At 35.3% G+C, this 144,179-nt stretch overlaps 3 protein-coding genes, 1 long non-coding RNA gene, 1 other non-coding gene and 2 pseudogenes across 7 annotated transcripts; 5 read left to right on the forward strand and 2 right to left on the reverse strand.

Moving 5' to 3' along the window:
* The first annotated feature begins 8,447 nt into the window (after window positions 1–8,447).
* On the forward strand, window positions 8,448–9,992 carry Ankrd34b (ankyrin repeat domain 34B). The gene has a single exon (XM_076856060.1). The coding sequence runs from the start codon at window positions 8,448–8,450 to the stop codon at window positions 9,990–9,992; it is 1,545 nt and encodes a 514-aa protein (XP_076712175.1).
* Window positions 9,993–19,823: 9,831 nt separating this feature from the next.
* Fam151b (family with sequence similarity 151 member B) lies at window positions 19,824–50,645 on the reverse strand. Of its 2 annotated transcripts, XM_076857074.1 has the most exons (7): window positions 50,500–50,645; window positions 44,493–44,618; window positions 42,685–42,850; window positions 40,672–40,707; window positions 39,031–39,248; window positions 35,963–36,098; window positions 19,824–21,034 (listed from the first exon to the last, which is right to left on the reverse strand). In XM_076857074.1, exons 1-7 carry the CDS (start codon window positions 50,522–50,524, stop codon window positions 20,875–20,877), a joined length of 867 nt encoding a protein of 288 aa, XP_076713189.1. In that variant the 5' UTR covers window positions 50,525–50,645; the 3' UTR covers window positions 19,824–20,874. The 2 variants fall into 2 exon arrangements, with proteins under 2 accessions (XP_076713189.1, XP_076713190.1); XM_076857075.1 differs by lacking the exon at window positions 40,672–40,707.
* On the forward strand, window positions 41,402–41,474 carry Trnaa-ugc (transfer RNA alanine (anticodon UGC)). Its single transcript has one exon. It is a non-coding gene; the product is annotated as a tRNA-Ala (tRNA).
* A 1,192-nt stretch (window positions 50,646–51,837) lies between the features above and the next one.
* LOC143399914 (uncharacterized) lies at window positions 51,838–71,116 on the forward strand. Of its 2 annotated transcripts, none has more exons than XR_013091446.1 (4): window positions 51,838–52,298; window positions 52,570–52,776; window positions 65,674–65,732; window positions 70,058–71,116. It is a non-coding gene; the product is annotated as an uncharacterized LOC143399914 (long non-coding RNA). The 2 variants fall into 2 exon arrangements; XR_013091447.1 differs by lacking the exon at window positions 65,674–65,732 and adding an exon at window positions 52,829–52,897 and having other exon boundaries at window positions 52,570–52,732.
* On the reverse strand, window positions 59,449–100,677 carry Zfyve16 (zinc finger FYVE-type containing 16). The gene is made up of 18 exons (XM_076857076.1): window positions 100,554–100,677; window positions 91,843–91,951; window positions 88,979–91,254; window positions 87,925–88,021; window positions 85,149–85,310; window positions 82,812–82,954; window positions 80,822–81,200; window positions 79,151–79,264; window positions 78,137–78,292; window positions 77,325–77,549; window positions 74,021–74,103; window positions 72,773–72,877; window positions 72,253–72,400; window positions 70,130–70,210; window positions 65,652–65,814; window positions 64,748–64,853; window positions 63,667–63,834; window positions 59,449–62,160 (listed from the first exon to the last, which is right to left on the reverse strand). The coding sequence occupies exons 2-18, from the start codon at window positions 91,910–91,912 to the stop codon at window positions 62,002–62,004; spliced, it is 4,635 nt and encodes a 1,544-aa protein (XP_076713191.1). The 5' UTR covers window positions 91,913–91,951; window positions 100,554–100,677; the 3' UTR covers window positions 59,449–62,001.
* A 16,172-nt stretch (window positions 100,678–116,849) lies between these two features.
* Window positions 116,850–120,107, forward strand: LOC143400471 (small ribosomal subunit protein eS21 pseudogene; annotated as a pseudogene).
* Window positions 120,108–134,604: 14,497 nt separating this feature from the next.
* On the forward strand, window positions 134,605–135,141 carry LOC143400472 (protein FAM136A pseudogene; annotated as a pseudogene).
* The last annotated feature ends 9,038 nt before the right edge of the window (window positions 135,142–144,179 follow it).

Genomic DNA, 144,179 nt, shown 5'->3' on the forward strand with positions numbered 1-144,179 from the left:
GACACCAACCTTAGTGAAAGAAAAGTTCTGAAGGGAAGTGTTCAGATTTAGTGTTGTGGACAAAGGCCTTTACTTGAGGATAGGTTCTTATGAGAGTTTAAAACAACAAAAATCCAAAGCAAGATTTCCCAAATAGAAAGCATATTGCCCTATATGAAAGTATAATATTAATATATGGTACCTGGCAACTTGTTCATATTTCAATGTTTCTTAAATGCTACTTTTTTTCCAAAGATTTTAAAAAATGACCATTACTGCATCTATTATTGTATTGTAGTTACTAGGTGATTTCTATTTTTGATGTTATGTTCCAACTCACTTCTCTAAATTTCTTTGCTGTATTAAATGCATTTATAAATGAAAAATACTAAAAGAAGTCTCTTTTATGATGGCTTTCTCACCATGGCTCTTTTCAAATGTTTTGCTTTAGAATAGACCTTTGAGTTGGAAGCCAAGCTACTAGTGGATTCTAAATTCCTATGTTCCTGAGTCGCAGGTATGTTTATCTCTGGAATAGCTCTTATAGCATGTGACAATGAGGACATAAAATAAAAACGTTTACTTTTGTTGTGTTTACATATATATTTATTGAGAGTTGTTCTTTGTTTGCATTACGAATGATACCAAAGTGGAGAGGAACAAGTTTATTCTTCAGAATGCTTCCTTTCAGGAGCTTAGTCATGGCAACAGCAATGGAAAGTTTGTGCAAAAATACTTTTGATAATATCATGAATTATGTTGCAAAAAGAAGACCTCGTCCGACTCTGTAAATTTTACATGTATGCTATGCTCTTTTCTGTATGCATGTTTTATTTTACAATAAATAGATAAGAGTGACATACGAAAGAGTATATGAAATAGGTACTATTTAAATACTACTGATAAAATTACACCCCTATACATAGCACCAAGGTTCAGAAAGAGAATATGACTTGAATCTTAGAGGCCTCTGAGTGTCTCTTCCCAATTGCATTGTTCTCCTGACCCCAACCCAAAGATAATTTTCTCTTTTTTTTTTTTTTTATTTATTTTATTTTTTTATTTTTTTCTTTTTTTAACAAGTTTTTATTTGTTCTTTTTAGATACAAATGAAAGTAGAGTGTATTTTGACATATCATACATACATGGAGTATAACTTCCCATTCTTTTTTTTTTCTTTTTTTTTTTTATTCAAAACATTACAACGATTTCAGAATCACATCGGTTACACATCCACATTTTTACATAATACCATAATAGTAACTGTTGTATTCTGCTACCTTTCCTATCCTCTACTATCCCCCCTCCCCTCCCCTCCCCTCTTCTCTCTCTACCCCATCTATTGTAATTCATTTCTCTTCTTATTTTTTTCCCATTCCCCTCACAAACTCTTATATGTAATTTTGCATAACTATGAGGGTCTCCTTTCATTTCCAAGCAATTTCCCTTTTCTCTCCCTTTCCCTCCCACTTCATGACTCTGCTTAATGTTAATCTTTTCCTCCTGCTCTTCCTCCCTGCTCTGTTCTTGGTTGCTCTCATTATATCAAAGAAGACATTTGGCATTTGTTTTTTAGGGATTGGCTAGCTTCACTTAGCATAATCTGCTCTAGTGCCATCCATTTCCCTGCAAATTCCATGATTTTGTCATTTCTTAGTGCTGCGTAGTACTCCATTGTGTATAAATGCCACATTTTTTTTATCCATTCATCTATTGAGGGGCATCGGGGTTGGTTCCACAGTCTAGCTATTGTGAATTGTGCTGCTATGAACATCGATGTGGCAGTATCCCTGTAGTACGCTCTTTTGAGGTCTTCAGGGAATAGTCCGAGAAGGGCAATAGCTGGGTCAAATGGTGGTTCCATTCCCAGCTTTCCCAGGAATCTCCATACTGCAGATCATTTTCTCTTAACTTTTATGTTTATCATTCCTTTTGCTTTCATTTTTGTTTCCTACTTATAAATGATCTGTAAGTTAAATAATTGTATCTTTAAAAAAAAACCTGGGTGGCAAGCACAAAATTATACAAATCAGGAAAGAGCAATATTGCAATATATGATGGCAGCTCTCAGAAGATAAATTGGGCAGTCTCTGCATCTCGGTCTGGCTGAGCGTCCATGTGTGCTTGCAAGAGCTCCTGTAGGCAAGGTCAAGAGTGAATGGGGTCCTGGGAAGCGTGGGGCTCACCATTACAGGGCCGCTGGCAGGGCACAGTGTAGACCAGTACTGGTATCTAAAGGGAATGAATGGGCTGTTCAGTCTTTCTCCTCTGAAGCCCACCAGAGATGAAATGAGCACCATCGTTGCCACAGAAGACAAATGTAGAAGGGAGAACAGAGACGTGGTTGGGACACAGCAAGCAAAGACAAGAACTGAGAGCCGGCTCCCCCTGGGATTTGGTCCTCTGCTAACAGATGGAGAAATGGCCAAGTGATCTTAGAGAGGGTATCTTTGGTACCCATTATCCCAACATTTCCCTTCAGCATTTTCCTGGGGGGTGGGTGCCTTTCCTCCCTGAAGATCTCTAGTCCTTGGTGTCTCGTGCTCTCCTTTTTCCTTGTTTCACTATTTCATCTTTGTCAATTACATCCTCCAGTAAATTTTTGAGAGTTTGTCCTAGTTCTTGTCCAATGGCGTAGCTAAATATAGAATTTGAAACAGGTTCATTTTCCTTCAGAATTTTAAAGCTATTCCTCCATTGTTTTCATCGTTATTATTGGTAGATGTGAAACTATAGTAATGCTGGATCCTTAAGTATGAAACTTATTACCACAGTCCCTGAACCCTACCTCTAAACCTGTGGAATCTTCTCTGTTTTAGAAATTTACAACCAGGTTTTATAAGTATGGTTGGCTTTCATTTATTGTGGGATGCTCTAATTGTGCCCTTTCAATTTGGTCATTCATGTTCCTTGGACCTAGAAATTTTTGTTGATCTCGTTGATGATTTTCTCTCCTATGCTCCTACCTCTGCCCTCCAGTATTTTTTTCTTTCTGCAACTTCCATTATTTGAATGTTGAAGTTCCTGGTCTGGTCCTCTAATTGTCTTCCCCCCTCTATTCATTTTGTTTGACTATTTTAAAGATTTTTTTTTCTCTTTGACTTTTTTTTTGTCTTAAATTTACACAGACCTTTCATGCAATCAACTGTCAATAATTTAAAAATTTTTTTCTAATTAAAAGTATTTTTTAATTAACATTTAAATTTTTTTTCTAATTAGTTATATATGACAGCAGAATGCATTTCATTTCATTGTGCACAAATGGAGCACAACTTTTCATTTCTCTGGTTGTATATGATGTAGAGTTACACCATTTGTGCAGTCATACATGTACCTAGGTTAATGAGGCCCTTTTCATTCTGCCATCTTTCCTACCCCCATGCCTCCTCTCTCCATTATGGATCAGAATCCTCTTATCAGAGAGAAAATTCGGCCTTTGGTTTTTGGTGATTGGCTTACTTAGCATGATGTTCTCCAACTCCATCCATTTACCTGAAAATGCCATAATTTCATTCTCTTTTAATGCCAAGTAATATTCCATTGTGTATATATACCACAGTTTCTTCATCCATTCATCTATTGGAGGGCATTTATGTTGCTTCCACAGTTTAGCCATTGTGAATTTGCTGCTATAAATACTGAAGTAGCCGTGTTACTATAGTATGCTGTTTTTAATTCTTTAGGGTATAGACTGAGGAGAGGGTAGCTGGGTCAAATAGTGGTTCCATTCCAAGTTTTCTAAGGAATCTCCATACAGCTTTCCAGATTGGTTGCTATCAGCAATGAATGAATGTGCCTTTTCTCCCATATCCTTGCCAACACTTATTGTTGCTTGTATTCTTGATAACTGCCATTCTGACTGCCATGAAATGAAATCTTAGAGTAGTTTTGATTTGCATTTCTCTAATTGCTAGAGATGTTGAACATTTTTTCATATATTTGTTGATTGATTGTATTTCTTCTTCGGAGAAGTGTCTGTTCAGCTCCTTAGTGTATTTACTGATTGGGTTGTTTATATTTTTTGGTATTAAGTTTTTTGAGTTCTTTATAAATCCTGGAGATCAGTGCTCTCTATCTGATGTGTGTGTGGTAAAAATTTGCTCTCTTCACCTCATTGATTGTTTCTTTTGCTGAGAAGAAGCTTTTTAGTTTGAATCCATCCCATTTGTTGATTCTTGATTTTATTTCTTGCGCTTTAGAAGTCTGATTAAGGAAGTCAGGACCTAATCTGACATGATGAAGATTTGAACCTACATTTTCCTCTGTTAGGTGCAGGGTCTCTGGTCTAATTCCTTGGTCCTTGATCCACTTTGATTTGAGTTTTGTGCGTGGTGAGAGATAGGGGTTTAATTTCATTTTGCTGCGTTTGGACTTCCAGTTTTCCCAGCACCATTTATTGAATAAGCTATCTTTTCTCCAATGTGTATTTTCGTGGCCTTTGTCTAGTAAGAGATACTTTAGAGATCTTATCAGCCTTCTCATCCAGCTTTTCTGTTGAATTTCCCAGATCTGTGTCATGTTTTTGCTTTTTGAGAACTTTTTTTATGGAATCTCATATTCTTTTTTTTATACGATTTTATTCTTATAATGCAGTTACAATATCTTGTTCATGTGAGGATAATGAGTTTTGAAATTTTCATTTTCCTAACATCTATTTCCTCCAAGTTGCTTATTTCTTTTACTCTGATGTCTGTCTTCAATGTAGGAGGCACTTTGGTTTGTTTTTGAGCACACAGGTGAGGCTTGTCACGTGTAAGCTTCACTGTGGGATTATCTGGTGGCATGTAGGGGAACCTGCCTAGATGTTGTCTCTAGCAGATCCAACTCTTGAGAGAAGAGTATAGCAGGGGTAAGGGATGGCTTCCGGCCTTCTTGAAACTGAGCTGGGGGGTCCCCCAGGCAGTGGTCAATAAGTGAAACACTTATTCCCGGTTTTCTGTTGTTGTTCTCAAATATGCCTAGTGTCTCCAACCCAGAAATCTGCTTTCACCATTTCAGCACACCTCTGTGTAAGGAAAGAACCAAATGAAGGAAAGAGAGGGGAGAGGTGTCCCAATAGTAGCAGGTTTATTAGGGACAAACCTGCGGAAGGGATCCAGTGGAGACTGAGACCCGTCTTCCAACTTCTGCTTATAGCCTGGGGTCATTATAGGGACTTGAGAGAGTGGGAGAAATTTTGCATTTAGGCTGTTGCTAGGGGGTTGTCAGGAAAGGATGCTTGTGGTCTCACTGTTGGTCTTGTGGTCTCATTGTTGAAGTGGTCATTGTTTCAGGTCGAACCAAGATAACAGAGTATTGTCTGGGGGTTTAGTTGGAGTAACTGGGAGGTGACTCTTGTTCGAAGATGAAGGATATGTTTCAAAATGGCAGTACCTGTGTCAAGTTCTCCCTAACATTCTGGACATCCAGAATGGGAGAGCGGCACTGGTCTACTGCGAGTGACTTGGAGTTGTGGGAACCACCTAAGACAGTGCTTCCTGTGCACACAAATCACATGGGATCTAGTGAAGAGGTAGGTGCTGATGCAGTAGCTCGGGCCTGAGTCTGAGATCTGCTGGCTAGTAAGCTTTTTGCTGCTGGTCTGAGGTGAGATCACACTTCCAGCAGCAAGGACCCAAGACTTCTCTAACAGCTTTTCACCTGGCCCTCCTTACTTTCCGTGAATTTTTCATCACTATCGTCACCCCAGTTCTAAAGCTTCTGGCTACTGCCTTCAGGATTCTGCGGTGTGTGTGGAGTTAGTTCTCAGTTTTATCTTTATCGTTGCTGACTCAAGGCCCAGCTTTCTCAGGTTGATAGTCAGTTGCTACTGGCTTACCAGCTTACTAGCTTCCAAAATGTCACTGTCCCCTTTGTTTAAGCCTTTCACCCGCTGCCACCGACCTAACACCCTTCTTTCATTTTCCCTCTATCTTTTGGGGGTGGGGGGCGTAATTCTTTCATTTTGTGGTGCGGTGGGGATTGGTCAGGAAGAAGCAAAATTGTGTGTGTTCTGCCATATTAACCCTAACTCTAACCATCTGCTAAAGTATTTCCCTCAATTTGGTTATATCTGTGTAAACAGAGTTTGTTTTGTAATTCATAACTACTGTGGTATGCCTCTGGGTCTTTGCATACAGTGTTCTCTAGTTCTCTCTTTCTCTTTTGTCTGACTGCCAAATTCTTTGTTTTTTATTTTAATTTTTATTTTCTTTGCAGTGTTGGGGATTGCTAGGCAAGCACTCTACTACCCAGCTGCACCCACAGCCCTATCTGACACAGATTCAGGGCTGGCTTCTGTGAAGCCCCCTTTGTTTCAGAGTTGTTAAAGCTGTTGTGTTGTCGTGATTCTTCCTGTAGCCAGCTGTTTATACAATAATCCAGCTATGCAGTATTTTCCAAAGATTGTGAACTCCTCAGGGTAGGCTTGTGTCTTTGCATCTCAGTACCCAGTACATGTAAGAGCTTATAGACACCTAACAATTGAATTAATTTCTGTGCATGTCTATATTTTTCTTTTCTTTTTATTTTCTGCTCTCTCTGTCTTTCCTTTATATTGAGGCTATTATATCACATGTTCAAGGCCAACCTGGGCAACTGACCAAGACTCCATCTCAAAACAAAATAAAAAGTTTGGGGATGTAGGTCAGTAATAGGGCATTTGCCTAACATGTGCAAGGCTCTCAGTTCAATCCTTCAATCCCCAGTCCTGGGCGGGGAAGAAAAGTCAATGATTAGTATAAATAACAGTTCTCAATTTCTAAAAACTACCCTATTAAATTAGATTTAAATATCATATAAACATCCATTTTACATCTAAATATCAATAAAAAACAAAATTTCCCTTAGCCTTAATGAAGACATATTATTACCCCCGACTAAAGTGATCTATTGAAGGAGTTTGAATTTAAAATATTTAAATAAATTAAATATAAATCTTTTTTAGTTTCAATGATTTTTTTTTTAAGTCTACCAAGCTTCCAGGGCTCCTTTCAAGTTTCTTGCCTATAAGACCTTTTTAGAGCAAATGAACTACTGTTAAAATTTAACCCAAACTTTGGATTGTGCAGAGGGGAATGGGGGAGGGGCAGAGGGATGGGGATGGGAAAGATGGTGGAATGAGGTGGACATTATTACCCTATATACATGTATGATTACACTACTGGTCTGACTCTGCATCATGTTCAGCCACAGGAAGGAGAAGTTGTGCTCCATTTGTGTACAATGTGTCAAAATGCATTTTGCTGTCATGAATAACTAACTAGAACAAAAAAATTTTAACCCAGAAATTGTTAATAATGCCATAGTCTAGTCAGCATATAATTTAAATAATGGAATCAATAAAAATGTACAATCACGCTCACCATTGCTAGCTTAGTGTGAATTTCAGACATCATGTCAGCTCTCTTAAAGTTTTGTAGACCAAATAATTTTTCATCACCTAACAAAACATAAAAATGCCTTTCAAATTGAAAATCTAGTATCACTTGCATTATTTAAGAGCATGTTTAAGTAATTTAATATTAGAGCTTTTACATTAAGCTACTATAAACGTGCTATATTTTAGTTGATTCAATTGCAATTATACAGAACGTTGGCATTTTTACTTAAATTTACTTTTTACTATTATTCATTTAAAAATATTTTTCACTGCCAGGCGCTGTGGCGCATGCTTGTAATTCTAGTGCCTCATGAGGCAAAGGCAGAAGGATTTCGAGTTCAAAGCCAGCCTTAGCAACAGTGAGGCCCTAAGCAACTCAGTGAGATCCTGTCTCTAAATAAAACACAAAATAAGGACTGGGGTCGTGGCTCAGTGGTAGATGCTTGCCTAGCATGCATGAGGCACTGGGTTCGATTCTCAGTACCACATAAATGTAAAATAAAGATAGTGTGTCCACCTAAAACTTAAGAATAAATATTTTAATAAATAAAATACAAAATAGGGCTGGGATGTATGTGGCTCAGTGGTTGAGTGCCCCTGAGATTAATCCTCAGTACCAAAAAATTATATATATGTATGTATGTTTTTTTCCACAGGCCTGGGCTGTAGCTTAGTGGTAGAGTGCTTGCCTAGCATGTGTGAGACTCTGGGTTCGATCCTCAGCACCACAGAAATAAAGCTATTGTGTCCATTTACAACTAAAAATAATTTTAAAAATATTTTTCACAGGTAAAAAAATAAGTGGATTATTATTTAAAGTGAGCTTCAGGGAATAACATGTTGGCATTCCATCATAAATATTCAAGGATGACTTCAAAAATACATTTTAGTTTGTAATTCCCTAAAGGTCATTTCTTTTCTAAAATTTACTTTGCAATTCATGATTTTTCTCTGCATCTGTTAATAGCATAATCCAATGTATGTCCCCTTTATACCTATTTCAGAAATTGTGAGTGACAAAATGAATGTAAATTGGGACGTTGATTCCCACTAATCTTTTGGTCTTCATCTTCTTTGATAACCAGCTATTGATTTCTGACTTTTGAAGATGGATGAAGGTACAGAAATTTCAAGTGATGGAAATTCCTTGATCAAAGCAGTCCATCAGAGCCGACTTCGCCTCACAAGACTTTTGCTAGAAGGTGGTGCCTACATCAATGAGAGCAATGACCGCGGGGAAACGCCTTTAATGATTGCTTGTAAGACCAAACATGTCGATCACCAGAGTGTCAGTAAAGCCAAAATGGTGAAGTACCTGTTAGAAAACAGTGCTGATCCCAATATACAGGACAAATCTGGGAAAACTGCCCTGATGCACGCTTGCTTAGAAAAAGCTGGTCCAGAAGTTGTTTCTTTGCTCCTAAAGAGCGGGGCTGACCTCAGCTTGCAAGACCATTCTGGTTACTCAGCTCTTGTTTATGCAATAAATGCAGAAGACAGGGAGACCCTGAAAGTTCTCCTTAGTGCTTGCAAGGCAAAGGGGAAAGAGGTCATCATTATAACCACTGCAAAATCACCCTCTGGGAGGCACACTACTAAACAGTACCTAAATGTGCCTCCTGCAGATATCGATGGGTGTCATTCCCCAGCCACCTGCACCACTCCTTCCGAGATAGACATCAAAACAGCCTCATCGCAACTTTCACATTTTTCTGAAACTGAACTGACGCTTTTTGGCTTTAAAGATGGGGAGGCCTGCGGAAGCAGTGATGATACCTGGGAACCAGGTTCCCCTGTGAGGAAGCCTGCAGTGTCCCCTAATGGGCCCAAGCTATCCCAGGGTCCAGCCTGGATCAAAAGTACCCCGTTATTAAAGCACCAGAACAGAGTGGCCTCCTTGCAAGAGGAGTTCCTGGATATTACACCAGAGGAAGAATTCTCCTCCAAAACCAATGGGCTGGCACTTTCTAAGCGATTCATCACAAGGCACCAAAGCATTGATGTAAAAGATACTGCGCATTTGCTCAGAACCTTTGATCAGGCTGGTTCAAGGAAGATGTCATATGATGAAATAAATTATCAATCTCTGTTTCCAGATGGCAATCAGCCATGCGCTGAAATTCCTGTTGACCAGGACCCAGACCCTAACCAGACGATATTTACCTCCACCTTGAGAAGCATAGTTCAAAAAAGAAACTCAGGGGCGAATCACTACAGCTCTGATTCCCAGCTCTCAGAAGGCCTTATTCCACCAACTTTAGAAGATGGCAAAGCATTTACAGGAAAAAAGAAGATCCTCTCGCCATCTCCTTCACTGTTGTCAGGCTCCAAAGAATTGTCAGAGACCATCCCCCCAGGGCCCCTGAGCAGGAGAAATCATGCAGTTTTAGAAAGGCGGGGTTCTGGAGCTTTCCCTTTAGATCACAATATTATGCAGACCAGGCCTGGGTTTCTGCCACCCTTAAATGTAAATCCTCACCCTCCCATCTCAGATATCAATGTCAACAATAGGATTTGCAGCCTTCTTTCTTGTGGTCAAAAAGTGCTTATGCCAACAGTTCCTATTTTCCCTAAAGAATTAAAAAGTAAAAAAATGTTGTTAAGGAGACAGTCTTTGCAAACAGAACAAATTAAGCAATTGGTAAATTTTTAAGAGAAGGCTACAAAACACATTGTCTTCAGATGTCTGTGTCAGAGAAATACACACCTAGAAAAGAAAGCTTAAATGTCCATCCTTTTAAGTCTTGTAATTGGTTAGCCCATTGTGGTTAGGTAGACTAAAATATTATATGTTTTGAATTAAGCACTGTGAACACATGCATATTGTATAGCTTCTGCTAAGGGAATTCTCTCAAACAAAATGAAAGCTATTTTTCTCAAAGCTTCCAATATTTATCAGCCTTCATGTGGTCCAGGTTTTCCATTTAAACAAAAATGAGCAAAGAAAGGTCACAATATTTTGAAGATTTTTAAAAAAAAATTTCAGAAATGTTTTTATTAGGAAACAATGTTTTCAAGTCATAATTATTTACCATTTCATGTCAACAAATAAGGTGGTGATTTTCCACAATGCAAAAAGCATAAAAGAAAATGACAGCTCTAAAATGTTCTAACTTCAAACAACCCAAGCTACAAAGAAAGAAAGATCAAATTCTGAAAAAAAAAAAAAATGTTGACTGCAGGTAGGTTAAGAGTTAATTTAAAAATTTAAAAGGTCAAAACACTATAGTTAAAATAGGCCACCCGTATTCCTGGTGTCAGCTAAATCAGTATCAAACTGGCAGGGTCAGGGATTTTACAAGCTACCAATAACCTATGCCAAGTTTTTTGTGTGCTTTTTATTTTGCTTTGGTTGTTTTTAAACAACCTTATATACACTGCTGTCTTATGGTATTATTCTTGTACCACATCTTTTAATTCCTGTTATTTTTGGAAGTAGCATCTACAGGTTTCCAATAACAAGATAATACAGAATTAAAAAAGCATTCTTCCTAAATTACATCAAAATATACTTGTCTTCCAAAAAGAAAAAAAAAACAACCAACAAGAAAAAATAAAAGGTTGACATTTATCACAAACAGAAACTAAATGCTTGCTTCATTTTAAAAAAGAAAGGCCAATTATTAGATTAGTTTAGGTAAACTTAAAATTAAGAAAGCCAGTAGAAACTTAATGACAAAATGTGTTAAATATTTGGTCAATATTAAGCAATATCTTTTAATTTCAATATGCAGTTATTAGACATTCATATAATAAAGATACATAAGGATAACCTCAGTGTGACATTCTAATCACGTAGTATTTTAGGACCTGTGCATAACTTCTAAAAAGATAAATGCTACTATTATAAAATATTTAAAAATGACTACATTATCTACATAACTTTAAAGTATGGTGTTTATACAAAGATTACTTACTTCTTTCTAGCAATTCTAAAACAGAATAAACCAAACTATACAAAACCTGAGTGTACTAACCAGAATATTGTCATATACAATATTATTTCTTTGCATTCTGTAATGGGGGAGATCTTAACAATTGGCATGATGCTCTTCTTGGTAATTTGACAAAAGCAAGTTGTAATGTACATAGTGATTATTTATGTCTTGTGGCTCTTATTTTAAAAAGTAATGGGAGGTTTTTCATTTGATGTTTTGAAAAAATTAATATTCATCACATTAGAAATATTTTTTTATTCAGAACTTAAAATTGCACCAGAGGTTCTTAAGTAGGTAAATGTTTTTTGTGAGTTAATGTCAAGAAAAATGCTTGTGTTCAAGTTGTAGGGATACAGTTTAAATTAATATGTAAGTAGATTAGTTCATAAACAAAATGGTATCAATAAAAATTTAAAATATCATTTTGACTATTGCTGATTTTTATTTATTTATTAAATACTAATAATAAATATTTCTACAAATTTCAATGGAAACAGCCACATGTTACTTTGAAGAAATACAAAATCAAGAAAATGACAAAATTTTTATGGGATTAAAAATTTGGGGCCATATTTGGAAGAATTTTTCACCTGCTAGCCATCTTCAGAACATTATAGGTGCTGAGATTGTTGGAGTCCAATTGTAAAGTGATCCCATGGGACTTTTCACTCCATTAAGTGGAATATATACTGTGAGTACCAATGTGCAGATATTTGCAGTGTGTGTGTGTGTGCTTGTGTGTGTGTGTGTGTTGTGGAAGATCTATTTTAAATTATATTTTTAGATTTATGTAAGTATGATTTCATGTTAAATTCTGATGGTACTTCATTTACTAGTTTTACAGGTACCATTTTCAGTCTCTTGGGACTGGTACTTCCAAGAATGTAGCTGACACTAATGGTGAAAATTGTACAGTAGAGGACATCGGGCAGTCCCAGTTACTGAGACAGGTGTTGACAATGTGCATCCAATTTGATTCCCATATGGCTTACTTGAGAGAGAATGAACTAGTGAGGGTGATGAGAAGTATATTCCTCAGGTTTTAAAATTTTTTTATTTCCTGATGCTTTGACATCCTAGGGTCTTGTTGATACTCTTACCTGAATAATAATAATAAAACTTATTTTTTAAATGGGTCTTGCTGTGTGTTACCCAGGCTGACTTCAAATTCCTGGGCTCAAGCAATACTCCTACCTCAGCCTCCCAAATAGCTGGAACTAAAGGCACATCACTGTGCCCAACTCAAAACCTACATTATTAAAACAAGAAGGGTCTAGCCCAATGAGAAGTCATAATTCTTAATAGATTAACATTTGAGTTTATATAGCCTTCTTTGGTGCCAGAACTCCTTATATTGTGTACCTTCTTTGAATGTCTATAGTTTCTTTCTTTCTTTCTTTCTTTTTTTTTTTTTTTAGTTGTAGATGGATACAATACCTTTATTTATTTATTTCTATGTGGTGCTAAGGATTGAACCCAGTGCCTCACATGTGCTGAGCAAGCGCTCACTGGAGCTACAACCCCAGCCCACTTCTACAGTTTGTTTGTTTGTTTTGTTGTTTTTTGCAGTACTAGAAATAGAACCCAAAGGTGTTCTACCACTCAGCTGTATTATCAATCTTTTTTTTTTTTTTTTTTTTTTTTTTTTAAGTTTTGAGACAGGGTCTCACTAAATTGTCGAGGCTAGCTTATGGTCTCCTGCCTCAGCCTCCCGAGTTGCTAGCATTACAAACATTCTGCCTCGGATACAGAATGTCTTCAATTCTTAAAAGGTAGGAAAAGAAAAAACAAACAAACAAACTGGAAAGAATAGTTAATGTTGCAATTAACAACATTAACAACAACAACAACAAAAATTTAAAGAACCTTAATTGGCTAGAACACTGGAACAAAACCAATAGCCTAAAAGCTTAACAGTCATGGATCTCATATGTTTGGGTTTTGAAAATCAGTTGCATAAGATTAAGATGATTGACAATTAATGAGGGAAAAATATGACACTTATTTAATTCCTAGCTTAATATAATTCAAGTATGTTGGGATTGCCAACAGGGATAAGACTATGTTATTAAAAGATTAATCAGTGCCTTCTACTGATTCTGCACTCATAGGTCATATCTGAAACAGTGGTTTTAATTCTAGATACCAAATCTTAAACCAAAGTATATACATAAGAAAATGAAAAAGATGGAAAAGGCACCTTTTTTTGTGTTTTGTTTTGTTTTTGTTTTTTGTTTAGTACTAGAGATTTAATCCAGGGTACTTTACAACTGAGGTTACTACAGAGCCACCTCCCCAGCCCCCAACTTCTTTATATATATATATATATATATATATATATATATATATATATAGAGAGAGAGAGAGAGAGAGAGAGAGAGAGAGAGAGCAAATCACTAAGTTGTTTAGGAACACCTTAAATTGCTGAGGCTGACCTTGAGCTTCTGATCCTCCTGTCTCAGCCTCTGAAGTTGCTGGGATCATAGGTGTGCACCATCACCTACCCTGAAAATGTTTTAAATAGGTTGAATAATTAGTGTTGCTTAGCCTATAGATTAAAGGACTCAATTGAAATGAGCATGTTGGCCTACAATACTCTAAGGACTGATGATTGACTTAGTCCAGAATCCTCCAGATAAAAACAAACTAGGACCAGAAAATGAAGTTACAGAAACACTTCAGTTCCCTTGTAGCTACTAAAAACTCTCTTTCTATGGAAAAGCCTGTTCTAGAAAGATGTTAACTGCCATTTCTAGAAATAAGCAGAGAGGATATTGATCAGATATTTGGCAAAAGAGATTCTATAATGTCCTTTCAACCAGAAGGTTCTTTGAGATAGCCTTTGCTTATTAATAGCATTATGTAAAGTTGGGACAAGTTGAAAACTAATTGTCAAAAATAGATTTTGGGATTTCAATCACCCACAACACTTTTTAGCTATATTTTTGTGTTTATTAAGTGTTGATTATAGTGGCACAAATTTTGATTGCCAGGCAAAATATTTCAATTCAAAGGGGCTTTCTGTCAATTTGAAAAGAAATTTCCTTTGGCATCCAAGGGAAAAACACTTCCACCAAAGGACATAACGATAGTTCCACTACTCACTCTGGATTCCTTTCAAAACGGGGTCATGGTGTTAGTTGGAGTGATCCTCAGAACTACAAAATCAGAGATAGAAGGAATGTGGATGGAATCTGAGGCACACACAGGGGCACCCTTATATTATCATGTCCTGTAGTAAACGTGAACTATCACAACCCCATTAAGACACCATCCTCAAGTCCTCAGAACCCGCAGGGTTGGGGCACATCACCAGAAACTTTTTCAACTATCAGTCCCTGCACAAAACTGTCAGCAGCAGAAGAAGTCCACGTCTGTCTGGGGAAGTCATGGAAGAATCCTTGAAGGAGCCCCAGCTTGGAAGTAGAGCTCAACAGTTTCTGTGAAGAGCACAAGCCCTCTACTCTAACACAGAGGTTGGCTGGTTTGCTGTTTCTTTTTTATTTTTTACCGTATGGGGACGTTTTTGGGCATCATGCATGCTAGGCAAGTCTACCACTGAGCTACACCTACACATCCAAAGCATTTGTTGTTGTTGTTTTAATTGGCCCTTGAATTGACAAAAGTAGCAACAGACTTTCACAAACAAAATTTCAATTAAATTTCCAAAACTGTTATTCTTTCATTCCACAGAAGGGATTAAGAAGAAAGGGACAATGACTAACCTTATTGAAGCTTTTGCAGCACCAGATCCAGGACAGTTCAGTCACCAGGTTAGTCCAACTGGTACTTCTAGCAAGACAGGAACATAAGCAATCTCCTTAAGAGGACTGGAGGCTGGGAGCCCCTCTAGCCTGCCTGCTTTCTTTCCACTCCAATCATGGGACCATGTGGGTAGCTTTATTGAAATTACTGTGTTAATCAACTTTTCAGTGCTTTGACCAAAAGACCTGACAAGAACAACTTAGAAGATGAAAAACTTATTTTGGTTCATGGTTTAGAGGTTCAGTCCATGGTCAGATGATTCCATTGCTCTGGGCCCAAGATGAGGCAGAACATCAAGATGAAAGGCATGGTGCAGGAAAGCTGCTCAGTTTATGACAGCCAGGAAGCGGAGACAGCTTTAAAGTACAAGAAGCCAGACATAATATAGTCCCCAAGTCCATGACCCCATGACCTACTTCCCTGTCAGCCTACAGTACCACCTATTAATCCATTCAAATCATTAATTCATCCAATGGATTAATCACTAAATTAATCTGATACAGTCACCTCTGAATGTCCCTGCATCTACTCATCCATGAGCTTTGGGGGACACCTCATGTCCAAACCACAATAATTATGAAATAATTTAAATAGGTAGTAAAGTAAAAATTACTTAGGGGGCGAGAAGTATATACACAGTGGGGAGAGCAGGGAAGATGGTCTTTAAAAAACTGATGATTAATTTTTTTAGAAAAATCTTTCTTAAAATGGAAGATAAGTTCAGAATCAGGCAGATGGAGTTTTCACTCCCCCTCTCCCCAAAGTTGGTATGAAGTAGAAAAATCAGTGAGCTACTGAGAAACAAAACCACACCTGGCCTCTTTTCTGTTTGGGTCAGTGGCATCACCTGATCTTCTGACATCCAACCTAAAAACGCTAGACCCCTCCCTCTCCCCCATACTCATCTGACTAGTTTTAAACTTTGTAGAATTCTTCCTTTTTAGCCTTTCCTCTATCTGTTGAGCTTCTCCATCCCCCTCTGCTTCCATCATAATTCTGCCCTTCATCTTCTCTCACTTTGAGAATCCTGAGTCTCCTAATTTGTCTCTCTCCTCCTCTGTCACTCTGATCACTTTTCTAACACTCAAAAGTGATTATAACCTTTCTCTACTTAAAAGGTGCAGGGCTGGGGTGGAGGGGCTGGGGTTGTGGCTCAGGAGTAGAGCGTTCACCTAGCACGTGTGAGGCCCTGGGTTCAATCCTCAGCACCACATAAAAATAAATAAAGGTATTGTGTCCAACTACAACTAAAAAATAAATATTAAAAAAAAATGTGCAATGCCTCCCACTGCCTAAGACAAAAGATGCAAAGTTTAGTACAGAAAAGGAATGCAGGCCCTGTCTCAGAGTCTAGTATCCCACAGGTAATTTTTTAAAATGTCTATGTCAGATCAGTATCTTCCCCACTGGCTGGTGTGCCCCCTCCGACTGCAAGGCCCTTCCTATGAGTGAACCCAATTCATCTTTCAACACACAGCCCAAGTGTGCCCTCCCTGCTGTCTCCTTCAGGCTCTCACCACCCCCAGGATCTATCTGAGGAGTTTTAGCAAGTGTGCAACTCATCATTCACATCTCTCTCTCTCTCCCTATTAGAACATAAGCTCCTTAGGGTAGGAACCTGTTTCCTTCCTTCCTCAGAGTTCCTACTGAGCTGGGAGGATTCATGGGATTCTCATTTAAAAAATAAAACAGGTGACTGGTGCCCAGACCAAAGGATGATGGGTATAAAGAGGGGAGAGAAGTAATTACAGCAAGTAGAAGGCTAACATTGATTGGGCCACTCCAACACTATACCCTGAGCTCCTGCTGCTGAGGGCCCCAGAGCTCCCTAGGATCCCTCCCTACTACTTGAAGATCTCATTATCAGCTGTTCTTGGCTCCACTTATTCATTATCTTCTCATTTTCTATAGAAAGATTTCTTTACACTACTGTCATTTTTCTTGCATTGATTCATGACTGTATGACTATAAGTAGGTTATAAGCTCCTACTAGGTAGACTTACATCTTAGTTAATGAAGTTAGAGAGCATTTTTCTATATATTCACTAAATATCCAATTAAATATGGGTGTATGTGTGTGTGTGTGCAAAGAACCAAAATCTTAGCAAATAAGCAAATAAACAAACTGTTCCAAATTACTTTTAATAATTTCCCACTGGATAAATTAGTACATATTTGAATAATTAGCAATTCTATCACTCTTACAGGGCCAAAATCAACTGTGCTTTTCTTTAATTTTTTATTAGTTCATTATATTCATATATAACAGTGGAATTCATTTTGACATATTCATAAATGCATATAACATCATTTGTTCTATTTTAATACCTTGCTCACTCACCCCCTCCCCTGATTCCCTTTCTCTGCTCTATTGATCTTCCTTCTATTATTATTTTTAAATTGGTGTGTAATAGTTCTACAAAATTAATTGTGATATACTCATATATGCTCTTATGGTTTAGATATTTTAGATGTTCCCCAAAAGCTCACATATGAGACGATGCAAAATGATTCAGTTATGAGAGTTTTATCCTAATTAGTGCATTAGTACCTAGTAGGGATTAACTGGGTGGTGAATGTCCACAAGTAGGGTATGGCTGGAGGAGGCGGGTCATTGAGGGCGTGACTTGGGGTGTATATTCTGTCCCTGAAGACAGGAGCTCGCTCTGTTTCCTGACGTCATGTTCCTAGCTGCTTTCCTCCCCTATACTCTTCTGCCATGATATTCTGCCTCACCTTGGGTGGCCAAGGAAAAAAAGTTGGCAGGTGATGGTCTAAGACTTCTGAAACTGTGAGTCCTAAAGTAGACTTTTTCTCCTCTAATTATTCTTGTCAGGTCTTTTGGTCACATCAGGGAAATAACTGACTAAAATCATGCACATAGCATAAGTTAGTCATTCTGAATTTTTGAACAACTGAATGAATCTCTTATCAGAGTTAGGGTTAGGGTTGCTCTGCCAGTCTTGGGCAATAGCATTTGGAGGCTTTGGGATCTCAATACGTTAGACTGGAGAACTAGAGAAGGGACAAATAGTTAATACTTAACCATTTACCTATTTTAGTGTTTGAACTTCTTTCCAAAATTTTTCTATAAATATAAATACATACAACTTTACATAAATAGTATGATACTATAATATTCTTTTACAACCTGCCAATATAAATTGTAACATCTTTCCACATGAAATTCATATATATAATTTACATACAGTAAAATGTACAATTCAATAATTTTTTGACTACATACACATTGAAATAACCACAAGAACAAGATACAGAACATTTTCATCAACCCCAAAACATTCCCATATGCCTCATCTTAGAAAATAACCTACCCATGCCCATGGGTAACCACTGTTCTGACTTCTATCCCAATATACTGGTTTGGGCTCTTCTTGAACTTCATATAAATGGATGCTTATACTACGTGGCTCAGGAAAACTGTTCCTTTTGCATGTTTTTAATATTTGCCCTTTTTGTTTTACGTATCAGTAGTTCAAACATTTTTAGTAATTTTGCCATTTAGCAATCTTCTAATTGATGGAAAGTTGGTTGTTTCTAGTTTATTTTTGGCTAAGAATATAGTTGTTGTGAACATTCTTTTTAAAATTTTTTTTTAGTTGTAGATTGACACAATATTTTTATGTGGTGCTGAGGACAGAACCCACATGTCTCACATGTGCAAGGCAAGCACTGTACCATTGAGGTAGAGCCCCAACCCCATGAAAATTCTTGTAGAGATCTTTTTATGCACACATATGAGCTCTTTCCTCTTGAATTTATGCTATGGTGAGAATGGCTGGGCCCTGGGTATAGATACTGTCTTTATAAGAAGCTGCCAAACTGCTTTCCCTTCTTTCCTACAATGCACCATTGGTCCTCATTAACATTCTTAGCCTTTCTGCAAAGCAGGGTGTCACAAGCCTATAATCCCAGCAGCTCCCTAGGCTGAGGCAGGAGGATAGCAAGTTCAAAGCCAGCCTCAGCAACGTGGTGAGGCCATCAGCAACTTTGAGAGACCCCATCTCAAAATAAAATAATAATAAAACGTGGCTGGGGATGTGGCTCAGTGGTTAATGCCCTGGGTTCAATCTCTGGTACAAAAAAAAAAATAGCCCTTCTCCTTGGTATATATTGGTATTCCATTGTGGTTTAAATTTGCCTTTACTGGATGAATAATGCGATTGTGAACCTTTTCATATTCTTTTGGCCATTTGACTATCTTCTTTTGTGAAGCATCTTTTCAAGTCTTTTTTCATTTCTAATTAGTTTTTTTGGCTTTTTCTTATGAGTTTACAGGAATTTTTCATATATTCTAAATATAAGCCCTGTCAGGTATGTGTCAATGGTGGTTTTTTGATGAGAAGTTTTAAAATTTGATAAAGTTCATTTATCATTTTTTTCTTTCCTGGTTAGTGCTTTCTGGTTCTTAAAAACAAAAGCAAAAAAAAAAAAAATCTTTTGCCTACTCCAAAGTCACAAAAATATTCTTATTCTCTTTTAAATGCTTTATAGTTTTAGCTTTCACATTTAGGCCTAAGATCTCAAATTACTCATGTATGGTGTGAAGTAGGGATTCAAGGTTTTTTTTCCCATATGGATAGTCATTCAAAATTTACTTTAACAGAATACATTTTATAACTCCCTTAGGTGTTTTTTGTTCCTAAGAACACCTTTACATCTTAATCTAAGTGACATTCTGCTTATAGATTTCTCAATATAAAGGAATTATAATATTAATATTTAAAAATATTATCAAGGGTAAGATAATCAAGTAGCAATTCCTTCTGGACAAATAAATTTTATTTCAAATTTCATCAAAATGCAGTTTATTTATTAAGTCAAGTCTTTGTGATTACAAAAGTAATTAATGTATGTCATTGTAGAAAACAAAATTTTTACTGTAATTAAAAAAATTTTATTACAATTGTAAAAATTTTAATATGAAATTGCACCTTTCACTTTTTGGCAAACAACCACAGAAAATGAAATTTTAGGTATTATATGACAAATAGCACTGTGCTCAACTAGAGATGAATATTAAAGTAGAAATACTATAACTATTTAAGTATATGTCTACAGTGTTTTGTGTTGTATCTTTTAGAACCATCTATCTATAATGTATATAATCATAAGTTGTCTTTTTTTGTTTAAAGAAACTATCTGTAGGGCATTAACTGTGTGATAGGCATTGAGTTAGATGTCTGTGTAATGTGAGTCTCATTTAATCCTCACAACTTTCTGAGAGAATGCTCAATTTACTCCCCACTTTATGGATGAGGAAGGTGAGAGTTGATGTCATTAAAATTGCCCAAAGTCTGTGGCTAGTAAAGGACAAAAATGGGCTGTAAAGAAAATCTGTCTGCATTCAAAACCAAAACTCTTTTTTTCTCTATAGAAAACTAATTGATTTTCTAGAAGAAAAAAATAATTGATTAACAAAAGGCAAATTATACCTTAGGACATTCTCTGGTAAATCAAATTTTACTAAATCAAAGAAGCAACATATTTTTCTGAATGCCTTGTTCAGGACCATGCCAGGCAGAGCAAAGGATACAGATGTATGTACCCTGCTGTGAAGGAATTTACAATCTAGCTTGGAAAACATTTGGTAAATTATTATTATACTAAGCCCACTGAAGTCTCTTCTTCTCAAATCTCTTATGTAAATGAAGTATTACAAGGACATATGTCTAACAGAGTAAGCATATAATAAGCACTTTTTGATTAGAAAAACTGAGCACAAGCCTATAATCATGATATGGCAATTAATTCAGACCAAAGCAGAGGATTATGAAACCAAAACAGAAAATAATTTAGAAGATGTTCTTCTTAGAGAGTAAATTTGATTCCAATGGCCTGTTTAAATTCATGGTTTTGTGGTTCCAAAATGTCATAGAAAACTTGACTTTTATTAAAATGGTCTCGAATATAAAGTAAATCTTCAATGGAATAGTTATCATTTTTTCCAGCCCAAATTGTCAGACTGTACCTGTATTAAAATAAAACAGAACTATATTGTTAAAAATGAAAATAAGAAACATAAATGAGCAATTCCCATAAGCCTAAAAATATTCCCATTTGTCTCTGAATCAAAAGCACACAGATGAAAAAATTAATTAGCCATGGTGTAATTAATATTTTTCTATTTCATTCCTTCATCAACATCAAAAAGACTAAAGACAAAAAAAATTCACACTGATGTTGTCTAAATTATATCACCTCTCTATGTGAATTAAATGGCTTTGGAAACTCACACTGATGGTAATGAAAATGGGTCTAATTTGGGGAAAAGGAACTGAAGAGACTGTGTTGCTAATCAAGGAATCCATCCCCCCACAATCAAATTCCAGCTATAACCTGGTCAGAGTGCAAAGCACAACTGGAAAAGAGCATAAATGTCACTGATATTCCCAACACTCATAGTCACTTATACTCAACCCATTCACTATCCCTTTTGGGGGTTTGTATGAGATGTGAGAATGCCAAGAGATGTCATTAAGAATAACAGAACACTGGGCTGTGATTGTGGCTTAGCAGTAGAGCGCTCATCTAGCATTCGCGGGACCCAGGTTCCATCCTCAGCATCACATACAAATAAAGGCATTATGTTGTATCCATCTACACCTAAAAAATAAATGTTTTTTTTCTTTTTTTTTTTAAAAAAAAGAATAACAGAACAGTGGCTGGGGTCCTGGCTCAGTGGTAAAGCACTCGCCTAGTACATAAGGGGCCTTGGGTTTGATCCTCAACACCACATATAAATAATAAAATAAGGTATTATGTCCACCTACAAGTAAAAGCATATTTTAAAAAACAATAACAGAATAAGTTTATATCACTTTCTGAGGAGTTAAAAACAACATATGCAAACTTGTATGTATATATGAATATGCTCAGAATCTAAATGTTATTTACACTCCACATTTTCATTTTTTCCAGTGATAATACCACTATTGCATTAGAGTCTAGGGAAATGCAAAGCTGTTAAGCTCATATTTATTTTCTCATAAACATGTCAGAATTACGGGAAAAATCTTTAAAGCATGTCTTCTACTAATGATAAGAAATAACTGCCTGAGGCATCTGGTCTTAAATTGACACATTCCTGCCCTTAAAAATAGTAACATCATTTTGGAAATACAATAACAAAAGAAAGTACTTTGGCTTTTGTTGCATAGCAGCATCATATAACAAATCAAAAAGAATTTTAAATTATATCAAAGAACTCAGAAGAGAAAAAATGAAAATTAATTTTGAAACCTGGATTATTATTATTTATTTTTTTGGCTAAAATGGAATCTACTAATTTATTGGCACCATGGTGACAAACCTTATAAAAAGACACAGATATGATCATTTAGGTTAAAAGAAGAGCTTTCCAGTGTTATTTTTCTTCATTTAATATTCCTCTATTGTATTTAAACTGAAATGGGAGAAATAAAATTGCTGAATATTAAACTGTACTCATTTGAATCAAGTCATAGGCTTCATTTATTAAATCTTTTTTATTGTGAAAAAACATGCATGGTACATAAAACATAAATGTAGATTTTAACAAATCATTATAAAATGAATGCCAGTGTAGCCAAAATAAAAAGCAAGAAATAGCACACGGCCATCACCTAAGAAGGCACCTGTGCATCCCTGCTCCATCTCAGCCTCCTCTCCCTGCATGGCTCCCCTTCCACCTTTCCTCCTTCTCCCACTTTGAGAACCAAAGTGTATAAAGTCGGTCTCTTACTTTAAAAGGAGGGGAAAATAAGAATACATTCATATTTTACTCTTATGTGCATGAAGAAACTAATAACTGTGGTTATCAAGAAGCTAACAACGATGGTTAGCGAGATTGGGCAGGAGGATTAGGTAGATGGAGAGAGGATTTTCATAGTGTAACCATTTGTTTATTTGGTTTTTGAACTCCTGCATTACACATTAAAATAATTATATTAAAAATAATTCTGAAAGACAACAAAAAGGCACAAAGAAACAGCATGTAATTGTGTGAAAGAAGCTAGTAGTTTTACTCAATATCCTTTTTATATTCACAGTACTAGATGACTTAACTAGTGAATTCTACCAGATGTTTTAGGAAGAATTAACATCAATTCTTCTCAAATCCTTACCAGAAAATGAAAGAGGAAAGAATACTTCCAAATTCATTTTAGGAGGTCAACATTACCCTAATATCAAAGCTAGAAAATGATACTACAAGAAAAGAATATTATAGGCTGATAACCTAAAGAATATGAATGAAAAATTCTCAAAAAATATAGGCAGACTGAATCCAACAGCACTTTCAAATCATCATATATCACAATCATCTTTATCCCTGTGATGCAAGACAGTTTAAAACATGCCACTCAATAAATGTGGCATGCCACATTAATAGAATGAATGATAATAATCATATAATTGTTCCAATAGGTGTAGAAAAAACATCTAACAAAATTTAAAATCCTTTCATGATTAAAACTCAACAAGTTAGGTGTACAGAAGGAAAATTCCTAAACATAATAATGCCCATATATGATATGCACATAACTAACATCATACTCAATAGTGACAAACTAAAAGTATTTCCTCTAAGAATAAGAACAAGACAAGGATGCCCATTTTCACCAGTTCTCAACATACTACTGGAAGTCCTAATCAAATCTATTATGGAAAAAAGAAGAAGGAGAAGGAGAGGAAGAGGAAGAGGAAGAGAGGGGAGGGAGAAGGGGACGGGGAGGGGAGGGAGAGTGGTAGGGGGAGGGGGAGGGGGAAGGAAATTAAAAATTCACCAAATTGGAAAAGAAGAAATAAAATTGTCTGTGTTTTCAGATGAAACTATCTTATACATATAAAATGTTAAAAGATGCTGGGAACAGTGGCACAAGCCTGTAATCCCAGCAGCTCAGGAGGCTGAAGCAGGAAGATCCTAAGTTCAAAGCCAGCCCCAGCAAAAGCGAGGCACTAAGCAACTCAGTGAGACCCTGCCTCTAAATAAAATACAAAATACAGCTGGGATGTGGCTCAATGGTCGAGTGGCCCTGAGTTCAATCCCCAGTACCCACCTCAAATCCCTAAAAGACTCCCCAAAAAAGCTGTTAGAAGTAATAAATTCAATAAAGTTATAGGATATAAAAATCAACATATAAAAATCAGTTGCATTTATTTACTTATTATTATTATTATTATTATTATTATTATTATTTTAGTTGTAGTTGGACACAATACCTTTATTCATTTATTTATTTTTATGTGGTGCTGAGGATCGAACCCAGGGTTTCACATGCGTGAGATGAGCACTCAACAGCTCTGCTGAGCCACAACCCCAGCCCTCACTTGCATTTCTATATACCAAGAACACACTGGCCAAAAAAGAAATTAAAAGAGACATTCTGATTACAAGAGTATCAAAAAGAATAAATAACTTAAGAATAAATTTAACAAAGGAGGTGAAATATCTGTAGACCAAAACCTACAAAGCATTAATGAATGATATAAAGATGGCACAAATAAATAGAAAGATAACTTGTATTCAGGGATTGGAAGAATTAATATTGTTAAAATGTCTAGTACAAAGCAGCCAATAAAATCCCTATCAAAATATCAATGGCATTTTTCATATAACAGATCAATCCTAAAATTCATGTAGAACCATGGAAGATTCAAATAGCCAAATCAATCTTGAGCAAAAAGAATAAAATTGGAAGCACCTGACTCCTAATTTAAAATGACATTAAAATTACTTGAATATGAATGAAAAATCCTCAAAAATACAGGCAGACTCCTAAAATTACATTATAAAAATTACAAAAAAAATTTAAATTACATTACAAAAAAATCTACAGTAATCAAAATAGTATGGCATTAGCATAAAAACATACACACACACATCAATGGAACGGAACCAAGCCCAGAAATAAATCCACAGATTTACAGTAAACTGATCTTCAACAAAGTCTATAAAGTATGAATATAGACATTATCTGGTTACAAGACAATGAAGCTGGAAATTAACAAAATGAAAAAATTCTACCACTGAGGTGCCTAAAAAATTTCCTTCTAAATACCTTTGAGACAAAAGAGAAAAAGTTACAACTACAGATTATTTATAAATGAATAAGATGAAAAGCTACGTAACAGTGATAGGATACAGCTAAAGAAATGGAGAGAAAAAAAAAACAGTCTTAAATGCTTATGTTGATAAATATAAATAATGACTATAAATATATTATCAAATATAAAAATGAATATAAGTAAGTTAAGAATCTAAAGGAAGAAACTACAGAAAGTAGAATCTCTATTAAAAGATAAAAAGCAGAAAATAATAAGTCAGAAGCCATAAAAATAAATAAATCCAAAAATTGATTCTTAAAAACAGGAAAGGCAGCAGAATACAACAGACTCCAGAATGGCAATATGTAAATCAATGGTTGTGCAACTGAAGTGATTCTGCAATCTGTATATGGGGTAAAAATGGGAGTTCATATCCCACTTGAATCAAAGTGTGAAATATGATATATCAAGAACTATGTAATGTTTTGAACAACCTACAATAAAAATTAATTAAAAAAAAAAATAAATAAATAAACTGGGGCTGGGGTTGTGGCTCAGAGGTAGAGCTTTTGCATACCATGCATGAGGCACCGGGTTCGATCCTCAGTACCATATAAAAATAAAGATATTGTGTCCACCTATAACTAAAAAATAAATATTAAAAAAAATAAAAATAAACTAAAAAAGAAAAAAATTCACATAATCCAATCAAGACACTAGTGGAAAAGCTCAAATAAATAAATTAAGGGAATTATCTTAAAGACTTAGAAGTGGAGAGTAATAAACTGTACTTCAGTCAACCATATCTAAACAAATTTAAAAACCTGGATGAAATGAACAATTTTCTAGGAAAATATAATTTGTGAAAATTGATTTCCAAAGAGATAGAAAACAGAAAAAAATCATTTACCAAGAAGAAAATAGACTCGGGCCTGGTGGAACATGCCTGTAATCCCAGTTACTTAGAAGACTGAGGCAGGAGGATTACAAATTTAAGGATAGACTACGTAATTCAGTAAGAACCTGTTTCAAAAAGTTAGAAAGGGCTGGGGATACAGCTCAGTGTTTAGCGTGCCCAAGGCCCTGGGTTCAATCCCCAGTACCACAAAGGTGGTTAAAATAGAAAAGTCATTTAGTTAAGCTTTCCCCAAACCATTTTACTATTGAATTTACCAAAACAAAGGTTCAGGCCATTTCATTATTATTTTAATACATCCAAAAGGAAAGATCCCTCGTTTATTTATGAAATGTGCATGACACTCATGCCTAAAACTGAGAAAGGAAAAAAAAAAGTTACAGACTAAGCTCACTTTCTAATGCAGAAATTCTAATTACAATATTAGCAATTAAATTGAGTAGCAAGTTAAAAGATTGATATATCATAATAAAGTGTTGAATGCAAGGATGGTTAAATACTATGAAATATCAAGATAATTTATCTTATTAATAGATACAGAGAAAACATTAGTATTTTTATACAAATTGGAAAGGTATTTAGTAAAATTCAATTATCCATAAGAATAAAGATATTTCTTTAGACTGTTATCGCTAGAAACTACTAAAAACTTTTACATTAAAGGTAGAGAGATGTATATGTTTACTAGCAATACTAATATTTAATACTTTTCTAGAGTTCTCAATCTTGACACTATTGCCTTCTGTGTGGGGCTGTCCTGTGTAATACAGGGTATTTAGAGAAGTGTCGCTGGCCTCTATCACTAAAAGACAAAGGAATCCCTGCCCCTGCAACACACACACAAGATCTGACAACTGAAATGGTCCTCAGCATTGTCTTCTGGAGAATTAAAATGCCCATAGTGACACTCTCTGTTATAGAGGTACTAAGCAACATACCTAGAAAAGAAAAAGAAATTTTTAGAGGTATAAAGGTTGAAAGGGAACAAATAAAATTAATATGGTGGAAAAGAATATAATTTTTTGTTTAGAAATTCAAAAAAATAATCTGAAAGATTTTTAAAAATAAATAAGAGAATTTATTGTGTGTGTGTGTGTGTATATATATATATATATATATATATATATATATTAGGTCACAGTGTAAATTTGCAGAAATCAATAACACACACACACACACACACACACACACACCCATGCATACTATATATATAAAAAAACAACCAGTACAAAATAAAATGGTAGCAAAGAACCTATTTAAAATAGCAACTTAACATAAAATACTAAGTAGGAAAAAAAACTTCATAAACAATGTAAAATATTGAAGTAGAGAAAAGCTTAAGTGCTTTTGAGAAATACAAAAAAGGAACGGTACAAATGTATGTTTAATATGTCTTTAGGAAGACTTAACATCGTAAACCTTCAATTCTCTTGATGTTAATTGAAATTATTCTTCAAAAAAAAAAAATTACAGGGGTTTTCACTTTTGAACCAATAGGCTGATTCTAAATCTCTAGTAGAAGAGGAAAGCAAGCAAAAATAACCAGTATGTTTTTTGGTTTTGTTTTATTTTGTTTTGTTTAGGTTTTTTGGTACTGAGGATTGAACCCAGGGGTGCTTAACCACTGAGCCATATTCCCAGCCTTTTTTTTTTTTTTTAATGTAATTTCTTTAGAGACAGGGTCTCACTAAGTTGCTTAGAGCCTCCCTAAGTTTCTGACACTGACTTTGAACTTACGATCTTCCTGCTTCAGCCTTCCAAGCCACTAGGACTATAGGCATACACCACTGCATCCGGCTGCCAGTGTGTTGTTTAGAGCACAGGTTAAGCTGTTTTAACACGGAAATTTCAAAATACAGTGACTCAGACATGACAGACTTTGTATTTCTCTCCCAAATTGTCCAACGGCAGGAATGAGGACTCAGGTGGCTGGGGGTCTCTGTTTCCATGGTCATCTAGAGCTCAGGTTCTACTCCACTCTATCTTCTTCCTCTACTAACTCTAAGAGTGTTCTCATGCACGAAAGTGAAGGCTGCCATTTACCATCTTATTCACATTATAATCCACAAATGTTGAAAGAAAAAGGAAAAAAAATGTTGTGAACAGATATGATGTTTGCTGGCCAAAATGTGGTCCCATAAGCACACCTAGTGAGTTGAGATCAGAAAACAGACTCTGGCTAGATGGCCAAGATTCTAATAAAAGCTTATATGGGTCTCAATTGCTTCTGGAACATTTACAAGTAATCAGAAATTCAGAGAGGTTTTTATTCTTTCTGCCTTCTGGTTTGCTGATAATTCAGCATGTGAGATTTTGTTGATATTATTGTCACTCTCCTTGTGTTTTTGATATTTTCCAGGAAAAGGTGTAAGACTGGGAATTAAACCTCTGCCATGATCCTGTTTGAACTATAAGTCCCCATTATACACATAAAATAATATGAATAGTCTAAGAGTCAAAAGAAGTTGAGGGGCTGAAATTGTGGCTCAGTGGTAGAGCACTTGCCTAACGTATATAAAGCAATGGCCTCAACCCTGAGCAACACATTAAAAAAAAATACATAAAATAAAGATATTGTGTCCATCTACAACTAAATAAAATTTTTTTAAAGATGGTTCTATATTTGTTTGCTTGTTTAAGATTAAAAAAAAAACTTTAACAAACTTCAACTTCTCAGCAGAGCAACTATTCTTGAACAGGTATGTTGTCAAGAATTGGAACTTCTCCATGCTTCGTGGCTTCTACAGCAGGATGAGTTCACCAGCTGCTTAAGCAAGAAGCAAAAACTGATTGGCAGTTCATTGTTATAGTTCCCTGACAAAGAATGAATGCTGTCCTACTTCAATGGCTTTCTCAACATCACAAGATTCATTCATGTACTATGCATTATTGACTGTTTCAAGATGAAGATCTTGTTTAAAGGTGAATGAAACATTGTTGCGCATCTTCTGGGAAGTGTTCTTTTTCTAGAAGCCACTCCTCTTTTGTTTTAGTCAGTTTTTTTTTTTTTTTTTTTTTTGCAGCTGTGACTAAACAACCCAACTAGCACAATTGTAGAGGTCAAAGTTTTTTTCAGGGCTCACATTTCAGAGGTCTCATTCCATGGACAGCTGGCTCCATTCCTTGGGGCTCAGGGTGAGGCAGAACATCATGGCAGAAGAGTATGGCAAAGGGAAGCAGTTCACATGATGATCAGGCAGCAGAAACAGAGGCTTTACTTGCCAGATACAATATTCCTCCAAACTACACCCCCAATGCCCTACCTCCTCTAACCACACCCACCTGCCTTCAGTTACCACTCAATTAACCAGCAGGTGGTTAATTCACTGAGCAGGTTTAGGCTTTTGAAACCCAATCATTTCCTCTCTGAATCTTCTTGCATTGCCTCATGCATGAGCATTTGGGGTACACACACATCCAAGCCATAACATCTTTGTAGTATACTATTTGTATTGTATTGTACAAATAATGTACTGTACATATTTATATTGTATTTGTCATGTATCATGTAGTAATGACATTAGAGCATGCCACAAAATGATTTATGCAGCACCTGACACCAGAATAATCTAAATAACCTCTAAAACTCTTTGTTTAACATTGCTGCTTGTAACTATTTAAAAACCAGAACATTCTTTCCAGAAGGCACTGATTTCTAAGTCTCTATGATTAAAGAATGCCTATGAGCATTTTTTAATTTTTTTATTGGTTGTTCAAAACATTACAAAGCTCTTGACATATTTCATACATTAGATTCAAGTGGGTTATAAACTCCCATTTTTACCCCAAATACAGATTGCAGAATCACATCGGTTACACATCCACATTTTTACATAATGCCATATTAGTAACTGTTGTATTCTGCTACCTTTCCTATCCTCTACTATCCCCCCTCCCCTCCCCTCCCATCTTCTCTCTCTACCCCATCTACTATAATTCATTTCTCTCCTTGTTTTTTTCCCATTCCCCTCACAACCTCTTATATGTAATTTTGTATAACAATGAAGGTCTCCTTCCATTTCCATGCAATTTCCCTTTTCTCTCCCTTTCCCTCCCACCTCATGTCTCTGTTTAATGTTAATCTTTTCCTCATGCTCTTCCTCCCTGCTCTGTTCTTAGTTGCTCTCATTATATCAAAGAAGACATTTGGCATTTGTTTTTAGGGATTGGCTAGCTTCACTTAGCATAATCTGCTCTAATGCCATCCATTTCCCTGCAAATTCCATGATTTTGTCATTTTTTAGTGCTGCGTAATACTCCATGGTGTATAAATGCCACATTTTTTTTATCCATTCATCTATTGAAGGGCATCTAAGTTGGTTCCACAGTCTAGCTATTGTGAATTGTGCTGCTATGAACATCCGATGTAGCAGTATCCCTGTAGTACACTCTTTTAAGGTCTTCAGGGAATAGTCCGAGAAGGGCAATAGCTGGGTCAAATGGTGGTTCCATTCCCAGCTTTCCCAGGAATCTCCATACTGCTTTCCAAATTTGCGGCACCATTTTGCAGTCCCACCAGCAATGTACAAGAGTACCCTTTTCCCCACATCCTCGCCAGCACTTGTTGTTGTTTGACTTCATAATGGCTGCCAATCTTACTGGAGTGAGATGGTATCTTAGGGTGGTTTTGATTTGCATTTTTCTGACTGCTAGAGATGGTGAGCATTTTTTCATGTACTTGTTGATTGATTGTATGTCCTCCTCTGAGAAGTGTCTGTTCAGGTCCTTGGCCCATTTGTTGATTGGGTTATTTGTTATCTTATTGTTTAATTTTTTGAGTTCTTTGTATACTCTGGATATTAGGGCTCTATCTGAAGTATGAGGAGTAAAAATTTGTTCCCATGATGTAGGCTCCCTATTTACCTCTCTTGTTGTTTCTCTTGCTGAGAAAAAACTTTTTAGTTTAAATAAGTCCCATTTGTTGATTCTTGTTATTAACTCTTGTGCTATGGGTGTCCTATTAAGGAATTTGGAGCCCGACCCCACAATATGTAGATCGGAGCCAACATTTTCTTCTATCAGACGCAGAGTCTCTGATTTGATATCAAGTTCCTTGATCCATTTTGAGTTAATGTGCATGGCGAGAGAAGGGGATTCAGTTTCATTTTGTTGCATATGGATTTCCAGTTTTCCCAGCACCATTTGTTGAAGATGCTATCCTTCCTCCATTGCATGCTTTTAACCCCCTTATCAAATATGAGATAGTTGTAACTTTGTGGATTAGTCTCTGTGTCCTCTATTCTGTACCATTGGTCCACCCACCTGTTTTGGTACCAGTACCATGCTGTTTTTGTTACTATTGCTCTGTAGTATAGTTTGAAATCTGGTATCGCTATGCCGCCTGATTCACACTTCCTGCTTAGAGTTGCTTTTGCTATTCTGGGTCTTGGTTTTTCCCTTTAACAGGAGTTTAGTAAATCCCTGTGAAGTGTGCTAGGCACTGTTCTAAATGCTGAGGATTCATGGTTATCAAGATAAACAAGGCTGATGTTTTTATGTAAGCTTTAAAACATCAGATAATAAGAGATAATTATTAGGAACAAAATTAAAACACCTACATCCACCATGAAGATAATTCTAACCTTCAATCTTCTGGCAGAATCTTATTCAAATTTTGTTGCTTGAATCACTAATGATTGAATAAATATCTCAGTGATTTTGCCCTACTTTTTAAAAAAGTTAATTTACTATTTCTTCCTATCTCAAACAGTATAAGCCCTTCCAGGACTCTTAAGAATGACAAAAATGTTTTATAGTTTTTTCTATAGGATAATTAGAAAAACAGTCAAACTACAAAATTAGAAACTTAGTAGAATGAAAATGATCCTATACTCCATAGAAAGAGTAACTAGGTAAGTCTAAAAAACAATTGTACTAACCATAACAAAAGTCCAAAGGTATATTTGGACCATCAATTTCTAAGCGCCAGTAGTTATAAGCCATTTATCCCATCAGAACTGCATCTTGGAAAACATTCAATTTTAGAATGGGTTGGTGGCAGTGTGGAAAACAGATTAAAAAGGGACAAAACTGGAGACATGGGGCCCAGTTAATGATAAGAGATGATGGTAGGAAGGGTGGCAAAGCAGAATCTGTGGAACTTGGCAATCACCTGGAGGAATAGCATGAAGAGAAAGTGGTATGGACAGTCTCTGCACACCCCATAATATTAGGTTATAGTCTGTTGCTTCTGACAATGGAGATCAGTGTGTGGGGAAAAGAACTCGTATTTTTTATTCAAAGGACATGTATTCCTACTGTATTTTTTGAGGGGGTATTTAATTTAAGGAAACCAGTAGCTATATGACAATAACTAGATACAACCTCCGAATTTTCAAATGTTTTCTTTCTTAGTAGTCTAACTCTATAGGTCAGACATCATTTAAATAAATGCTCATAGAAGAACTGAAAAAAAATTAATTGTACTAATTTTGTGTTGGCCTTTTATGCTTGCTACTATGAAAAATATCCATACATATAACTAAATTTTTCAATAAAACATTTAGAGGCTGGATATGTAGTTTAGCAGTATAGTGCTTACCTAGCATGTGTGAAGCACTGTGTTTGATCTCCAACAACACACACACACACACACACACACACACGCATTATATTCCAATATACATATTAACTTCAAATATTTGCTACTATGAGGTAAAAGAAAATGTATTATAATGCTAACTTACATTAAGTATTAATATACAAATATATTTGTCTTTGTACATTAATAAGATGGTATTGAAATGAATTCTAAATTATTTTTTCATTAGTAGTGATTATTTAGTGTTCTTTTAGCTACACATTTTTATCTAGTTCCTTTAGCATATATTTAGGCGATAAATTGAATGAGAAGGGAAAATTATCTGTATTATATCACTAAAAAGAGGCTTAAAGCTCCCCATAGAGACTGCCAAGTGCTAGGCAATTTTTTTATATGAAAAAACTAGATGAAAGCACTTTCATACAGGGAAGTTTTATAACACACACACTCTTAGTGGTTGAGACAATATATGATTAAAAATGCATACTTAAAACAATTAGCACTTCATAAACTAAAACAAATAATAAAATACAATTTATTATTTGGCATCCTATTCACTAGGATACTCTCAATAATTACTTGTTAAGTACAGTGCTACAATAATTAACTTTTCTAATGACAACCCTAAGATATAACGAAAATCCTAAAATGCTTTCTAAATCATTTTTAGAAGATTTCATTTATACATATTTATACATTGGTCTGTATTTATCGATATTCTGAATAGTGGTAATTCATTGTTTATATTAGAATTTGTTACTTAAAAACTTTCTCCAACCAGTCACACCTCACCCTTATTGTGAAAATATGGGTCAAGGATTAATTTATTTTAAATTAATTTTTTAAATGCATTATATAAATTCAGAATAAGGGGTGAAGATAATCACATTAACTGTTCCTAAATATATGTTTCAACACCTTTTTTTTTGCAACATCTTTTGAAATATAAGATACTTTATTGTGGAAAAAAAAGCCTGCTTTAAAAAATTACTTTTGGGCTGGGGATGTGGCTCAAGTGGTAGCGCGCTTGCCTGGCATGCGTGCGGCCCGGGTTCGATTCTCAGTACCACGTACAAACAAAAGATGTTGTGTCCGGCGATAACTAAAAAATAAATATCAAAAATTTCTCTCTCTCTCTCTCTCTCTCTCCTCTCTCACTCTCTCTTTAAAAAAAAAAATAAAAAATAAAAAATTACTTTTACCTTTGCTGTAATATTAACTTAAATAGCTTTTTGTTTTGACTTACTTACATGTTAAAAAGTATAGAAAAAATAAATTATTTCTGCATAAACCAATACTTTCCAGTTTGAAAGATCTAACACTAGATATTTAAGAGATACTTTCTGCTTAATGGGGAAAAACTCTTAGATTTCTTAGATCAACTGCCACATTGAACAGCTCAGGAATATCTAGTTAGCAGCTAATAATTTTCATCATGTCCACAGAATACTCTGTGTTAATTCAGCTTTTACAGGCCCATGTGGATTATGTTTAAAAGATCTATTTTTGATTGAGGTCTGTTGGGTTATCAGAGGTCTCTGTGAGTTGAAAGTTCCATAGGACTGAACATGACTATTTGAAAAGCACTGTGACACACTGTTAAAAGACAATATAAAATGTATAGAAATGGAATTCAGCCTGGGCTGAATTTTCTCACAAATGTGGCGTACTTTTATACATGTACTTTTATACATCGTGTTTTCCCATAGTCTTCTGGTGCTTGTGTGCTTGATTATTTGAGTACTATGTTTTCATGAAAATATAGTTCATCTGTATTGTAAATGTTTCTCAGATGGAGGCATGAGAATATATTCTCAAGGGCTCTAGAGTTCTGAGAATTTACAATTTTTCATTTAATTGAATGCTTTAATTTCAATAATAATCTTTAAAAGTTAATATAGTATGCTACTTGATTTCCATGCAGTTCTCCAACATTAATGAAAACAAAACCAGAGGCAGAGTTAATAAATAAATGATGGGTTTGCAATAAGAGAATGTCTAATAGCATCACAGGATACTGCAAGAGTGGATGTCTCCCTGTAGTTCAATAAATCTCTTTCCTACTTAAGTTAGCCAGAATTTGTTTCAATTGTTTGAAACAAAGAACCTAACTAGGACATTGTCTGGTACCATCTAAAGTTTCTCTTTAAGCATAATGCAAGCAGCCATTGATTCAAATGATTCTAAATTCATCTAAAAATACTTTTATACATCCTGTTTTCCCATACATATGGAATCAAACTACACCTATCTTTGGTACCTTATTCACTTAAAAATTATTTTAGAGAACATTCCATATTAAACATAGCATCTAATGCACTATCTGTAATGAGTATATAATACTCCATCATATGGGTGTACCATAATTTATTCAACTGGTTTCTGACTGATAGGAATTTAGAATGTCTCAAGTCTTTTTCACAATTAAAATACTTCAAGAATATCTTAGTACCTATGTCTGTGTGCTTATGTGAACTTCCACTAATAAGATAAGTCCTCACCGATGAAATTTATGGCTCTCTGCCAATTTCTCTTAAGGAAACTACTGGCCAGTTTACACTGTTTCTAGTAATCTATGTCAGTTTCTGCTACTCTCTCCAATCTAATGAAATCTAAAGATCTAGATCTTTCTCTGGATGATTTGTAAAAACTATGTGTTAGAATTCTTTACACTTCTCTGACATATATAAAAAGTATCCTTTTACCAGAATCTTCCCATTTTTATGTATTCAAATGTATCGAAATTTCATTTATAGTTTCTGTACTAAGGAGAAAAATATATTTACTATATTTAAATACCATCCCAGGTTTTTTTAATGCATTTACTATTTGATATTCAAGTCTTTAGTTCAACTGGAATTTATTTTGGAGAAGGAAAAAGGAAGCTGTCATCATTGTTTTACCTGCACAGTTAAATGGCCATTCTAACATCAAAAGTTATTAAACTTTTGTCCCAGTGATTTGCAATGCCAGCTTTTTCCTATACATGATAGATTTGGGTTTATTTTTAAACTTTCTATTGACCAGTCTATTAAAAACATAGTACCCAAACTGTTTTAAAATATCTAACTTTATAATACATTTTAGTAGTTAATATGTGGTCCAACTAATTTTATATGAAAAAGATTTCTGAAATTATGATGAAATTAAAAAAGAAACTATTTAATCTACTCATAAAATTTTGTGAATTTATACCATAATAAAAAGATGAAAACATTAACTAAACTTTTCTGTGGAATAGGATGTTAAATAAGTGAAGGCTCATCATGGAGTTTCAGCTAATGTAGGAGTCTGTGCACTTAAATACTATTTTCATTCTCTCGGTCTCTTTCTCTCACACTGTCTTTCTATAGTCAGTTTTCATGCCCTTTCTATCTTACATGCATACTCTATATTGTTAAACTAATAATACTTACCTGTTTGATTTCTTTAACAGCCAGAGTAACTGAGAACAAGATTGCCTAACTAATGCTGCTCTGACAGGGAATGTCACAGGCTGATTTAGTTCACTGCATATATATTCCATCTCCTTCACCATTGTCCAACTATACCCTGAAAGGAAAAGAAATTTAAGTTTTTGATTGGAATCTTGTGAGTTGATTAATAAAAAAACTAAATTAATAGGTAAATCCATAGATAATCTACAGGTAAACTCATAGATAAATCATAAAAATTTCCATTTGGAGTTGGAGTGAATTAAATAACATATAACGCAAGAAAAAAAAATTTTTCCCTTCAGTGCTGGGGATTGATCCCTGGTCCCAGTGCATGCCAGGCAAACACTTTACTACCTACTGAGCTACATCCCCAGCCCAAGGAAATGTTTTAAGTGGGAAATGTAGATAAAAATCATGCCATAAATACCTTAGAGCAAATTCAACAGAAAAAAATTAAAATATTAAGAAGATTTTACTGTGGCTGGGGGTACAGCTCAGTGATAGAGCATGAGCTTAGCATGTACAAGGTCCTGGGGTCAACCCCAGCACCAAAAAACAAAACAAAAACCCAAGAAGGTTTTACTAATCTCTCAAGTGTTAAAAAAAAAAAAAGCAAAATTTTAAAATTAATTAATTTATTTGTTCTAATCAGTTATACATGACAGCAGAATACTCTTCAATTCAGTGTACACTAATGGAGCACAATTTTTCACTTCTCTGGTTGTATACAGGATCACACCATTCATGCAATCATACATGTACCTAGGGTAATGATGTCTGTCTCATTCTACCATCTTTCCTATCCTCATGCCTGCTCTGCTCCCCTCCCTCCCCTTTGGCCAATCCAAAGTTCCTCTACTAACCCCATCTGCATTATGGATTAGCATCCACTTACCAGAGAAAACATTCGGCCTTTGGTTTTTCAGAATTGGCCTACTTCACTTAGCATGATATTCTCTAACTTTAACCATTTACCTGCAAATGCCATAATTTTATTCTCTAAAAAACACAAATTTAACACTATTTTTACTTTCTTTAAAGGTTCTAAGGCTTTTCTCTTAGATATATCAATTTCATTGATTTCATTAATATTCTCTACAAACTGAGATTTTCTAGTTGTATTTTCTTTCTCAAAATAAGGTGGTAGGTATTTACTAGCTGTTAAAGTGATAATTCAAATCCATTTTATTTTTGGCTATTCCAAATTATTTGTACATTTTAACTAAAAGAGAAATAGTACCAGGCACAGTGCCTGTAATCCCAGTAGCTCAGGAGGCTAAGGCAGGAGGATCATGCATTCAAACCCAGTCTGCACAACTTAACAAGGCCCTAAGCAACTTAGCAAGACCCTATATCTAAAATATTTTAAAAGAAGGGGCTGGGGATGTGGCTCAGTGGTTAAGCGCCCCTGGGTTCAATCTCTGGTACCAAAAAAAAAAAAAAAAAAAAAAGAAAGAAAGAAAAAGAAAAAGAAAAGAAATAGTGGAAAATTTGATCATGTTAGGACATGTTAGCACACTTGCCTGTTTATAAACAACATCAGAAAAATATTTTTAAAAATTACCCTCAACTCAAAAGTAGGTTGTAAAAAGTATTGTAAGTTAAATTCAGTATAGAAATCCTAAGTCAATATGTTGGTTTGGCAGTTAAATTCCTGATAAATAGAAGAGAAATGTTTTTAGAAAATAATATTTTTATCATTAGAAGAAGGGATTGCTAACAGAAGCTATGCCTTTGTGATTATAAACCTATGACCTCTCTTTTTTTTAAAAACTATGCAACATAAGAAGTAAGGGAGGATAAAGCCCAAGTTGGCAATGATGAGAAGCTAGGAAGGGAAAAGTAGCCTGGAGACATCCAAAGACCCACGTGTGGCTGAATTCAGTTCAGCCTGAGGCTAAGACTAGAGTTAGACTAAACAGTGAAATGGAGTTTAGAACCAGTACAGCAGTATCAGATAGTTTCTAGTTTATCATCCTCAAACATTTTAAATTATAGGCTATATACTTTAATTAATCTAATAAAGATTAAATTATTAGAAAATTAAAGTGGAATTAGGTTAAAGTATATGATTTTTTCTCTCGATTATACCAATTGTTGGTTATTAGCTAAATGTTACTACTCACTAGACAGTAGTTACTCTAAATTTGTTCTGGATGTAAAACTTTACATCTGGGGCTGGGGTTGTTACTCAGTGGTAGATCACTTGCCTAATATGTGCAAAACCCTCGATTCCATTCTCAGCATAGTGGAAAAGGAAAAAGCACATGAATAGAAACTGAACACCCTGAAATCCACAGGACAATCTTGATAGTCTCTAATGTCTTTTTAGTTGATGATTTTATATTTACCATGTGGGTAAGATGGCTCAGAGAGTTGCTTACTGGCTGATTATCTAGAAATCACTACATAGGGATGTATGAAGAAATAGATAAACCCAATAGTGTAATAAGTTTCAACCAGGAACAAACTGAATGTGAGGTCCACCTGTAGAAAGACAAGAATAAAAAGAAGGGATCCAGCCTACAGAATGTTTTCTGGCTTCCCACTCTCCTGTCAGCCACAAAGAACATAATGAGAGCCCTGTCCAATGACTTGGGAGCAGAACTTGTGCTCTTTTGGTTTCATATCATGTGAAACATTTGAAATTTTTAACCACTTTTTGTTTCATATCATTTGAAAAGCTTGTGACATCTGACATATGGAGTTTGCTCTAAGGAATATGGGGGTGTCTTAAAACAGTTAACAAGTTGAAAGAGACCAATTCGGGACTTGTTCAAAGAATTTAAAGAGGCAACTTTGGTTATTCTAGACTTTGCAAATAAATATTTGCCATGGAAGCTCTGTGATAAGATACTACCATACACACAGTATCTATCTAAAATAACAGAAGGGTCATATACATACCTGTTGGGTCAGGTCTTTCTCTTCATTAAGCTCTTACATTTTATGGGATGATTTTTTTTACTTTATATTAAAGATGTTATTTTTATAATTGAAGGATATTTTAATTTGACCAACAAAAAATAAATTATTAGCATTATCACCTTCATTGACTTTCTCAGGATGCCATCCTGTTGTCCAACCCAAGGAAAATGTCACATCTGGAAAGAAGGATGTCACGGTGTCTATAAATGGTTTTGCATCTACTACTTTGTTACTTCCATTTGGACCAGGGAGAATATCAGCATTAATCCATACGGGACACTTTAGGTGCCTCTTCACATTTTCTAAGAGTATCATGGATGGTTTCACAGCTGCCAGACTAAAAACATAGTTTGGTATCAATGAGAAATATTTCTAGAGTAAAAAGAAGTTCTTTTAGACCAATGGTTTTAAAGTTCTTGAATTTGTAATAAAAGTGTAATACAATAATACCTGAATTAAATAAAATAAAAGATCACACACACACACAGAAGAGAAAGATAAAGTATCTCAAAATGTTGATTTATACTTATTATTCATGAAAGGAACTTAAAGGTTCTATTAGTACATAAATAATTCCACTACTTATGGACCAAATAGGGGTTTCAAAGCTCTCCATATTAGGATCACTAAGTGTGAAACAATATAAGACATAAATATTCACTCATTAGACAATGTATAAATAAGACAATAAATGTGAAATGTACTCATAACCTACACATACACAGTCATGAAATACCAAGTGTGTCCAGGCACTATATCTCCAGTACCAGCTCAAGACCTTAAAGGAAAAAAAGAAATATTTTTTTCCCTCATGTATTCTCTGGGTGAATTTGGAGACATAAACACATTTCTAAAAATAACTAGAAAGCAAAAAAAACTATATTTCCTTAAAGCGTTTATGAGTTCCACATTTATTTTTCTTTTACTGTAAGCACCTATTCTATAAACTAGAGACAAGGATATTTTAGTTAAATTGAAAGGCTGCTTTTTTTTTTTCTTTTCTCCCTATATCTACTGTAGCTGACACCTATGTACTTTAAAACAATAAGGTTTTAATCAGCCTACATCACTTTTACTTTTTAAAATTATACACATAATCTACTATAAAACCTCACTACTTCTATCTTCTGACCTTTAAGATTAATCCTTCTGAACCTTTAGAAATGCTCATTTCCAAGAAAGTTAACTGCAGCGAAGGCTAAGCATTGTGAAGGTGGGTGCCAGAGAGAACACTCAGCAACACTCTCCACTCTTCTACCTCATCTTAGGGGAGGACACTTCCATCTGTGCTTCTATCTTTCTTCTCTCCACTCCTTTTGTGCCTCCTACCTTAAGAGGAAAAATTAATATTCTCAGTAAGTTGGGAAATAAACCAGAGAAACCAGGCTCTAGCATTTAGCTTCTGGTCTCTCACTCCTCTTCTCCCACATAACAGCAGAGTGAAAGAGATTCAAGTCTTCTCACTCTTCTGCTCCTAAAATGAAGGCCCTAGATTTTAATGGCTCAAGAAGCCCTAATGTTTGGCTTTGTAGATTCTAATTTAAATGCTCTCATTTCTCTGCTTTAAATTCTTCCTGTCTTGTACTGTATCAATGCCATGCTAAAACCACAAATCTAAAATTCATATGAAACAACAGAAGACCCAGAATAGCCAAAGTAATGCTGAGCAAAAAGAATAAAGCTAGAGGCACCATAAAACCCAACTTCAAAACATACTACTAAGGTGGGCTGGGGATGTGGCGCAGTGGTAGAGTGCTTGCCTGGTATGTGTGAGCCCCTGGGTTTGATCCCCAGCACTGCAAAAACAAAAACAGAAAACAACAACAAAACATACCACATCGATATAGAAATCAAAATAGCATGGTACTGAATATCTTATCCTACTTTCCTGCGAGTTTCATATAGACATTGGGGATGACAAAACATAAACTATACTTGATATTATAATAAGTAACTTCAAATTACATTTTAAGGGAAAATAATTCTGTGCTTAAACTCTGGAGTTGGCTAAAACTCCAAATAAAATTTTAAAACTACCATATGTTACTTATTATTTTTATACTAAAACATGTAACCTAGAAGCATAAAATAAGAACTACTAAACATTGACTAAAATATCATTCAGCTCCTCTCACACAGGTAGTGCAGCAATCTGGTTAGGGGCATGAACTCTCCAATTGGGGTGACAGCTCTTTTTACCAACAATGTGACCTCTGGCAGGCTACTTATCCCTTCGGTCTCCATTGCCTCATCTGGAAAATGAGAATAGCAGCAACGATCTACCTCTTAGGATTGTTACGAGTATTAAATGAAAAATACATGTAATGCTCTTAGAACAGTGTCTGATGCATAATAAGTGTTCTTATAAACATTAATTTACATTCATTCCCCTTCAAATGTTATGGAAAAAAATCCCTGTAAAATTTCAGTTTTCAGTGGCCCAGTTCTTTTGTGGTAGCTGCTAGCATTTAAGAATAAATAGTGGGGGGCTGGGATGTAGCCCAGTTGGTAGAGTGCTTGCCTTGCATGCACAAGGCCCTGGGTTCAATCCCCAGCACCCCACCCCCACATACACACACAAAGGAATAAACAGGGGCTGGGGTTGTAGCTTAGTGGTAGACTGCTTGTCTAGTGTGTGGGAGGCACGGGTTTGCGTCTCAGCACCACATAAAAATAAAGAAATAAATATAATAAAGGTATTGTGTCTATCTAAAACTTAAAAAAAAAATAAAGAATAAACAGGCTAATACATAGGGAGCCAAAGAATAGATCACAGTCAATAATCCAAGGGGCAATAGTAGATATACAAAAAAATTGAGCACATGAAAAGGCAAGGCTTTCTAAAACTTTAAACTGCCAAGTATCAATGATCAGATGCTTTATCATAGTGCACAGAATGCCTAGGATCTGGTGCTACTTCAGCTGGCAAAGCTTAGCTGTCATCCTTAGGTAAATCACCTAATCTCTCTGGGACTAAGTCTCTTTGTCCATAAAACAGAGCTGAACCAGTCATCACTCGAAAAGCCTGATGATTTTAAGATAGCTCTTTAACTCTTTAACCTAGTCAATTAAAACCCCTGTATGTCAAGATTCTGTATATTTATTTGTTCACCAACAGAATAATTATTTTGGGGGGCAGAGAGGATAATTCAATTTTAAAATATGACTCAGAGATGAGGCAGGTTTACTGCCAACCTTGGATTTCAATAGCAGCAGCCTTCATAGGACTTATGGTGTGCTTTTCTGGTGTCACAGTTTATTCCTGGTTTTACCTATAATTTTTACACACCAAAATACTTAAAAGCAAAATTTCCTATGATGGGCACATAGAAGTAATGACATTTAGCCTCATTCTTCATTATCAATGTCTCCAAAATAGTATTTTTAAGCAATTCTTTGGTTACTGAAAAGTTCCAAATTATTCCCTTTATACATATAACAACACAAATCAAACTGAATACACATAAAAAAAAATACCTCTCCGAACCTTTCCTTCCAAGACTACTTATTAACAAAAGAACTTTAGATTTAGCATTCTGTTATCAGAATGATCATGCATGATAAATCCCTTTATAAAAATTAGATTTAGCCTCAAAGAAACAATTATAGCAAACAGCTCAGTAGGTCTTAGGTCCACTCTGAAACATACTAGAGTCCATAAATCCATTTTCATTTTGGAAAAGATACAAAAGTAGATAGTCAGACATATGTGTGGCTATTAATTTTGCCCCCAAGTTACTCTATAACAGCCAGTAGCATGTTTGTACAAATACCTCTTGAAATCCAGCTTGATGCCTTTATTGCTCTTCACGACCTCAGTGAGCCACTCCTGTAGAGTATTATCACTGTTTGTTTCAGGGGGATGGGCCATGACTGGTTGTGCATGCTCTGATCCATTACTTGGAAGAATGACATCGGCCTCTATCATATGAGCATTACCTGTCCAAATAAAAGAACTTAAGTTAATGCTGAAAAACTGCAGAACTGCAGGAGATGCCATGTCCCTCTTAAAGAAGATAAAAGGAAGGAAAGAAAACTAACACTGAGTAACTACTACACGTCAGGTACTGTACTTAATCCTTATTTGTTACAGACGAGCAAACATGCCAAGAAGCTAAATGAATTTACCTTACACTATTGTTCTACTTTTGAATTTTTCCAAGTAAATAAAAGTATTGTGTCCATCTACAACTAAAAATATTTTTTAAAGAAACCACACAAGATGGCTATCTTTAAAAAACTTTTTTAGTTATAGATGGACAAAATACCTTTATTTTTATTTGTATGCAGTGCTGAGGATTGAAACCTCACACATGCTAGGCAAGTGCTCTACGACTGAGCTACAATCCCAGTCCAAGATGGCTGTTTTTAAAAACGCACAGTAACAAACGTTGGCAAAGATGTGGAAAGATTAGAATCCTTATCTACACAGCAGAAGGAATATAAAAGATATAGCCATTTTAAAAATGTATGGCAGTTCCTTAAAAAAAATTAAACATACTATGACTCAGCAATTCTACTCTATAGACACATAATGCAAGAAAACTGCAAATATATGTCCACAAAAAAATTGTACATGAATGTTCACAGCAGTAGTAAAAGTATCAAAAAATCAGAAACTGAAATATTTATCAACTGATGAATGGATAAACACACTGCAATATACATACAATGAAATGATACAATCATAAATAGACATGAAATAATGATAGACCTTAGAACATAAATGAACTTTAAAAATATGCTAAATAAAAGAAATTGGACACAGAAGTTCACATGTGAAGGAAGAGTACAGGGAGCTACCCTGAATTGTGATTCTGAGTTCAGGAAAAGTCTTCATAAAGCAACAGGCAATTTAATTGATACCAAAGGATGTTTAAGAGGTTAGCCAGGGAAAGTGTGAGAAGAGAGCATTCCAGAAAGAATGTATATGGCAGTCAGAGGAGGAGAAGAGCTAGGGCATGAGAGGACTCTAAGGCTGGTACAGAGGCAAACTAAGCATACTGGGACAGGAGAACTTGAAAAAACAGGCCAGTTTGCACAGGGCCTTCAGGCTATCTAGGCGGTTTGAAGGCTCAACAAACAGCATTTCATTTTCTGAAAGAATTCTGAGAAACAAGGTAGCCAAATTAGTAGATGGGGTTCAAAATATTACTTATATTACCTATAAAGCTAGGTCAGCATGATAAATCCCTTTATAAAAATTAGATTTAGCCTCAAAGAAACAATTATAGCAAACAGCTCAGTAGGTCTTAGGTCCACTCTGAAACATACTAGAGTCCATAAATCCATTTTCATTTTGGAAAAGAAATCAATGATCTTTTATCTCTTAACTGAGAGATAATTTCTAACTTCCACCATCATCCCCAAATCCAAATTCTGGAACAGTCCTTTTGAAGAAAGTTCCAGCAAACACAAATGTCCAGTCAGCTGTTTCTCACTGTTCAGGTGGAAGCAGAGAAGAATGCCCTCCTTTGTCCAATGAATTTGCTAGATTAGGACTAAAAAAATTTGGTTAGATATCAAAAAAAGGTATTGAATTAATCTACTCTTTAAAGCAAACATTAGAAACTGGACTTACTCTTCAATGCCTCATTCATCTGTGCCTTGTGGTTAGCTGCATGATACCAGATGATCTCAGCGCCATCTTCTGTTGTAATCCGGTTATTTCTCAGAAAATATTCCAGTATATTTTCACTCCAAGATCCTAAAATGACAGTATTTACATGAAAAAGAATGTTTCTTTAATGGGTAAAATTTTAAAATGTTTTATTATGTATAATAAGATAGATCATATAGATACATATTGATAGTAAAAATCTTGCTAAAATGAGGCAAATTAACATTATCAGTCATCTGATACAGTTACCTATTTTTAAAGTTTTTGTGGCAAGATAGCTAAAATCTCTATTCACTGAGCATAAATCACATATACACTATAATATCACATATACCCTCATGTTGAACATGAAATCTCTATATTTGTTCATCCAATGTATTTGCCACTTTGTATCCTCTGACCATCTCATCATTCCTCCTTTGAGTAACCACACTTTTATTCTCCATCTTTGTATATTTCAAATTTTAAATTTTAGATTCCTCATATGAATGAAGTCATGAGTTTTTTTCTTTCTGTGTCTGGCTTATTTCACTTAGCATAATAATGTCCTTCAAGTTCATCCATCTTGTGGTGAATAGCAAATCTCATTCTTGATACATTTGTCTGCCTTTAGACATTCAAGTTCTTTCCACAACTTGGGTATTGTGAATAATGTTCATAGAGATATCTTTAAGAGGTAGTGATTTGATTTTATTTGAGTATATGCCCAGAAAAGGGATGGCTGGGTGATAGGATAAAAAAATTAATAAAAAATGAACAGAAGACTTATCCAGGGAGGATAAAAAGTAATTAGCCTGAGGAAAATACAAGATTAAAAAAACAAAGAATACTTATGATGTGACGGGTATATAATACATATGAGTAATATAACTAGTAGATACATAGGATGGTCTGAACACCAGAAGCATAAAAAATGTAGAAAGAAAATAAAACCAGTAAAAAACAGAAATTTAAGAGCAGAATATTTTACAATGTCCTCTAATGATTGTGACCCTAATTTATGTAAAGCGAAAGCTATAATTAAAACTTTTAAGTTTTGTGCAATTTAATTGTTTTCTCTACCTGAAGTCTTACTGTCTATTGACAACTTATAATTCAAATGACAGGCCAGGCATGGTAGTGCAGGTCTGTAATACCAGAGACTGGGTCCAGGAAAGAGGACCACAAGTTCAAGGTCAGCTTGAGCAACTTAATGAGACTGTGTCTCAAAATAAAAAATAAAAAGGGCTGGGGATATGACTCAGTGGTTAAGCGCCTCTGGGTTCAAAACACCAAACAAACAAACAAGTAAATAAATAAAATAAAATTCAAATCTCATATTTTGCTACATATTCATCTTCAAATTATGATTCTCAGACCCTCATATTAAGTAAACTCCAATTAACAGTCATAGATTTATCTAGTATGTACAAATATAAATAATTCTCATGTCTATCAACTACTTTTGGCATACCAGATTTTTCATAATTATATATTTCAAAATGAAAGTTAACTGAGACTAAGGCAGGTGGTGGCAAAAAATACTTGTATCCAGGCCAACTCCATACTATGCCATTTTCTAATATAGAACTTTTTTGAAAGCTTTAAAAAGCAAAAAAAGAGGAAAAAAAAACATGTGAGGCCCTGAGTTTGATCTCCCACACCATAAAAAAGTTTCTCATAATATTAACATCCCTAATTATTGTTTTTTTCACTTAAACATTGCTTACAAATTCCCTATGTGTAAGTCATTTGAACTCCATCTAACAAGAGTTACAAACCTTAAAAAGGCTATCAGAAACTATAAATAAAAGTAATATTTTATTAGTGAACAGAGGAGCAAATAATTAAACTTCTTACTAATATGCATAGGGACCCAGCAACCACCCTAGATGATGGGCAATAGAATAAAGAAGGAAGGATTAGCTGGAGAATTCATTATCCCCAGTCTCCAACACACCATGCATGGCCCTACTTAGCATACAGGATAGAGTCAGAGACTTTTCGGACTTAGATGGCAGTGCATAGCTATCATTTTTAAAATATTTAAGCCAGGCATTATAGAAGGCCTATTATTGGTCCTAACAAATGTCCAACTATAGGATGATAATTAAATCATAGTATATTCTCATGATAGAATATGTGACTAATGTGGCAGTTACAAATAAAGTTTTTGAGACAAAACAAATGACTTAAATAAATGGTTACTTAATGGAACCTAGTTATTAGATAATGATTCATAATAAGATATTTCCATAGCACCTTTCAACTAAACACTGCATTTGAAGTTTTATAAAGGCAATTTATAAATTAATAATAATGGGCAACAAAATAGCCAATTGTATTCTTCTATTGTGTGCATGTACAAATATGTAACAACGAATCCCACTACTATGTGTAATTACAATGACCCATGAAACATTTACAAATACTGTGACTGAAGAATCTAAAAACATTAGAATTAAAAAGTTCTTGGAGTAGGAAAGACAATGGAATACAATGGTCATCATTACCCTAAGTACACATATGAAGACATGAAGGACGTGACTTTACTTTGTGTACAACCAGAGATATGAAAAATTGTGCTCTATATGTATAATGTGAATTGTAATGCATTCTGTTGTCATATATAACAAATTAAAAATTTTTTAAAAGTTCTTGCCCTTTTAATGAGTGAAATTGCTATATTGTACTTAACCACAACTATATACAGATGCTCCTTAACTTACGATAGGGTTATGTCCTAATAAATTCACTGTCAGTTGGAAATATCATAAATAAAAAAATGCACTGAATACACCTAACCTACTGAACATCCGAGCTTAGCTTACTCTACTAAGCATGCTTAGAAGATCTACACTTGGGCAAAATCACCAAACACAAAGCCCATTTTACTATAAAGTGTTGAATCTCATGTAATTTATCAAATACTATATGAACATGGAAAAATGGAATGTTTTTGCACCAGTATATTTTTGCACCATATAAAGTAAAAAATATCATAAGTCAAATCATCCTAAGTCAGGGACTGTATGAATATTTTTAGAATTTAAGAAGCCTCTGATTACCTATGATCCAGGGTATTAGTATTACTATCTTAAGCAGTCTATAACTCTGAAAATGGGGCCAAGAGAAAGGCAAAATCAGTTGCAGTTTTCTTAAGATTAAGACATTTTGGGGGACAGTTAGGATTTATAGAAAAAAAATACAGAGTTCTCATTTGCCCCTATATTCATCCCAAATTCCCCTATTTTTAACACTCTCTGGGAGAAGAGTTAAATGTTCTTATCATAAATGATTAGTATGTGAGGTAATAAATTATTTTTTTTAAAGCTTGCTGACCTCTGGAATAGACAGTCATTAAAGTTACTCCTAGTTACTTCTAGTGTGTCTACCAGATTCACCATTAAAAATAATCTGCCATATAGTCACACAAAGACTTGCACACAAATGTTCACCACAGCATTATTCATATTATGGTTTGAATGCATCTTCCAAGGTTCATGTATTAGAAACTTCATCCCCAAGGTAGTGGGGTTGAGAGGTAAGGCCTAATGGGATGTGTTTGGCTCATGGGGGCACCACCCTCATGAATGGATTAATGTCCTTATAATAGGAATAGGCTCACTCTGTCTTGTACTCCCTCACTGTCTCTTTCTGTCTCCTGCTGCTCTTCAGCTATGCTCCTTCTGCCACGTTATGACATAGCAAGAAAGCCCTTTAGCTCCTCCATCTTGGCTTTCTCAGCATCCAAAACTGTAAGCCAATACATTTCTGCTCATTACAAATTACCCAGTCTATGGTCTCTGTTATATAGCAGCACAAAACCAACTACAACAATTTATAATAGTCAAAAATATAACCAATCTAAATGTCCATCAATAAATAAATGGATAAAATAATGTCATATGTACATACAACAAAATACTATTTGACCCTGAAAAGGAATGAAATACTGATACATGCCACAATATGAACACAATTTGAAAAATCCTATGCAAAATGAAAGAAGTCATACAGACAAGATCACATCACTGTACATTTCCATTTATATGAAATGTCCAGAATAGATATTTATTTATTTTTATGTGGTGCTGAGGCTCGAACCCAGCGCCTTGCACGTACTAGGCTAGCGCTCTACCACTGAACCACAACCCCAGCCTCCAGAAGAGATAAATAGGTAGGGATAGAAAGTAGATGTGCAGCTATGGTTTGAGGTATAAAGGGGATTTTAATTCTTTTTTTGGTGATGTCAATAGTTTAAAATTGACTGTAGTGATAGTTGCACAAGTCTGTGAATAAACTGCAAACCACTGAATTATACTGTTTTGAAGACTTTTAGAACTATATAATAAACTTACTCTAAGCTGCTAAGAACTAGTGCTATAAAATTAATTTGTATATAAAGAAAGTGGGAGAAAGATATGCATATTACATATATTAACATATTATATATTTTACTTGTGGCTTGTACACAGAACCTCTCAAAGGATATACAAGAAATGGTAACACATGCCTGTGTGGAGAGGAACTGACTGATTGAGGGACTGCAGGGAACCTTGCACTAAAAATCCTATTGTGCCTTTTGAATTTTTTTACACTGAAAAGATATTATTTTTTAAAAAGTTAAGGGAAGAAAATGATTCACCTAGTGAAACAAACTGGTTAAGAATTAGCTAAGCCAAAAACTGGTCAGGAGATTAGAATTTATTATTATTTAATGGCGTGTGTCACAATCTGGAAATATTCACCTGAGCACACATTTATTCCAACATTTTGCAAACCTTGCACTAATTTAGGAAAATCTCTATTTTTACAACTTAATAATGAGAGTGGTTAATTTTTTGAGTGTGAGCCTAGTCCAAGATTTGGACTTTCAGAATTAAACGTTCTATGAGGCTTAAAGTATGCCCTAAAAAATGTTCACATTCTTTGATTCAGTAATTCTTGTTACAAAAATCCTGCATAAGATTTTTTTAAAATCAGAATTGAGGAAGAATAATAAAAAGATGTTCATTACTGCATGAATTCTAATTTTTTTAAAAAAGGAAACATGAGGAAATTGGTTAAATAAATTACAGTATAAATTTTGATAAAACAATTCAGTCACTTAAAGTTATTTGTTTATAGAAAGCTTTGTGACATGGTGATATTAGGAAAAATGCAGGAAAAAAATTATATTTACTATGATCTTACTCTACTTTCTTAAAAGTCAGGATTGTGAGAAAATACCAAAAAGTTACTACTAGTAATGAGTCCAAATCCTGGTACTGGAAAGCTCTGACCTACTTCAATATACTTTAAATGCCCCATAAAGATCACCTATTATATTTATATTCTGTAAAATATCTAAGCTGATGAAGGAATGCGCCACCGAGGCTGTCTAATGCCACCACTCATGCTTATGTAAGAGAGACTGTAACCTTCTGGGGAATTCGACGTCAGCGGTTTAAAACACCTTGGGTTCCAGGGGTCAAACAACAGCATACACTAGTTAGTAGCTTGCAAAAGTCGTGCACCGAGAGGGTGGCAGGCCGTGCTCCATGCCTTCCCTGCATTGTCAACCCTCAACCAATTCCCAAAGCAGCAGCGCACTTGACCATGGGCTATTCCCTATTCTATTGAAATTATGGGCTGGGCAAGTGTCACGATCCCTTCAAACCAACCAAGATCTCCAAATAATAAACCAGCCGTTCTCGGGCGCCCTAAACGCTCTTTCTTTAACGCCCTCCCGGGAACCGTGGTTCTCTACCACAGGATGGTGGGCGCGCGCCCATCCCCGGCCGCCAGGAGCCGCTCAGTTCAAGGAAAACTAGGTGAGGAGAGCCAAGAGGACCTGAAACACTCCCCTGCCGCCCGACGAGCCTCTCAGAGAGGCCCAACTCCGGGCTCTGGCTCGGGAAGGCGGGCGGCGAGCTCGGGGCTCAGGGCAGCGCTGCGCACTCTGACCAAGCCCTCCCGGCCGGAAGCCGTGGGGACCCCTGCTTACCCGGGCCCCCGGCAGGCGCTGTCATGGTGACGGACGCCCGCCGTTTGCGCAGGCGCCGAGCGATTGGCAACCAGCCGACAATCGCCCGCGATGTGGCAGGCGGACTCAGAGAACCACAAGCTCCTAGCCCCTGGGCGCACCAGCGAGGCCGAGCCGGAAGGGGCGGGGAGCGCTGCGCCTGCGCAGTTTCGCCTGCCCGTGGCTGTCGCTGTGGCCCTGGCCGTGGCCGTGGCCCGGGCGTTGCGGATAGTGCTGTCCTAGGGAAGACCACAGCGATGGGAAGTATTTGCTGGTGTGGGGCACGAATTTCCAAATAAGTTGGATATATTTTCTTTTTAATCTTAGAAAGGGTATCGTTATTACTCCATAAAAAGGAGTGTTGTTGCACAAGGATATTTAGATGAAGCTTCAAGTTTTCTCTCCCCTTCTCCCTCAAACTTGAAAGACTCCCCAACTCTCTCCCGCTCTCTCTCCCACTGCCTTCCTAACCCGCCTGAAACTCCTTGTTTTATGAAGCCAGGCTAATGCAGGAAGAGCACCTTGGGACTCTGACTAACCTGGATGAGCAACCTGGCTTTATGGTTTTCGGCTTCTGCAACTCTAATACAACTGAAGCTGCCAGCGGTAAAATTGAACTTACAGCGCTGACCTGGAACCCGAATGGAGGCCGTCTTCACCCAACCCTGCAGACTTTAATATTTTTAAATCCTTCTAGACTTGAGTTACAATTATTTTTATTTATCCTCAATCAGGCCTTCATATTTTCTAGAATTTCCCCAGGTCCATCAGAAAAGATTTCTACACTTAAGAAAACACTACGTTTTAATGACATCAATTTTGAAGTCATTACGTTAAAGTTTTAAAATTTTCTAGAACAGATCAATAGATTAGAGGAAAGGGATTGGGAGGAGGAGGGGGTATTAGAAAGTACTAGGGAAGAAAGAAATCTTCCAAATTATGCCAGGTCCATGCATAAATCAACAAAATGAATCTCGCTTTTACATGTGAATATAATACTCGAATTAAAAGAATAATAGGAGATGGGTAGATACAGTAAGCAGATCAGGGGAAGGGAGGAGGAAAGGGAAGGGGAAGGTAAAGGAATGAGATTGATTAAAATATGTTCATGCGCACATATCATAGTGAATTCTACTTTTACTTTTAATTACGCACCAATAAAAATAAGTAAAATAATAAAAATTTAAAGTTTCACTTAGATTTTTAACTTAAAAGTAGATTTATTGAGATATACAAATGATTTGCATCTGATTACATTTCTGTAATGACTAATTGTATATTTAAAGTGTATGATTCAGCAAATTTATAGTATTCATAGAGTTGTACAACCATCATGACAAGGAACTTGAGAACATTTCATCACCCCAAAGCAACAACTCTATCCTCCCACCCCCACCCTACACACATATTCCCTAAGCAACCACTTACCTACTTTCTATCCCTATGGATTTGCCTATTCTGGACATTTTATGTAAATGGTATCACATAATGACATTTTGTTTCTGGCATCTTTCATTAAGGATAATGTTTTTCAAGGTTCAGCATGTGTCAATACTTTCTTCCTTTTTATGGTGGAATAAATTCCATTGCATAAAACAAAACTGAGGTAGAACAGAAGAAATAAAGAAGTAGCTAGAAAGGCCACATAAAGGAAAAACAAGGAAATATAATTTTTTTTTAGAGAGAGAGAGAGAATTTTAATATTTATTTTTTGGTTTTCGGCAGACACAACATCTTTGTATGTGGTGCTGAGGATCGAACCCCGGCCGCATGCATGTCAGGTGAGCACGCTACCGCTTGAGCCACATCCCCAGCCCAAGGAAATATAATTTTAATTTAAAGCTTCACATACTTTTCCAGGTCTATCACTCTCCAAGCCACTCTCTCTCCCAGGCCTGTCACTCCATAATTTCTGGGAAATATGTAAATTTGAGTTACTGTAAAATCATTCACTTATGATAATTAACTTGTATACTGTTCATTAGCCCAATAAATGTATTAAGCAAAGAGAGATGAGATTTTTTTAAAAACCCAACATTATTTCTTAATCAGTTAATGGAAACCATGTCAGCTGAAGGATCCTGAGAATAAGCAGACCACCAGAAACCATTTGAGATCACCAAACTGATGATATTTTTACATACCTCACCATACCCATCTCTCAGCAAGTTTCTTTTAAAGAAGAGCCAGAAACCACAAAAACACATCTCTCCAGGTGACCTGCATTCTCCCTTGAATCTGTATCCCTTACTTTCTTAGGTAAGTCTCTGTGTTTATACTGACATGTGCTGATACGCTTTTCCATTCACAGATGTCAAGAACACTGTTGTTCTCAGTAGAGTTCTCCCCTTCTCTGAGAATTCCACTGGACTATCTTCTGGTGAGCTTGACTCCAGTGACAAAACATTTTTACCTGTCCACTCGTCAGTTGGTGGACATTTGAGTTGTTTCTACTTTATGATTGCTATCAATAATGCTGCTATGAACATTTATGTACAAGTTTCATGTGGATGTATTTCTTGTGTGTATATACCTAGGAGTGGAATTGCTTCTTCTGTGAAACACTATTTTCAACTTGTAAGGAACTGCCAGTTTTGTAAAGCAGCTGTACCATTTTACATTCCTTTCAACACTTTACTAAGGTCTCAATTTCTACACATTCTCACCAATGCTTATATAACTTTTAAAAAATTATGGGCATCCTAGTTCATATGAAGTACCTCATTGTTTGATTTTTTTGTCTTGATTTCCCTACTAATAACATTGAGCATATTATCAGGGGTTTATTGGCTGTTTGCATATTTGATTTGAGGAAATATTCATTTGCTCAATTTTTAGATTGGATTTTTTGTGTTTTTATTGTTGAACTGTGGAATTCCTTATATAAGTCTGAATACAAGTTCTTTTTAACAGATGATTTTCAGATATTTTCTCACACTTTGCAGGTTGTCTTCTCCATTTCTTGATGGTACTGATTATAGTAGAAAGTTTTTGTAACCTATTGGTCACCATATTAGCTTAGTACTTTGATAGATTTTACAATAACTGACTCAGAATTTCTCTTGACAATGTATTTTTTTAGAAATTTCTGTGATTTGCTTCAAAATACTCCAGCAAGGAAGGGACAGATGAAGAAAAAGTGGCAAATCTTGATAATTACTGAATTGGATTTTGTAGAATGGTTATATGGTTTCATTATACCATTCTTTTTTTTTTTTTTAAAGAAAGAGTGAGAGAGAGTGAGAGATTGGGAGAGAGAGAGAGAATTTTTAATATTTATTTTTTAGTATTTGGCGGACACAACATCTTTGTCTGTATGTGGTGCTGAGGATCGAACCCGGGCCGCACACATGCCAGGCGAGCGCACTACCGCTTGGGCCACATCCCCAGCCCCATTATACCATTCTTTACTTTTGAATGCTTGGAAATTTTACAGCAAATTTGTGTCTGATTACTTTTTTTATAGGGGGGACCCAGAGGAAGGGTTTCATAAGTGAAGGGTTTATGGAGCACTGGTGAAAAATAACAGACAACAGAGCCTTACAAGGACTAGAACATGAAAGACAAGTATCAACCTGAGAGCCTGCAACTTTTTGTTGAGTTATATAAAGGAGTATTTAAATAATTCATGATTTCTGATTGGTCTGAACTGGGTAAAGGTATGTGTATTAGAGGAGTGGAATAAGAAGAGGTCATCTGTGTAAAGCATTAATCGCCAGGATATAAAAATAACTCAAAAAACTTAACACACACACACACAAAAAAAAAAACCCAAAGAACAAAAAACAAACAAACAACAACAACAACAACAACAACAAATGACCCAATCAATCAATATATGGGCAAAGGAACTGAATAGACACTTCATAGAAGAAACACAATTGATTAACAAATATATGAAAAAATGTTCATCATCTCTAGCAAATAGAGAAATGCAAATTAAAACTGAGATTTCATCTCAGTGGGATGTGGTGGCACATGCCTGTAATCCCAGCGGCTCTAGAGGCTGAGAGAGGAGGATCCCAAGCTCAAAGCCAGCCTCAGGAAAAGCGAGGTGCCAAGCAACTTAGGGAGACCCTGTCTCTAAATAAAATACAAAATAGGGCTGGGGATGTGGCTCAGTGGTCGAGTGCCCCTGAGTTCAATCCCCAGTACAAAAAAAAAAAAAAAAAAGATTTCATTTCACCCCAGTCAGAATTGCAATTATTAAGAATACAAACAACAATAAATATTGGGGAGGATATGGAGGAAAAGGTACACTCAGATTGCTGGTGGGATTGCAAATTGGTGCAACCACTCTGAAAATTGGTATGGAGAATCCTCAGAAAACTTTGAATGGAACCACCATTTGACCCAGCTATCCCACTCCTCGGTTTATACCTAAAGGACTTAAAGCCAACATATTACAATGATGCAACCACATTTATAGCAGCTCAATTCACAATAGTTAAACTATAGAACCAACTTAGGTGCCTTTCAACAGATGAATGGATAAAGAAAATGTGGTATATATACACAATGGAATATTACTCAGCCTTAAAGAATGAAACTATGACAATTGCCAGTAAATGGATGAAGCTGGAGAATATCGTGCTAAGTGAAATAAGCCAATTCCCCAAACGCCAAAGTCGAATGTTTTCTCTGCTATATGGATGTTAATTCACAATGGGAGGGAGCTACGAAAAATTAGAGTTGCTTTAGATCAGGTAGAGGGGAGTGAAGGGAGGGGAGAGGGTATAGGGGGAGAAATGATAGTAGAGCAAATCGGACATTATTACTCTATGTACACATATAACTATATGATCCATGGAATTCTACATTATGTATAACCAGAATAATGAAAAATTATACTCGATTACATATGATGTATCAAAGTGCATTGTCATGTATATTTAATTAAAACAAATATAAAAATGTAAAAAAATGTTCAACATCTTAGCAACTAGAGAAATACAAATCAAAACTAATCCCAGCCACTTGGGAGGCTGAGACAGGAGGATCATGAGTCCAAAGTCAGCCTCAGCAAAGGTGAGATGCTAAGCAACTCTGTGAGAACTTCTAAATAAAATCAAAATAGAGCTGGGGATGTAGCTTAGTGGTCAAGGGTCTTGGTATCCCCACCCCACCTCCCAAAAAACACAACTACTTTTTAAGATTTCATCTCAAGACAGTCAGAATGGCAATCATCAAGAATATGAGAAACAATAAATGTTGGAGAGGATATGGAGGAAAAGGTACACTCATACTTTGCTGGTGAGACTGCAAATGGTGCAACTCTGGAAATTGGTATGGAGATTCCTCCAAAAACTTGGAATGGAACAGTCTCTCTATTCTAGTGCCTAAGTCTTTGACCCACTTTGAGTTTCATGCAGAGTGAGAGAGAGGGGTTAATTCATTTTGTTACACATGTATTTCCAGTTTTCCCAGCACCATTTGTTGAATAGGCTCTTTTCTTCAACAAATGTTTTTGGCACCTTTATCTTATGAGTTAACTGTATTTATATGGGTTTGTCTCTGTCTTCTATTCTGTACCATTGGTTTGTGTGTCTTTTTGGTGCCAGTACCATGCTGTTTTTGTTATTATGGCTCTGTAGTATAGTTTAAGTTCTGGTATTGTGATGCCTCCTGATTCACTCTTCTAAGGATTGCTTTGGCTATTCTGAGTCTCATTTTTCCAAATGAATTTCATGATTGCTTTTTCTAGTTCTATGAAGAATATCATAGGGATTTTAATAGGAATTACATTATATTTATGTAATACTTTTGGTAGTATGGCCATTTTGACAATATTAATTGTGCCTATCCAGGAGTACAAGAGATCTTTCCATCTTCTAAGATTGTCTTTAACTTCTTTCTTTAGTGTTCTGTAGTTTTCATTATAGAGTTCTTTCACCTCTTGTTAGATTAATTCCCAAGTATTTTTTTTTTTCTTGAGGCTATTGTGAACAAGGTTGTTTTCCTAATTTCTCTTTCAGTAGATTCATCACTGATATATAGGAATCGTTTGATTTATGGGTGTTGATTTTATATCCTGCTATTTGCTGAATTCATTTATTTTGGAAGATTTCTGGTGGAATGTTTTTGGATCTTCTAAATATCAAATCATGTCATTGGCAAATAGTGATAGTTTGGGGGGGTTCTTTTTCTATTTGTATCCATTGAATTTCTTCTAATTGCTGTGGCTGGAGTTTCAAGGACGATGTTGAATAGAAGTGGTGAAAGAGGACATACTTGTCTTGTTCCAATTTTTAGAGGGAATACTTTCAATTTTTCTCCATTTAGAATGATGTTGGCCTTGAGTTTAGCGTAGATAGCTTTTACAATGTTGAGGTATGTTCCTACTCTTCCTTGATTCTGAACATGAAGGGGTGCTGATTTGTCAATTTTTTTTTCTGCATCTATTGCAATGATCATGATTGTCTTTAAGCCTATTGATGTGAATTACACTTATTGGTTTAAGACAACTTTGTCTAGTATAACTGTAGGAATGTGGGTTTGTTTCTGTGTCTTCTGTACCACTGGTCTACATACTAGTATTGGTGCCAATACCACACCATTTTTATTACTATATCTCTGTAGTATAATTTAAGGTGTGGTATTGTGATGAGGATAGACATTTCTTATTGTCTTAAAATCTCTTTGAGGTTTTAAAATTATTTTGTATTTTAATCAGCTATGGTTATTTTCAGCAGAAGCATTAATCTAAATATACTAGCATTCAATTTTCAAAAATAGAAAATTTCTCACAGTTGCACTTTTGTTCCTGTATGGTTAAAACTTACTCTCCTGGTGTTTTCTGCACTTACCATGTACTACTTGTGGCATGCATTCTATAAATGTTAAAAAGAAATATGTCTAATTCTGTAATAACAACTAATAATTTTTCGCTATTTAGAGCTAAATTGTTAAATTTAGAGCTGCTCAAAAATATGGGTATCTTTTATTTAATGTTAGTTGCTGCATATAACATATTATTATAAAACTTAAGCCTAAAACAAACATTATCATACACAATTTCTGAAGATCAGGAATGTGAGTTTGGCTTAGTTGGGTGGATTTTATGAGGTTGTATTCAAGCTACTTGCTGGGGCTACAATTTGAAGGCTTAACTAGAGATGGAGAATCTACTTTCCATTCATGTGGCCATAAGCAGGAAAAGGCTTCAGTTCTCATCAAATAGGCTATACAACTGCCCATACCTGGCAAGTTGAATTCATGCCCCTCCCCATTTATCCAATAAAAAGAGAGGGGGGAAAAAAAAGACAGAATCTTTCACAATGCATTATTCTGCCATATTCTATTGATCCCAAAGACCAACACAAGTACAATGTAGGAGAGGACAGCACAAGAGCATGAAGTGGGGATCAGGAGGCAATTCTGAAGGCTAACATATTGTTTAATTTTTTTTTTACAAAGGCTTTTACTATAGCACTTGAATTAAACCTGTTCATCTGTAAAAACAATGAAAACATGGCTGAATTTTATCAATGTAAGGCAGAAAATGTTTCCAAAAGGTATTAGTATTACATATCATTCCAAGGTAAATTAAAAACTGGGATATTAAGAATAAGATTTGAAGCCAGGTGTGGTGGTACATGCCTGTAATCCCAGTGGCTCAGGAGGCTGAAGTAAGAGGATTTTGAGTTCAAAACCAGAGGCACCAAGCAATTCAGCAAGACCCTGTCTTAAAATAAAATGCAAAAAAGGACTGGGGATGTGGCTCAGTGATTAAGTGCCCCTGGGTTGAATTCCTGATACCAAATAATATTACTATTATTATTATAGTAATAATAAGAAGATTTGAAACTATTAAAATCTGATTTGAAAAAACCATGAGTGTAATTAAATGATAAAAGATAAGTTTAGATGGCAAGTTTAGTGCCTGATAGGAAAAAATAAAAATTTAAAATATAGCTTCAATAAAAAATAACCATTCAGGTATTTCAGTAATAAAAGTTTTGTTATTAAAAAGTCTTCCTATTAAGACAAATGTCATAACTCTTTTAATAATGGAGTCTTTCTTCCTTTCTATAATTTAGATGTTTTTACCAATCACTGAGTAAAGTAGTTTGACGAAAGCAATAAGATCTCTAGGATCCTAAACATATGCTATGTAACCCAAAGTAACTGATACACAAGAAATGAGAGAGGATTGTACAATAATTTTGGAAAATAGTGTGAGAGTCCTCAAAAAATTTAAAATAGAAATATATGATCCAGCAAACCAATTACTGGGTATATATCTAAAGGAAATGAAACCACTCTGTTAGAGATATATATATATGCCCCCCATGATTCACTGCAGGATTATTCACCATACCAAGATATGGAATCAACCTGAGTATCTATCAATAGATGAACAGATAAAGAAAATGTGGTGTGAATATACAATGGAATTTAGCTTCAAAAAAGAAGGAAATTCTATCATTTGTGACAAGCATGAACTTGGAGGGTATTACGTTAAGCAAAATACAAGAGGCACAGGAAGACAAATACACATGATCATTTTTATGTGGAATCTAAAAAAGCTGAATTTAGAAGCAGAGAGTAGATAGATGGCGGTTGCTAGGGTGCAGAAGGGATGGAAGATGGCAGGGGCATTGTGGGACATGTTGGCCAAAGAATATAAAATTTCAGTTAGGAGAAGTAAGTTCAACCTATACAGCACAGTGAGTACAATATATTGTACACTTGAAAAAATTACGGGAGAAAATAAGAATATACTTATTTGTATTTGCTGCTACAGCACCTAAATCTTGGAATAATTTATAAGGAACAAATAAAAATGATTACCTGTTGAAACTTGTGGGTGGGAAGAACAAGGCAGATGTGTACAAGGTGGGAGGGAGTTTTAACATTTGTTTTTTAAATCATATTTACATAAAACTTTAAGTCACAGAGAAGAAAAATAAAACCTGGGATGAGTTGGAAGTTTGTTTTATTTCAAGATATTTTCTTTTAAAATTTGAGTCACATCATAAAAGTTATGCTTGCTATTAAAAAATAAATGCTCTGTTCTTTGTTTATGAACAATACCTAAATTTAGATTGCTATACACCTAGGCAGTTGAGAACCATAGTCAGGCTACTACTTTTATAATTAAATCATAAGATGAAACATCCACACAATACCGAAGACTGGTTTAAATCGATTTAGAAAGGAAATTTGAATCTTTCTACAATATTACAGAATTTTCAGATTTTCAGCTTTTGCCAACTTCACTGCCCAGAGTTTAATAAGTTCTCTGATGCCTTCTCATTAATGGTTTGGCCACCTCCTCAACTGTTTCGCAATCACCTAGTCAAGATTCATGTCTATCACAGCAATCTAAAACTTTCGCTACACATTAATCCTCTGTTTAATACATTTAGCTCCAAGAGAGAAAGAACTGTTTATTCATTTTTAACCAGTGACCTAATAAAGTGCTCTGCACATAGCATGTACACAAACACACACACAGTTTGCTGGCTAATAGTTGTATACAACAGATAGACTACATTTTACTTCAGATTTCAAAATTCAGAAAAAAAGAGAGTTGTAATAAAAGGTATACGACAAAAATAGATCATTGTAGAGTGAATACAAAGAACCATTCTATTTCTTTACCTTAAAAAAATTAAAAATCCAACTTTAGTTTCAATGTGAAGAATATGGCCAAATAAGTAGCAAATGCTTTCAGAAATATATGTCTATAAAGAATACTTTAAAATGTGCCTTCAAACCTTGGGTGTAGAATTCCAATTTGTATTGAAGGTAGAGGCTTTATAAAAACAAATCCAAAACTATCCCATCATAGAAGAACCTTCTACCCTTTTGATGTTTTAAGGAAACTTTAGTATTTATAAATTCTGCAATTACATCACAAAATAAGTGTAGACTATACTGCAAAACAAACACACTAAATAAAGAAAACATAAATTGAGTTTCATATGTAATTGTCTTTATCTTACACCAGTTCAATAAATTTCACAAGTTATAATTTGTTGCCATTTTATTTAACATCTGTAACATTTACACTGTTATGAACTAGTGATTTCCAGAGGAATGATATTTTCCTCCAAATTGTGTCTTTGGCTAGTACCACAGATGTGATCCAGTGGAACCAGATGCCCAAACATTAAAATTCTTGGTCTCTCCTAGCATGAGACCTCAGATCCTGAGTTACAGACTCGATTTTAATTTATAAGAGGTGCTTCACAAATATTTTTCTTATTACAGGGTTATTTAGTGTAGTTTCTTTTTCTTCAGACATACAATGAGTGTTTTTGATACAAAAAATATATATATATTACACATACAAATAAAAAAGGCATTAAAATAATTGATTTTATATAACTTAAATGACAGGAATAATATATGCCCCTTTTCTTTTCTTTTTCTTTTTAAATGTTTGCAGTAAAAGGGAAAGCACTACAATAGTTTCAAAAACATAGACTTTAACTTCATTCAATATTCTATTAAAAATAACTATTATATAAAGAATTGAAAATACGTAAAAGTAATTAGTTCATTAAAATTGATAATGTACTGGTGTCAATGAAAACATGTAAGGTTGTCAAGATATTTCTAAGAATTAACATGGGGGAAAAAAAAAACTTGTTTCAGGCTTAATATATTGCTACATAATGACTATTTGAGGGGTACTCTGGCCTTTTGTTAATCAGTGGTAGAAGTGTTAAATACAGTGGTATACTTTCAAAGTAAAGGAGAAAAAAATAATGCACTATGATACAAAAATATTGCCTATTTATAAATTATTAAATTCTTATAAAACATTCTGAATCATAAGTTGCTATAAAAACAAATACTTAAATATAGAAGCACAAAACCCTAAAGCACCCATAATCATTTTAAGAATACCCATTTAATCAAGAAAATGATATATATATATATAAAATAAGTGAGAAGAAAAAAGGCAATTAATCCAAACAATCAGAGTTTATCTAATTATGGAGGGAGGTCTCCACTCCAATTATACAAATAAGTTATCAGTTTTATTCAAAGAATCATAAGTCAAAGATCTTGAAACTGGTCTGTGCCATTGAAATACATTTTTAACAGACTTTAGAAACCAGTATCCTAACTGGCATATACACAAAACAGACATTTCCTTCATAAGGTTACATCTGAATAGAGCCTTCATTAAAATCATTCTTGGTATAAAGAGGTATAACTAAGTGCAGACACTTTGGCTTAGCATTTAAATAATGCTGTAAATGCTACAGATTTCTTCAAGGTATAAGGAATCCTTGTCATTTTAGTACATGTATTAAGTGTAAAGCTTCAAAAACTGTGGATCACTTAAATTTTTAGGTATTTAAATATTGTGCTAATGATTTTAAAAGATCATTCCTGCCTAAAAAGCAAAGCTTATATGTTTCAAACATCAAATATTTACTTTTAGTGTTTGTGGCATTTCAGCTTTAGTGCTGGAGTTAATTTTAACAAAACAGTTTGCAATATATAATACAGCACATTCTTCCATTAAAAAAGATTTTCTATAATGAAAAATACTAATTCTATTTCTAATGATAAACTAGAATTGGAGGTCCCACCGTGGATCACAGGTATCAGAGCACTATCAAGGTCATTTAGATAATTCTGAGGAAGAAGTTGTCCTTCAGATCCTGCCTGAAATTCAACCTGGAAAACAAATATCAATGAGATGATCCTAGAAAATTATCAATCTTGTTTAGCTCCATTGATGAAGATAAAATTTAAAATATCCTAGAATATTCAGCATGTTAATAAAATACTTGATATATTATTTATTAAAAAATCCTATATTCTCTTGTATTAATTCTATCCATCTACTACATAAATTATAATTGTTTCTCACATATATATCATAAATATTGTCATAATTTTATACTTTACATTTCCTCTCAATGAATATATAAATACACTGGCTGCAGTTATGAATAATTATCAATATTATCTAAATAAAAACACCATGGTATTAAAGATTTTTCTTAGAAATATTTCAATTTTGTTATTGCAATAATATTTGATATTTAATAGTGCTGATGAAAATTATATTGTAATACATTTGAATAAAAAAGAAAACATTAGCAATGATTACTCAAATAACAATTCATTATCAGGTGCTTCCTTGAAAAAAGAACTTTTAATAGTGTAATAAAAACAAAACTTCCTCTTTTCAGAAGTATGAATATAACACATCCTAGCTAGAGAAAAGAACACTGGCATAAGGATGCACCCATGTTTAGATTAAATAGTCTAATGAAAAATCTGCTTTGAAAATCTATGTTTCCAAATATATAATCAAAAAAGTTTGATTATATACTGTTACATGCTATTATAAAAAAAAGTTTGATTATATACTGTTTTGATAAAAAAGAGCACTCTCAAAAATCATTGGTAGAAATATAAATTAGCATAATCTCTATTTGGGACAATAAGGCAATGCCTATTGAGCACATACCTGGATCAAGCAATTCTAGTTCTAGGAATTTTTCTTATGTCTATGCTCACACTTATACACAAGCAAAATATTGTGGAAAACCTAAATTTCAATCAACCTATAGCAAATAAGCATGAAGATCTGGTTAAATAAATTACTATTTAACCAACTACTCTGCAACGTTAAAAAGAATTTATGCTGTTACATAGTCCCTCCATGGTCATAGCAAAAAAAAAAGTTTAGCTGAAATGAACTTTTTATGTATTTGTTTTTAGACTTTTAAGTTTTATTTAAAACATGTGAATATAAAATCTAGTCAGAATAAGTAAATTTAAAGGATAGTCATGGGCAGGGTCAGCAAATTACGGCCTGAAGCCCAAATCTGGCCCCAATGGGTACAGGAAATTTCATGGATAAAAGCCACATTTCATTGTTTGCATAGAGTTAGTGGCTGCTTTCTAACTATAATGCAGAGTTGAACTTTTGTGAAAGAAACCAAACAGCCTACAATGCCTAAAATATTTACCATCTGGCCTTTTACCAAAAAGTATGCTGACCTCTATTGCACAGATTAACAGAAATAATATATGTGAATTTATAGCACACATTTGATGCTCAACAAATTTTGGCTCCCTTTTCTCAAAATAAAAGGCTAGAGAAAAATCTTTTGATTATTTTAATATATGATATATTCATTTAAAAATTCATCACAGAAGCATCCTTACCATATCAGTGTCAATAGAAACTCTGAGTCCAATTTTATTCATTCTATTACTCTTTAGTGTTTTCAGGTGAGGGCAGAGTGCAGCACTACAAGCCATGGCTATTTCTTTTGCAAACTGGTAACAAGTTGATAAAATAGATAAATCCTGGTCTTTTAGAAAGTAAAACACCTGAAATGTATTTAATTAGGAAACAAGTCATGATTAAGATTCAAAGTAACTTTCAAAATGAAATAATTAAGCTCTACATGGAAGGCTGAAACAGGAAGATCACAAATTTAAGGTCAGACTCAGTAACTGTGACCTTCCTCAAAAACAAAATATTAAAACAATGTTTTCTTATTCCTATATTCTCTCTGATTTCTACATTATAAGTTAAAAATGTATGTATTACATAAGAAATGAATGATGCCAGTGGGAGGTGGTGGGAGGAGGGAAGTGCTGGGGAGCAATACTGGCTGAATTACATTGTTATATTGTGTTTATATATGAATATGTAACAACAAATCCCATCATTATGTACAACTATAATGTAACAACAACAACAAAAATGTGGGATGGGGAAGAAATGAATGACCAATTGCCAGTTGCCTTACCAGGGAAGATGGCAGAAGCAGAATAAAGAAGCAGATTAAGGGGCTAGGGAGTATACACATCTATAGTTTCATTACCTCTTCTTTAAAAGAAAAAAAAGGTAGAACATGCACAAATAACTTTCATTACGTGAATGCTGATTATAAATGCACGTCAATAAAATATTTTACTGTAAAATAAGAGAAAAATGAAAATAACATATTACAATACAAAGATGGCAATGTTGCTAAAACTGAACCATTAGCTGGCAGCAGTACCATCATGATGATAGCCTAAAGTACACCTAGGGAAAATCTACATCTAGTGTGTAAGAGACAGGCTAGGGCAGAAATATGCATGTGCCTACCAGTGTAAAGTAAAACAAAGTAAAATGTGTATTAAGCTACACTTCAACATTCAGAGGTTGAACATGCACCATCTCCAAATTCAAAATACAAAAACCATATCCAAACACAGAATGTAAAGGAAAGCGATCTCCTTTCTCTGTTACCTCAGTACACTTTACAATCTTCTCATCAGTTTCAAAATCTGCTTCCAGTTTTATTTTTTCACTTGGAAATCCCTGTAATGATATTCCATCCACTGAACTGATAACACTGCAGAATAAAGCAATATAGTACGATTATTAGCATAAAAGTGCTTTTCTGAAATGAATTATTAGATTTGAACAAATGAGATGAGAAAAACTATGAAAGTCCTACATTTTAAGCAGCAACAAGATGTCTCAATTATATACAAAATAATTAAACCTGCAGCTCACTTATCATGATTTCTTGATTGTAAAACAATTTTTTTCATTCATCAATAAATTATATGTCCTTCTTCATATATGTCCAATTTAGACCTAGGTTTAAAAGGCTTTAAATACTCTCCTAACAGAAAAGATGACTCATGAATTTGAAAAATCTATTTTGGAATCTTTTAGTTTAGCCCTTAGCCCCAGAAAGAAATACAATGATTAACTAAAAAGAGGAAGAGTGGCAGTAAAAATCTATAAGGTCTCTAATGTGTATACTAAATTTAGTTTGTATTTATAGTAAATCAAAATGATCCAGACTTACCCAAAGAGAATGCTTACTCATTTGACAGAAAAAAAATTTACCTTTTCTCAGCCCTGGCAGCAAGCTCATGCTACTACACAGTGGATGTTTTAACGTTAGCCCTCTCCCAAATTGCCCATCTGTTAACAGCATCCTGCCCAAGAAAACCCTTATGAGGCTGGTTAAGTACATATTTGAAAAAAACAGGCTGTATTTATTAACTGGAGCATTTAAGTATTTAAATTAATGGCATAATTCTATATTCATTTATAAAATATTTAATTTATTATAAGAATGTTTTTATCCTTCCCCCTACATCAAATCAAGTACATTTTAGTAACAAAAAATTCCTACCCTTTGTTTCCCTTTTCTTCAGAATCTACCCAGCAGATATCCACATATTCTCTTAGATCTACTGCATCAACTTTTCCACAGGTAATTTTAAAGTCTTTTTGCTCTCGTAAAGCTAGCCGCAAACCATCCATGGTCTCTGGAGTTATCTGTACCATTAAGCCATCTAGAAATGAGAGTTATGTTTCACATTTATTTTGCCAAATATCTGTTTATATGTCTAAGCCATAAAATTTACTATCAAAATATGTTCAGTATGAAGGTTTTAAATACTTTGCTAATTATCCTAATAGTGGTCTTCCACTAGAAAATAAAAATATGAAGTTAAGAATTCATTTTTTAAGGTTAAACAAATAAAGAGAAGAATTTGTGCTTCTGGCTATGATGAATTTATTGCTGAAGAATACTTTTAAGATTATACATAGGCATGATGGTGCATGCCTATAATCCCAGTGACTTAGGAGGCTGGGACAAGAGAACTACAAGTTCAAGGCCAGCCTCAGCAACTTCATGAGGCCCTCAACAACTTAGAACCTGTTTCAAAAAAAAAAAAAAGGACTGGGGATGTGGCTCAGTGTAAAGCATCCCTGGATTAAATCTTTATTTAAAAAAAAGCGGGTAAAGGCTGGGGATATAGCTTAGTTGGTAGAGTGCCTGCTTCCAATGCACAAGGCCCTGGGTTCAATCCCCAGCACCACACACAAACACACACAAATTAAAATTAAAAAAAATAAAAAGAATATCATACACTATAATTAAATGGGATTTATCCCAGGGATGCAAAGATGCTTCAACATGACAAAAATCAATGAACTAAATACATCACATGAGGGATAAAACTATAATCATCTCAACATATGCAGAAAAATATTTAATAAAATTCAAAATCCCCTCATAATAAAATCCTCAATAAATTAGGTATAGAAAGAATGTATCTCAACACAATAAAGGCCACAACTAACGAACCTATACCTAACATCATACTGAAAGGGGGAAAGATGAAATGATTTCCTTGAAGATCAGGAACAAGACAAGGATATTCATTTTCATCACTCTTAAATAACATTGAAATTTTGGGCCAGAGCATTAAATCAACAGAAAGAAACAAGGGATATCCAAGTAGAAAAGGAGGAAGTCAAAGAATGCCTGTTTATAGATGACATGATTTGATATACAAAACAAACAAACAAAACACCTGTTAGAACTGATTAACAAATTCAGTAAGATTGCAGGATACAAAATCAATACACAAAAGCAGTAGCATTTTTATATACCAATAACAAACTTGTCTAGAAAGAAATCAAGAAAGTAATCACATTCACAATAGCATTAATGACAAAATTTCTAAAACAGGAATGTATTTAACCACAGAACTTAGTGATTTCTACAATAAGAATTACAAAACACTGATGAAAGAAACTGAAGATGTCACAGAACAATAAAAAGATTGAAGAATGGATGTGAGGGCATCTGGCTGTGACATCTGTCACCCCACTGATCACGAGGGTTGATGTGGCTGATCTGGCTGGCAAAATGGGTATTCCCTTCCTCCCTCACTGCTCCACATACATCCCTCCTGAAGCTGTATGTTCAAAGAACACAACTTTCCTCAATAGAAAAGCACCTTTCTTCAGTGAAGAGTATACAGGTTATGGTGCTCCGTGCTAGAACCTTCAAACAAGCTCTCAAGGATTGAAGAATTAATATCATGAAAATGTCTATACTACACAAAGTAATTTCCAAACAGCATGGTATTGACATAAAACACAAAACAGAGATGAAAGAAACAGAATAGAGATTCCAAAAATAAATCTACCTGTATACAGCCAACTGATCTTCAACAAAGGTGCCACAAACAGACATTGGATAAAGGACATGTCTTCAATAAATGGTGTTGGGAAAACTGGGTATCCATATGCAAAAGATTGAAACTAGATCCAATATCTCTCACCATGTACAAAAGTCTACTAAAATTGGATCAAATACCTAAATGAAGGAACTGAAACTATGAAACTACTAGAAAAAAACACAGGGGACTTCAAAATTTCTATATAGGTAATGATTTTTTTGGATAAGAACCAAAGCACAGATTTTAAAAAAAGCAAAAATAAATGGTATTATAACTAACAGGTTCCTGTACAGAAAAGGAAACAACAGAGTAAAGAGACAACCTACAGAATGGGAGAAAATATTTATAAGCACTTCATTCAACAGAGATTGACATTCAATCCATTTGAACATACAAAGAACTGAAAAAATCTCGACAGTGAAAACAATTAACAAATGAGCAAATGATCTGAATAAATATTTCTCAAAATAAGATATATCAATGGCCAACATGCATATGAAAAAATGCTAATGTCACTAATCATCAGGGAAGTGTGAATCAAAAATCACACTGAGATATTATCTCACCCCAATCAGAATGTCTATAATCAAATTGACAAAAAAACTAGTAAGGATGTGGAAAAGGAGGAATTACTATTGGTAGATTACATAAATTAGCACAGTCATTAGGAAAACAATATGGAGGTTCCTCAAAAAACTAAAAATAGAACTATTACATGATCTAGATATTCCACTACTGGGTCTATTTCCAAAGAAATAAAATAATTTTAACAAAGAAATACCTGCACACCTTTGCTAATGAAGCACCATTATTAATGTTAGCCAAGATATGAAATCAACTGAGGTGCTCCTCAACAGATGAATGAATTAAGATGTGACATACACAATGGCATATTATTCAATCATAAGAAAGAATGAAATCCTGTCATTTGTGGCAACATAGATGGAACTGGAGGACATTAGGAGACTAATCCAGGCACAGAAAGACATTTGTCACTTGATATTTGTTTTTGTTCATATGTGGAAGCTAAAAGAGTTTATTTCATAGAAGTACAAAATAGGATAGTGGTTATTGGAGGTGGGTAGGCGAGTGGAAAAGAGGTTGAATAACAGGTATCAATATATAGTTCCATAGGCAGGAATAAGTTCCAATGTTCCACATATAGAAGGGTGACTATAGCTCATAACAATTTACATATATTTTACAAAGAACTAGAAAAGAAGAATTCAAAGTTTCCCAACACATATAAATGATAAAAGTTTAAGGAGAAAGAAATGCTAATTACCCTGATTTGATCATTATACATCCTATACCTGTATCAAATTATCATACTGCAGTATACATAATATTTACAATTATTAAATGTCATTTTAAAATGAAGGAGGAGGGGCAGGGGTTGTGCTCAGTGGTAGAGCACTTGCCTAGCATGCACATGGCACTGGGTTAGATCCCCGGCACCACATAAAAATAAACAAATAAAATAAAGGTACCATGTCCATTACAACTAAAAAAAATTTTTTTTAAAAATGAAGGAGGCAGGGCTGGGATTCTGGTTCAGTGGTAAGAGCATTTGCTTAGCATGTGTGAGGCACTGGGTTTGATCCTCAGCACCACATAATAATAAATAAATAAAATAAATGTATTGTGTCTATCTACAACTAAAAAATAATTTTAAAAAATGAAGGAGTGCGAATCTACAATATATAAAACTATATAAACTACAGGGCAGTTCGAAAAAAGACACATGGCCTAATATAAAAATGGGTAAAGTGGTAAACAGGGATTACACAGAAAAGGTCCCATAAGTGCCCAATAAATACAAAATAAGATGCTCTACTTCTAAGTGAATAGGAATATGCTAATTATGACCATATTCAGAAATACCTTCCAGATTGACACAAATTAAGTAGTCTGATTATACCGTGTCGGCAGAATATGTAAACTAATGAAAACTCTTATACATTCTGATTGTGAGATAAATTGGTACTATCATGCTGAAAAACAATTATCAATATCTTGTAAAGTTGACCATTTATTAATCTATTGACCAAGAAATTCCACTTCTCGATATATATTCTAGGAAAATTTTTAAACTTACATTCAGTGTCCACACACACAAATAAGAATACTATTAGTATCACTGTTTGTAATAGCAAAAAACCAAGAATTATCCCAGAAGTTCATGACCAGGAAGTGAATATACTGTCACACATTCACAGAATATTTAATAGCACTGAAGATGAATAAGCTATAGCTATAGGCAACATATACATAAATTTCAGAAACAAATAATTTTTCATGAAAATAGTTCCATATGACTATATGAAGAATATCTTTCATAATATCCAAAGTAAGCATATTTAGGTTACATATTGTTTGAGCACATGCATATTAAAACAATAGCATTCGGTCTAGTAGGAAATTCTTAGGGAAAGGAGGTTCAAGAAGGCTTAAAGAGACCCAATACTGCTCATGTTCTAGTTCTTGGACTGAGTGATGATTTCACATTAGTTTGTGCTACTATTCTTTATAATTTACTTTTTTTTTTTTTTTTTGTAAGGATCAAGTACATTTTTAAAGGTAATGGAAAAAACAACTTTACATTAAAACAATCTAAAAGTGAAGCACATACCTTCAACTATACTGGACTTTGCAAGGAATCCTGAAGATGTTTTTAGAGCGCCATTGAATACCACAAAACTTGCACCTGTCACTGATAATGACATAAACAATTATTTATGCTTTAACCTGCTCATTTTATATTATATTTGTTAAATTTAGATTATGGAGCATACACATTCTGAATACTCAATGTATATTAAGCTTATAACACTTAAATTAAAAAATTAAAATATTGTATAAAATAATTTAATGTTTATATCTAATAAATTATAGACTATTGTACTATTTTAAATGTTTATGTTTGTGTTAGTGAGAGTATGGGAAATAAAACCTTCACTACTGGAGAAAACAAAAATTAAAAAAATAGAAGTCTCTATGGAGCCTTAGCTTAACAATTATCTATTAAAATTATGAATGTAACCTTTGCCACACTAATTGTACTTCTAAGAATTTACCCTATAGATAGGTTCAACAGTGAACAAAATGGCATTATAAAAGATTATTCACAGTAGCATTTTTATAAATAGCTGAGGATGGGTAATAATGTATGTCTATCAGTATGGGATAGTTAAATGATGTATACATAAAATGGAAAGTTATGTGGAATGTGAAAGCTCTTTACCAACATAGAATAATCTTCAATATGTGTTAAGAACAACAAAAAAGCAAGGGGCACAATGGAGCAAATGTTATGGCTTGTCTAAAACAGTGGGAGTTAAGAGATTATATGTGTGTGTGTGCATGTAAGTGTTTGCTTAAATATAGATTAAAACAAAAAATGTCTTTGAAAGGATATATAAGAAACTAATACTGGTTTGATTGCATGTAGGAAGACAAGAGAATGGCTGGGTGGTCAAGCTAAGAGATTTTTTTTCACTACTATTTAAATGTGTATACCTTTTTTGAGTGTTAACACATGAATGTATACCTATTAAACATTAAAAAGTTGTAAATATTTTAATGACAAAAATGTCAATGACATGTTGTTAAAAAGCAAAACGCAAAAGTGTAAAATATACAGTGTAATGCCTTCTAACCTATGTATTAAAATAAGAAGAAAATATACTTAAAATACCAACAAATGGCCTTGTCTTAGCACTTTTTTCTTTTACTTTTTTTTTTTTTGGTACTAGGGATTTTAAAAATATATGCATATTTTTAGTTGTAGATGGACACAATACCTTCATTTTATTTATTTATTTATTTGTGGTGCTGAGGAGTAAACCCAGTGCCTCACACACCCACTGAGCCACAACCTCAGCCAGGTACTAGGGATTTAACCCATGGGTGTTTTACCACTGAGCTGTATCCCAGTCCTTTTTATTTTTCATTGAGACAGGGTCTCAAGAAGTTGCTTAGGGCCTTTCAAAGTCGCTGAGGCTAGCCCTGAACTTGCGATCCTCAACTTCAGCCTCCTGAGCTCCTAGGACTACAGGTATGTATCACTATACCAGGATCTTTTATTACTTTTTAAGATATATTTTCCAAGTTTACTAAAAATGAGTATATATTACCTTTATAGTCATGAGAAAAAATTTATTAGCAGTCAGAATACCAGATTACTTTAAATATGTTATCCTACAATAATGTATTAATTTTAAGGGATACTATCTTCCATTTTCAATTTGTTAGGTCCTTTACTGCAAGGATTTGGTAATCACAGCAGTCACTGAGGCCCTTCAGCCAAAGCTGAGTATAATGTCACCCACAGAAGCTGCTTACTCTACCATTTTTATAATTTTTATATCTGCAGCCACTTATAGTTTTATAATTCATTCTTCATTTTTGTCCACTCTATGCTCCCCAAATTATAAGAAATTGGGACAGAGACTGAACCAATGTGAAAAATCACCTCATTCCAGAGAGAAATCACTCATAGACCTCCACCTTATAGGATACACTAAAGAAGATATCAAAAGAAATACAGTCTTCCAAGTCTTTAAACCTAACACAGTTAGAGAGAAAAACACAATTTAGAAGCATTTTTAAAAATCTATTGTTTTTATAGCTGAAATTGTTTAAGTATATGGTTTTATCATCAAATCAGGAAATAAGTAAAATGTGTATATTCCTCCTTTGAAATTAATTGTATTAATTGAGGTATCTTTGCAAATTAGGAATCATGACTCTCACCTTTTCTAGAATGGCCAGTGGCACTACTGGCCTGTGTTTGATAAACACCATCATTCTGTACACAGACTAGATGAGAATCTGCTTCTGTACTAAAACTAGCTCCAATGCTAATGACGTGCTCATTAGAAGAATTTATCACTTTCATTACCTGGGGGGGAAACAAACAAACAAACAACATGTATTCAGAAAAAATTTTTTGAACATTTTATATTGATACCAGGAGTTGCATTCCTGACCACCTTCATAATTATCAAGCTTTGGTCTGGACAATTCTCTAGAAATATGATAAAAACCAATGTATTAAAATAAAATTACCTCAATTATTAGATAAAACAATGAGGGGAAAAAATGGAAAACCAGCATTAAGCAAATTCATTATTAGCAAATAAATTCTAATGTTTCAAGAGCAGTATTCATTGCTATTATATATTAGCCTAATTCAAAACAAAAAAATTAATGTGACACAATTCTAATGTTCAAACATTTGTCTTTAAATTTTGAATGAAGCAATTATACTCACATCATTGTATTTTTTCCGAGGTATTTTTATACAGCTTTTTCCCATTTCCATATGAATCAATAGCTGATCTATATTATGCAAGGTATATTGGTAATTTCGAAGGTCCTATGTAAAATAATCACAGTTCCATAAACCTTAAACTATTATCCATGAACATTTACCCATCCATTAAATCTTTTTCTTAGAATCTATTACTTTAAGGTTTCTGAGACCTAACTATCAAAATGCCATCCAGGAAGCTAATATGAACTTTAAAAACAACAACTAAATCTTTTAGCTATTCCACAACAGTAATAATGAATATCATTCTCAGGAAAAATACTGTAATATTTTGAGTTATCTCCACTTTTTAGTTAGAGATCTTCCAAAACAGAAAAAGTCTTTGCTATGGTTTTTATAAGTATTCCCCAAAGGCCCATGTGTTAGTATTGGCCACTCGCCTGGAGAACTATTGGGAGATGGTGGTCTATTTGGAAGGAAATTAAGCCATTGGGGGCATGTCTTGAAGGGATATGGGGCCCCCAGCCCCTTCCTGTTTTCTCTCTTTGCTTCCTGGCCATCATGAGGTGAGCAGGCTTCCTGCGCCAAGCACTCCTGCCACAATGTACTATGTTCCCACAATCCCAAAGCAATGGGGGCCAACTGACCATGGGACAGTTCTGAAACTGTGAGTCAAAATAAACTTTTCTTCCTTATAGCTTGATTATGTCAGATATTTTTCCACAGTAACAGACAGTTATAAACTCAGCCTTCAAATCAGACTTGGACGGACAAAAGTGAATCCACTAAGTACTTTTCTACGATAACAGGCAAACACAAATTACAAAAATTATAGATAGAAATGAACCTCGGATATCACCTAATCCAACCCTTCTTATTGCACATGAGGAAACTAAGGCAATAATTTTCTATAAATCATAAAATTGACTTTTCTAACACTATTTCTAAAGCTTCAACAATTTTGTAAGTCTGTACAGAGATCTCACATTACCTAAAATAAGAACTGCAGAATTAGCCCAAAGGCAATTCAACTCAGGTATGAATAAATTAGGAGAATTATGTTGTTTTTTAAAGGGTGACTCATGAAAAACAGAGTCCACTTATGTTTAATGAATTAGGATTTATTATAAAAGAGCTTTCATTATTCTACACAAATTAAAATAGGGAAATATAATTGTGTGAAATTTGCTAAATAAACTTTTAAAGTGACAGTATAAGAACACTTAATAAAACAGTTGAATTACTCACAACAAGTAAGTTCATAATAGTGTGTCCTATTTCTCCAAAAAGAGGTTTTCGGCCTCTGATACTTGTAAGAGGAGTAGGATATGCTACACAAGAGAAAGGAAACTGGTTATCACCAACTAAAAACAAAAGTCTTGAGTTTATTACCTTAATTCTCATTTTGAAAATGAATGTTATACATAACTACCATCCAGTCATTGCTCAGAGGAAAGTGAGAAAAGTCACTCACCCTACTGTATATCTACAAGATGGTACACTGAACTGAGAGCTTTACATGCATCATCTTATTTAAACCCTACAACAATCCAATGCTTATTTTACATATAAGAAAGATGAGACCTAGAGATTAAAAAACTTGCTCACAGTGACTAAGCTAATTGGTGAAACAGATTTGAAACTAGGCTTGTCTGATTTCAAAGCATTTAATCTTTTCATTATATATTTTCCCCAAATTTGGGAAGGGGTGTTGGAAAACTATATAGCATTTCCCCTGACCTCTATAAAGCTTCAATAATTTAAAGAGATTATATAAAGAATTAAAGACTTTAAAGGCATTTACAATTAATCACTTGTGCTAATTTATGGTAGTAAATGTTTATAGTTCTTGAAGCTGATAATAGAAGCATAAAGAATCATAGAAACCAAGGTAGAAAAGGGAATCAGACATGGGGCCTGTCACCTAACTACCTTTTTCTTTCTTTAGGGCACTATAGATAGTGAACAGCAAAATAGAAAAAAAAAAAAAAGAAGAACAACAACAACTAGCTGGCAATGCAGCAAATACCCTGAAGCAAACAAAAGGCCAAAAAGGAAGGCAAGATTATTTCTACAGTGATAAAAAGCAGACATATTTTTAACTCTCAGTTCGAAGCTTAGGACATACAGAAACTAACATCTCTAATATCTCTTATACAAACATACGTTCTTAAACTTCTAAGATCACATACCTACATTATCTATTTTAAAGACTTAAGTAAGAACAATCACATCTTTGCTAGTACAAACATATTTTCTAACTTTAAAAAAGGAAAATGATATTAAAATGACAACAGAAAAATGCCAATTTTTTTTTTTTATATTTTTTTATTGTTGGTTGTTCAAAACATTACATAGTTCTTGATATATCATATTTCACACTTTGATTCAAGTGGGTTATGAACTCCCATTTTTACTCCGTTTACAAATTGCAGAATCACAGAAAAATGCCAATTTTTTACATCATGATTTTATGAATTGGAAACTGTTAAGAGGTAATTTTATTTAGAACACTATTCTCAACAGGGCTTAGAATGACATTGTGAATGTCACAAAAGGACTTCCTGAATCTAATCTTCATGAATCTAATATTTAATGAAATTCCAAATAAGTTTGGTCAACATCAGTGTGCAGATAATCCCCATCTCAAAATTACTAATTCAGGCCAGTTATTTTAGCTCAGGGGGACTTTAACTTTTGTAATTAGTTATTCCACATGTATATTACCTCTATAACAAAATCCACATTCATGTCTAAAGAGGCATAAGCACCATTAATTTCAAAGTGTCAGTTTATCTAAAATCTAGCAAAACATAAAGAATACAGAAAATAGCTGAGTCTAGTTAATTCCCATTGTAATTGATAATTTTCCTTTATCGCCTCTAAACAGCTATTAGAGATTTACAGTTCTTACTCCTCTGATCTTTGGAGAAGTCCCTCATATTGTTCCATGATTTTCCAACCTTCTCTGTGTGAAAACCACTGGCTAAAATACTATTCATACTTACAGATTAAATGTCCTATAATGATTTAAAATGAGCTAGTATAGTGCCTTAATCTTCCATTAAAAATAGCATTCAAACATTATGATCAGAAACAAAATATTTGGCTGAATGGAAGAAACACTTGGCTCAGAATGAAATGTCTTAAGCTATTTGGTTTACACAGAATTAAACTTCAAAGTTAGGGTCTGCAGTTGTAGCTCAGTGGTTCAATCCTCAGCACCACATAAAAATATATAAAATAAAGGTATAAAAAATACAAAAACATTTTTAAAAACCTAAAAGTTAAATTATTTTTATGCAAGTTGGTGGAATTATATACTTAAATCCTAAAAGGTAAGGAAACCCTATCTCCTAAATCACAGTTTAATAAAATCTGCCAAATAGAGGAATTTAAATAAATTATCTTTTTCACTTAAATTGCTCATTCTGAAATAGTGATCACTTTTTAAATCTTCCCTATATTTTTCTTCCAAGAAAATGCCTATTAAATTATATTAGAATCAAATACCTAAAATTCTACACTTCCAACAAATATATTATCTCTTGAAAAAAAATCAGGGATGAAGATAAGAGAATTCAAAAAAGTTTAACACTACAAATGATTCTGAAATCACAGAAATAACTATGTACAACACTTTGACCATCACAATAGCTTTAGAAGTCTTCAGTTGTATCAAAAGCAGATATGTAAATACACAAACATACAGACAGACAGACACACACACACACACACACACACATACACATGTACAAACAATATAAGCTCCTCTTTTGGGTAATAAATGAAATATCAGAAATATAAAAATAAGAATAAAAATCAAAACATACAAAAAGGGCAACCACTATTTTTAAGTACCAATAAGCAAGTGAATACAATAACAGTGATAATCTAAAAATCCTTTGGCTTTATGATATAGACAGATTAAATGAGGTAATAATTCAACTTCTTCATAGGGAAGCAACAAAAACTTTTTTGACAATACATGGTTTTGTTTTGTTTTGTTTTTGGGGAGAGGCCTACAGGGGATTGAACTCAAGGGCACTCACCCAATGAGCCACATCTCCAGCCCTCTCTTGTATTTTATTTAGAGACAGGGTCTTGCTAAGTTGCTTAGGGCCTCGCTGAGTTTCTTAGTGCCTCCCTGTTGCTGAGGCTGGCTTTGAACTTGCGATCCTCCTGCCTCAGCCTCCCAAGTCACTGGGATTACAGGCATGACTCACTGTGCCCAGCAGAAAATACACAGTTTTAAGAAAACTGAGAAGTAATTTTGACAAGATTTTTTATATTTTGCTTTGAAATTTTTTTTAAAAAGTACATGGCTATGATTTTTGGAGCATCTAGAAATTTCATGATATACAATGTTGTCCAGATTAACTTGATAGCTTCTAAAGCTTCTAGAAGAGATTTTTGAAATTTAAAAGTACACCAAATTGAAAGTAGTTCTGTTATAAAATCAAAATTTTATTTTGATAATGTCCCTGAAATTCTTACAGTACATTCTATGTATTTGAAAATATGTAATCTAACTTATTATTCTAAAACTTACCTTTATATTCTGCACCCAATCTCAACATTAAACGCATAGGAAAAACCTTTGCCCAAGGAATCTCTAACTTCTGGATAAGAATTCCAAAGAGAAAAGGATTACTTGGCAATGGGAGATCATCAAGTTTCTGAAAAGTAGGTGTAATAAAAAGAAATCCTCCATGATCCTTGCTATTCAGAAAACTCTCAGTAAAGGTAATGTTGTCCAAGTTTTCTATGTATTTTCCTGGAAATAAAATTATTAATAAAAAGATTTTAAGTTGTTTTATTATTATTTAGGGGACATATTCTGAGTTTGAATATCATAATATAAACAAACAAAAGGCAATATAGAATTTTTGTCTGTTTGTTTCTACTCTTAAAGAAGCATCTAATAAGCACCTTCTGTGCACAAAGCTAAGATACTCCTAGAGCTTGGGGACCATAAAAAAAAAATGTGAAAATGTTTCAACCATACATGCCTTTAAATTTTTTTCCTTATTGCATATATGATGTAGATAAATTAAGAGGGGTTAAATTATCTTGCCCCATCCAACCTTGTAAACACAATATGGAAAGCATATAGATAGATTTTTAAAATCAAGGAGGCAAATATATTTCATTTCTTAAATTTGAAAAAAATCTGTGTATACACAATAATCCCATAAAATGCTAAATTTAAGAAAACTAAAAATGATAATTAAGCTCTTTTAAGAAATTAGCAACCTCTTCAGAAAATAAATCTGTAGTACAGTTAGCATAACCAAAAGCATAAATGCCTTTAACTAATTTATCCATCCCCTATTCTGAATAGTTCAAAATAAAATGCTATACCTTTTAAAGCATCCTTATATATGGTGATGAATAGTCTGAAGATGTCCTTAGGAATTTTATCTTCATTTGGCGTACATAACAGTAGAATAATAATTTCTGCCTGTCCCAAGCCATGCAATCCATTGGTTGAAAAGTACCAGTATTTGTCTGAGGAGTCTTGAGTGATAAAAGCATACAACTATGAATGTTAACTTCTAGTAACCTAACAAACTAAAAATTATTTTTGCATGAAGCACATTCTTTCAAATTCCTTATTTTCCCCAAATTCTCCTTATAAAAACTTTAAACTGAATTGTGTAAGATTCATGTAAGAAAAGAAAAAGGATTATCTTATGAAGTCAAGTAATATCTCTAAAATAAAAGGTACACAAATATGCAAAAATGCCATGGTTAAAAACTACATTAATTTCAAAGAGTATGAAAGCTGATAAATAAACTGAGTGTAAGAATAACTTAACACTGAGGATTATTTTTTTTTTTTAGAGAATTTTAATATTTATTTTTTAGTTTTTGGCGGACACAACATCTTTGTTTGTATGTGGTGCTGAGGATCGAACCCGGGCAGCACGCATGCCAGGCGAGCGCACTACCTCTTGAGCCACATCCCCAGCCCCACTGAGGATTATTTATTTCCTTACTTTTAATTAGGTTACATGACACTTGCTTTAAAACCATCTTTATTTCTACTAAATCATGATTCCTGCTTATCTCATTCACAAAATTTCAATGTATCTAAAAGCTATTGGAGATTATCAATTGTATAATAAGCATCAAAATACACCTCACCTATAAGCGCATGATCTTAACCTAGGACAGACTGAGAAAGGCTAGTAAAAATCTGGAAGTTTATATATCAAGCTTCACTGAATATAAATTTATTTATAGTCAGATTTGGCTGAAAAGCCAACATTCAATGTGGCTTATTTTTTACTGTTGCCAGTGAAAATCTAACTTGAAGATGTAATTAGAAATCCTGCTTACCAATAAGGCAAAAATTGATTAATCAATACTTACAAAATACTATTTTGACATTCACGAGCAGATTAGCATTTAGGACAAATGTCACAGGATGAAACCCTTCGCCTTCAAGAAGTAAAATGATCTGTTCATGAGATGGGTGTTCTTCTACTACAGGCACAAAATAATAGAAGTAACATTAATCAGGATAAATATCCTGCTAAATATGTTATACACACACAAAAAAGGAAAAATGTATAAATCCACCAATGGCCTCATCAAATTTATAAACAAAAGCCAACATGTCCCAGAAAATCAACATCTTGTAAAACTGTTAAATACTAATTTTTAGTTGTCTATGCAATGAAGAAATTAATACTGAAACATATGTCAATCCTATATATTGTATAGCATATGCACAAATGTTGATGAAACAGCATATTTATATGATTCTAGCACCTTCAAAGTTTTAAAACAAACACCTGTGATGGTACTTTCTTGTTTGCCAATCACTTCAATTCTAATTTCCAAAATTTACAAGTCTGTGAAAGTAGTTTAGACCCAGGTTAAATATGCTATTCACTGCCATATGCCTGTAGCAGTGATGGGTAACAAAACTTGACAATCAACAGGAAAACATGCATGATATGCACAAAACAGAGCTTCAGGGATTTTTGTCACTACTGCTAAATTCATGAAATGGTTCCTACAGACAGAACAGAGATCCTAAGCTTCATTCTCCTACATTATCATGCAGAGAACCACCATCTCACATTTCAGGATGCAAAAAAAAAAACAACCCAGCTTTGGTGACAGTGTCTATCCTAGGGAACCACTCCAAATGGGAGTTAGCCATAGAATATCCAGCTTGAAAAGGACCTTAAAGAGCCTCTTTTCTTTTACAAAGAAAACTGAGGCCCAAGGAGATGAAATAACATGCTTCAAATCATTCATGTTACAAGTAACAAATGAGAAACTAAAATTCCCAGTTTTGTTGTCCAATATAATACTCTAGTTTTTTTTTTTTTTTTGAGATACAATGCTTCTTTTTTTTTTTAAATATTTTTTTAGTTCTCAATTGACCTTTATTATTTATTTATATGTGGTGCTGAGAATCAAACCCAGTGCCTCACACATGCTAGGCAAGCATGTGACCACTGAGTCAAAACCCCGTCCCCTACAATGCTTCTTTAAAAAGAAAAAAAGAGCAGGACACCCTGATGCATGCCCTATAATCCCAGCCACTTGGGAGGCTGCAGACATGGATCACAAGTTCAAGGCCAGCCTCAGCAATTTTGTGAGGCCCTAAGCAACTTAGTGAGACAGTGTCTCAAAATAAAAAAATAAAAAGGGCTGGGGATCTGACCTAGTGGTAAAATGCCACTGGGTATAATCCCTAGTACTAAAAATAAATAAATAAATAAATAATTTTAAAAAGAATATAAATTTAAAACCTTAATACAATGGAAACATTGCTAAAAGTCTGAATTTCCCTATTGTATTGGATTTTAACTCATTTTAGAGAACTAGATATGATAAATGAATCATAAAAATTCAAATTCTCTAGAATTTTTTATATAAGGCTTGTTGAAAACTAAAGATAACAGCCTACTACACATTTTAATAAAATTAAGTTTTTAAAAAGGCATTTCATACATTGTAGACAAAATTTATCAGTACATTCTTTTTAAAAAAGTATTTTAAAATTTTAAGTAACTGCTATCCTACCTGATCCCTTTTCTCCAGATGTAACCAGAAGTGGAGGCAAACTGTCCTCATCATTAGGTAAAAGACTAATTTTATTGCAAACATACTTCTCAATACCACACAATAATCTATAATCTGAAATACTAGTGACAGGTAAATTGCTATTAACCATGACACTAGGAAGAGCAGATGGTTCCTCAATTTCTGCAAAAACATCATCAGCTAGTGCAAAAGAACCAGAAGTAGGTATCCCCTCAGTTCCTGTGTTTATAGGCTGTTTTTCCACAGATGGAACATGAAAAATAGGAGTCCGAATTATTTCTTTTCTTGTAATATCTCCTATCTCACTGTTTGTTTTTTCCACTGTAGAAGAATGGGTATGATCCACTGGGTTTACATTCTGTAAAATATGGGATAAAAATTCAATCAGTTCTTATTCTCTGTTCAACTGTGAAATTCTGATCTTTACAGTCAAACATATAGTTTTAGTAAGAATGAGTACATTCAAATTCTTCTGAAGTAAATTTCTCAAGAAATAGTACCATTTTACTTCTTTAAGTTCAGGAGCATATAATGTTAAGGAACATAAGGACTTAGACTCACAACATGTTTAGGTAGATATAAGTAACTTATTGACCGGAAAAATGAGAAAAGAGGTTGAGGATCCTGCACCATATCACATGTAATCAACTTGGTTCAAATCAAAGCTCTCTCATTCTTATGACAATCAACAAAGGCTGGGAAGGTAGGGGAGAAGGAAAATCAAGAATCAATATTAAATAAGAATGATTCATGAACTCAAGTGATATGTTCTAGCCATGGAGGACTTCCATTTTGTTGAAAGACTGATAGAGAATAGGTCCTAGATAAGGAACATATTTTTGGTTATCATGCCCATTTGTAAAACCTAGCAAAAGAACTCTTACTAACAAGAGGCATATATTGTCTATCTACTATTTAAACAAAGCACATGTGTGTAAATACAAGCATAAATATCACCATTAGACTTTCCTGAATGTGTGTAAACCATTAAATCAATATTAGTCTAAACAAAATTGCTAAATCTTAAGTTACATTTATCTATACCAATGGTTCTCAAAATGTGGTCCAGAGATTCTGTAGGTCCCCAAGATCTTTCAGGAAGTCGATGAGGACCTAAGATTTTCTTCATATGAAAACAACACAGCACAATACACTGAATGCAGGTATGAGAATCTGTCTTCTATTAAGTCAGATATTAAAGAAATTTGCAATAATGTAAAACAATGCCACTCTTCTTTCTAAACTGCTTTGGTTTTGAAAGTAAGGTTTTTCATAAAAATAGTATTTCTACTAATGTAATGGGTTTATTATTTTGTAATTAATAAATATCCTTAAATTTTTTCAATTTAATTTAAAATACAGTAATTACCAATAGATATAAACCACATATCTTAGGGATTCTCAATAACTTTTAAAAGACTACAAAGGGGTCCTAAATCTAAAATGTTTGAGAACCATTGCCTTAGGCTAACATGAAAAGGGTAAAATCTGAAGCACATTCACTGTTACCTATACAGGCATACCTCAGAGATACTATAGGTTCAGTTCCAGACCATTGCAATAAAAAATGAGTCACATGAATTTTTTGTTTCCCAGTGCATATAAATGTTATGTTTACACTATCCTGTAATTTATTAAGTGTGTAATAGTATTATATCTTAAAAAAACACAATGTACGTATCTTAATTAAAAAATATTTTATTACTCAAAAATGCTAATGATCATCTGAACTGTTGGAAAAATGGCATTGACAGACTTGTTCCATATGGGGTTGTGGTAACCTTCAAATTGTAAATAACGTAACATCTGTGAAGTGTAATGAAGAAACTGCAATAAAATGAGGTATGCCTGTACATTGCTTATTTTAGGAAACTCAAAGCATTCAAAAGATAAGTACTCTAAAAATCACATGAGGAACTATCCAAAAAATAAAATTTTATTTAACGAATAAGTTATTTAGACGCCTTACCACAGGCACATCAGGTAAGAGAGGACTAAAGTCTTCAGAGTATCTTTTACTTCCAGATGATAATTTTGTTGTATCTGCAACTTCACCATTAGGCAATATGCCATCTGCAAACCATACTCTTTTCTGTTCTTTGGAACATAGTCCTAGAATCAGTTGGGAAAACAAATCATTTTAGTCTGGCAATGTTGCAGGGATGTAATACCAAATGGTCAGGAAATATTTTCAAAAGCTTTTTGCTGTCCATTGGCCAGCTCTGCATTCTCAGGGCTACAAAGGCCTCAATAAATGTTTTTTTTGTGTGTGTGTGATTCATCTATCCTAAGCAGAGTCCTTTTCTACCTAATTCATACAAAAGAAGCATATTAGACTAGATGTGACCCTAGGAATCACATACACTGAAAAGAAGTATACGGAGAGATTACACATTAAAAACACTAGGGGAAGATTTAAAGCATATATTATGGAGTTTGAGTTTGTGAGCATGGAATGGGAACTGAATAAAACTTACCGATTAAGGCACAGGAATGAAAAGTGTAGATCAGAGCATGGCAGATAAGCAAAGGAAAACATATAAAGAACAGAAAGAAATAAATTGGCTAAAAAAGGAAACAGGATCACTTAGGCGTACCACAAAGTCATTTTTTACTTTCATTCATGAGAGAAGCATAACATTTTTTTGTTCTTACGATACCGATACAAAACTATATTAATTTTTATTATCAGTTCCTCTCAAATTTGGAGGGAAATGACTAGAAATCAGCATAAATATTTGTTCTCTTTTATTATAAAGTAGCCACAGAGGAAGGTTATGAAAATTGATGCCAAAAGATTTTTTAAAAAATATTTTTGTAGTTGTAGATGAATAGAATGCCTTTTTTTTGTTTATTTTTATGTGGTGCTAAGGATTGCACCCAGTGCCTCACACATGGTAGGCAAGCACTCTGCCACTGAGCTAAAGCCCGGCCAATGCCAAAAGATTTTAAACAATATCAAAATACAAAAGTCTACTTTTGTCTACAAAATACAATGTTTACTTTCCAAAACTGAAAACAATTGAATCACATATTTTTGCACTATCAATGGACATACTGAACAATGTATTTTTCTTGCATTTGCAATAGTTTTATAATTTAACAATTCTGATTGTCAATATAAAAATAGTTAAATGTTTTAGACAAATACATTCGTCTTTAGAGCTATAATACATAATCATATATTTTGAATCTCCTTATTTTGTTTATAATTATAAATATAAAATAGCTACTGAGTGATAAACTAAAATCCAAGATAATTGTGAGAGGAATCCAAATTTACATTTAGCTAACATTTACAGTTATTTTCTAGCATAGTACAGTCTTCATTCCCCAGACTAATGTTTAAAAATATACATGGGCTAAATGACAAGATGCTAAATGACAACAGGTTATAAGAAACAAAACAAACAAAACCTCAAACGTTTAAAAATATTGGTAAAAAATTTTATTATTGTGGTAATTTATAAAATTTAAAACATTTTTAAAGAAAAGAAAATATGTCAGGGGACTGGGGCTATAGCTCAGTGACAGAGTAATTACCTAGCGTGTGTGAGGCACAGGGTTCAATCCTTAGCACTACATAAAAAATAAATAATAATTATTAAAAAAATAGAAAAGAAAAAAAAAGATATGTGAGTTATTGACCAACTGTCTCTAAAACCCAACCCCACCATTCCACAGAGTACTTGTAGATGCTAGGCTGAAAATACGGAAAGTACAATTCCCAATTTCCTTTGCTAGTTAATTGGCTATGTTCAAGTTCTGCCAAAGGTAGGCAGCAGTGGGAAACCAGAGGTGGGAAGAGAAGAAATCCTTTCTATTCTACTTCCTGCCAGGATCCTTGCAGTAGCAGCAGAACTATCACTACCACTGGATATTGCTGCATGTCCCATAACTTTCAGAATTTCTAACATTAACCCTGGAACTCCCCTTCAGTCATCTGAGCACTGACCCTAGGAGGTCCCTTAATGGTTCCAGCATTTGCCACATGGTTTCTCCCCAGAAGTAACAGCCTCAGTGATGTGATGCTCCAACCCCTGACTCCAAGTTCTAAAAGCCAAGCTCCTCCTGATGCCCTTGCTCCAGGTTTTAATATTACTCCTCTGGCCCCTTTTGCCCCCTCCAACCCCACTAGTGGTAGCTGCTTGCAATTACTAGTTTCTCAGATGCTTGACCATGCCCTTTTAGTTCCAACATACATGTATAACCAATTCCTATATTAAATTCCTCCTCCTGATATTTAGCTGGTTTCTATTTTAATAATTTTTCTTTAGTCTAAGAAATAGCATTTTATTCCTGTTACCTTCAATACTTGGTTGTTTAAGTGCTGAGATTGGCAAAGTTGTAGGTGAAGGTATGCTAGATGTTTGGGTCTCCTGAAGAGGCTGGATGGTAGCACATTCATCAGAATGATTAGATTTAAGATTAGAAGCAGTTGGACTCATCATCCTTTCAAATGCCTGAGCTACAAAGAGGAAAGAATAGTATTAAAATCTCAGATGTCTTTAAAGTTCAAAGTAAATTATAATAATAAATATTCAATTTTTTTAAGTTGAAAGGAGAAAGAAATAAATGGCTTATCAAGTAAAAGAAGTGGCACTTGGCAGAAATACTATCTGAGTAACTAGCAAAAGCTCCTTACTTTAGTTGGCAACACTCCACTTTGATAAGGTACCAGTGAATTATTTGATATTTTATTTTATTTGGTATATTTTAATATCTACTACGAAAAAACTCCTTTTTAAATACGAGTACCTCTCTACTTTTGCCCTTGTACTCCGTGGGTCTATTTCCAATATAGTTAAGAGTCACTCTCTTAACACATAAATCACTAACTCATCACTGCTTGGTTTAAAATTTTTTAATGGCTTCCAAATTGCAGTGAAAATTTAAGTTCCTAAAATGGCTCACAAAATCCTAAATGATCTGCATCCCTACCTATTCTACCTTCCCAGTTAGCTATCTTTCCTAGTTAGACTTCATCTCTCACCACAATCTCACTTGTTCAACAAGTTAAGCAAATATTCCCTCTGTCTAGAATGCTCTCCCCAAAGGTACTCACACAGTTTTAGTCTTTCACTTCCTTCAAGTCTCTATTTACATGTCATATTATCATAAAGCCTCACTCTGACCACCTTATAAAAATACTACCTCTTGGCACCCATCTGTTACTATTTATCCCTATTCCACTTTAAATTTCATTTTAAGGTATTATCACCATCTGATATCCTTTTCATTTACTATCCATATGTACCCACATTCAATATTGTTGAATGATTTTTTTTTCAATCAAAAAACACAAAGCAGCACTGGTTCAACATTTCTCCAAACCTATCTGCTATAAATGCTGCCACTGTTAAAATAATCTTCCACAAGTGCCACCAAATTCAGCACTCTTAGAAAATGGCTCTGTAAACCAAGTGAAATTCACATATTGTATACTCTGGGTTTCAAAGTAATTTCCAATTTGCCCCAATCTACCTGATAGCTTTCACACTCACATGTCCTCAAAACTCATAGAATCTCAACACAACTTTTTTATTATCCACAACCTCGATTCAATCTTTTTCCTTCATTGAATGTGTCTCACAACCCTTCTTTCCCTTTTTATTGGATAACATTATTTACTTCTATCATTTTCAACCCTATGGTAAATTAACTTTTTAATTCATGCTTTCTTGTAGTATGTAAATTAATGATAGTAGCCCTCTACATTAAACTATATGCTTATACACTATAAGATACCAAAATACACAAAACTAAATAAACTAATTTCATAATACATTTTTTGATAAATCAGAGTTTGATTTCAGTATCTTAATGAATATCTTACTGTTCTCCCCTCTTGAAACTTACAGTCAGAATATGTTTTAATTCCTACCTAAAAATCGAACTCGGCAACTCAAATAATACATCAAAAGATCACAGCTGTTTTACTATGTTTTTTTAAGGAGGGGGAGATAATTATGTGGCATCTTGCTCTAAAATTTCTGAATTCTGGCAGATGGCTTTGGTTAACAACACGAGCAGTAGTCTATTCTAGACTACTGAAATAGTACAAGAAAAAACAACTGTAAGCCCTAAGCCTAACCTCTTCATAAACAATGGTGGTAACATGAAAATATAAAATGATTCATACGCTACTATCTTCCAGAGCACAGGTAAACAGCAGGTAGTAGAGCAGCTTACCTCAGGCTAACAGACTCACATCAGAGCTTTTTGGAGAATTGCTGAAAAAATTTATCTTCATTCAAAAGAGAAAAACAAATTATTATCAGGTATTTATTCTCCTGGCTAATAGGAAGCAGTGCCTGAGCTAGTGCACAGGTCTGGTCAAAAAAGGCCCAAGTAATATTTGCTGAGAATTAAACTGTTAACATATCTTTGAAAATGCAAAAAGTACTCAAAAGAACAAACATGTATTGGGGGGAAAACACAACATAACACACACGTACACAAAACCTGTGAGAACTCAAAGAAGACCATCAAGACTATTGCTGAAAATGGAAGCTAACTAGAGAGCCAGAGAAACAATGGAAAGTGCACACACATAACATTCTAAAATGGAAGGGAAAAAAAAATATATGAGACAAAATGTGTAAACAGCCTGGCACTCCTATGAGTTGATGAAATCATAATATTACTACCTTATCTTTTCTTATTTTAGGTTATTTTCTAAAGGGGGGGGACTTTTATCTTGCCTTATGCCATTAATAAATAATATTGAATACTATTTATTGGTAGATATCTTATAAATGTTTAGATTAAGATGATGAAGATGATGATGATGACAAAAACAAATAGGCAGATGAAATGCAGCATTTAGGGACTTGGTACCTGTTAAAAGTTAATGAACTGCCACTCCAGAAACTGAATGCTTCCTTTCCAGACTGGTAGTATTAATTGTGAGAGTGGAACAAAAAGAAGAGAAACCAAGCCTTGGGATGTCCCACCTAAGCCAGATAATTCAACACTAGGTCCTTGCCTTAAGAAAATAAAGAAGTTTATCTTTGTCACAATCCAATTGTTTTTAAGATATATTCAATTACTGGAGGAAAACATGTCAGGTTAATACTCACCTTTATTAATAGTCTCATAGCAGATTACACACACTCTTGCTTCCTTTTCTAGATACTGCAATTTACATTTCCTATTACAGCAGACACCACAAAATACCTAGGAAGAATAAAACACCATATTTGTTTTTGTTTCAAGAATATATTATATCTACTAGGGTCAGGGACAAGGAAGGCCCAAAATCTAATTAACCAATATCCATTTTTCCTATTTGATAATTCATTTTTCTAATCATCAAAATTCTAAATAGAATTTGTTACCTTAAATGAAACTTCTGATTTATAACCATATTTCTGGTGAGGAAAATGCCTTTAAATCAACTGTTAATTGGAAAGGGAACAAAAACTTCTTCAATGAATAAGTTTATCATTTGAAAAGCTTTTTGTAGTTCTTTGTTTAAAATTTTTACAAGTAGAACATTGTTTTGCTAAAAATGAATAGGGTGATCTGAGACCAACACAATATAGGAAAATGTCAAATAAAAAAATGCTGTTATTACTTCTAAGACAAGTTTGTAGACAATCTCTTTATCCTCTGTTGTAAAACAGAACACAAATGATGTCAGTTTCAGTATTCTGAACCTTGGGTAAGCCAATTTGCCTCTCAGTGTTTCCCTGGGCATCAGTCACAACACTAGCTACAAAGTGGTCTTGAAATTTAGTATTTAAGGACACAGGTGGATCTGACTGAATTTGGAACATATGATGTGTCAATATGAGAAAGGTAAGGACAGTATTCTTAAGTTTCACTAAACTTAGTAATAAGTGTTCCTCATTTCCTAGAATGTAATGAATGCCCATGACAATGTACCATTTGTTCAACTATCAAGCAATCTATAAAATGGCAGGTGTTTTACATATTTCCATAATTGGGGGGTGAAAAACACTGATTTTAAACTAACTAAAGCATGGAGTCACCAGTTAATTAATCTTTTCTGTCATTACATTTCATTTAAAATGTCCCCAAACAATAAAAGACTTGGACTGGGGATATAGCTCAATGGCAGAGTATTTGACTATCATTAATGAGGCCAAAGCTAAGATTTTTATAACTTACTTTCCCACATGCTCTGCAATGATGTCGCCGTTTTGTAAAAGTAAATTTCACTTGGCAATTCATACAGTTTGGAGCTTCTGAATCAGGAATCCAAGTGGGTTGTTTCTGGCCCAAAACCAAGCCTTCTTTGCAAGTGTTTTCAGGTAGAGAATCTTCATTTGCAGCTATAAAACTAGATCTACCTTCAAAATTACTTTCTATATCAATATAATTAGAGTTGAAATTAACCTGAGGATCAGTTGTAGAATCTATAGTACAAGTATTTGGAGCAATCGTATTTGCTATGCTAGGTTCACTTTCTGGTATATTTGGAACATCTGGCTTGTTCAGTTCCTTTGAACTCTTTATTCTTGATGGAAGGTTAAGCAATTGCTTAGGTCTAGCTCCCCCAACATGAATAGATTGACTGTTGGTATCAGAGACTGGTAATTCATTCATCACCTCAGTCTTACTGATAGGTAACCCTTGTTCAATTGGAATTGTGCCTTTTTCCCCTATAGAAAAGCCACCATTTTCTCTTGTATTTTGTTTATCAACTGCTTCACATATCAAGTTAATGCCATCACTTTTCCCAGTAGCTCCTGCTTCGGCACTGAAATATATGTCACTGGCATTTCCATCATCTAAGCCTTTCATATCTATCTGATTCATTTGAAATTTTAAATCACTTACATTTTCTTCAAAAGATTTTATGTTAGTGGTCTGAAGATACTGTTCTGTCAGAAAGGCATCAAGTTCAGCATCACTAATTAGTGCACCACTTTTCATGCCTTCATCAATATTAAAGTAATCTAAATCTTGCCCATCCATATCATTGCTTGAAAAAGCGAAACCTTCGCAACGATCAGGAGACTCTAGGGCATGAGCACCAGAAGGCTCCATTTGAGATTCAGCAGCTATGGAAGAATTGGTGTTTTGGGGGTAATCCAAAGATTCAACTCTGCTTACCATCTGCTCAGATTCTACCTTTCCATCCTCCCTCTTTTCATTTACTGGCTGAAGAAGTATGGTTTTACATTTTTCCTTTTTCAAAAGATCAGTCACCCTGAATGGTTCCCCATCTAGAACAACACTCTTTTGCGTTTCTTCATGCATAGTTGCTGCATCTTGTATATGGTCTTTAGGTTCATTCTGAGGTAAAGAATCACCATGTGCTTTACTGTCAATTAATGATCCACACAAAGACCCAGACAATGAAAGACAGGATAATGAAGAATGTACACCTTCTCTTGAAACATGTAAAGTTGAAGAGGAATCTTGGATTATATCATTATTATCTGTAAGATCTAAGTTTTTTGAGTCTATTTTTCTACATTGTTTTATAAACATAGCAGTTTTATCTTCCTGAAAGGAAAAGTCAGGTAATTTGAAATTTTCATCTCTTAAATTTGAGTCATTTAAGCATATCTCTTCATTTTTTAGAAATCTTTTGCAAGACAAACCACTGGTACTACCTCCTTCTTTTAAACATTCTGTGGCAGTTATGGCTGCCATATCTATCTCCTCTTTTACTAAATAGTCATCATCTTTTAATAATTCACATGGCAGACTCTTGTGTTGCAGGTTATCTTTGGCATCTAACATTTTGGAACTTTGGTGAGTGAAAGCAGGTGACATGTTAAAATCAACAATTGGTTCTAACTGACTAGAGATCTTTTTATCCTTTAAATTTTCTGTTTCGCTGTATTTACAAGAATCTGAAAGAACTGTATCTACTTTTATACCCAATTCTTTGGTTCCACCAGTTTCTCTATTTTGTAATTCAGGGCTGATATTATTCTGTTCTTCTCTGACAGTATCACTAGCATGGTCTGTTGAGGAAACACACATAGTATCTGAAACTGAAGATGAATCCAATTCAGTCAAAAAATGTGCACTAGACTTATTATCATCTGGCAATAATTTTTTAATATCTTCTTCACTATTAGTTGCATGAACTAAGTTACCCATATCACTTATTAAGTCACAGACAGGTTTACTACATCGTCTCATGTGTAAAGGCTGGGTTTCATCTGAAGTACTACCGTCCACAGAAGAAAGGAGATCAAGTCCTGTTAAATTTTTTTCATTTTGCATATAAGTTAGTCCCTCAAGAGTTTTTCCATTCAAGGAAAGCTCATTTACTTCATGGCATGTTTCTGACGAGGCACAACTACTAATGCAATGTTGGTCCTTTGGCAGCAGTGAAGTTAGCTGGGAAGAAACCAACTCTGAAGAAACTGAACAATAGTTAGAATCATATGCATTTTTTGCATCTTGAAGATAATCTTCTTCATCTAATCAAAAATAGAAACACAATGTTATTCAGGAGGCCCTAATCAAATAAATATTATAAAGATTGTTTTTAAAGACTCCTAAATGGAATAAACTTTTTATTTAGCTTTCAAGTACTTTCTGGTTTTTTTCTTTTGAATATAAATGTCATAAGGTGACAGAAATTCCACTTAATAATTCAGCTGCATTATAAAAACCAGACTAAGAAAAAGCTGAAAAACAATTTAACTTCTTTATTCTGCCCTCCAATTTCCTGGTCTTAATTCTGAGGAAAATATCATCTTTCAGTCATGAAATCTCTATTTATATAGCACTTTAAAGCTGCTCTTAGCTTGCTTATATGCTGATTTTTTCTTATAGCTAAACTTGTATCTGCAAAGAAACTTCTAGTTTTCTTCCATTCTGACTATTGGCTCCATTCTGTATTAGAATAAACTAATATGTTATAATGAAACAAGTAAACTTTTTATGGAAAAACACAATGAGACTAAATTGAAATCAAATTTTGCTTCGAGGACTTTATATCTGAAATGACTGAATTACAGAAATTTAAAAATTCCAATAGTGGCAAAAATGGAAAAACAACAAACCTGGGTTCTGTTCAAAATCATCAAGGAGTTTGTCCAAGTCACTGACAGCTGCTTTAAAATAACTGTCCATCCTACCTGTAGACTTATTCAGAATTTAATTCTTGTATATCTAGAAAATAAACAAGTACATTTCATTTAATTTTCTAATATATAAATATTATTCCATCTATTCTATCACATGAAACATGAAATACAAACAAAAATATAATTTCACAATAATCCTTTGAAGAATTTACCCTTTAGGTAGAAAAAATGGTCTCCATATAAAAATGACATGAGCCAGGCCCAATGGCACATGCCTGCAATCCCAGCTACTCATGAGACTGAGGCAGAAGGATCACAAGTTCCAGGCCAGCCTGAGAAAATTAGTAAGACCCTGTTTCAAAATAAAATTTTAAAAAGGAGTAATAGGTTAGTAATAGTAATGGGTTAGTGCCCTAACAACCCTCCAATGAGTGGGATTGTACCTCAGTCGATGAGGCCCTGAGTTTAAAACCCAGGACCACCAAAAGAAAAAAAAAATAACATGGATATGAAAACCAACAATATATAACATAAGTACAATATACAACATAACATACAATGTACAACATAACATTGTACACATAGCTATTATGCATTTTAAAACACTTATCTAAATAATTCACAGTCAAAGAATTCACAATGAAAACTAACACTTAGAAATACTGCATATCAAATAACATACTACATACAGAGATAAAAAATAGTCCATAGAAAACTAAAAAGTCAGTTTGTGAAAAGATGAATGAAGTGCATGAACCTCTGATCTAAGTCATAAATTCCACCAAATAAGCCTGAGATACTTTGCAGGAATCTATAAATAACTAATGAGATAATACAAAAGAATAAAGAAGCCAAGTCAAAGGGGTTCTCACTGGCTTAAATTGAACATCAAACTGAACAACTTAACATTAAATTAATGAAGACCACAAAGGACTGAAAACAAATCAGACAAAAAAAAAAATAACAATACTAACATAAAAAACACAGCACTCATTGGAGGGCTGTTAGGGTAACTCGTTACTATTATTCTACTAACCTATTACCCTGAAAGTTAACAAAGGAAAAGAAGAATTTTTTCTGACCTTTATTTACAAAATATACTTTAGGATAATAAAATACTTTCTGAGGAAAAGTTGTTTAGACAAGAATTCCAGTTCAGAGCAGAAGAATATTAAAAAAAATTTTAAATCATCTATTCATGGTCCCTAAGCAATGGCTATCATGAATGTTAAAACCATTAGAGAAAAAGGTTGATGGAGAACTTGAAACTGCTGAGATCATTATGGTTAAATTCAAAGATCAATTTCACCACCAATAAATATGGAAGAACACATCACATAGAATATATTCCTGTCTAAAAATCTGACACTGAATCTAATCAAACTTTTAGAACTAATTGCATGTTCGCAGGAAATTCAAGCTGAGAAAGAAAAATTAAATGACATAAAAAGGAAGCAATGAGCTTGCTGGGCATGGTGACATACACCTGTAATCCCAGCAAATTGAGAGGCTAAGGCAGGAAGCTGGGGCAGGAGAACTACAAGCTCAAGACTAGTCTCAGCAACTTAGCTAGGTCATATGTAATTTAGCGAGACCCTTTCTCAAAATAAAAAATAAAAAGGCTGGGGATGTAGCTCAGTGGTAAAATGCCTGAGTTAAATTCCCAGTACCAAAAAAGAAAAAGAAAGAAAGAAAATCAGCTAAATTAATCCAGAAGGTGAAATACTTTATTTTTCATATTTTAAAATATATTTGGGATTTTGTATGTATGTGGTACTGGTGACTGAACCAAGAGGCCTCTACCACTAAGCCATATCCCTATGCCCTTTGATTTATTTTTGAGACAGAATCTAAGTTACTGAGGATTTCCTCAAACTTGCAATCCTTCTGCCTCTCCCTCCTGAGTTGCTGATCATAGGTTTGCACCACTGCACCTGGCTAAGGCAGAACACTTTACAGCAAAGTTTTTCAAATTGTCCATGGTGAATGTTGTTGTTGTTTACATTTCCAAGCTGCTGCAAACTGTTACTCTTGTAACACAAGAAAATTCAACAAATTTTGAATAATAAATACAAATAAAAGGATATAGTCAATTAAACATATAGGAGGTTGCCTGGAGCAGAGAACAGGAGTGGGAAATGAGAGACAAGAGACAAGAATTGAGAGAGCTTTACAAGAACCAGTTATAATTGAGTCCTGTGAACTAAGGACATTCATGGTCTAGAAAGAGACTTGAAATGTGGGTTAAAAAGATTAGACAGTTTAAGAGAATGAAATGAACTGAAAGAACTTTTTGAAGAAATTACCTGAAACACTTTATAAGAGCTAAGGAAGAGATAAATGAAAAACAAGTTAAAAGACATAGATGAACTGGTAAAGATTGAGCTTAGCATACATGAGGCCCTGAGTACAATTCCAGAATTAAAAAAAAAAAATCGAGAGCATGGAAAAACTAACTTTATTAGAAGACTGTAGGAGAAATTTTTCCAGAATTGATGAAAACTCAACAGAACAGATACAGGTAATACATTGAACCAAACAACATAAGTAAAGAGAAATCTACACTTGGACACTACAGTAAACTAGTGAACCTCCAAGGTATAGCAGCCAGGGAGAAAAGATCAATTTCAAAGGAACAATAATATGAGGACAGCAAATTTAAAGCAACAGGGACACTTCAAAAGTATTTTCAATAACAATGATATCATACCTTAATTCAATAAAGCCTATTATTTATTTTGTTTCCATTTTTAAAACTGTGGTTATTCTGTACATACAGAAGAGTTAACAAAACACAGAGACCAAGCCAATTAAAGGGATTGGAGGAAGAGAGAATGCAGGAAGCCGAGTAATAATTCAAGGAATATTCTCAGAGAAGAGAAAATACAATGCAACTATGAAACAAACAGGAAGCCATAAATAAGGAACATATGGAGAACAAAAAGTGATCAAGGAAATTGACAGCAGAAATCTTAAAATGTAAGAAAGGCTTGCTGGGTGTGCTGGCACAATCTGTAATTCCAATAACTCAGGAGACTGAGGATTGCATGTTTGAGGTCATCCTCTGCAATTTGTGAGGTCCTATCTCAAAATAACATTAAAAAGGGGTGGGGATATACCTCAGTGGTAGAAAACTTGCATAGCACGTAGAAAATTCTAAGTTCAATTCTCAGTACTGGGTGGAGGAAGGAAAGAGAAACTTTTGGGTTTGTAGTGAAAGCAGTGCTTAAAGAGACGTTAATAGCAATAAATGCATATATTTTTAAAAGAATTAAAACCTGAAATCAATAATCTAAGCATCCACTCTGGAAACTAGGAAAAAATAAATAAAAGGAGTCAGGTGCAGCGGTACAATCCTATAATCCCAGTGACACTGGAGGTTGGGGCAGGGAATCACAAATTTGAAGCTTCGGCAACATAGCGAGGGCCTAAGCAGCTCAGTGAGACCTTGTCTCAAAATTAAAAAATAAAAATAACTGGAGATGTAACTAAGTGGTAAAGTATCCCTGGGTTCAATCCCCAGTATTTAAACAAAACAAAACAAAAAACAACAGAAATTTCAGCCAAAAAACCAGCAGAAGAAAAGATAAAAATAAATACAAAAATCAATGGAATTAAAAACAGTATACAGGAAAGCAGTAAGTTAACAGAGAAAACCAATAAAACCAAAACCTTGTTCTCCAAAATGATCAATAAAATTGATAGACTAAAATCAAGAAAAAAGAGAAACAAATTATTAACATCAGAAATAAGAGTGTATTAATCATTACTGAAGCCATAGACATTAAAAGGAAAATAAAGAATTCTATGAACAACTCTATGCTCATAAACTTGATAATTTAAATAAAATGAATCAATTTCTCAAAAGTACACTTAAAGATAACTCCCAAACCCATGTCTATTTTTAAAAATTAATAATTAATGACCTTCCATAAAATAAATCATCAGGTCCAGATGGATCCATTGGTGAATTTTACTAAACATTTAAGGAAAAAAAATATACTAATTCTCAGTAATTTCTTCCAGAAAAAAGAATCAAAAGGAACACTTCCAAATTCACTCTATAAGACAGCATTACCCTAAAATCAAAACCAAATAATGATGTCACAAGAAAGGAAAGTTATAGACCAATTTTGCTCATTAACATAGATGCACAAATACTCAACAAAATATTAGAAAATTGTATCTAACAATGTATACAAAGAATTACATAACATGACCAAATAGGATTATTCAGTTATACAAGGCTGTTCCAACATTTGAAAATTAATCATTGTAATCTACTATATCAGCAAATTATCATATAATCATATCAACTGATGCAAAAAGAAAAAAAACTTAAAAAAAAAAAAAAAACCAACACCTGTTCATGATAAAAACTCTCAACCAGGCCGGGTACAATGGCACATGCCTGTAATACCCAAGTGGCTCAGGAGGCTGAGACAGGAGGATGCAGAGTTCAAAGACAGCTTTAGCAAAAGCGAGGCTAAGTAACTTAATGAGACCCTGTCTCCAAATAAAATACAAAAAAGGGCTGGGGATATGGCTCAGTAGGCAAGTGCCTCTGAGTTCAATCCCCAGTACTCAAACAACAACAACAACCACAATAAAAACCCTCTCAACCAACTATGGAGTAGAGGAGAACTTCTTCATGTGGATGATCAATATTTACAAGATACCTATAGTTAACTGAATATTTAATTATAAAAACCTGCTTTCCCTCAAAGACTGGGAAAAAGACTTCTCTCACCTCTCTAATTCAACATAATATTAAAAGCCCTAGCTATTGTAATAAGAAATAAAAGCATACTATTTGGAAAGAAGTAAAACTGAACGTGTATCTCTGTATAGTAATGTACAACTAAGAATTATGTTATTTGAAGTGCCTAAAAAGATAATAATATAATCCAACAAGTTGTAAAAGATATGGCAATGCAAATAGTGTACATTGAGAACTTTTAACATGAAATCTTATTAAACTATATTTCCCAAATATATATTCAATCAATCAAAATGTACTTTTTGAGTCAGTATTCTACCACATATAATAAAAGACACAAAATAAATGTAAGATATGCTTCTTGTTTTAAAGAAGTTTATTTAAATAAAGTGTACACATGATAAACTTGTTGGGGCAACAGTTTTACTCACTGAACCATTTATATACTCTAAGATTATATAATAATTTATGATTATTCAAAAAATTGGTAACAATGTGAAAAATTAATCAGAAAACGGACCAAAAGTAAGGAAACTCATTAAAAATGGTAAGGCAAGAAACATGAGGACCTGAACTGAGACAGTGCAGTGAGGATGAAAAAGAAAACAGAAAAGTGTACAGAATGAGAACTTTTGAAGAGTGAAAACAGGGCAGAAGGTTAGGAATGCTGTCAGGTTTCCATTATGGGTGACTGCACAGATGGTGGAACCACTGAAGATGACAGGCAATACGAGAGGAACAGGATTAAGGGGAACCATGAGTTCACTTTTGGATTGTTGTCAGAAGTACCTTGAGAACATCCTGGGGGAGATATCCAAAAGGCTTTGAATATAAGGATCTGGAATGCAGGAGAGAAGTCTTAGATAAAAATTTGGAAATTGGCAACACACAGTTGTTAATGGATAAGATCACCAAGGAAGAGAATACAGAAAGGACAGGAGCTTGACATCAGATAACTAAAGATTGTTCATGTTCCCAAAACCACTCTGGATAGTTTTGCCTAGAGTTATATACACTTCTACAGGAAAAATATCCAATATGTCATTGTTAAACAAAAGAAAATCAAGTTTCAAAGCTTTATGTATAATATAAACCCATTTTTACAAATAAGCTGTTTTAAAATGGTATTAACAAAAGCACATGGAAAAAAATAGAGGATAAACATCAAACTGTTATTAATACTAAAAATATGGGGATGGGATTATGTGAACCCTTTAAAGCCACATTATACATCTCTATTTTCCTTTTTAAAATAAACATGTACTTTTATAAGCAGAGAAAAAAGATAATTTTGTTCTTTTCCTTAAAAATTATAGTACGTGTCTTTACAATATAAGAGACAATAAAAATCTGTTAGAAAAACACTTGGACATTGGATTATAAGTGGCAATAACAAGCTGTAAGATCATGAAAAAATGTTCAATAAACCATCAAAGTTTTTTTCATAATAGAAGTATTCAGTGTTGGTAAGGATATGATTTTTTTTTAAAAGCATATCAGCCACTTCTGACAGAAAGAAAACTGATAGAATCTCTCAGGAAAACAATGTGACAATAAGTATTAATAGCCTCAAAAGTTTTTCTAATGTTTGATCTAGTAATTATTTAGAAATTTAAAAAAGTAATCCTAAACTATTGAAAACATTCAAAGATTATGATCTGTTATTAGTTGAAATAATCTAAATACCAACGTAGGACACAATAGAAAATTATACAGGCACTAGAATCAATCAGACATAACTTTCCTATGTTCACATATGAACACATGACTAATGTAACTCCACATTATATATAACCACAAAAATGGGATGTTATACTCCATGCATGTGTGTCAAAGTGCATTCTATTGTTATATATAATAAAAAATTTAAAAAAGAAAATTATAGAGGCATCAAAAGTAATGTTTATATGGATCAAAAAAAAAAAAGAATTCTATGACCAAGCAATTTCTAGAGAAACACCAGCTCTTGTATCACAAACAATTTTCAATACTGCAAATACTGAGATTATAATAATTATTTGTATATAATTGAATTGTTATATTCAATTATATCAATTATAACAGTATAAAAGTGAAAACAACCTACTAGTCTGTTAATACAAGAATGGTTAAGTTAGACTTTCTCAAACTATAGACTGAGGACTCCTGAAAGATACCAAAAATCTTTTTAAGGGTCTTTAAGGTTCTTCCTTTCCCAACTACATATCTATCTAGGATAGATTTTCTTCATATGCTTTTACCTAAACAAAATAGCACACCAGACAGAACAGATAAGCAAACACAAGAATTCAGTGCAGGGCTGGGGCTGTAGCTCAGTGGTAGAGCACTTGCTTCTAGACTGGTTCAATCCCAATTCTAGCACCACAAGGAAACAAAAATTTTTTTCATATATTTATAAAGCCAGTGATTCACCTCAATGTAAAATAATTTTCCAGCCCCCCACCTGTAATCTCAGCAACTCAGGAGGTTGAGGCATGAAGATTACAAGTTCAAAGCCACTCTTAACAATTTAGTAAAATCTGACCTCAAAACAAACAAACAAACAAACAGGGTTGGGGATATAACTCAGTGAGAGAGCCCCCCAAATTCAATTCATGGAAAAACAATTGATTAATTAATTAATAATAAAACAATTCTATCCTTCTCACTAAATTTTGTTTTGGAAAATAAAGTTTTCAACAAAATTATTTAATGAGTTTAAGGTTATTTTTAAATGAATAAAAAATAAATTTTCTGCATTTTAACTTCCAAAATGGTAAATAAACTGCATTAGGAAATAAAAATTCTTTTGGTCCGCAATAATTTTTAAATGTGATTATCCCCAATCAATGTAAAATAAACTGTAGTACTATTATCTAACATTATGATTAGAGATAACAATTACATTAGAATTTAGTTTTATCTGTAATGTAGTTATTTCAAAAGATTTTCTGCTCATGTATTACTTGCATAATCAGAAAGTCAAAGTCATATTTATGGGGCTTTTTAAGAACACGAGGAAAGCAAGCAATCCAACTGTATACAGATCTCATCATCTTAAATTAAGAAAATGCACAGGAGGGAAAAAGAAAAAAGTCAAGACATTAACAGTGAAGGATTACCTTTATATGGTGGGACTATGATTACTTTTCCTTACTCCTAATAATTTTCAAAATTTTTATCACTATGCAGTTTAATATTCAGACGAGAAAAAAAAATAGTGAAAAATTATATGTACTTATACTGAATCAAACCATTAATCTTCTGCCAACTCAAGAGGCCAAATGAATAATTTGATCAACAAATTATTTTTAAATAAAAAATGAACTTAATATCAAAATTATGGGCTGATTTTTATACACTCAAACTAACAGGAACATTCTTAATTTGGAATATAATAATTTGCAATTACGGTAGTACAAAAAAGTTAACGGTTACAAATAAGGACATCTTTTCAAAGGTACCAAAGGTAAGGTAGTGGGGCAGAACAGCATCGCATCCTTGCGGACTACGAGGAGGAGAAAACGCACCGGTGAGGGAATGGACACTGAGATTCGAGGCGGCTATGACAGATTCGTCTGTCGAGCCCCAGTCTTTTCAGCGTAGAGACCACCACTCCTCGGGAGCCACAGTCGCCTCCTTTAGTCACACCCCCTCCCCAAGCGCGACCAGCGGTGCTTGCCCTACGTCTGCCGGGGCCCAGGGGTCCAAATCCTAGTAGCGCTCAGCACCCGGGCGGCCCGAGTGGGTGGGACCCGGCACCCCACAGCCCTGATGGCCCTCCTAGCCCGGTGTGGTCAGGGCTGGGATTCCCCGGCCAGCTCAAAGGGTTCGGCAAGGAACAGGTCGACAGCCCGGACTCGGTTCCTAGAGGAAGGGGAGGGCCGACCCGATGTCCAAGTCGGCGGGTCCAGCGGCCATCCCACCCTCTCCGCGAGGGCAGCCGGGGTGAGGAGAGGCCAAGACGGCCCGTTCTGGGCACTCTTACCTCCCCACCCCCTTCGGAGCTCTCTGGGGACTCGACGCGACGCTGCGCTGAGTAGAGAAGAAAGACACTGGCCGAGAGTCCCGGGAGTGCGCGACTCCGGCTCAGAGATTGCCCGTCTTCAGACGAGGGCTATGCAGAAGGCGCATGCGCAGTGGAGGCTTCCCGCTGCTCACACGCCCCCTCCCTCCGCGTCTGCTGCCTCCGCCGGCCCCAGGCGCCTGCGCGCTGCCACCGGGTCGGAGCTGGGGGCGTCTGGCTTCTTACCGGAAGTGCCGAACTACGCCTGGGGCGCCTGCTACGCTGGGACCTTCGGCCCTTTGTCTGGCGGGACTTGGTTTCCCACAAGACGTCCAGGATCCCAGATCCCGAGGCAGCTTCCCTTGCCCTTCGCTGACCTACACGCCCCTTTCCCCGCCCGCGGCCGCCTCCTCCTGCAGATCCGCTGGGGCGCCCCGGTTGGTACTGGACAAACCCGCCCGGCAGCTGACCAGGCCTGCCTCCACGCCGCTGGCCTCTCTGAACACCTAACTTTAACAGAACTGCTCCCCAAACACCCTGAAGTTCCCAGCTCTCCAGTGATCTGGCCCCTCCCTTCGTTGCTTTAGTTCTGCTTTTCTAACAGTGACGCCTAGAACACTGCCTCCCGGTCTAAAAACCAAGGCTAACTTCTCTTATGCTGACAGAAAACGTCGTTTACTCTATCTGTGCCTCTTCTCATTTAAGTGAAAAGAGGCATCCGTATGGGTTCCGGGTTATTATAGACGGGGTGGGATTGGAAATCAGTTGCCAAAAGGATTCAACAGCTCACAATTCTTAGTAGTCTTGCAAAAGTATTGGAGTGACGTCCCGACTGTAGACTCTCCGCCAACTGGGGAGACTCAGGCAGGAAGATCTCAAGTTGGAGAGACCAGCCTTAGCAACTTAACCAGGGCCTAAACAACTTAGTGAGACCCTCTCTCTAAATAAAAAGGGCTGAGTATGTTGCTAAGTGGGTAAGCACCCGTGGGTTCAATCCCCAGTACCAAAACTAAGAGTATTCCACTCATGTGTCATTTGTGGTAAAAGATTTTAGAACCTAAATTTGCAATTTACAACAATAGTTAGTGACCTTTGAAAGATACTTAATGTTCCCAGGCAGGTTGTGCTGCCTGTTCAGTAGACTGAGGCAGGAGAATCACTTGAACACAGCGGAGAATTCAAAGCCAAGTTGGGCAATATAGTGAGATACTGTTTTGAAAACAAAAAGAAACCAAACCCTTATTCTCTAATCTTCGTTTTCCTAAACTCTGAAATGGAATTTGTGGTTTTAGTTCAAGAGCAAAACTTCTGATTGCCTAAATCAAAAGCTTGATTTGATTTAGGCATAGCATCTGTTATATGACAGACAATGCGTTAGATGCTTTGCTTACACTATCTTAATCCTAAGAATAATTCTACAAAGTACAGTATGATTTTCTTTACTATGCTTTTCACAGATAAAATGGCACAGGCCTTATGGAACCATAACCCAGTAGCAGATATTTATGTAGATGAATTCAGATTAGGGACGAAACTGTTCATAATATAGTACAGTGTGAGTACAAAGAGAATAGAGCTAGAAAAAACACTAACATCTTAAATAAATAAATGGAGAAATATATACATGAATGGTCAAGTCACAAAATACAAAATTCAAATGCCTACCACATACCATATTAATGTGAAAGTTCATTAATAATAACAAAAACAAAGGAATATTATTCCCCATAAATCTAACAATTTGCTTTAAACTCTATTTGTAAGAGTACAGTGGACACTCATATCCTGGTGGGCTATAAATTGTAACAAAGTAGGACTTGGGAAAGTTACCAAATCATATCAAGAACCTTCCAAATGTTCACATGACCTAATTCAATAATTTTCCTATTGGAAATTATAGGATATTTCAGAACACAAAGGTTTATATGGAAAGATATTTATTATGGCAATAGTTATATTTTTAAAACTTGAAATCTCAGCAAGAAGGCTAAGACAGGAGAATTGCAAGTTCAAAGCCAGCTTCAGCAACTTAGCAAGGCCCTAAGCAATTTAGCAAGACCCTGTCTCAAAATAAAAATAATAAAAGGTCTGGGGATGTGGCTCAGCGATTAAACAGCTCTGGGTTCAATCCCCAGGACTGGGGGTGGGGTGGGGGGAAAGCTTTAAAAGATTCTTGTACACATGATTAAAACTATTAAGACTACATTTATGAAGAATTTCTAGGGCTGAGGATATAACTCAGCAGCAGAGTGCTTGTCAAGTATGTACAAAGCCCTGAGTTCAACATTCAGTATAGCAAAAAGAAAAAGAATTTCTAATGACTTGAGGAAATTACTTCATGAAAAAACACTAAATATCCCAAAATATTTAATATTGATTTTGTAGTATGTGGTCAGTTATACTCATGCAAATCATGTAAAAGAGTGAAGAAAGTATACCAAAATGTTGATAGTCATTATGAGTTTCTAATTGGATTATAGATGTTATCACCTTGAACATTCTGAATTTTCTACAATGTATACATATTGACTTTTTATTCTGAAAAAAATTAATGTGACAGGTATGATAAATTGACCAATGAATCTAAGAATCAGCACCCCTATTATTAAGAGAATGTCTTTAGAGTCAGACTATCTAAATTTGAATTCTAATTTCGTCACTTATTAGTAGTTTGACCTAAATTCACTAAGCTCAGATACTTCTATAGTCTGATGCTGATCAAACTAATGCATTATATGAGATAATCCACATAAAGTGCTTAAGTGGGGCACTTGATATAAATGAATAATTGTCGGAAGCCATTCTCACACGTGACTGGGTGACTCCCGGTTAGGGTCTGAGGCGCTCTGACTGTGTCGGAGCTTTCCCGGCCCTCTCCTGTTGAGAGAACCTGTCCGTGTGGGGGTGTAACTGACCACTGATCCCGGAGGCCCAATCACTGACCCTGACCTTGGAGTGCGGCCCCCCTGCCGCAGTCTGGCTGGGCACAATTCAGGAGCCACTTGTCAAAAGAAACTAACTTTATTTTTAGAACCACACAAGATAAACAAAACAGCTCCTCAGGAATAAAACCCTCAGAGCCCAACTGCCACCACCGGCTTCCCACAAGCCACACACCCCAACAACCTCTTCTTCCCACAATCCTCCTGCTCTTGAGGCCGATTGGCTGGGTTGCATGGGCGGAGCCAAAAAAGTCCCCCAATGAGTAGCTCCGTGGTCTGAAAAGGCAGGGAAACAGCCCAATGAGCATCACCGCAGAGGAGCCAATCAGCTAGATGTTGCTGGGGCCGCTGTGAGCCAATCATCAGCTGGTAGTCTGAAAGGGCAGGGAAACAGCTCAATGAGCATCTCCACAGAGGAGCCAATCAGCTAGGTGTTGCTGGGGCCGCTGTGAGCCAATCATCAGCTGGCAGTCTGAAAGTTTGCTGGAGCCCCTTCGGCTGTGGCTCTCAACATCTCCCCCTCTCTGTTTAAACAAGAAGCATGTGGCTTAGGGACTGTGTCTGCCTTAGGTTGTCCAATAGTACATATGGTTCTTACCTGTTATTGGATGAGCTGACCTCAAGGCGTCAGCCTCCTGTCTTAGGTTGGTACCATAGTAATTGGATCTTACCCGTCATTGACTACCAGTCCAGTATACAGCCACACCTGTGTAGAGGTCTTCGTACCAGCGGGGGGGTGAGGTTCTTTGCCTCACCTCTGTTGGCCCCCAAATTTTAGCTGAACGATCATGACAAACAGAAGGGAGGAAGATACACCAAGCCAGCTGACGGCTCCTTTTGGAAAAATTGTACCACCGATGACACCATCAGCATAAATACCCCAACACTACCAGAAGTTGCTGTACCAACAGATAGTTCACAATGCATACAAGTGAGTTCACAATGCATATAAGTGATACATAGTCCAGGCAAGTTCTGCAAGCAGTTCAGTGATGGCTATTGCAGAAGCTGTAGATTGGTTTTATCTTTGTCTTCATGCACTGGGATGAAGATAGGAATTCTGACAATAATGGCTAAAGAAAAAATTATGTAACATTCCAGAAAGCACTAAAAGAAAACAATTTTCTTAACAATTTACATTGTCTTCACCGGCACTGGGATGAAGATAGGAATTTTGGCAATAATGGCTGAAGAAAAAATTATGTAACGTTCCAGAAGGCATTAAAAGAAAACAATTTTCTTAACAATTTACATTATCTTTAAGAGAATTATTAAATATAATGAAAAGGAAAGGTGAAAGTAAACAAACAGATCTGTTAACCTCCTTTTTTGTTCACATTTTAAAACAATCTTCAACAGCTGTTTACCCAATTTAAATTAAACCATTTAAATCACGTGAATAAAAAAAAAATTATTTGGATCCATTTTTTCATGAGCGCTCATCATATATGACATATGGACATACGTGCATTCAAACACAAAACACAAGTGTGCACACATAATACATACGACACATAACATAATAGTAAAGGCCTTATAACTTTTTACAGGTGAAATCTCCATTGCAATGTTTAAAAACTCTATAGTCAAAAAATAGAACTGATCAGCAAAACATTAACCTAGGTCTGTATGAGCTCAAAAAAAAAAAAATATGGGAAAGGGCAATAATAAAATAGATATTGAAAAAAGCATTCTGGTTCTGTCGCAGATGTAAGAATAACCAAACTGGAGTTCTGGATATCACATCTTCTTTTTGGTCTGTAGAAATCGCTTTAGTTAATCTGTCTGGAATCCAAATCAGCTGCTGTTCTCCCTGTGGAAACACATAAACAGACCCCCGACTCCAGGCAATCACTGGGTCAGGACCTTAGTTAATCTCTCTGGAATCCAAATCGGCTGCTGTTCTCCCTGTGGAAACACACAAACAGACCCCCGACTCCAGACAATTACTGGGTCAGGACCTTTCCATTGTCCTGTTAGAATATCCTTCCAAAGTACCTTGGGCTTATGTACATTTTTTGGACACATATGCCTTTCCGCAGCACTAAGCCCTGATGAATCCAAATTTAAAAAGTTTAGAGTAAAAAGGGTTATTTTAAGTTTATCTTTGGGGAATATATACCCCTTCCCAATTCCTTCTTTTTGCTTTAATAAGTACATTTTAATAGTTTGATGAGCTCTTTCAACTATGCCTTGTCCCTGTGGATTGTATGGGATTCCTGTTATATGAGTAATGCCAAATGATGAGCAAAATTGTTTAAAAGAGGTAGAAGTATAACCAGGGGCATTATCTGTTTTTAACTGTTTTGGAACGCCCACAGTGGCAAAATTTTGTAAGCAATGAGCTATAACATCTTTAGTTTTTTCTCCGGCATGAAGGGAGCCCATCAAAAATCCAGAAGAAGTATCAACTGTAACATGCAAATATTTTAATTTTCCAAATTCTGGCAAGTGTGTGACGTCCATCTGCCAAATATGGTTAGGTGTCAATCCTTTAGGATTGACTCCAAGATTAACTTGTGGTAAAAAGGTCACACAATTTTGACATTGTTTTATTATTTGTCTAGCTTGTTCCTTAGTTATTTTAAAACGCTTTTGTAAAGTATTAGCATTGACATGGAACTTTTTATGAAAATTTATAGCTTCTTCTAGTGTAGAGAAAATATGTATGTCATGTGTAGTTTTATCTGCTAAATCATTGCCCAAACTAAGGGCTCCAGGCAATCCTGTATGTGCCCTGATATGTCCTATAAAGAATGGATCTTTTCTGTCCCAGATTAGACTTTGTATAGTGGAAAGCAAAAAGAAAATAGTAGAGGAAGGGGAAATCCTACCAGCATCTTCAAGGGATACTATAGCATTAACTATATACTGACTATCGGAAAATAAATTAAATACAGAATTTTTAAACATCACAAAAGCCTGTAATACTGCCTTAAGCTCTACCTTTTGAGCTGATTGTTTGGGTACTAAAAATGTAAAAGTTTGATCAGGTGTAACTATTGCTGCTGTACCATTATTTGATCCATCAGTGAATATATTTGGAGCATTCCCGATAGGTGTTTTTCTTGTCATTTTTGGAAAAATTACAGGATGCGATGACCAAAAAGACAATAAAGGATTAGATGGTAAGTGGTTATCAAATGAAACATTAGATTTACACATGATTATTGCCCAAGTATTTAACTCATTAGCTAACTCATCAATTTGATTCATAGTATATGGAGTAATAATTTTATTGGGAGAAATTCCAAACACTCCTTTTGCTGCTTTTATTCCTTTGAGTATTAATTGTCCTACAGCCTCAGGATACCTAGTAAGAATAGTGTTAGGAGAATAAGATAAATGTATCCATAATAATGGGCCTTCTTGCCAAAATACTCCTGTAGGAATATTTTTTGTTGGCAGTACAATAAATAATAAAGGCAAACTTATATCAATTCTATCCAAATGCATATTTTCCATATATGTTTCAATGATTTTTAATGCCTTTCTTGCTTCAGGCGTTAACATTCGGGGTGAATTTGGATCTGATGGACCTTTTAGGATATCAAATAAAGGTCCCAACTCTCCTGTTGGTATACCTAGATAAGGCCTTATCCAATTTATGTCTCCTAATAACTTTTGAAAGTCATTAAGTGATTTGAGTTGATCTACTCGTATTTGAATTTTTGGTGGGCGGACCATGGTTGAGGATAATAGAACTCCTAAATAATTAATTGGAAAATTTAATTGTACTTTATCTATTGCTATCTCTAGATTATAATTTTTTAATAAGTTTGTAAGTGTGGCATAACAGTCTAGCAATGTGTTTTTAGCTTTGTGTGCTAATAATACATCATCCATATAGTGAAATATTTGTAGTTCAGGATTTTGATTTCTAAGTGGCTGGATTGCTTTGTTAACATAAATTTGACACATAGTTGGGCTGTTAGCCATCCCTTGAGGGAGTACTTTCCATTCATATCTCTGATCAGGACCTTCATGATTCAGTGCAGGGATAGTAAATGCAAAACGTGGACTATCCTCAGGATGAATTGGAATTGAAAAAAAACAATCTTTAATATCTATAACTAAAACATACCAAGTTTTTGGCAAAGCAGACAATTGAGGAATCCCCGATTGAGCAGGTCCCATAATAACCATCTCATTATTAATGGCTCTTAAATCTTGCAATAATCTCCATTTACCAGATTTCTTTTTGATGACAAAAATGGGAGTATTATGGGGAGATACAGAAGGTTGTATATGTCCTTCTGCTAATTGTTGTTTGACCAGATCATGGGCTGCTAGTATCTTTTCTTTAGTCAGGGGCCACTGAGGAACCCATACTGGTCTTTCTGATTTCCAAGTAATTTTTATTGTCTCAGTGGCCCTTTCTGAAAATCCAACCCATGTCTGTCTGTTCCTTGATCTATTTGTATTGGTGCTGCTATACCTTGTTCTTGTTTTCCTAATCTTTTTCCTTTCCTAAAACCTTGTCTAGTCATAATAGTGGGTGCATTTTGGTTGATGTTATTTGTTAATGTCAAACCTAATTGATCTAGGACATCTCGTCCCCATAAATTTATAGGAAGATAATCCAATACATATGGCTGTATAGTTCCTTCACATCCTTCAGGATCCTTCCAATCTAATACCATTGCACTTCTATGGGGATTAGTAGCCACTCCTAGGCCTCGAAGCGTTTGAGTGGCTTGTTGTAATGGCCAATGTTTTGGCCATTCTTGACGAGAGATGATGCTAAGGTCTGCACCTGTATCCAGTAGCCCATTAAATTCATGTCCTTGAATATTTAGTTTTAGCATGGGGCGAGAATCTAAATTTAAAGACAGCATAGCCCAATCTACACCTGTGGAGCCTAATCCCTTGGAACCTCTTTCTATAGCACGACTGGAAAATTTATCATGTAGGCTTGTATTATTAGTAACTGTGCTATTCTATCTCCTGGTGAAATTACTGATATACCATTTGGAGAACTGGCTATAATTTTTATTTCACCTTCATAATCGGGATCAATTACCCCAGGACTTATCATAAGCCCTTTTAGAGTAGAAGAGCTGCGTCCCAATAATAAGCCTACTGTTCCTTTGGGAAGAGGTCCTTTCACCCCTGTGGGAATGATTTGAACTCCCATCTCTGGAGTTAGTACTGATCTGGCGGAGGCGCAGATGTCCAACCCTGCGCTCCCTCTGGTTTGTCTGATGAGGGATCTGATGGACAATGTGTCCTGGGCACTACCCTGATGGGGTTGCTGGGTTCCTCCAGTGCTCCGTATATTTGTGGTTTTGGGCCCCGGAGCATTGGGCCCCCCTGTCCATTTTTTGGCAATGGAGCCCAATGCCTTTCTCCACGATATCGTGGATAAACACTTGGTCCTTGTTCGTTTTTTGATAATGGAGTACCCTCTATGGTGGTTTGAGAACGGCATTCATTAGCCCAATGTCTCCCTCTACGGCATCGTGGGCAAATACCCGGTATTCTACTCCTTTGATACCTAGTTTTGTTAAACCCTCCTCCTATGGGGCAATTCCTTTTAAAATGTCCTGTTTGTTCACAATTGTAGCATGTTCTTGGCCTGGAATCTAAAGCCTGTTTTACTGCAGCTGCCACAATTTGCCCTTGTTCATTAATGTCTCTGGCATCTAAAGCCTGTTTTACTGCAGCTGCCACAATTTTCCCTTGTTCATTAATGTCTCTGGCATCTAAAGCCTGTTTTACTGCAGCTGCCATGACTTGCTCTTGTTCATTAATGTCTCTACATAATTTAATATATGTGTTTAAATCTTCATGTTTCCATGGTCTAATGATATCTCTGCACCAACGATTCGCTTGGTCATAAGCCAGTTGTTTTATTAATGGCATTGCTTGTTCTGTATTCCCAAAAACTCTGGTGGCTGTTTGAATAAGCCTATCTACAAATTCAGCATAAGATTCATTAGTTCCTTGTATTATCTTAGATAATTGACCTTGTAAACCTCCATGTCCTTGTAAAGTCTTCCATGCCTTAACTGCATCTACAGCAATTTGTAAATATACACCAGGATCATATGCAATTTGTTGGTGCTGACCCTCATAAGGTCCCTTTCCTAACAACATATCTAGATTTCTCTGAGGATAACCAGCTGCTGCATTTCGCCTAGCCGTCTCCTTGCAAAATTCCTCATTGGCAACCTTCCATAACAGGTATTGTCCTCCATTTAGCACAGCTTTACACATATTAGCCCAATCTGCTGGCGTCATGTTCAAGTTGGTAATGGATTCGACCAAGCTTACAGTGAAGGGTGCTTGAGGACCATAGGTTGTTACAGCCTCTTTTAGCTGCTTCACTGTTTTGAAATTTAAAGTCTGGTAAATTCGCTGCCCTCCTACCTCAAATACAGGGCATGTTAATACTTGAGATCCTGTCTCAGGATCTGAACTATCCACTGCGTGGGTTGGGGGCCTCTCAGCATATGAAGGTGGCCTTGTCAGTTGGACACTTACGTCCTCTGGTGATAGAAAGGTGTTAGTAGCAGTCTCCTGTAGAGGTGGTGCTGTTGGTTGGACACTTAAGCCCTCTGGTGATAGAAAGGTTTTAGTAGCAGTCTCCTTTTGTAACTTTCCCCCTGATGGCTTTTTCTGCTCTAAACTTTCTTTCTCTGTCTGATTAGCTCGAAAGACCTTCTCTTTTACTTGAATCTTTTCCTCTTTCTGACTAACTTGAGAGACCTCCTCATTTACTTGAATCAATATATCTTCTCCTTCCTCTACCTTTGTCTGAATTGAAGGTTTTGGACTAAGAAAACCAGATACCAACGCCCACAATGCCAATGTGCCAGCTGGCAGAGTTCCTGGGTTGTTCTTTTCTATTCTTTTTAAATCTTCACCATGATGGTTCCATTGTGATATATTTAACAACTCCTCCTTAAAAAGCCATGGGCTACATTTTTGCATTGTATCAATGTATGCCCTGACTGCTCTTGATTTTACTGGGATGCCTTCTTCCTCTAACAATTTACTTAACACTCTTTCAGTTTGTTTTTTACTAATTTCTGATCCCGTATTTCTACTATAATACAACCCAACAAGATGACGCCAAACAAAACCGAGACAGAATGAAATAAAAATGGAACAACAAAAATTCATTATAGCCTTTCTATCCTCCTTATATGTGCATCCGTCCTTTCTCCCTATCTGTTCCTCAGACGTAAATAGTTTTTCCTCAGAAGTGAGCGGTTTTTCTTCCGTCTCACTCATCTCCAGGGACAGGCAACTTAAAACAAAAATGAAGCAAAACAAAAGAGGAATCTTAAAATGGCTCCCCATCCTCTCACCCTGCCCTCAGGGGCGAGCGGTTTACTTACCCTCAGTCGCTCCCCGTGCGAGCCACCAAATGCCGCAGTCTGGCTGGGCACAATTCAGGAGCCACTTGTCAAAAGAAACTAACTTTATTTTTAGAACCACACAAGATAAACAAAACAGCTCCTCAGGAATAAAACCCTCAGAGCCCAACTGCCACCACCAGCTTCCCACAAGCCACACACCCCAACAACCTCTTCTTCCCACAATCCTCCTGCTCTTGAGGCCGATTGGCTGGGTTGCATGGGCGGAGCCAAAAAAGTCCCCCAATGAGTAGCTCCGTGGTCTGAAAAGGCAGGGAAACAGCCCAATGAGCATCACCGCAGAGGAGCCAATCAGCTAGATGTTGCTGGGGCCGCTGTGAGCCAATCATCAGCTGGTAGTCTGAAAGGGCAGGGAAACAGCTCAATGAGCATCTCCACAGAGGAGCCAATCAGCTAGGTGTTGCTGGGGCCGCTGTGAGCCAATCATCAGCTGGCAGTCTGAAAGTTTGCTGGAGCCCCTTCGGCTGTGGCTCTCAACACCCCCCTTCAACCTTCATTGGATGGAATTATCCCCTGAGTTTCTTGCTCCCCAATAAAAGGCTACTCCCTGGCGTGCTCGCTCTCTCTCTCTCCTGCTAGCCCTGAGTAATCCTTGCTGCCCTGCCGGGCGGTTAGTGGAGGGAACCAGAGAGGGGAGCCGTCTCGGACCTGGTCATAGAAAAAGGTAACTAAGTCTGTGTGTTTATTTCGATCTTGCTAGCTAACTTTTATGCCAAGAACCTCATTAATGAAACCATTGCGCTGGCCGCGTGGTAGAAATAATTGCTATTTTTTTCAGTAAATTAACCCATTATGTTCATGTCAATGTATCAGTATTCAATAAACTTGATGAACTTGACTAATGCACATCAGTTCTTTGGAGCACAATTACCTTCAATAGTATTTAAAAATTGAATTTCTTAGTCTATTAAACCAAGAACAAGAATTGATGACCATTCCACATGGGTGTCACCTTAGCAAAACTTGTAAATTTTTTTAAGAAGAGGTAATGTTTGTCCATATAAAGTTTACAGCCCTTGATTACCCTTTAAATATTTAATATAAAACTTTAATTTTGGAACTATCAAAAGCAAATTGCAATATTTTAGTAGTTTTTTAGAAGTAAAATAAACCTTCCTAGCTATGCCTTGGAAGATTATTTAATTTGAGTTCCACGGAACTTCTGAGCTGTAGAGTAGTAAAAACAAGAAATGAAATCAACCAACTAGCCAAACTTTAAATCAACAACTATTAATTTAACCCAGAAGTTGTCAGTTATGGTGATGGGAGTTGACTTGGTCTCCTAGAGGGCATTTGACAATATCTGGAAGTTTTTTGATTGTTACAACTGGGAGAATGCTACTAACATCTAGAGATACTGTTAAATGTCTTACAATGCATAGGATGACACCCAACTATCACCATCTAACTGAGCTGGCTACCTATGCTGGGTTCACAAAATCTGACTACATCAATAACTGAGAAAATGGCGAAGAAAGCATGCAAACACACAAAAATACCTTTTCAAAATCTGGGATGGCTCTTGTGACCTTATGGGTCTGTTGGAAAGAGAGCAAGCCACTAGAATTCTTTATTTACATAGAGGGCACACAAGGGGAGATTAGATGGGACATTTTGTCTAATAATAATAATAATAATAAGAAGAAGAAGAAGAAGAAGTAGTAGTAGTAGTAGTAGTAGTAGTAGTACAAAGGAACAAGTAGGCAGTCCACTCCATTGATTAATGACCTCCTCCATTGAGCTGAGATGGGGAGCCACCTGCTTTCACGCAGAGAAGCCAGTCTGCACATTTCCATCACTCAAAGCTAGGGGGCATTAAGCTCCTATGTGGCAGCTCCTGACACCCAATAACAAAGAATTTTCCAGTCTAAAATATCAATATTGCCAATGTTGAGAAACTCTGATTTTAACCAGCAAGTAGTTTTAGTTCTTATAGTTCCTTATAATTCTTGGTAAACAGTTCTCTTTTTCTTTGATGGACACAAGCACAAACATGGGTTTAGAAACTCAGGAGTAGGTTTGAACTCTTGCATAAGTCTGTATTGATGCAATTAAACTTTGTACCAAGCAGTATACAAAGCAAGTTATTAGAAGAAATCTACAATGACAAGTTTTACGGATCAAACATCTGGTCAATTGAACTCTCACAATGCTTCATACCTATGGTTTAGTTTCACCAGATATACACAATCTCTTCTTACCAAGAACCACTTTATAAATAGCTGTCAACTATTGACCACTGACTACTTTTTAGCCCTTATCTAATAAGAAAAATGGTCAGTCCTGAGTATGAAATTCTTACTCATCTGTGAAGAAACCTGGAGCTCAGAAATTCTCCTTGCTGGTATAACTACTTTGTTAAGCACAGCAACACTTACTTGTGGAGGCCTTTATCATAACAGAACACTGAAGAACACACTTTCTGTCAATAGACTGTTTTCCTCTTGTATAAGTGCTGTAATTTAGTATTGGTTGTTGGGAGAGCTGCTTTTCATTTTTTAAAGGAAAATTATAATCATGGTATCTACAAGAAAATCACTGTAGGTCCTTGTATGTAACTCAGTACTCCATTTTCTTAAAGTTCTAAAAACCAAAAAGCTCAGATAACCAAAATTTCTTTCTCAGTACATGTAAAAATCTATGACAAAGAAATAGTAAGTTAAGTGACACAAAGATTTATTAACAACTCTTATAAAGCTTTTGAACTTTTGACACCAACAGTAAGAGAGAGAGAGAGAGAGAGAGAGAGAGAGAGAGAGAGAGAGAGAGAATGTATGCTCCTTTCAATATACTTGTTTCCTAAAAACAGTATGCACATTTCAAGATCCTGCAATGCTTTTGAACTAACAAAGAAAAAAAGAAAGTTGCATGAATTTTTAGAGTTAAATTGTGTCTTATTATATTAAGGTGATTTCCTTAACCATTTTAATAAATGAAAGTTTATTCAGTTAACCTGGTCTAACTCCTCTCTACATGTATACTAAATAAACAACAACAAAAAAAGAGGGGCTGGAGATATAACTCAGGGATAGTGTTCTTACCTAGCACCTATGAGTCCCTGGGTATCACTAGTACAGTCCCACCAAAAAAGAAAAAGACTGGGGCTGTAGCTCAGTAGTAGAGTGCTACCTACAAGGTCCTGGGTAGTTCTATCCCCAGCACCACAAAGAAAGAAAAAAGACATGGTCAGTACCTTAATTTTTATTTTATTTTATCATGGTTTTGGGCCTGGAACTGCTTTCTGTTTTTTAAGACAATTGCTATTTTTGTAACATTAGGTTATATTATTTTGTTAACATTAAATTAAAAAACTGCAGCTATGTTAGTTTGTGACTTTGTTTTGTTTTTGCAACATATCGCTCTGTTAACTTGGAAATTTGTTATTTTGTAATATATTAGATTCAAGAACTATAGTCATGTTAGTTTGTGACTTCCAGACTGAATAACAAAGAAAGTAAATAAGCATGGAGAACTCAAATGCCTTTCACATACAAATAGAATTATATTTGTTTATAGGTTTTTGTATTTGTTCTAGGTGTTTCCTTTGTGCAATACAATGTGCTAGGAATTTGGTAGTTACAAAGGTCAATAATTCATGGTTTCAGCCCCGAAGAAGTACATAATCTGCTATGTCATTATTTTATTTACTAGAATAATTATTTGAGAAATAGATGGAAGATGATAAAGTTACAAGATCTTTATGTAGGTTCTTGGTCAATTAAATTTTCTGTGATTTCCTTTATTGATTGAAACGAAATCTGCACATGAAATGCAAAGTCAAATAAAATATGAATGAGGGCTGGGATTGCGGCTCAGGGGTAGAGCGCTTGCCTGGCACACATGAAGCATTGGGTTCCATCCCCAGCACCACATAAAAAAATAAACAAAATAAAGGTATTGTGAATATCTGCAACTAAAAAATACTTTTTTAAATGAATGAAAGAAGAATTCTTGGCAAAGTTTGGGTCATAATTGCTAAAGATTTGCACATATTAGCCTTGATCTCTAAGAAGCTTAATCTATAAGCAGTTTCTGCATTTCAGAAATCATCCCAATTGTAACATGTTTGGCTGATTTATTCCCTATATTAATCAGTCATTGCTTTAATCAGCAACAAATTTTTATTACTTTGAAGGATAACTAGGATCTTAAATTTAGGACTTAAATTTCACAGTAATATGAATTTCCAAAGTTGTTCCCTTTATATAAATAACCTGAATGAATAAAATACCAAAAGCAAATAAACCCAACTATTGTAATTTTTCATTTGTTTCTTCTTTATTGACTGGTCTTATGCTAATTTTTATTTTATTTTATTTGTGGTATTGGGGATTGAACCCAGGGCTTTATGCATGCCAGGCAAGCACTGTACCAACTGAGCTATATCCCCAGCTCTATGCTAATTTTTTAAACCAGGAATATATTGCTCCAAAACACAGAATGTGACATGGAACTCTTAATTAGTCATTAGTATTTAAGTGTTATATAACCATGTTAAAACACTTCTGTTACAAGGAAGAGGGCTAAAACATTTAAAAGAAAAATTTTTAAAGCTTGTGAAAGTCATTTTCTGGCTCAAGGACATTTAGATAAGCTATTGAAGCAAGTTCACTGATGTTGTCTGTGTCTTGAAAAATTCATCTGTTGCAACTTGATGGCCAATGTGACAGTGTTAAGAGGTGGTACTTTTGGAAAGTGGTTAAGTCATGAAGACAGAGGATAGGATTAGGATCCTTATAGAAAAAGGCTTGGGTTTTTCTCTTTTTCTCTTCGGACATGTGAGGACATAACATGGTGCCATCTATGAGAAATAGGTCTTCACCAGATTACTGAACTTGCAGCAACTTGATCTTGGACTTTCAGACTCCAGAACTGTAAGAAACAGACTTATGTTCTTTATAAATTTTCTACTCCCAGATATTTTGTTATAGCAGCATTTTTGTTATATTTTGTTATAGCAGGATTAAGACTGTGTTTGGGCTTTTCCCTGAAGTAAGGACTTCAGAAGTAGCCTCAGAAGTAGTTTCTCTCTAACCTACTCTCTCATGGCTCTCACCCTTCATTTTCACACAACAAAGTAAGTCATAGAAACCAGAACTACTCTTTCCCAAGGTGAATCATGAAAATCAGAATCTCCTTTCCTCAAAGCTGATGATAAAAACTAGAATTATTACTCTAATCTTCCCCCTGTCTTTTGCCCAAGAGCTGATCATTAAAAAATTAAGATCTTCACTCCAGGGGGGCCCTGTCCTACAACCAAAAGGAAGGCCAAGAAAAATCTGAACTAATAGGCATTGCCAGGTTTTCCTACATAGTCTATTACATCTGATTATGCCATTTTTTTTTCCAGTGATGTTTCATTCATTCTTCATGGAGCCTAACCAAAATGCCCTGGGCATTTTGGTTTTCAATGTGAAGACTCTTATGTCATGTAAAACTATGATCAAACAAATTTATCATGTTTTTCTCTCATTAACGTGTTTTTTGAGATAGGGGTGTTTGCTGTGACCCTTCTGATAGGTGATAAAGGAATCATCCCCCTTTCTCCCCAACTACAGTCACTAGTTAAAAAAAAAAAAGTTATGATTTGGATGACTATGAAAGCTAAATTTTGAAAATGCATAGGAAACTTTGGAAATAGCTTCACTAAAATATGAACTTTCATTATTTTAGGGTGGAGAAATCATGAGGGATTTCCTCCCCCATTCTTTTTAGTTTTCCATAGTTTCCAAGTTTTTTGTTTTTTGTTTTTTGTTTTTTTTTTTCACAAGAACCCGATACTTTAAAAACAGAACACTTAAAAAAAAAGTGTAATGCAGAGGCTGGGTATTGCTTAGCATGTGCAAGGCCTTGGGTTTGATTCCCTAGCACCACAAAACAAAACATATGTATGAACTCATAATTAAGTCAACTAATTACCTCACACTTATTATGCAATCTCTGCATGCAATATGTTGTATGACTGTGAGTCACAAGAGATGGTCCAAAAGGATGAATGAGGGCTTGTATCTAGCTGATGTCTTAGAAGTGGCAACTACATGCAGTCATCCCAGAGGCTTAAGTATCATGCAGCTTCAACATCAGAACATAGGGTCTTTTAACAAGGAAGTTATTAGAATTCTTTACCAAGTGTTTTTGATTCTCCTTTCTTCTGGGCATATAGCATCAGTGTGCTTCCAAGTCCTTCTGTGGTTGAATAGAGCTTTGTGACTGATTCAGGCAAATGAATTATAATAAGAAATGTTTTATGTCATTTCTAGACTGGATTCCTTATTCACCAAATAAGATGGTCTAGAGCCTACTTTCCCTCTGGCATAGCAACAGGCAAGAGCTGATATTGTGGCTGCTCCATTTGCATGAGTCCCTAAGGAATTCTAATGAGCAGAACATATCTAGAACATATCTCTAGGCCTTGTTGTTTTATTCAACAAGTGATTTATTTCTGATACATAGCTAAGTCTATTCTGGCAGATAAACTGAAACTGAATTTTTGCCCAAGATTTGGGGGTGGCTATTCAGAACGATATACTAAGACAGCACCAATATGTAGCAGCATTGCTTCCTACTGTGATTTTTCTCTATAATTATAATTATTATGATTTGTCAAATAAGCACAAATGTATGTTTACTCCTACTGCTCCTCGGTGTAATGGTTAATTTTTTATTATGTAAAATGCCAATCACATACAAAAGTGGAGATGCTATGGTCTGAATGTTTGTGCTCCACCCCTCAAAAAAAATTATGTGGAAATCCTAACCCCCAGGATGATAATATTGGGACTTGAGGCTTTTGGCAGATAAGATCATAAGGGCTTTAATGTCCCATGAAAAAGACTGTAGAAAACTAACTAGCCCTTCCATCATGTAAAGACACTATGAGAAGAAGTCTGTCTATAAAAGAAGTGGACCCTCACCAGATACCAAATCTAACACCACCTTAATCTTGGACTTCCTAACTTCTGGAATTGTGAGAAAGTCATTTATGTTGTTTCTAAGCCACCTGGTTTATGGTATTTTGTTATAGTAGCCCCAGTGGACTAAGACAATAGTGCAATACATTATGCATCTATCTCTCTGCTTCAACTATCCACAACTCATGGTTATACATCTTTCTTAATCTATATGTTTTAGTCAGCTTTTTTCCTGCTATGACTAAAAGGACCCAACCAGAACAACTGCAGAAAAGAAAAGGTTCATTTAGGGCTTATGGGTTCAGAGGTCTTGGTCCATAGAAGGCTAGCTCCTTCATTGGGGCTGGAGGTGAGGCTGGGCATCATGCATGGTGGAAGAGTGGCTGACAGAAGCAGCTCACATGGTGATCGGAAAGCAGAGAGAGAGAGTCTCCACTTGCCAGATACAAATAATACCCCAGAGGTAGGAAATATGGTGGAATGAGATGGATGGACATCATTACCCTAAGTACATGTATAAAGACACAATTGGTGTACAACCGGAGAAATGAAAAATTAGAAAAAATAAATAAGTTTATTAAAAAATACATAAAAATATGTACATATATACATATAATAAAATATATAATAATAATAATAATTTATTAAAAATACATATAATCAGCTCTTGGGCAAAGACAGGGGGAAGATTAGAGTGATAATTCTAGTTTTTATCATCAGCTTTGGGGAAAGAGGTTCTGATTTTCATTGTACACCTTCTATATGTGTACTATGAATTGAAATGCATTCTGCTATCATGTATAATAAATTAGAACAAATAAATAAATTTATTTTTAAAAATATATATACCCCAGAGCCATGGCCACAATTTCTACCTCCTCCAGCTATACCCTGCCACTTTAGTTACCACTCAGTTAATCCTTATCAGGGGATTACATCACTGATTGGGTTAAGACTCTTACAACCCAATCATTTCTCCTCTGAACCTTCTTACATTGTCTCACACGTGAGCTTTTGGGGAATACCTCACATCCAACCCATAAAATTATACAACCATCTATTCTACTTCCTGTATCCCACAACTGGATTGTTTTAAGGCAAATTTCATTCATGATATTTTTTCATCTTTAAATTTTTCTACTCATATATTTAAAAGATAAACATTTTATAAAATAGAAATAATAGTAAAAAACAAAACAAAAAAAACTTCCTTGTATCCAGTACTATTAATCTATACCCTTACCTACTCATATTATTTTGAAGCAAATCTCACAAGTCATGTAATTTCCTCCATAAATATTCTAACATATATTTTAAAAGAAAAGAGCTCTTTTTTAAATATTGTTTTTTTAGTTGTCAATGGACTTTATTTGTATGCAGTGCTGAGAATTGAATCTAGTGCCTCACACATGCTAGGCAAGCCCTCTACTGCTGAGCCACAACCCCGAGAAAACAGTCCGAGAAAACAGCTCTTTACAAAAACACAATAACGGTACCGTTATCACACCTGAGAACTTTATCAGTAACTCTTCAATATTAACATACATTTAGGGACTAAATTGGGGCCATAGTCTGGGTTATATGTATTTTTTTAATAAATTTATTTATTTGTTCTAATTTGCTATACATGACAGCAGAATGCATTTCAATTCATATTTCCAATGTTTTCATAAATGTCATAATTTTTAAATAGTTTGTGTGAATCAAAATCTAAATAAGGACAACATAATGAGACTGGTTGGTGTCTAATAACATTCCCTCTTTCTTTTCCATTCCTTGCAAGTTAGTTTTTGAAAAAGCCATGTCTTTTGTTCTGTAAATTTTTCATTATGTGAATTTTTTTTTCCAAATTCCTTGCCAGGTGTGTTTGTCAGCTTTCCATCACTATGGCAAAATAGCTGCAATATCAAACTCAGAAGGAAAGATTGATTTGGGCTTACAGTGATCACTTGGTCTGTCACTTTGGGTCTGTAGTGAGGCAGCACATCATGGTGGAAATGTGTAACAGAAGAAATTGTTCACTCTGCTCTTGCGCTCAGCATGCTTCAGCATACAGAACGACGCTGGTGAGTTCGTGGACCTGTACATGCCGCGGAAATGCTCCGCCAGCAACCGCATCATTGGTGCCAAGGACCACAAGTCCATCCAGATGAACGTGGCCGAGGAGGACAAAGTCACCGGCAGGTTTGACAGTTTAAGACCTATGCTATCTGCGGGGCCATTCGCAGAATGGGTGAGTCAGATGACTCCATTCTCCGATTGGTCAAGGCAGATGACATCGTCTCAAGGAATTTTTGACTGGAGAGAATTAGAGATGCAGAATATTTGTCATAAATAAATAATGAAAAGCCCCCCCCCCCGCCCAAAAAAAGAAGAAATTGTTCACTTCATGAGAGCTAAGAAGCAAAAGGACAGAAAAGAGGGGGTCAAGGTCTCAATATTCCCTTCAAGGACACACCTCAACAACCTAACTATCTCCCGCTAGACCGCACTGTTAGGTAGTAGCTAGCAATGTGCAGTGAAATTCAGGCAAGGTCACAAATATTCTTTAAATTACTTTAGGATCTTCTATAACTACTTCCAAAGTAGACGAGAAAGCTACCTCAGCATCTGAGTTGCTAGGATTACAGGTGTACACCTTATAACACCTGCCTTAGAATTTAGTTATATTTCTAATGTCAGACTTCTACTTTCATGTCAGTACGTAGAACAGTTTTGAGAAGAAACCTTTTTAAAACTATTACTTTTACATATCTAAGGATAGTTACAACTGAATTTCTCTGCAAATTTTTCAAAGATACAGACACATCATATTAGTATTCAGATATGTTCCTTGTTTAGATACCCACACAAGAAAACTCACCAGAACTCCAATGTGTTGAGATGGAATTGACAGTATCAGGCAATCAATGTATCAAGAGTCAGCTGTTGGTCATCTAATTCCACTGCCAGAAACATGTGAACTGCAGTCAGAAAAAGAACTGAAATTCAAATCAGAGAAGTGAAACTAAATATTCTACTTGTTAGTCACTTGAATAATGATATTTTGTGAGAACAAGTTCAAAATATGGTTAATATCCATTTTGAGTTATACAAGTTTAACACTGAACACAATTAGGAGAAAAAATGAATGGGGGTATCATCTCCTTGTCTCTACTCTCAAGAAAAGAGATCATGTTCTCAAACATTGTAAACTTTTTTTTTTTCCAGCTGGAAAAAAAGACAAAGAATGCACCACACACCACAGAGTGGGAGAGACTAAATCCCCAGGTATGTAGTGATCTCTCTGACTATGGCTATTATAACCTGAAGTAAGTGAAAAGATCACCTGAGAGGTGCATTGCTGACCCGGAGCCTTAGGGCCCAACAGGCAGGCTACAGCACTCTATAATAGCACCCTGAGGTCAACAGCACAATGACAAAGATTATAACCACAGAGAATCAAGGACCAACTTAACCTCTTGATTTTGGCATTTATAGAAGCCCAGGATTGATGCTGGGCCCCACTGGGGAGAGAAAGCAGTCCCCAAAATGATTGATTGGATTTTCCTCTAAACTCAGAACAAGATAAACATGATTTAAGAAATAAGGATATGTTGGGCTGGGGATATAGCTCAGTTGGCAGAATGCTCACCTCACATGCACAAGGCCCTGGGTTCAATCCCCAGCATCACAAAAAAAAAAAAAAAAAAAAAAAAAAGTGATGTTTCTTGTACATAATTCTATAGATTTCTCACATAACAGAATGCAAGTTCCACCTTCTACTATAAGAGTTCATAATAGATCTTGCAGCTTTTTTGGACCAGCTTTCCTTAATCAGTTTTGGGTTATTTTGTTTTTGTTTTCTTTATATAAAATTGGCAGTTAGTTCAAAGGAATTTTCTTATATCGCATTTCTTTGACTTAAATTCTCAAATCAAGAAAGAGAAATCATGATAACTAGAAGAATCTTATCTGTACACTTTACAATACACTTTACAACTTAACAAGATTTTTTAAAACCCAGAATCATTTGGACTTTGGACTCTGAGACCATTATAGCACAAATTAAAATATAAATTACACACACACACACACACACACACACACATGCAGAGTTTAACAGGTTATAAGAAAGTATGCACTTCATAGGAAAAAAGAATTATCATTTACCTCATATATCCTCTTGAATTAAGGCTTGGCAAAAGTGTCTACTGTGGTGGACTAGTAATACATAAGGGGCTGGATAATATGGGACCATATGGCACATTTGATCATGTGGCATTTTCTCACTATTCTAGTCATTTCCCTACCCATTTCCTTCCTAACATCAATAACTCCTGGACAAGATCCCTGGCTTTAAATTAACACTATAATTTTTTCCTGAAAGAATTTTCTTTGATGACTTTTAATCTGTTTTCATTTCATTATGGTCTGAACTTTTTTTTTTGGCCTTTTACATATGACTTAGATTTGTATGTGGCAGAGAACATCAATAGATTCCTAACTATGAGTCTTAAACTAGATACTTATTCTTCTTTTGCATTAATATCCAGATTCAGGTAGTCTAATGATGTCAGGCAACTTTACTCTCTGAGATCAACACAGTCTGACTCATATTTTTTTCTGTTTTATCATCTGTGGACTCTATTCTAAAGTTCTCCTCTAAGTCCAAGATGCATACATCAGTTCCAGCAATCCTGACCATATTTCCACCAGCTGGAGGGAGGAAAGAGGCACTGTGGATAAAAGACTACATGTCAGCTCTTCCTTGAGGAAGTTACTAGACATTCTCACTTACATCAACTGTCTGAACTGATTATCAGGGTCACATACAACTGTAAAGAAGACTACTTTTATTTTGGGAGGCTCTATGTCCAAATGAACATTCTAATGGGAGGAAACAAATGTCTACTAAACTTTTTGAACCCTTGCTGCAAAATCCCAGCAAAGTTTCACCAATTAGCATGCATCCAAGCAGGTTCTGCATGTTTTATTGCAAGTCCCCCTCAAAGACTGCCTTTTCAGTATCACTGGGACCCACCACTAATGACTACACTGTCACTGTATAATCTTCACTTACAGAGTCAATTAAGAAATCCCTCGCTCCTCCTCTCACCCTTTGCATTTTTACTCTCTTTGCATTTTTAGAAGAAATATCTACTCTCGTTGATTTCATTTCTTCACTTCCTGTTCATCGTCAGCCTTCCCTAAAATGGATTCTCCTTAACTACTCCAATGTCCTTGATAAGGCCAACAGTGACTCCCATAAAACTAAATTAACTGTGTGTTTTTCATTCATCTTCCTTGGCTTCTTAGCATCTAGCAAAGAGGACATTTCTTCCTTCTTGAAACCCTCTCTTTTATTGGATGTCATGATGCCAAGGTGCTTCCAGAAGCTCTTTGTAAGTCTCGTTTGTGAGCATCTCCTTTATAGGAACACAAATTAATGGGTATCCTCAGAGTTATCTTCTAGGTCTTTCTCCTCCCCTCTACTACCCAGAGATGACTTCATCTACTGTAGGCTTCAGTTATCACCATGTGCTGAAGATTCTCTGAGCTACAGATCCTCATATACAACTGATGATTATTTTGTTTCTCTCACAAGAATGCCCTACAGACAGAACTTGTGTTTGTTACATACTAGAAGCTCAACAAATATTACTTAATTAACAAATACAGTTACATAGTCTTATTAAAAATACAGACATCTAGAACTTCTTATTTTCATTTATGAACTCAGCATTTCTGTGCAATTATGTCATCAGACAATGTTGTGCACCCTGAGAGACAATAAGGAGTTAAAGAAATTCCCATATCAAAAGCTAAAGTTAGGGGATTGGGAATAAAGCTCAGTTGGTAGAGTGCTTGCCTCACATGCACAAGGCCTGGTTCAATCCCCAGCACCAAAAAAAAAAAAAAAAAAAAAAAAAAAGCCTCAAGTTACAGGGCTGTGGCTGTGGCTCAGTGGTAGAGCGCTTGCCTAGCATGTGTGAGGCAATGGGTTCAAACCTCAGCACACATAAAAATAAACAAATAAAATAAAATAAAGGTATTGTATCCATCTACAACTAAAAAATATTAAAAACAAAAACAAAACAAAACACTTCAAGTTAGTATCTTTCTCGCCCAACTAGTTTTTTCTCCAGTTTCCATTATATCAGTGGGCTGTATTCATTTGCTCAAAACAGGAATTTAGGAGTCATCCACTATCTACCTTTTCCCAAACCATCACCCACCTAACACACACACACACACACACACACACCTCACAGACCTGTGAGGTTTTTCCGAAACATATCTCCAATCAATCCTCAAAACCCCTGGCTCCAACCCTCACACTATGACTTAAGAAGTGCTCTGTGATCTGCTTTCTCAGCATTCATCCTCTCTCTCTGACATCAACTCTTTACTTCTCTCTAGATTACTCACCTAGCCTCAGGTGAGGGTGGCTTCCATGTTCTGCAAACAAATCATTCTTTCTGCAGCCATGAATCATTCTTGCTATAGCTTCCAGGTCTTTCCAGCTGCTCTTTTCTCTGCTTGGAATGCACTTCCCCAGCTTCCTCACTTTCTCTAGGCTTTTTATCCAAAGTCACTTTCTTGATGAGACTTGCCTGACCACCCTGGCTACATATTTAATATCTGTTCCCTAAACTTGGTACTTTATATTTTTTTCCTACAACTTATTTTTTGTTTCTTTATGCCTACAGTTTGTTCTCTATATCTGTGGGTTCTACTTCATGAATTCCCCTAACCATGGACTGAAAATATTCAGGAAATAGTTCACCTGTACTAAACATGTACAGACTTTTTCTTGTCATTATAGAGATTTGGAGATTGGGGCAGAAGTCAGGAGATTTGAGATCCAATAGCATAAAGGTGGGAGTCAAAACCCAGGATTTAATTGTGTAGACTGCCAACAGAAACTACCTGGATGATCTAATGAGAAAAGAATTTTGCTAAAAAGATACTGTATAGCACAAATAATTTTCAAGAGGGATAGAGAACTAGAATCATGTCAGTCAGAAATAATGTTCAAACTGCTGCCATAGAACCAGTCTGGTGTCACTGCCACTAAAGTCGACACTGCAGCCCTGCTGCCAGTGATGTCCCAGGAGTTTAGCTTTCTTGAACCACAGCCTCTTAGGAGTCCTGTGATCCCTGCTCTACCTGGTTGGGTGTATATGACTGGCAGTCAAAGTTATGTACTTTTATCCAACCTTAACCACAAGGAAAACTGGGAAAGGGAACTCCTAGCTTTTTTTTTCCCCTTTGAGAATGAAGTCTAACACTACCTACAGAAGTTCATAAGGTAGAAGAATTAACTGACCACACAAAAGGGATCCAAATACATAGAACAATAACAGAGCTTACTATAGCAGAGATAGAATGAAAAGAGAAGAGAGCCAAAAACAGAGTCCGAGGAGCAGACCAACAATTACAGAGTACAGAGAGGGATTTTGGCAAATACCACAGAAAGAACGATGGGGATATGTTGAGAGTTAGGACAGCTGTTCTCAGGAAAGCCAAGAAAAATAGATTTACAAAGGTTAACACTGTCACAAGGATCCAAGAATTCAAATAAGAGAGAGCTGTTGAAAATTAGTTGCATTGACTAGATTAGGTGCATGTTGGGGGTCAAGAACAAGCAGTGAGTGGAGGTTAGCAAGCAGGGTCCGATGGAAGCAGTCCTGAGGTGCTTAGAGAGCATGCAGGAAGAGGAAAGCCAGGACCCAAGAAATGAGGTATGTGACATAGGAAGGCTATTTGGTAGTGGTGGCCAATTTAGTTAACTTGAAGTGGTGAACAAATTGTACAGCCAGATAAAAACTAGATTGGAATACAGGCAAGAGAGGCCAAAGCAAGGATTTTTAGCCCAGAACCAAAGGTTATGTGCACAGCAGTCATGGTTGAAACTCAGAGAGTACATGTGCTATCTGAGAGAGAAGGAAGAGAAAAAGGAGGAAAGGCTTGGAGCAGAACGGTGCCTAGTGAGGATGTGGATGATGAACAGAAAAGCAGAGGAGAAAATGGTGGAAAACTGGAAATACAGTTCTATGATTTGAATATTTGCAACCTCCAAAATCTATGTGGGAACATAATCCCTAATGTGATTGTTTCAGTGGTGTAGTCTTCAGGAGGCAATTAGGTCATGAAAGCTCTGCTCTTGTGGATGGGATTAGCAAAGCACCCTTATAAAACAGTGTGAGGATTGAGTTCATTCCTTTTTTGCCCATTGTTATGGTTTGAATGTGAGGTATCCCCCAAAACCTCACGTGTGAGACACAGGAGAATTTTCAGAGGTGAAATGATTGGGTTATGAGAGACTTAACCCAATCAGTAAAATAATCCCCTGATAAGGATTAACTCAGTGGTAACTGAAGGAATGTAGGATATGACTAGAAGAGGTGGGTCACTGGAGGCATGACTTTGTGGTATATAGTTTATATCTGGTGAGTAGAGACTCACTCTCTGCTTTATTTTTGTAATTAATTAATTCATTTATTTGTTCTAATTTGTTATACATGACAGCAGAATGCATTTCAGCTCATAGTACACGAGTGGAGCACAATTTTTCATGTCTCTGGTTGTACACAAAGTAGAGTCACACCATTTGTGTCCTCATACATGTACCTAGGGTAATAATGACCATCTCATTCTACCATCATTCCTACCCCCATTTTTCCTCCCTTCTCCTCCCTCCCCTTTTCCCTATCCAAAGTTTCTTTATTCCTCCCATGCTCCTCCTCCACCCCCATTATGATCAGCATCCATTTATCAGAGAAAACATTTGGCCTTTGGTTTTGGGGGATTGGCTTACTTCATTGAACATTATATTCTCCAACTCTATCCATTTACGTGCAAATGTCATAATTTTATTCTCTTTTAATGCTGAGTAATATTCCATTATGTATATATACCACAGTTTCTTTATCTATTCATTTACTGAAGGACATCTAGGTTGGTTCTACAATTTAGCTATTGTGAATTGTGCTGCTATAAACATTGATGTGACTGCACCACTGTAATATGCTGTTTTTAAGTCCTTTGGGTATATGCCAAGGAGTGGGATAGCTGGGTCAAATGGTGGTTCCATTTCCAGTTTTCTAAGGAATCTCCATACTGCTTTCCAGATTGGTTGCACCGATTTGCAGTCCCACTAATAATGTAAGAGCGTGCCCTTTTCCCCACATCCTCATCTTCATAATTGCTGCCATTCTGACTGGAGTGAGATGAAATCTTAGAGGAGTTTTGATTTACATTTCTCTAATTGCTAGAGATGATGAACATTGTTTCCTACATTTGTTGACTGATTGTATATCATTTTCTGAGAAGTGTCTGTTCAACTCCTTAGGGTTGTTTGTTTTGTTTGTTTAGGGTTTTTTTTTTTTTTTGGTGTTAAGTTTTTTGAGTTCTTTATATATCCTGAGAATAGTGCTGTATCTGATGTGCATGTGGTAAAAATTTGCTCCCATTTGTAGGCTCTCTCTTCACCTCGCTAATTGTTTCTCTTGCTGAGAAGAAGTTTTCAGTTTGAATTCATCCTGTTTATTGATTCTTTATTTTATTTCTTGTGTCTTAAGGAAGTAGGGTCCTAATCCGACATGATGAAGATTAGGGTCTACTTTTTCTTCTATTTGGCACAGGGTCTCTGGTCTAATTCCTAGGTCCTTGATCCAGCTTGAGTTGAGTTTTGTGCATGGTGAAAGATAAGGGTTTAATTTCATTTTGTTGCATATGGATTTCCCAGACTCCAAAATTGTGAGAAATAAATTTCCATTACCTATAGCATATCAGTCTGAGCTGTTTTTGCTATCGTAGCAGGAATGAACTGACATGCAGTGAATTAGAAAGGGTGGAAAGGGCTTTGGGAGAAAGGAAGTCACCATCTGGAGCCAGGAAATGTCTAAGAGAGAGTCACATGGTTTGTCAAGAAGAGAGTTATGATGGCCCCCAAAAAAGATTTTAGTGGAAGAGGAAAGGAACTGAAACCAGGTTGCAAGAAACTAGTAAAAGGCAGCTGTAGTTTGCTGGATTGCCATGTGGATGGAAACATTTAGCTGAGTCAAGTGGCTTAATAAAACCAAATTAGTTTAACAAAGTAAGTAATCTCCCTAAACAGAATATCTGATATAATAATAAAATGAAGTGCAAGCATCAATCCAGAAAGTTTAGTTTTCAACAATATCTCAATTTGAAACTAAAGTCTAAGCTAGAGAGGAAAAATGTAAGTGGTGAAAATACACACTTTGAAGCCAGACCGAGGTGTTTTGATCCTAGCTATGATGCATGACCATCACCCTTAATTTCCCCAAGCCTTAGTTCTGATCTTTTCCTACACGTTGTTCTCATGTGTAAGACATGAAAGAATAACATTTAGCAGAGAGTAGGTACACAATACATATTAGAAGTTGATGTTATTATTCATGAGTAGGTCACTGGAATCCAATAAGTGGTCTCTCTTCCTAAATGTAAACCAAGAAATAAACCATTGAAACTCATTTTAAGAAGGTAAAATTGAGCTGTGCATGGTGGTACACAGTTGTAATCCCAATGGTTTGGAAGCTTAATGCAGGAGGATCACAAGTTCTAAGCCAGCCTCAGCAATTTAGCAAGGCCTGTCTCAAAAAATATTTAAAAATTGACTGTGGAAGTGGCTCAGGGGTTAAGAGTCCCTGAATTCAATTTCTTGTACTGAAGAAGGAGGAGGAGGAGGAGGAGGAGGAAGAGGAGGAGAAGAAGTAGAGAAAGAGGGGGAGGAGAAAGAGGAAGAGGAGGAGGAGGAAGGGGAGGGAGAGGAGAAGAGGAAGAGGGGTAGGAGGAAGAAAAAGTCTTTTGAGTAGATTAAAAGAGCCGGTTTTGTTTGTTTGTTTGTTTGTTTTGTTTTATTTGTTACTTTGGATACTGGGAATTGAACTCAGGGACACTCTACCACTAAACCATATCCCCAGCCCTATATTGTATTTTATTTTTAGACAGGGCCTCACTGAGTTGCTTAGTGCCTCAATTTTGCTGAGGCTGGCTTTGAACTTATGATCCTGTCTCAGCCTCCTGAACCTCTGGGATTACAGGCATGCCCTGTGTCCAGCTAAAGGAGCCCTTTGGTAAGAAGCTGCAGTGACCTATAGTGCTATATAGAATTCAAAAACCATACTTTTACATGTTTAAAGTTCTATGAGTGAAAGTTAAAATTCAGGCTGGGTGCAGTGGTGCATGCCTGTGATCCCAGTTACTTGGGGGCTGCATCAGGAGGATCACAAGTTTGAGGTTAACCTGGACTACTTAGTGATACCCTGTCTCAAAATTTTAAAAAGTAAATAAATAAAAGGAACTGGGAATGTAATTCAGTGGTAATGTACCACTGGGCTCATTCCCCAATTAAAAAAAAAAAAAAAACTCAGTACTAGAACAATAACGGCAATGATAATTCACTTGCATATTCTAGAACATACATAGGACTAAATTCTTGATTTCTTAAGTTGACTCTTTCAGCTCTCTCATATTCAAACAGACACTTGGAAATCACCATTGCTTACTCTCCTTGCCCTACTTCCATGTACAATCCATTGCTAAGTTCATTCCACTCCTTTGCCCCTCTACTGCTGTTCCTGCATCCTGGCTGTCTTTCTCCGCTCCCCCCACAGCCTCTCAACTGATCCCCAGCTTCTGTTCTTGCTTGCCTCAAACCTGTTTTCCACACAGAAGCCAGAGTAATCATTTAGAAATAGGATGGGGTCATCTTACTCTTCTGCATTAAACTTAACAAGGGTCTAATATAAACATTTAAGCTGTATTTTATTTCCCAGAGAGTTGATTAGTGGCACCCATTGTTACATGATCCTCCCATGTAACCATTGATTGTAATAATGCACACACATTCATTTTATATTTTAGTTTATGCTTGTAGGATATCTATTTTAATATTTTGATTTGCCATGCTGCTGAAATTAGTCAAGATATATAGTAGATTTTCTTTATATTTTTGCCACGTAAGTAGGATTCTTTTTCTTAAAACAATGAAGAATTTTTATGTGCCGTTTCATTTGATAAACTTTCAGTTTTTAACTAAATATCTCTCTAGCACACAACAAAATACATGAGTTACAAAAATTACTGTAAAACCTAAATGCAATCTCATCTAAGTAACTTCTAGTGGAACTGCTAACAATATATAATTAATGTTATTATCATACTATTTTATAGCCATATTCTCATAATATATCAAAAGACTCATTTTCTATAAATCTGGCACAAAATAAAGATGTAGCCTTGTATTTGGGAGCAAAGCCATGACGATGACTCATGAGTGTCTGATTACCATTTTTCTGCATAAGTTCTAGGTTCTATAATGTTAATCATTTTGACAAGAAAAAAAAGCTATAAAGTAATATACTTCTTACGTACTTCTGTTAAGATATAAACTCCTGGCAAAGTTACCATTATCATAGTTTTTTAGGTTGAAGTTATAAAAACAAAACAAAACACTATTATTCCAAAATTTTACATAGCAAGTTAGAACACCATGAAAAAAGAAAGGGATATGAAATAAATACATATCAAATGCCAACCAGTTGTACTCAACAATTATTATCATTTCTTTATTTTTAAAAAAATTTTTAGTTGTCAATGAACCTTATTTTATTTATTTATTTTTATGTGGTGCTGAGAATCCAACCCAGTGCCTCACATATGCTAGGCAAATGCTCCACCACTAAGCTACAACCAGCCCTATCATCAATTATTAAAGGAGCATATTAAAATATTTTATTTTTCCCCTATCCAATCTAAGGTTTCCTTTATTTAATATTTAAATTATTAAGAACATATTTACTATTTTGTCTAAATCATATAATATCCAGTTTCAGAATGTTGACTGAAAAACACTTCATATACCTTTTTTTTTTTTTGTACCAGGGATTGAACCCAGGAGCACTTAACCACTAAGACACATCCCCAGCACCCCCACCCCTTTTTTTCAGTTTTTTAAAATATTTTATTTGTTTTAATATTTTAATTTAATATTTTATTTTGTTTATACATGACAGTAGGATGCACTTATACACTTTGATATATCATAGATGGGATATAATTTCTCATTTTTCTGAGTATACATATTGTAGAATCACATTGGTCATACAGTCACATACATACATAAAGTAATAATGTCTGTTTCATTCTACCCAGCCACTTTTCATAATTTATTTAGAGACAGGGTCTTGCTGAGTTACTCAGGGCCTTGCTAAGTTGCTGAGGCTGGCTTTGAACTCGAAATAGCCTCAGCCTCCCAAGCCACTGGGATTACAGGTGTGCACTGCCACATATTGCCTTCATATAACTTTTAGATATAGTTTGCAAACAAAATATTTTGATATACCACATCAATGTACCTTCTATAGAATGTTTTCCCTTAAGGATTGATTATTAAACTAATCATGAAAATTAGAAATACCCAGAAAACAAGCAAGTCCTTAAGTTATTGTAACACAAAAAGTCTTTTTTTCCAGGACTTTTTATATATACATCTTCAAGTTCTGATATGAACTATGTTTTTGCCAAAATAGCCAATTCCTGATAGAAAAATATAGCATTTTAATAAGTGACCTTGTGCAGTTTGACATAACAAGGGATTCTGGATTAAACTAAGGCAGTCCTTGAGTTTAAAACTTTGGGAATTTCAACCAATAAAAAAAATATTTAATAAAAAAAATCATTGTTACATAAAACTACATATAAGAGTTTGTGAGGGGAAAGGGAAAAAAAAGGGAGAGAATTAAACCACAGCAGATGTGGTAGAGAGGGAAGAGGAGAGGGAAGGGGAGGGGGGATAGTAGGGGATAGGAAAGGTAGCAGAATACAACAGTCATTAATATGGTATTATGTAAAAATGTGGATGTGTAACCGATGTGATTCTACAACTTGTATTTGGGGTAAAAATGGGAGCTGATAACCCACTTGAATCAAATGTATGGAAGATGATATGCCATGAGCTTTGTAATGTTTTGAACAACCAATAAAAAAAATATTTAAAAAAAAAAAAAAAAAAACTTTGGGAATTTGGGCTGTGACTGTGGCTCAGTGGTAGAGTGCTTGCCTAGCATGCATAGGCATGAGGAAGTGGATTCCATCCCCAGCACTCCAAAAATAAAAGAAAAAAAAAGAAATTTGAATAAGCAGAATCATGTAAAACATAGCATGTTAAAGGTTTTGTGACAGTGTTTTTTAATGAAAACATTTCCTCATATGATTTGATTTAGTCTATTTTGCAATAAATATTTTTCTTTTAATTCCTGAGCAAGTGACTAGCTTATCTTTGATTAGCTGCTGAATGCACTGACATTTTTAAAATGTATAAGCTTGTCAGTAAACCATACACTGTATACTCATATTAATAGAAAAAATAATATAGCTTATAATCACAGTTTTTAGTCTTTAATTCTTTAAACTATCAACCAATATAAATAATTAGGTGTTTACTATTTCTCAGACATATTAATGAGGATTTAAGAGAGGAAACTAGAGATAATATCTCTTTTATTGAGAAAACTACAGAGGAGGAGAATAAATATATGAATTAAATATAAAAGTCTAGTATTTGCAACATATACATAATTACATGTGTACAAATAGCAGCTTTAAGTACTTCTAGGGATAAGTATAAGGTGATATAATGAATCATTCTGTGTCTTAGTTTAGTCATGTACTAAATAAGGGTAATTACACTTCACAAGGTTGTTGTAAAGATTAAATGAACAATGTAAGTTGAAGTACCCCCCACCAAACTTTAAGAAGCTGGACAAAGAGGGTGCTATAATTGTGAGTTGAATATAAAAATAATGACTTTGTAAAGGATAAAAGAATAAGCAAAATCTGGTATTTGTTAAGAGATATCTCTTGTTATACGTGGAGCTTTTAAATCTTGTCTTGCAGAACTTTAGGAAAACAGGGAAAGCACTCATGTATTTTGAGGAGATAAATTTGGTAGAGAATAAATTATGTACATAAATTTGGGAGAACAGCCTCAAAGAAAAAAACAGACCCTACCAAAGACATAGATAAGTTGAGTTAGAAGGACAAATAGAACTGGTATAGATAGTCTACAAGGTTGAAAATATTTGGCCATAAATATTATAGGAAGAAATGAAAGACACTAATTAAATCTCTAAGCATCTTAAAGATGTCTTGTCAGATATCCTGATTTACAATTTTCTTAGAATGTTTTTCAGAATTAAACACACCCACAGTCTCTCTTCTAGGTGCTTCACTTTCTTTCTTTGTGACAAAAGTCCTAAAACTTAATACATAAATCTAGCTGCAATATGGAGATAGGATTATTGATCTTCCTTGAAGGGGCAGATTTCCCCACAAAGCTAATGAAGCTGAAGCTTCAAGATCCCGAGAGTGGCCCTAGCAACAAGTTGACAGGGTCATACAATTTTATAAAGTTTGTGAAAGTTATAATTTTTTTTTCTTATTTTTGTACCTAAATTATATATACATACATATGTATCTACATGCATATGTGTGTGTATGTGTATGTTTGTGTGTGTGTATATAGATCTTGCAAGTCATATAAGCTGCAGGACTCATAAAATCTGGATCACTCCTAAAAAATAGAGAAGAATGAACTACTATTACTTCATTACTAAATTGCTAAAACTTTTGGCAAAGGTAAAACAAACAGCAAAATATAAATATATATATTCAGGAATTTTAAGGCAAAACTTGTAAATGTAAATACCTATGGGTAGGATCAGCTACATAATTTGTGGAACCTAGTACAAAATTAAAATGTGAAAACCTTGGTTAAAGATGGTAATGCATTTCAAGATGATGATAGTGAAACACAAGGCTCTTCTAAGCATGGGAACTTGTAGCACTGCACAGGTCATACACCCAGGAAGCCTTTGGTACTATTAGAGAATACAGACCAAGTATAAGGCAACCTTCAATTAAAAACCTTCAGCACTGCAAAAACAGAGTCACACATACACACACACACAGAGACAGACACACACAACACACACACACACACACACACACACTTAAGGGACTATCTGTTATCTGACTTGAGTTACAGTAGCCAGGCTGAGCCACTGCTGTTGACTTGTTTTAGAGAAATCAGAAATCTGGATCTCTATGTTTAGCCAGCTAGCTTTTAAATATTGATAATTCAAGTTATTTGAAAACCACTGTACAAATCATACCAAATATGTCTGAGCAGGTTAAGAGCAGAGTCAGATTTAGCCTCTGGACTCTTATCTGGAATCTTTGTTTCATAACCAGAGAAATTCACACTTGAATTCCTAACTTTTCAACATGGGAACTGTGTGACCTTTTCTGCAATTCATCTTTCTCATTTAGCTCAGAGCCTAGAATACAGAAAGTGACCCATAAATGTTAGTTTGGCATCTCACACTGTCAAACACATATGCTATTTCCTTTTGAATTATTTAATTGACATACAAGTCACATCTTGTTGTAGGAGTAGATATTTTTATTTAAATCTAATAAAAATTCAGGAATGTCAGATGTGGTAGTGGATGCCTGTAATACTAGTGATCCAGGAGACTTAGTCAGGATCATAAATTCAAGGCCAACCTGGGCAATTTAGTGAGACCCCGTCTCTAAAAATAAAGACACCTGGCATTGTAGCTTAGTGGTAAAGTTACTAGGTTTGATCCCCAGTAACAAATAAAAGAAAGGAAGGAAGGAAGGGAGAGAGGAAGGAAGAAAATTAGTAATCATGATCGAATATCCAAGAACCCTAGGACAACATTAAGAGACCAAGTTTAAAAATGACTGGAGCAGGGTGCAGGAGGTGGTGGACTCCATGGTGAAAAGGGTGGAGAGGGGAACATCTGGAAGATGCAGGGCCTCATGTTCTGGTGCATCATCAGCTGCTGTGAGGATAACCAGGCTTCCATGCAACAGGTGCACCCGTGCATTCAGCATTGCCATGTGCCTCTGGCTTAAGCTCAGGCCTTGGTGACCAGTAAGTTGGAGAAGCTCCAGGACTACCTGGCCTGGTGTACCATGCATTGCAACAACAAAGCCAAAGATTCAATATGTGCTGGGAGTAAAGAGCTTCAGGGGAAGTGGCAGCTGGACAGTTGTGGATGACCACATGCACCTCACCCCAACTATGACCAAGAAGATAAAAGAGTCTCTCTTATCCATTGGGATAAAAGTTCTTGTCAGGGTGTTGGGAGGTATCATTGGAATAGCCAACCAAGATTGTTATACTCAGCACAGCTATCATTTAGAATCAAGGAAAATAAACACCTTCCAAGATATACAGAAACTAAAAAGAATTCATGACTACTATACTAACACTACAGAAAATTCTTAAAGAAATACTACACACAGAAGAGCTTAAAAACAAACTCCAGAGCTCTCAAACGGAGGAGTTTCATTTGAAGACAAGATTAGTAAATGAGAAATAGGACCCAAACTAAACATTAGAAATAAATCAAACTGGCAGGAATGAGCAAACCTCTCTCTATAATAACACTGAATGTAAATGGTCTCAATGCTCCAATTAAAGAACATAGGCTGACAGAATGGGTTAAAAAACAAGTCACAAATATTTGTTGTTTGCAAGAGACTCAACTTGCAGGCAAAACCTGCTACAGTGAAAGGATGTGAAAGGGATGGAAAATGATACTGCATACAAATGGAGCTCCTAAACAAGCAAGAGTAGTTACTCTTATATCCAACAAAACAGACTTCAAACCAAAATTAATCAGAAGAGACAAAGAATGTCACTTTGTACTATAAAGGGAATAGTCCAAAAAGAAGATACAATGATAGTAAATATTTATGATTCAAACATCAGTGCACCTAATTACATAAAACATAAATTAATTGACTTAAAGACTTATACCTCAATACAATAATTTTGGGTGATTTCAACAATTCTCTCTCACCAATAAATAGGTCATCCAGATATAAACACAGAAAAGACTTCAGCCCTAAAGAATATTATTTAAAAAATCATTTTGTGTAGTTCCTTAGCACATTTCAAAAATTTCTTTGTGTGTGTGTGTGTGTGTGCATGTGTTAAGTTTTTTGAGTTCTTTATATATTCTGAAGATTACTGCTCTATCTGAGGTGTCTGTGATAAAGATTTTCTCCCATTCTGAAAGCTCTTTCTTCACATTATTGATTGTTTCCTTTGCTGAGAAGAAGCTTTTTAGTTTGAATTCATCCCATTTATTGATTCTTGATTTTACTTCTTGCATTTTAGGAGTCTTGTTAAGGAAGTCAGGTTCTAAGCTGATGACATGGTGAAGATTTGGGCCTACTTTTTTTTTCTATTAAGCACAGGGTCTCTGTTTTAGGGCCTAAGTCTTTGATCCACTTTGAGGTGAGTTTCATGAAGGATGAGAGATAGGGGTTAATTTCATTTTGTTACATATGTATTTCCAGTTTTCCCAGCACTATTTGTTGAATAGGCTCTTTTCTCCAATTAATGTTTTTTGGTGCCTTTATCTAGTATGAGATAACTGTATTTATATGGGTTTGTCTCTGTCTTCTATTCTGTACCATTGGTCTGTGTGTCTGTTTTCGTGCCAATACCATGCTGTTTTTGTTACTATGGTTCTGTAGTATAGTTTAAGTTCTGGTATTGTGATGCCTCCTGCTTCACTCTTCTTGATAAAGATTGCTTTGATTATTCTGGGTCTCTTATTTTTCCAAATGAATTTCATAATTGCTTTTTCTAGTTCTATGAAGAAAATCATTGGGATTTTTAATAGGAATTGCAATAAACTTGTATAACAGTTTTGGCCTTTTGACAATATTAATTCTGCCTATTCAAAAGCGTGGATGATCTTTCCATCTTCTAAGGTCTTCTTCAATTTCTTTCTTTAGTGTTCTGTAGTTTTCATTGTAGAAAAAAAATACATTCATCTCTTTTGTTAGATTGATTCCCAAGTTTTTTATTTGTTTGTTTGTTTGTTTGTTGAGGTTATTGTGAATGAGGTAGTTTTCCTAATTTCTTTTGCGGTGGATTCATCAATGATGTATAGAAACACAATTGATTTGTGAAGCTAGTGTCATCCTAATATCAAACCCAGATAAAGACACATCAAGGAAAGAGAAGCATAGATCAATATTCCTGATAAACATAGATGTAAAAATTCTTAACAAAATACTAGAAGTCATATTCTGCAATACATTAAGGAGACTTTACATCATGACCAAGTTGATTTCATTCCAGGGATGAAAGGATGGTTCAATATATTCAAATTAGCCAGGTGCTGTGGCACACAACTATGATCCCAGTGGCTCAAGAGGTTGAGACAGGAGGATCACGAGTTCAATGCCAGCCTCAGCAACAGTGAGGTGCTAAGCAAGTAAGTCAGACCCTGTCTCTAAATAAAATATAAAATGGGGCTGGGGATGTTGTTCAGTGGTTGGGTGCTCTTTAGTGTTCAATTCCCAGTACCAAAAGGAAAAATACACACACACACACACACACACACACACACCCCAAAAAATTAATGATTGTAATTCACCACATAAAAAGAATTAAGGACAAAACTAGTCACTCATTAGCCATCCCAAATCTCAACAGATTCAGAGAAAGCTTTTTTTTTTTTTTTGTACTGAGTATTGAACCCCCAGGTACAATTAAATACCAAGTCACATCCCCAGCTCTTTTTATTTTTTACTTTGAGACAGAGTCTTACTAAGTTGCTTAGGGTCTCACTAAGTTGCTGAGGCTGGCTTTGAACTTGCAATTCTCCTGCTTCAACCTCTGGAGTCACTGGGATTACAGGAATGTGCCACCATGCCTGGATCATCAAAGAAAGCCCTTAACAAAATTCAGCACCCATACATTATAGAAACATGGAAGAAACTAGGGATAGAAGGAATCTACCTAAATGTCATAAAGGTTACATATGACAAACTCAAAGCCAGCATCATAGTTAATGAGGAAAAACTGAAAAATTTCATCTAAAATACAGAACAAAACAATGATATCCAGTCTCACCACTTTTATTAATACAGTACTTGAAATTGCCACCAGAGTGATTAGATATGAGAATGAAATTAAAGGGGTATAAATAGGAAAGAAAAAAATCAAATTATCACTGTTTGTAACTGATATGAGCCTACATTTAGAAGATCCAAAAAGCCTCAGAAAGATTGCTAGAGCTAATAAACAAATTCAGCAGAGAAACAGGATACATCAACATACTTAAGTCAATAACTTTCCTATGCACCAATAATGAATTTGCTGAGAAAGAAAAATCAGGAAAATAGTCTCACTTACAAAAGACTTAGAAAAATTCCTAGAAATAAATCTAACCAAGGAAGTGAAAGACTTCTACACTCAAAATTACAGAACTTAAAAAAGATCCAAGAAGATGGTAAGACCTCCCATGTTCATAGATAGGCAGAATTAGTATTGTTAAATAGCCATTTTACCAAATTTGATCTATAGATCTAATGCAATGCCCATCAAAGTATCAATGACCTTCTTCATAGACCAGAAAAAAACAGTTCTAAAATTCATTTAGAAGACTAAAAGAGCCAAAGCAATTCTAATTTAAAAAAAAAAAATGTTGGAGGCTCACAATACCCAATGTTAAAATGTTATGGTTTGGATATGAGGTGTACCCAAATACTCCTGTATAAATGAAGGAATATTCAGAGGTGAAATGATTGAATTATGATAACTGTTACCTAATCAGTCCATTCTAGTTTGACTGGACTGACAGGGTGATAACTATAGACAGGTCAATTGTGGCTGGAAGTGGGTCACTGGGGAGGTACCCTGGTCTGTGTGTCTGTTTTGGTGCCAATACCAAAACAGCTCCTACCCCTCCCCTCTCTTTGCTTCCTGGCTACCATGAGGTGAGTAGCACTCCTCTGCTAGCAGGTTCTGCCTCTCCTTGGGCAAAGATCAATGAACTCTGCTGACCATGTTCTAAACCTTTGAAACATCAAGCTAAAATAAGTTTTTTCTTCTCTAAATTATTCTTGTCAGGTATTTTGTTCACAGGAATAAAAAGTTGACTAACAAACTCAACTTTATACCACAGAGCTATAGTAACAGAAACTGCATGGTACTGGCATTAAAATAGACCCATTTAAAAAAAAAAAAACAGACCCATGACCATTGGAACAAAATATAAAACACACAGACAAACACATAGATATAGTCATCTGATCCTTGACAGAGGTGCCAAAAACATACATTGGAGAAAAGGCAGCCATTTTAACAAAGGGTGCTGGGAAAACTGATTATCTATATGTAGAAGAATGAGACTAGATACCTATCTCTCATCCTGTACAAAAGTCAACTGAAGGCAACAACTTTCTCAGTAGGTCTACTAAAGCTCAGGAAATAATGCCAAGAATTAGTAAATGGGATGGCATCAAATTAAAAAGCTTCTGCACAGCAAATAAAACAAGAGAATGAAGAGAGAACCTACAGAATGGGGGAAAATCTTTACTAGGTAATCGTTATGGTTTGGATATGAGGTGGCCCGCCAAAGCTCACGTGTAAACACAATGCAAGAAGGTTTGGAGGATAAATGATTGAGTTATATCCTTAACCTAATCAGTGAATTAATCCTTGATGGGATTCACTGGGTGGTAATTGGAGGCAGGTGGGGTGTGGCTAGAAGAAATGGTTCATTGGGGGCATGGCTATGGGGTATATATTTGTATCTGGCAAGTGGAGATCTCTCTCTGCTTCCTGATCGTCATGTAAGCTGCTTTCCTCTGCCACACTTTTCCTCCATTATGTCCTGCCTCACCTTGAGCCCTGAGGAATGAAGATGGCCTTCTATGGATTAAGACTTCTGAAACATGAACCCCTAAATAAACTCTTCCTCCTCTACAATTGTTCTGGTTGGGTCTTTTAGTCACAGCAGTGAAAAAGCTGACTAAAACAGTAATCTCTGACAGAATTAATATTCAGAGTATATAAAAAATTCAAAAAACTTACCACTAAAAAAAAATCCAATCCATAAATGGGCAAATGAACTAAATAGATACTTCTCATTAGAAGAAATAGAAATGGCCAACAAATACATGAAAAAAAAAGTCCAACATCTTTAGCAATCAAGAAAATACAAATAAAAATTACACTGAGATTTTTCTTTCACTCCAATTAGAATGGTTGCCATCATTCATCATCTAATTATTGGGGAAAAAGAATATTTTTACACTCTTGGTGGGATTGTAACATAGTGCAACAACTATGGAAATCAGTATGGTGGTTCCTTAAAAGACTAGAAATGGACCCACCATATGACCTAGGTATATCACTCCTTGGTATTTATCCTAAAGAATTAAAGTCATCATACTATCATGGTACATGGTTACCCATGTTAATGGCAGGACAATTCATAATATCCAAATTATAAAACCAGCCTAAGTGTCTAAAACAGATGAATGAATAGAGAAAATGTGGTATATATACATAATGGAGTTTATTCAGCCATAAATAAAAATGTCATTTTCAGGAAAATGGACAGACCTGAAAGCATTATGTTAAACTAAGTAAATCATTCTCAGAAAAATCAAGGGGTGAATGTTTTCTCTCATATATAGAATCTAGAGAGAAGAAAGGTGGGGGGGAAGTTTGTGTATAGGGGGTGGATCTCATAGGGAGATCAGTAGATTGACCGGAGGAAGGGAACCAGAGAGAGGGAGGAAGGAAGGGAAAGGAGAGATACTGGGGAAAGAAATTGACCAAACTGTCATGTTATATTTTGTGCATGTAAATACATAACAACAAATTCCAATAATGTGCCAATAAAAAAGGATGCCAATAGATAATTAAAAAGTCAAATAACCTGATACTACACTCAACAGTGAATGGCCATCTACGTACCAACTTCCTCTAAAAATGAAAATCTAGTTGAGTATGGTGGTGCACACCTATAATTCCAGCAACTGAGGAGACTGAAGCAGGAAGATCACAAGTTCAAGGCCAGCCCCAGCAACTTAGTCTCAAAATAAATAAAAAATGGGAAAGCACCCCTGGATTCATTCCCTAGTACCAATAAATAAATAAGGAAATCTATATGCCTATTTGTACCATATAAGAAGGAAATGATTTTAATAACCTACTTCAGAGCATTTCTCTAAAGTGTCATAACCAAGGTCTTGTCCCTAAGAAATTTGCAGAGGTGGTAAAAACTGTTTGAAATGGGAAAAGTTTTATATCAACAAATTGTTTTATAAACTGTATAGATATGGTACTCATCAGGTATTGCAATAAAAATTTTTCATAACAAACAACTGCGAAATTCAGTGGCTTAGGACAATAAGCATTTGTTTCTTGCTTACACATTTTTGGGTCTGTTGTGGTTCAAGCTGGTCTAGGCTGGACCCACCTGGGCTTGACTTCAAGCCATAGATTGGGTCCAGGTGAGCTCCATGGATTTATTGTTTTCTTTACAGGAGCATGTAATTATTCTGTCAAAAGGCAGAAGAGGGGCTGGGATTGTGGGTCAGTGGTAGAGCACTTGGTTAGCATGTGAAAGGCCCTAGGTTTGATCCTCAGCACCACATAAAAAGAAATAAGTAAAATAAAGATAAAAAGAAATAAGTAAAATAAAGATAAAAAAATTTAAAACAAAAAAAAGGCAGAAGAACAGGAAAAGGCCAATCCCTGATTTCAAGTTTTTGCTTATGGGTTCCCTTACAGTCATTGGCCAAAGTCAGTCATATGGTTAAGACTAATTTAAGGGATGAAAAAGTACACTCCTATTATGGGGCCATGGTAAAAATGTGGATATATTAACAAGGGATAAAATAATTGAGTTTAACAATTCTTTATTCCTCAGACACCTTAATAAAACAGATTTTTTTCAAGCTATAACTTTTGGAGTCTTATTCTACATGAAACATTATTGAAGTTTGCCTCCATTGTTTCAAATTTTCTTTCAGAACCAAAATTGATTGTAGTATGTATTCTGGTGTGGGACACTGACAGAGTGAGTCAATACACAGTATTGGAAGAAATCTATATCTACCTCTTTAAGCGACTTTAAAAGATTATTTAAAAATCCTCTGGCTTTATCTACTGATGCCTTTTCTATGACCTTCCCCCATGAAGTTGTGAGGGTCATCTGTCCTACAAGTCATTCTCTATGGACCCATCTCTCCTCCAAAGCTGTGGCTCTTGCCTTCATCAGCTGCCCAGAATACCAAGATTCCTGGGTCCTCTTCAGAGTTTATTTTTATTTCATGCTGTTGAGTTTATATCCAGAGCTTAGTTGAAAGCAGTAGTTCTTGAGGAGTCATTTAAGGAAGACTAGGGAAAACTCACTATGTAAGGGTCTGGCGAAGCGTCGGAGGAAGAGACCACCAAAGAGACTGACTTTATGCAATAAGCAGGAGGGAGTTTATTGAGGATCCGATTCAGCGCGCTGAGGCTCCAGGCAGGCTCGCTCAAGAAGGGAGAGCAGCCCAGAGCCCCGAGCAGAGGTCAAGCAGTGCTTAAGTACACTTTTTGGGGAGGGTGGGGGCTTTGCATACATCAGAACAAATCATCATGAGGCGCGGGAAAACAACTCTGAACAACAACTCTGAGACATGATTAGTACATTCATTGGCAGGAACAGATTGGGCAGGGGTGATTGGTCACCCCTAAGCGGGGTACACATTCAAACTGATTGGTTTAGGTCCTGCAATACCACCGTGCCAGGCTTCACAGAGTCCCAAGTTATTAGACAACCCGGGAGTCAATGGAAATATTTACTGGGCATTTTGGGTATTGTCCTAACAGCTACAGGGATTTCAAGTTTTGGGGGTAGCCGAGGAATTTAACAATACTTGGTCTTTTACTTTTTAACCCAGGCCTCGAAGCTTTACAATGCCCGGTCTTTTACACTTTAACTCAGGCTTTGCAGTTTAGACGCAGCTTAGAAATTTTACCCTTACAACTAGTCTTCCTAAGTATTCTGAGTATTTTTCTTGGATCAAATTGATTCCAGAAGGCTTCATATTTGAGCTACATTACATAGACTCTTGCAAAAATCACCAATACTGAATTGAGCTTAATGTTTTATTTAGTCTGTTTTATTAATTATAAGAAAGATTCATATAAAAATTGATTTTGTTTTATTTCAATTTATTTTCATTAAACTGTCATGAAGGTCATCTTATATTGTTCAGCAGCCTCATTGAGTCTCTTGTTAAAAATTGCTATCCATATTTAAGGTGACAAAGAACGATGCATGTCTTGAGAAAGAGGTTTGCATCTTTATTTCTCAAAGTTATGAAATCCACCCTGTTTTCAATTTTTTTTAATACCTTTATTTTATTTATTTTTATGTGGTGTTAAGGATCAAACCCAGTGCTTCACATGTACTAGGCAATGCTTTACTACTGAGCTACAACCCTAGCTGTTGGTTTGTTTTTTTGATGCAAGAAAACTAGGAGGCAAATTAAATGATAAAACATACCAAGTACACAGTCTTTTGCCGCAGTCTGGCTGGGCACAAATCACGAGCCACTCAAGCAGGAACAAACTTTATTTCCGAACTCCACCAGCACATTCCACACATGCTCCCCAGGAACTCTCCCGAATGCCACCCATGCGGCTCCTCCAGGAACACACCACACACCAACCAGAACTCTCCCCGTGAACTCTCTCAGAACACCAGGGGCTGCGTGCGTGCGCACTCACTCTCAGAATCGAGAGAACTCAATGGGAACTCCAAAGTAGCGGGCTCCGGAGGCGGACAGTAAAGGTCTAATATACAATTGAATACACAGCCTGTTTCAATCCAGCATCATTCAGTCACAACAATTATAGGCAGCTTAACTTAATAACATCATCTTAATGGCTCCCCTCTCAACCATTACTTCTGGCAAAATGCCATCGGCTGTGGTTCTCAGCAGTCTTTTATGATCTCTTTCTACATCCTATCATGACGATCCTCTATTTCCATCTTATTGTGTGTAAATCTGTAGGCAATTGATAGATCTTAGGGTAAATTACAAAAAAAAAACAAAAAAAAAAAACAAAAAACTTCTTTTAAGGAGAGATTCCTTCCGGGGCTGGGATTGTGGCTCAGAAGGAGAGCTTTCGCCTCACATTCGTGGGGCATTGGGTTCCATCCCCAGCACTACATAAAAATAAAATAAAGATATTGTGTCCACCTATACCTAATATATATATATATATATATATATATATATATATATATATATATATATATTAAAAAAAAAAAAAGAAGCTGGGGCTGGGGCTGGGGCTGGCTCAGTGGCAGAGCACTCACCTCGCACATGGGAGGCCCTGGGTTCGATCCTCGGCACCACATTAAAAAATAAATGAATAAAATAAAGGTGTTGTGTCCAACTACAACTAAAAACATTTAAAAAAGAAAAAGAAAAAAGAAAAGAGATATGTTC

This window comes from Callospermophilus lateralis, chromosome 5, assembly GCF_048772815.1.
Source record: "Callospermophilus lateralis isolate mCalLat2 chromosome 5, mCalLat2.hap1, whole genome shotgun sequence".
Lineage (NCBI taxonomy): Eukaryota > Metazoa > Chordata > Mammalia > Rodentia > Sciuridae > Callospermophilus > Callospermophilus lateralis.

Coding starts and splice junctions, on each gene's coding strand:
- Ankrd34b (XM_076856060.1), top strand. CDS start 8,448: ATGGATGAAGGTACAGAAATTTCAAGTGATGGAAATTCCTTGATCAAA.
- Fam151b (XM_076857074.1), bottom strand. CDS start 50,524: ATGACAGCGCCTGCCGGGGGCCCGG. Junction 40,708..42,684: donor ATCAAGCTGGATTTCAAGAG/GTATTTGTACAA, acceptor TTGTTTTTGCAG/TGCTGGGGATCAAACCCAGG. Junction 21,035..35,962: donor CTGTTAAAGAAATCAAACAG/GTAAGTATTATT, acceptor ATTTTAATACAG/GTACAGTCTGACAATTTGGG.
- Zfyve16 (XM_076857076.1), bottom strand. CDS start 91,912: ATGGACAGTTATTTTAAAGCAGCTGTCAGTGACTTGGACAAACTCCTT. Junction 82,955..85,148: donor TAAACAACCAAGTATTGAAG/GTAACAGGAATA, acceptor AACTGATTCTAG/GACTATGTTCCAAAGAACAG. Junction 65,815..70,129: donor AAAGTCCAGTATAGTTGAAG/GTATGTGCTTCA, acceptor TCTCATTTCTAG/ATGGCTTAATGGTACAGATA.